Source organism: Crotalus tigris, unplaced genomic scaffold (assembly GCF_016545835.1).
Source record: "Crotalus tigris isolate CLP2741 ecotype Arizona unplaced genomic scaffold, ASM1654583v1 scf7180000017672.2133156, whole genome shotgun sequence".
Classification (NCBI taxonomy): Eukaryota; Metazoa; Chordata; class Lepidosauria; order Squamata; family Viperidae; genus Crotalus; species Crotalus tigris.
In genome coordinates this window covers 1987433-2131611 of record NW_024096557.1, presented here as the reverse complement: position 1 = coordinate 2131611, position 144179 = coordinate 1987433, and the positions used below count along the sequence as shown (strand labels likewise).

General features: G+C 36.1%; 1 protein-coding gene across 6 annotated transcripts; it reads right to left on the bottom strand.

Moving 5' to 3' along the window:
• Window positions 1–24092: 24092 nt before the first annotated feature.
• On the bottom strand, window positions 24093–85631 carry USP25 (ubiquitin specific peptidase 25). Of its 6 annotated transcripts, none has more exons than XM_039337248.1 (26): window positions 85334–85631; window positions 73789–73866; window positions 72999–73143; window positions 67930–68053; window positions 64930–65092; window positions 59979–60065; window positions 58719–58856; window positions 52960–53036; window positions 52257–52330; window positions 51665–51813; window positions 45620–45747; window positions 42465–42560; window positions 41914–42075; window positions 40669–40874; window positions 40227–40297; window positions 39239–39467; window positions 38033–38227; window positions 37606–37736; window positions 34285–34398; window positions 32722–32817; window positions 30261–30439; window positions 28891–28969; window positions 28434–28513; window positions 26187–26310; window positions 25163–25358; window positions 24093–24710 (listed from the first exon to the last, which is right to left on the bottom strand). In XM_039337248.1, the coding sequence occupies exons 1-26, from the start codon at window positions 85376–85378 to the stop codon at window positions 24538–24540; spliced, it is 3339 nt and encodes a 1112-aa protein (XP_039193182.1). In that variant the 5' UTR covers window positions 85379–85631; the 3' UTR covers window positions 24093–24537. The 6 variants fall into 6 exon arrangements, with proteins under 6 accessions (XP_039193182.1, XP_039193183.1, XP_039193184.1 ...); XM_039337249.1 differs by having other exon boundaries at window positions 37606–37733; window positions 85334–85627; XM_039337250.1 differs by lacking the exon at window positions 32722–32817 and having other exon boundaries at window positions 85334–85630.
• Between the last annotated feature and the right edge of the window lie 58548 nt (window positions 85632–144179).

The following is a 144179-nucleotide window of genomic DNA, read 5'->3' as shown; positions in this document are numbered from 1 at the left end:
GAAGTCAAAAATTAATGCACTCAACATTCCTCCTTGACAGATGACTTGTCAAGAGACTAAAAGCTTTGAAAAGCTATAGGTGAGGTAAAGCATTAGAATAGTCATCCTTTAAATTAAATTGAATTTCAGTTTCTAACTAATTACTTCAGACTCCAATAATGAAGTTTAAATCTCATTCAATCTCAAGCATATTGTGTTAAGACATGGAAGCAAAACAACAGGAAATAACCAGTCCATCAGCATTCAGACTAGACTTTGGATCAGAGACTGTCTAAGCAATCTGGTCAACAATTTATGTCTAGACAGATTTCAAAAACATCAATTTGTTTATGCTTTTTGAGTTTCTCAGCATGTTTTGCTAAGATTGATCATCAAATTCTTTTTGGAAGGGTCTTAAGATTCTTTACTTTAAAAAAGTGAAAAAATAAAGTGAACTGGACAAATTTACTAGTCAGAGGAAAAGTTTAAGATTTTATACACACATACACACACATGTTTACAATGTTTATGAAGCTGAATTAGACTTGGTAACTCAACATGAATGAGCAGATTCAGTGGGAAAAAAGTCATTGAATAATTTATTCTGATCCAGTCACTTTCATGAACTTAAAGTTCCTAGATTAGGCAAGGTCATTTTATCATATCCTTAAAATCAGTAATTCATCCATTTGTTTGTCTGATGTGGCATAGTTATTCTGTTCAGCCAGTGTTTAACCTTATTATGGCTAATAGAGAACAAACTGAAATTGAAGTTTGACATGAAAAATAATTGAAAGAGAAGCATGGCTTGATCTTGTGAGTTTGCTGGTTCTTAAACACTAGCATATATCCTGACTTCTAGTGAGGATTCATAGCCAACTATGAAGGGGTGGGTTAGATTGGCAGCCCGACAACAAATTCTAGTTAGTGAAGTATCTCTGTAAAAAGAAGAGACTTGTGAGATTGACCATTTGTTCTCAGGACAACTGAGTAGACTGTAAGATCTGATGTTGTTGGGTTGACATGTGAGTTGAAAAGCTGGGAGTCAAGGATTCAATCAAGCTCATAGCCATAATATAGCCTATATGGACATAATGTTCACATTTCTTTTTCATCTCTGGAAATTGCTTATTAACTGCTTTTCAGTAACTTTTGGATTAACAGGTTTTTAAAGCACTAGGGGAATTTCCTTTAATCTTTACTGAATAAGTAAGAAAAAAGTTCAAGGACTTCATTTAAAAAAATAGCAAAAGGTTGATTATAATCCAAGGAAATAGACTCTGATTGGCAGTGACTAAATTTGATAAATAAATAAAATAATGTTGATTTTGGAAAGTAACAAATAGACTGAAGGTCCAGATGGATTTGAAACAAGATTTTGAAATTGATTATAAGAAACCTTCTTGTGGGAAAATGCTGTTTTGAATTCTTGAAAAAAAACTTGATAGGATGCGAATTTGAAGGTTGGTTGCTAAAGAAAACCAAAAGGAAATAAAGGTTACAATTAAAGGAAAAGGACACTTAAGTTTGACTTACTAATATAGAATAGAGAAAAATATTGGATACATTGAAGGATCTTTGTGAACCATGTACTCAGAAATTAATTTTAAGAGTCTCTTCCACGATAGATAGTATTTAAAAGATGTTATGGAAGAGGAAGAAATTTTACCTGACAAGATAGAGATTGATTTGGAAGTATGTTTAAAAATGACAAGTTATGATAAAGATATGGAAAAAAAGATAGTAGAGTGAATATCCAAATGAAACTGGTTTATATTTTAATAATTAAAATAACAAACCAAAAGAGTAACCTGAAAAAAATTCTTATATTGTATTTACAAATGAAGCTTGTTAAAGTCATGAAGGATTTTGTGAAAAGGGACAAAAAAAATGAAAAGAAATCAAATTCTAGGACATTAATTGAAGGGAACAATGAAACAGCTTGCCTTCAGAAGCTGTAGGTGCTTCATCCCTGGAGGTTTTTAAGAAAAGACTGGACAACCGCCTATCTGAAATGGTATAGAGTGTCCTTCTAGAGCAGGGGGTTGGACTAAAAGACCTCTGGGTGCCTTCCAGGTCTATTCTGATTGATTGGGATTAAATATCAAGATTGATAAAAAAATAAAGGGAAGCAATATAGAATTGGTTTATTTGATCAAGGTTGAAAGATATATTATCTCTGCTATTTGTTAATTGACTGTTGCTGAACAGGACTGATGACGTTTTAAGAATTTGCTTAGAGGGTAAAAGATCATTTGTTGTATTTTAAGAGCAGGTGGTAAGTTCCTTTTCAATTTCCTTTTCTAGGAATTATACTACACAATATTTTTATTTCCCTTTTAGTTATAAGCAGAGCTTTTCTTAAACTTAGAAAGTTTTATCTTCATTCTGTGATGTATTTCTAATGTTGAATTATTTTATAATTACAATATTGCATTAATATTTGAGTATTTCAGAACCAATACTTCTGAATGGTAAGCCACCCAGGGTCATTGACTAAGATAAATGGCCATAAAAATTGAAAAAATAAAGACAGACAGACAGACAGAGATTTTATCGAAAGATGATGCTGGCTGGCAAAAGAACTTTGGGATATTAGTTTCAGACAGTAGTTATGTTTTTTAATAATTTCAAAAAATTTCAAATCCTTTTCTATGCAAACATATTATTTACCATTACATTATGACCCCTTTCTAATTTACAAAGACATAAATGTAAATTCTTAAGAAATAGGAAGAATGAATAAATAAATAAATAAATAAATAAATAAATAATTGTAGCAGGCAGAAAGTACAAGCAGAAAGCAGAAAGATTCATACCAGTCTGCTAGATCCCTTCCTGAGTTTAATAGTCTAATATAGGGGTAGGCAACCTTGGCTCTTTTATGACTCGTGGACTTCAACTCCCAGAATTCCTGAGCCAGCATGGCTGGCTCAGGAATTCTGGGAGTTGAAGTCCACGAGTCATAAAAGAGCCAAGGTTGCCTACCCCTGGTCTAATATCTAAAATCCTCTGGATAATTATATACAATGAGTATTGTTTGGCTGTAGTCAAAACCGCCACATAGAACAAAGAAGCATCTTATTTTTTCTCTCATTGAAGTCTCCTTCTCTCACTGAAAAGTATGTTTAGAATATATGAAAAAGTTTCCCATGTAGTTTGCCAGCCATCTAAAACTAAGAATGCTCTTAATTCACTATGCTCAGTTAAATGTTGAAACATTGAAATTTTTTTGAAAAAAGTTATTCTCCAGCATGATTGGATGGAGAACCCATGGATGGGTTGTCTTAATCTATCTGCTCCAATTAGACTAAATCTGAAATTTAGTACCGCCCCCTCTGTGCCAACTGCACCCCAGTTTTAGACTTAGTCTCTTTGCCCCAAGACGCGTTTTGTCTTCGCTCCTGGAGCAGAAGACTGTTTAATTCTATTTAATTACTTAGCTCAGGCTATTATTATTATTTGTTATTTTATTATTGATTCAGAATCGATTATATCTAGAAGAAAGATCAATTATCCCAGTCTGAAGCCTATTCAGGCTGACAGACTCACAATCCTCTCCCTCTAGGGGGGGGGAAACTTTTCCCTTCTTTGTTTTCCCTCAGTTAGGGACAGCAAGATCAAACCTTTGATTTAGGTCGTTTTCAGAGCCTCATCAAGCCTGGAGGGAGCCTTCCCAGGTCCCTCGGCCCCAGCAGAGAGCAGCAGGTGAGAATTTGGGCACGGCCCAATTTTCGGAGCCGGGAGGGCCTGTCAGGCCTTGGACGACAGCTTTTCCAGCCGGCCTAATCACATGCCACCAGCTGCTTTAGGAGCCCAGGCGATTCACCCGAACGAGGGCTCGTTGCAGCTTAGTCCCTAGGCCTCAAGGCCTTCTTCCAACGGCCGTTTTTTAGGCAAAATGGCCGCCATTTTGAATTGCCTCCCGGTGGCCATTTTGGGTGTGGCTGAAGCCCCCAGTGGCCATTTTGTATGTGGTTGAGGCCCTCGGTGGCCATTTTGTGAGTGGCGGAAGTCACTGGTGGCCATTTTGTGGGTGGCTGAAGTCACTGGTGGCCATTTTGTGTGGGGCTGAAGCCTCGGCGGCCATTTTGAGTGTGCCTGAAGTCACTGGCGGCCATTTTGTGGGTGGCTGAAGTCACTGGCGGCCATTTTGTGTGGGGCTGAAGCCTCGGCGGCCATTTTGAGTGTGCCTGAAGTCATCGGCGGCCATTTTGTGTGTGACTGAAGCCCTCAGAGGCTCTTTTGTGCATGGCAAAAGCCCTTGGTGGCCATTTTGTGTGTGGCTGAGGCCCAGACTGCCTGGAACTTTCTTCTGAAGGCAGTATTACATCATCGTTGGCAGGATCGTCGAGAGAGCAGGTTCGACCGGGGAGGGCCTGATCGATCCCAAGTGATCGGGGTGCCCATTAACTCCCCGCCCACCCCCCTCTTGGGCTGAAGTATCTCTGTAGACTCCCTTGGTGAAGTACAGCGCCGAGGGGGGCGTTTTGCCAAGGTTGAGACCAGAGCAACTCGTCATGGCAGAGAAAGGCAGCAAGCCGGCCAAGAGGAGTCGCCAATCAGAGGCAAGTGGTAAGAGCACCACCAAGCGAGCCCGGCCAAGCAGGGAGCCACAGAGGGAGGAAGGGTGCCAAAGACTGAGAGCGGCCTCCCCAGATCTGACAGGCACGATGGGAAGGTCTATATTTGAGCCCCTTTCTTTGAACAGTGCCTCAGCCCCAGGGGCCTGGTCTCCCCCCAGGGGAATTCCTGAGTCAGATTCAAACCTAACAGTGGCTTCAGGGAGGGGTATAACCGGTCAGGACACCTCAGGGCCCCAGAACACATTCACTCCCACTGCAGCAGGACTTCGCCCTCCTGAGAACCAGGCCCTGAACCCGAACCTCCTCCAGTCCATGATAGCCCAGGCTGTGGCTCAATTTATGGCCTCCAACACCCCACAGCCACCCCCACAGGCCACACATCATTCACAATCTTCGGATTGGATGGATGATCCCGCATCGGATTTGGAATCTACAGGAGCTGAACAAGCTGGCCTAATTTTGTCTGAGGACGAGGGTATCGCCCCATCCGAACCCACCCTTCCTGTCGGTCTCTTTGACCATTCCTTCTTCAATTCCCTGCTTCTCAAGGCCTGCACCACTGCAAACCTCGCCCAAGAACAGGAGAACCCACCAACATCCCAGGGTCCCCATGCCATATACACTGAGCCCTCTGTCTCACAGAATCATATTCCCTGCCCTCCCCTTTTTCTAAATATAGTCCAGAAACAATGGGAAAAACTAGGATCCCCCTTAAGCCCTGGTGCGGTAGAGAGAACATTGTTCAATGTTGCTCCTTCCCTGACCTCCCTTTTGGAGATTCCTGAGATTGATGAGCCCTTGAACTCATTGTTTCCCAAGTCCTACATCCCTGGGGACATAAATGAGGCACTAAGGGCAGAGGACAAGAAGATTGAGTCCGCCCTACGCAGGTCCCACCAGGCATCAGCCTGGGCAACGAGGGCAGCAACCTCCATGGCCTTCTTTGCCAGGGCTTCGGTCCTGTGGCTACGGGAGCTCCAGGACATGATCCCTCCGGACCAGCTCAGAGCCCACCAGAATCTGGGTAAGTTGGTGGCCACGTCCCAGTATCTAGCCGATGCCTCCTTACACACGATCAGATACACTGCCCGGACCATCGCGGCAGACATTTCAGCACGAAGGCTCCTTTGGCTCAGAAACTGGCGAGCAGACACCAAGGCCAAGTGGCATCTGGCCTCTAAACCTTATACAGGTGGACAACTCTTTGGTAAGGCGCTAGAGCCATACCTAACTGAAGGTAAGGATAAACGCAAGACCTTGGTTAATACATCAAGGAGGGGAGATAGACGCTGGGGGAACTTGTCGCAGAGTAACTACAGAAGGCAGCCCTTTCGGCCAGCGCCAGCCTGGGACTGGGCCCAGGCTCCTCGCCCCTCCTTTCAGAAACAGGAACGTTCAGCATACAGAGGCAGATCACAGTTCCAGACCAAGCGGTCCTTTCGAGGCGCAGGGAGCCACTCCTTTAAGCGAGGCAAGTGAACCTGCAGCCTCACCTCTATTCCAGCATTTGGGCAGCCACTACTACGGACGCATGGATGTTAGACACCGTTCCCAAGGTCTGAGACTAGAATTTTGTTCCCATCCACCTGACAGATTCCGCTCTTGTCCTATTTCAATGAACAGGACCAGAGCTGAACTTATGTCAGAGGCAATAGCTCATTTATTGCAAATACAAGCAATTGAACCAGTACCACAAGACCAAGAAGGACGAGGGTTTTACTCAAACCTTTTCGTCATTTCCAAGACTTCAGGGGGCTGGAGGGCGATCTTGGACTTAAAAGGTCTAAACCTCTACTTGAGATATAAAAAATTTAAGATGCAACCACTTCAATCAATCCTGGCTGGCGTCAGGCAAGGTGACTTTATTACCTCCATAGACCTGACTGAGGCATATTTGCACATCCCCATTTTTCCTGGACACCGCAAATTCCTCAGATTCAGTTATGCCCGACGCCACTACCAGTACAGAGCCCTTCCATTTGGCCTCTCATCTGCACCGAGAGTATTTACAAAGGTACTGGCAGTGATTGCAGCCCACCTTAGACAAATTCCCATCAGAGTTCAATGCTATCTAGATGACATTCTAATTCAGTCATCATCATGGCAAGGTGCCCAAGCAGACCTCGCCCTAGCCATCAAGGTTTTGCAGGAGCACGGTTTTTCTGTGAATTTCCAGAAAAGTCATACTGTACCAACAACTCGGCTCCTCCATTTGGGCGCAGTTATAGACACAGGCAACTGCACGGTCTACCTATCTCAGGACCGACGGAACTCTATCCAGACTCTTGTACGTCGGATCCGAAGGGACAGAGTAGTCACATTGGCATCCCTTTCACAACTACCTAGGGAAGATGGTGTCCTGCGTGCAAATTGTGCCATGGGCACGTCTCCATGCCAGAGAATTACAGTGGCTTCTCTTTCCATTTCAGAAACTTCATACCAGCACATCCCACCAGAAGGTCTGAGTTCCACGGTCGGTGTTGAACTCCCTTCGTTGGTGGGACTCTCCAGCACTGTCACGGGGAGCAGAATTCAAAGAGCCAGACAGGATCATGATCACCACAGACGCAAGCCTATTTGGGTGGGGGGCACACCTCCACACACACTGGGCCAAGGTCAGTGGTCCAGGCAAGATCTAAAGATCAATATAAACTGGCTGGAACTAAGAGCCATACACATGGCCCTAAAGAGATTCAGCAGCTTAGTACAGGGCCAGCACGTCCTGGTCTTAACCGACAACATCACAGCCAAGGCCCATATCAACAGACAGGGGGGAACAAGGTCCAAGCCTCTCATGCTGGAGGCCAGATTGCTGGGGTCTTGGGCGGAACTGAATCTTGCCTCCATCAGGGCGGAGCACATATCAGGAGTGGCCAACCAGCAGGCGGACTCATTGAGCAGAGCCACCATGGACCATTCTGAATGGCAGCTGGATCCGAAGATCTTCAGAGAGATCGTGGACAGGTTTGGTTCCCCAACCCTAGATCTGTTTGCCTCCCCAGCCAACTCACAGCTTCCCAGATTCCTTTCCAGGTTCCCGTCTCCATCAGCGGAAGGAACAGATGCACCCCGCAGTCCCTGGCCCAGGGAACTGCTCTATGCCTTTCTTCCCCTGCCCCTTCTACCTGCCACGATCAGGAAGATCCTTCGCGAACAAGCAGAGGTCCTCCTGGTCGCCCCGCATTGGCCGAGACGATCTTGGTTCGCCGACCTGATGGAGCTCTCTGCATCCCCTCCATGGAGGATTCCAGCCAATTGGATCTCCCTCATTCAGGGGGAGTTACATCATCCAGACCCTCAATGGCTCCAGTTAACCATCTGGCACTTGAGAGGCAGGCCTTAGGCCTAGACTCATATTCGTCAAGGGTCATAGCCATGATCCAGCAATCCAGGCGACCCTCGATGAATAGAATATACGATGCCACGTGGAAGAGCTTCTGTAATTGGTGCTTAGCTCACAAAATTGAACCCTTACAGGCTGCAGTGCCAGTTATCTTGGAGTTCCTGATGGATGGTTTGGACAAAGGGCTTTCCACAAGCACCATCCGTAGGCAGGTAGCAGCACTCACCACGGTTATTTCCTGTGGCAAGGAACCCTTAACACAGCACCCTATGATACGCTCCTTCCTAAAAGGAGCTAACAACGCCAGACCACCAGCGGTACATAGATACCCCTCCTGGAACCTTCATCAGGTTTTACAGGCTCTTGTCTCACCACCCTTTGAGCCAATTGACACTTGTTTGCTCAAACTATTATCAATGAAGGTGGCATTTCTGGTTGCTGTAACTTCAGCCAGAAGAATCTCTGAGCTGGCTGCCCTGTCAGTGAGAAAGGACCTGTGTATCTTCCATAGGGACAGGGTTACTCTCAGGTTAGATCCCTCTTTCGTGCCCAAGGTCAACTCCTTGTATCATAGATCACAGGACATAGTTTTGCCGGATTTCTGTCCGAACCCATCTAATCACATAGAGGCTCAGTGGAACAGATTGGATGTTCGCAGGGCCTTATATTGCTATATACAGAGAACCTCATCCTTCCGCAAGACTGAGGCTCTGTTTGTGTCATTTCACCCTTCGTCGTTAGGACAGAAGGTTTCCTCACCCACTATAGGCAGGTGGATTAGAGCTTGTATTTCTCTGGCATACCAGACTCAGTCACTACAAGCTCCCAGCCATATCACGGCCCATTCCACCAGGGGCACAGCCACTACAGCAGCCTGGTCTACCCAGGCATCCATAGAGGAAATTTGTAGGGCAGCAACATGGGCATCGCCCTCCTCCTTTGTCCGTCACTACAAGATGGATATATATGCATCTTCTACGGCTTCATTTGGCCACAAGGTCCTAGAACACGCATTAACATTGGGTGGGAACCAGGCCCAATCTAATTCCCCACCCTAGGGACACAGGGCTTTGGTATGTCCCATCCGTGGGTTCTCCATCCAATCATGCTGGAGAAAGGGGCGTTGTCTTACCTGAACGCCTTTTCTCAGCATGATGATGGAGAATCCACTCCCTCCCATTAGGTCAGTTGGCCTGGTCCCCATTTGTTTTTTTTTTTTTATTGAAAATTTTTTAAAAGTTTTACAAATAAACGACCAACCCTCACCCATCCCTCCCAAACCCCCCCTCCCTCCCCCCTCCCCGAGCTTCCCAGAACTGGATACAGGCTTATTTAAAATTTTAAAGAACCTAAACAAATTTTTACAACTTATAAAATAATTAATAATAAGATATATGTAACATAAGCATTAAAAAAAATACTTAAAAAAGAAAGAAAAAAAGAAAGGAAAGAGAGAGAGAAAGAAAAAGGGATAAAAAAGATAAAAGAAAAAAAGAGAGAAAAAAACAAAAGACGGGAAAAGAAAAAAAAACAATCTATAAAATATCAAAAAAAAATTTTTATACAATTATAAAAAAGCTAAATGATATTTTTCCATATCCAAATTATATTGTATAAAATTTATCCATTTTTCCCATACAACAAAAAATTTCTCTTGAGATTGCTCCTTTAAGAAAGCCGAAATCTTTGCCATTTCCGCCAAATAAGAAATTTTATAAAACCACTCTTGTAGGGTAGGCAAAGATTCCTTCTTCCAATATTGTCCTACTAACAGGCTTGCGGCTGTGATCAAATTTAACATCAATATAACTTCCTTAGCATCACAATCCGTAACAATACCTAATAAAAATAATTGCGGGGTAAATTTTACCCTCCTTCTAAAAATTCTTTGAATATTCCACCATATCTTAATCCAGAAAGCTTTTATATTTTTACACGACCACCAAATATGATAATAGGTAGCATCCAAACAACCACATCTCCAACATTTAGGCTGTAGATCAGGGTACATAATAGACAATTTTTGTGGGTCAAGGTGCCATCTATAAAACATTTTATAAAAATTCTCTCTTAAATTCTGCACTTGTGTGAATTTAACATTCCTCACCCATATAAGTTCCCAAGTATCCAGTGGGATTGGTTCACCAATATTTTGTGCCCATTTAATCATACAATCTTTGATTAATTCAGATTCTGAATCCATTTCCACTAAAACCCCATAAACCCTCTTAATATGAGTTGGTCTTTGATCCCTTACTTGTTTAAAAAGATTTTCATCTTCTCTAAGCCAACCCATATTACGATCCATCTTCCATCTCTCCACTATTTGTCTATATTGAAACCATGAATAAGTAATATTTTCATGTATTAGATCTTCCAAAGATTTTAACTGCCAATTTTGACCATCCCATCTAAGTAGTTGTATATAGGAAACCGTATCCATCTTAACTCCTCTCTTTATCCCCTCTATCGCATGCCAAGGTATAGCCCATAATGGTATTTTAAAGTCACTTTTATAATATTTCCTCCATACCCTGAGCAAAGAAGTCCTTATAATATGAGATTTAAAAACCCGATCCACTTTTTTATTAAAAATTAAATAGGCATGCCATCCAAAAAGTAGATCCCAACCCTCCAAATGGAGTATTTCTACATTTGTTAAATTCACCCAATCACTAATCAGTGTTAAAACCACAGCATCATAATATAATTTCAAATTTGGTACCTTGAGTCCACCTCTCTCACGAAAATCTTGCATAATTTTAAGTTTTACCCTTGGTTTTTTCCCTGCCCAAATAAATTTGTTAATACCTTTCTGCCATTCATTTAAGTTAAGTTCATTCTTTAAGATAGGTAACATTTGAAACAAAAAAAGAAATTTGGGTAGAACATTCATTTTGATAACTGCAATTCTACCCATAAGAGATAACTGTAAGTTATCCCAATTCTTTAAATCCTTCTGTACCCCAATCCACAACTTTTCATAATTATTTTTGTACAATTTTGCATTAGAAACAGATAATATGACCCCCAAATATTTTACCTTATCAACAACTTCAAAATCTGTTAATTTAACCAAGGTCTGTTTGTCACAATTAGTCATATTTTTAGGTAATATTTTAGTCATTATTATTAATTTTAAAACCCGAAACACACCCATATTGATGAATCAATTGTAATAATTTTACTACCGAGTAAGTAGGTTGAGACAAAGTAACAACCAAGTCATCTGCAAAAGCTCTTAACTTATATTCTTTTTTATTGATTTCTATTCCTTTTATTTCTTGCAATTCCCGAATTTTAATCAACAAAATTTCCAATGTTAAAACAAACAATAACGGAGATAATGGACATCCCTGTCTTGTACCTTTTTCTATTGTGAAAACCTCTGACAAACCCCCATTAACAATAAGTTGAGTAGTCTGTTTTTGATATATATTGGATAAAGCTTGTAATATGTTTTGACCAAAATTCATCTCCTTAATTAAACTTAACATAAACTGCCAATTCAGTTGGTCAAAGGCTTTTTCGGCATCCAAAAATATCAGCCCTGCAGAGACTTGGTTGTTTTTATCTAAATATTCTAATAAGTTAATAATTTGTCTAACATTATTTTTCATATACCTTCCAGTTATAAAACCCGATTGGTCCTTATGTATAAGCTGTTGCAAGACCCCCATAAGCCTATTAGCTAAAATTTTTGCAAAAATTTTATAATCCACATTTAGGAGAGATATAGGCCTATAATTCTTAGGCAAGGTAAGATCTTGATCCTCTTTTGGAATCAGAGATATAAAAGCATTGCGCCATGACGGAGGAATCTCTAAACCTTGTAATATATTATTAAAAAGCTCACATAAAGGTTGGATCATCTCTTCTACTAGAGTTTTGTAATAAATAGATGTCAAACCATCCATACCCGGCGCTTTACCTAATTTTAACTGCTTAATAGCTGTCACAATTTCCTCATTGGTAATTAAACCATTAATCTCTTTTTTCTGATCTTCTGTTAATTTAGGAAGGTTAACTTTACTTAAATAATTATTTATATCTGTAGTTTGTACATTAGTACTCTTATATAATTTCTGATAATATTCTAAAAAAGATTTCTTAATCAACTCTTTCTGATAAACCAGTTTACCATTATAGTTTATTTTATCTATGACTCTGTGTCTCTGTTTCTTTCTTAACTGATAAGCCAACCATCTTCCTGGCTTGTTGGCATTACAAAATGTATTTTGTTTCATAAACATTAAATTAGTTGCAGCTTGATCAGCTATCAACATATTAAATTGTGTTTTTAACAATTTTATGGCTCCTTTCACCTTTTCATCTAAAGGATTTGAGATTAAAAGCTTCTCTTTTAATTTGATCTCATCTTCCAATTCTTTACGTTTCTGAGTCTGCTTTTGTCTATAAAAAATATTCATTTTTATCACGATCCCACGCATAAAAGCTTTACTTGCATCCCATACCATTGACATTGATGTTCCCTTATACATATTTAAATCAAAATAGTCCTTTAAACATTCCTTTAATTTTTGAACATTTTTTTCTTGTTTAAATAAATTTTCATTCAACCTCCAGGATCTCCTCTCCTCTTTCTCAACAACCAGTTCCATCCAAACTGGACTATGATCTGTCAATGACCTAGGAAAAATTTTTACATTCTTCCCCCTGTTATATAAATCTGTTGTGATCAAAAAAAAAAAAAATCAATCCTTGAGAAAGATTGGTGTCTATCTGAGAAAAAGGTGAAGTCTCTTTCCTCTTGATTACGTTCACGCCAATAGTCTCTCAATTCCCAATCTTCTTTCAAATCAAAAAAAGCTTTAGGTAGTTTAGCCTGTTTAAAAAAGGTAGAAAAACCTTTTTTGTCCTTTTGTGTATCTAAAACACCATTCCAGTCTCCCATTAATATCACAGACCTATAATCCAACAGAGTTATTTTCTGATGTAGCAATCTATAAAATTGTTCCTGTTTCTGGTTTGGTGCATACAGTCCCACTATAAGTATTTTTTTAGCATATAAGCCAAGTTCAATCATAACATATCTTCCTTGAGGATCTGATTCTACCAGACAAGCTGGTAGATTTTGCTTAACATAAATTACCACACCCCCTTTTTTTCCAGGGGCAGGAGATACAAAATGAGATCCCAAGCGAGATTAGCTAAATATTTTTGATCTTTAAATAAGATATGAGTTTCCTGCAAACAAATAATGTCATTATTATGTTGCTTTAAGTAGTGAAAGATTTTCTTTCTCTTCTGAGGAAAATTTAAACCGTTAACATTCCAGGTTAGGAACTTTGCCATCTCCCTCAACCAGGAGCCTGGAGAAGATTCCCTCAAGGTCTGCTACTGAAGAATGTGTTGCAGAGCTTTTGGGTCTTGCTCCTCCCACCGGCATTGAAACAATCTGATGAGAAGATTCTTTAGCTTCTTTCTTCTGTTGTTCCTTTTCCTTACGTTTATGTGCTGCACGAGTCATTCTCTGTTCTTTAACTTCTGCTTGACGCATCCATTCCACCTGCCCAGCAGGCATCAAGCCTAGTCCTTCAGACTGCTGTTCCACCTCTTTGTCACTTAAGACTCTCTGAGTCATGGATGAAGATGAGCCTGCTCCCAGGACCGTGTTGTAAAATTCTTTAGCTTTAGCAACCGTATTAAGTCTATAACGTGTCCCCGCATGGCTCAAAACAATACCCATCGGAATCTCCCATCTAAATGGCATCAATCTTATTTTGAGTTCATTTGCTAAAAAAGCAAAATCTTTTCTACTTCTTAAAATTTTGGATGGGATTTCCTTTAAAATAATAATATCTTGGGCAGCAATCTGGAATCTCTTGTTATAAAAAGCTTGTAAGATCTGATTACGCAGAGATTTCTTAGCAAAATAAATCACCACATCTCTTGGCAAATTCTTCTGTTTTGCAATCCAAGAATTAACTTTGTAGATTTTTTCCACTTCTCCATGTAATTCATCTTTATCTATATTCAAAACAACAGCTAAATCATTGATTACCATCTCCATCAAATCTTGATTCATATCTTCTTTAAGACCCCTAATTCTCAGGGCATATTCCATCTGTCTATACTGAAACATAAGAATATCATCTTGTGAAGTTTCCACCTTTTTTTCCATATCTTGAAATTTATACTCAAGAAAATCTACTTTTTCTGCGACTTCTTCCACTCTAGAGTCCAGCTTCACGACCACAGAAGCCAATCCAGATAAAGCTGTGACTATATCTTGCCTCAAAATGGTATTATTCTGTTCAAAAAGCTGCTTCATTTCTTTCTTCATTTCCTCCTTACTTTCAGACTTGCTCTGTTCCAGAAGTTGCTTCACTTCCTCCCTAAATTGAGACACAGCATTTGCCATTATATCTTTAATGTCTTGTGCAGACGGACCTGATGGGGGAGGAGAAGGTGGAGATGTAGCCTTAGGTTGCTGCACCGGTGGTGTTACTTTAAGTTGTTGTTGAACAGTTGCAATAACAGGAGAAGAAATCACCTTAGAAACTATGGAAGCTGGTTGTCTCTTTGAAGCCATTTTAAAGTTAATCTCTCTTTCTTTCTTCTTAAAAAAAATGCTTAAATCTTTACAAATAAAAAAACCAGGAAAAATGCAATAAAAATAAGAACTTCCAAAGCACTTTAAAAGAAAAAAGAAAAAGAAACTTAAAGAAGAAGAAGAAAAAAGAAAGCAATGCTAAGTATACATTTCATTCAGTCCGTCTTTTCTTTCCGGAGATAAAAAAAAAGCAACAGTTTCAAAGCACCATTTTACTTTCACTCTCACTTTCCGCTCGAAAAAAAAATCACAAAAAAAGAATCAGCATAAGCTAAGAAAGAAATAAAAAAAGAAATAAATCTCTAACTCTAAGAAAAATCCTTTAAACAGTTCTGTCTGCTTTAAAAGTCACTCACCAGAAAACTTTAAGTGCGGAGATGGTAGCGGCGTTTCACTTTGTTTCCGAAGAAACAAAGACAGCTGAGAGGCGGAGAAGGCACGAACTCCGAGGGAGCACTCTTTCTACCCCCCTAAAAAAAAAATCCAGGGAAGGTTAAGAGGTTCTACCTCTATTCATGCAGTCTCTACCCTTTCCCTTCGCCCGGGAAGGGGATTTCGAACCGCGGGCCAGCTGATGTACGCTGTGCTCCGCAGATCTGACACCATCTCAGGAGGACGGCTAGAAAGTAGCCGCCATCACCGTTGCTCACCACCGGAAGCTGGTCCCCATTTGTTCAGACGCGTCGGACTAAAGTCTGGGTATCGCCTTAGCCTAAAACTGGGGTGCAGTTGGCACAGAGGGGGCGGTACTAAATTTCAGACTTAGTCTAATTGGAGCAGATAGATTAAGACAACCCATCCGTGGATTCTCCATCATCATGCTGAGAAAAGGCGTTCAGGTAAGACAATGCCCCTTTTACATATTTAGTAATGTGAAGACATTATAAAATGGTAGAAAAATTTAAAAAGAGAATGTTCAGATTTCTTCATTCAACTTCATTCTTCATCAGTATTTCAGACTGCATCCTTATAAACAGCATTTTTTTAACATTCCACACATTCTTAAAAGCATAGAGCCCTTAACTTGTCAATATTTAATAAGACATATGAAGCTTCACCTTCAATTTCATAAGTGCCCATTGCTAAAGAAAATCAATATTTAAATGTATTACATAGCAATAAAACATTGGCAGTAAAATCTGCAAATGGTTATTAGAATGGATATTTCCATTAAACTGTAAAGAAATATGTATAATAAATATATTTTTAATTTGAGTAGATTAACATAAATTACAGCCTTTTTAAAGTTAGATTTGTTTAACTTAATAGATTTAATATGATTTCCCACAATAGTTCTTTCAATATATTTAAAAATAATCCAAATATACCACTGAAATTGAAAACAATTAGCAATGAACAGAATTTTATAGTGAAGGGGAAAAAATGAAGTCTTGTTTTTGAAGCATAAAAAGGTAATTCAGAGCATAGTGTTCAGCCAAAGCAACCGTTGCATTTATAACTTATTCTAAAATTTTAATACTAATGGCTAGTTTTTATATGAAGAATGGAATATATTGATTGCAGGATAAATACTATTAAATATCATTCAAATATTATAAAACTATTTCTAACTGTCTTATATAAGGTTTAAATTAAGCAGCACAAATTCATTTAATAATGGTATTTTTCAGGGCCTACAAGGTTTCCTCCAGCTCTATTCTATTCCTTACTCCCCCCCTCCAGCTAATGTAGAGAAACAGATGTTCTTCATTCTTCCATTTCTCTACCATAATCAAGGAAAGGATACAAAAGTGAAATTCCTACTTTTACGACCATACTCAATGTGATATATAGCTTTTATTGGTTTTGCCACGTTGTGTTGCCTTGCCTATATTCTCAGTTGCGTTAAGAATATATAACAATCAACTGTGAGATGCCTGCCATTTTCAATTTCTCATATTGCGATAAACTCCAGAGATTTGAACAACATCACAGTCCATTGCTTTTTACCATGGTGATTAAGCTGATAGAAGCTGAAGTACGGTACAAAGTTTCTGGAAGATTGGTCCATATGTAAATGGGGAATGCTCCTATTGTATGAAGTAGTTTGAGAGTAGTCATATAAAGATATAACTATCTTTAATTTTGAGATTAGAGTCTTAGGTGATTCAGTCAAATTTCCAACTAAAGTATAGTTTCCAAATCAGGTTAAATTGTTAAGTAAACCTGGATGCCTGTCATCACTGTGATGACTTGGAAGGACATTTCTGAAAATACAGAAAATGGAATTAACTTAAGACACATTTTCACATGGAGTTGAGAATCTGAACTAAAATGATGACCTCAATCTGACTAGGACTGAAAGGCAAATTCCTACATCCTAATCTGAAAACCTGTCTGTACATTTTGCTTATCATTTGAAAAATATGGCTAGGAAGGTTTTTTACAGGGGAAAGTCTGTTGTGTATAACTTTTTAGAGAGTAGATTCAAGCAGGAGCTGGGAATAGCTCAGTTTTTCCCTCAATGCCTTAGTAATTATGAATCAATGGCTAATAAGTATTGTATGTCTCAATCACTCATGCCTTACTCACATCAAGATTTGATTACTGCAATGTACTTTATGTGGAACCACCCAGAATGCTGCTTGGGCAGTAATGGGTATGTTTTCAGGAGCTGTCTATTTTTTAGAAATTTTCTTGCACAGGAATTTGTTATAAATTAAGGGGACATTTGAGGGTGCATGAAGTTTGTAGCTTCTATTTTTTATTTTGTATTTGAGGTTTGAGCATTGTCATTGTATTTTACGTTATCATTTAACATACAACATAATAAATAAGAAAAATAAATAAAAATGTTAAGATAATAAAATAACAAACTAGACTTCTACCTCAGGGAGTGCTTTCCTTCATTTCTTTCATATTTTGTGTGTGTTTTTCAATGCTCTGTTAAGCTTCAAACAATCTGAGATAGGAATTCAAAATAATAAACATTTTTACAGTCATTTACACCGACATTGCAAGCCACAGCTATGTGATGATGCTAAAAGTATGAAGTCTTTTTGCCTTCTCCTTCATATGATATACATTGATTTTTACCTTTCACTGAACAGCCATTCTTTTCTAAATAGGAAGAAATACCTTAGGAGTTAAATACTATATTTTTGCTAATGCCCAGGCTTTGTATCACACTTTCTGATGACAATGATATAAAGTAAACGGACCAGAGGGGGCTATAAAAATGCACCAGTTTTAAACATATTAAGGTTGAATTGTAATTTTCCACTAGTGAAAATCACTATCTTAATTCAATAGAATGTGACAATTTATTATATATATATTATATATATATATATATATATATATATATATATATATATATATATATATATATATATATATTTGTTTTCTGAGGTTTTCGCGGGTATTTGTATATAGGTCTTTGGTCGAAACGTTGCCAAGACACTTCCAATTTTACGCGGGAGAAAACCCGAACAACCAAAGACCTATATATATATATATTCATTCCATTATTTATAGTGAGGTATTTACATAAATTTTAATTCACTTTCACAAATGGGTGTTAATAGCACATTGATTTATAAATTATTTACTTTAATGGAACAGGCCATGAAATCAAAGCAGTTGTAATAACCAACTGTCTACTTTCAGATATAGTAACTGCCTGGAATCACATAAGCAGACAGCTAGCAGGGCTCTAAATGCATCAACAAAAACCTTGTGTTTTAAGCAACAAAAGATAACTACTGAAATAATTATAAAAGCTATAAATGGAAGATCATAATTTTATTTGTAATAGGAAGTTGTCACAAAAATTGGAAATGGGCTTGAATAGATTTAATGCATAAAACCAAGCTAGTTTTATCCTAACCCCATCCATCTACAGTCAGTTTCCTCATTAACCAGCCCTATTTATCCCAATCTCAATTCTTGTGAAAGTTGAAAGAAAATGTCCAAGTTACTTCTCTATCATGTCAAAAATAGCTGATAAGCAAAACAAGGTCGTTCACCGCAGTTTACTTATTTTATTTTAGTTGTTGTATCACTCATTGATGTGCGAACACAATAGATACGCATTACATTATTTTCTTGAATTCCTAGGGTTAGAAATTATGTATATGGCCACTGGATGTCACTCTTCCTCCAGTGAAAAGATTTGAAGCATTATTTTCCACCACTAAATATAGGCCAAGAGTTGCTCAATGTAATTCAACCAATATAATTTTGGAATGTATATAGAAACAATCAAGGAAGATAATATAAAAAATCATGTAGAATATATAATGTATACAATCAAAGAAAATAATATGTAGTCTAAAGAAGACTTTTATTGTCATTTTTCTGTGAACACACTGGCACACATTAAAAAAATTCTGATGCCCGCTCTCAAAAGAACATATAGCCCACAGTTGTTTTCACAGTTGTTGCACTGGATTTGTTATATGACACCTGATCTTTGATTTTTCTGTTGGCTCTTTAATTTTGAGAGTCCGTCTGAAAGTTGAGGCTGGTTTGTGAGCTACTATGAGGTCGTGCTGTCTTTGGTTGTTGCTGTTCTTGTAGTTATTGTGTTGTTTTGGGCGTTTGTGTTGTTTGTGTGTAGGGATCTCCGGATGAAGCCTCGTAGATATCCGTTTCTCTTAAAGACCCTGTACAAGTTTCTCAGTTCTGCTGATCTGGCTATGGCTGATCTGTGGTGTTGCAATGGGATTCTGCTCTTCTGAAAAGTGCTCTGACATAGCTTTGTTTACGGCATTTAGGGTGGTTGCTGTGGAAGTTAAGGGTTTGGTCTGTATGTTTTGTCTTTCTGAATACGGATGTTAGAAATTGGCCATTGGTGGTGCTGGTTACAAGGATGTCCAGGAATGGCAGTTGATGGTTGTTCTGTTTCTATCATGAATCGGATGTCTGTGAAGATATTGATTTTTTTGGTAGGTTTGGTCAATTTGGTTTGCTTGATTATTACGAAGGTGTCATCTACATAACATACCCATAGCTTGGGGTTTGTTTGTGGAAGGATGATTTCTTCTATTTTTTGCATGATGACTTCTGCGACCAGGACAGATATGGGGGATCCCATAGGTGATCCTTTCAATTGTTCATAGACCTCACTGTCAAATTCATTGTATAATGTGAATTGAAAGCCAGTTACTTACTGGATTCTCAGATTAAATCAGGCGGTAGATGGCTATTAACAGAGCTCTGTAGGTTTTCTACTACTATGTTCCAACTATGGGACATATCACCATTTAATATGCATTGGATTTACTAAAGTCAGCAGTTAAGACAATTGTACTCAGACTTTATGATTTTAAATATTAGAATGGCTACTCTGATTTTTTAAGTATTTATTGCATTGTTTTCATTCACAACTGGGTGGAGATGCTCTGCCCTGAAGCTGATTTCATTTCACCTAGTGAGAATCTTCCCCTTTTTGTGAAATGGTCATTTGAGCCATCTACTGTACTGAAACTTGCTTTCTAATACAGTATATAGTTGTTCAGATTTCAATGGAAGTTTTTTTCTAATATCAAAATAGATAAAATATTGAGGTAAAGTTGAAATAGCTTTTTTCATAGTTAAAATTGTTTGAAATAGATTGTGTACTTCTACATTCTGGGCCTGAAGAACCCTATCTCTTCTTTACAAAGAACCAGGAAAGCAACCCAACTCATGAGAAGCTGCTGCTTTAAGCTTTTTAAGTGGCATATCTAGGGATTTTGTCAATCTATTTCCTCCTGAGAAGTAATGTGTAAAGGGAGCTGTTAGAAAACATGGTCTTCCAAACATTTTGAAGCTACACGTGTGTGGTAAATTAGCTTCTCTGACGGATTTGAGATGATACAATGATCTCAAACTTAAAGTGTTTTTTTTTTATCTGTGGACCCAAATTAAGTATCTGTGTCATAGATACTGAGTTCTATGCCTGATTACAACAGTTGAATACAACATTTAAAATGGTAGAACAATTAACTAATGGAGCAGGAAGCTATTGTGCATTCTTGTAGTTTTTATACAAAACAACAGAATTGAAAGGGATCTTGGAGATCTTCTAGTCCCTCTGCCCAAGCAGAAAACCTTTTTGGGAAAAAATCTTAGTAGTAGTAGTAGTAGTAGTAGTAGTAGTAGTAGTAGTAGTAGTAATAATAATAATAATAATAATAATAATAATAATAATAATAATAATACCATTTCAAACAAATGGCTGCCCAGTCTCTTCTTAAAAACTTCCAGTGTTGGAGCGTTCATCGCTTCTGGAGGCAGGTTGTTCCACTGGTTAATTGTTCTGTCAGGAAGTTTCTCCTTAGTTCTAGGTTGCTTCTGTCCTTGTCCAATCTTTTCTTAAAAACCTCTAGTGATGGAGCACACAAAACCTCTGAAGGCTCGACTGATTGTTATGTCAGGAAATTTTTCTTTGGTTCTAGGTTGGATCTCTCTTTGATAATGTCATCACTAGTTCTTCTCTTCATTAGACTAGGCAGCATGGGCTGTTAATTCTGTACTGAGGAAGAATTTGTAGTTCGAGATTCAGAAGCAAACTGATTTGCTAAACAAAATAGCTGACAGAAAGGGTTATGGTTTTCAGACAAGAGTTTGGTGAAGGTAGTTTGACAATGGTGATGAAAAATGTCCAAACTATTTTCCCATCTTGACAGAAACAGAGCCAGAAGTGAAAGCACAAAAAGAAGCTGTGTGGGAGACAAACCATAACTGATTCAGCTTTAAAATTGCTAAGTATTATTTCCATAATCAGTTGAAAGTGGGATTAAATAGTTCTCTCCAGCACAAAATACTACTAGAGGTAGTCCTTATTTAGTGACAATTGGAAAATCCATTAGTAAGCACTACAGATACTAGATAGAAAATCATGTGATAGTAACAAGCCTACAACCTCACTTCTCTTTCGGTTGTTAAACAAAGTGTTGTGATCGTTAGGTGACACATCATGTGAATACAACTTGTGATTTTATTTCCCCTTTTACTATTAACTCTGCTTTCTGCAAGTCAATTGTGAAGCACACAAATAACAATCACGTGACTGCAGGATGCTGTGATGGTCATAAATGTAAGGATTGCTTGCAAAGCTACTTTGTTTATAGCATCATAATCTCAAATGGTTGCTAAATTGAAGACTGCTGTAAATTATCTAGGGCTGTTCACTCCTATGAATGAAAATTGATAAAACGAAGGCTGTCAAGACCTTTTTCAATAAGTCAAAAAATTATTTTCTTCTATATAAAAAATAGGTCTCTCACTGAAATAAGATGGAAAATGGACAATTAAAAATAATCCAATAAAGAACTCATTCATTAATCTAACAGTAGTAAAACAAAAGCAAATAGGAATTATGTAATTCAAAAGAACACCATCAAAAGACCACTGTTATTGTCCATTAAAATGGATTTTTGGATTTAAAATTTTTAAGAAATCACGACAGGTAGGGATGGGGAACTGAATAATAGAGAAAGCATTTTGGTTCAGCTTATCTATCACTGAATTTTTAACAGATATTTAACAAATAAGCACTAGTGATTCCAGAAGAAAAGTCTAATGTTGAGATAACATAGTACTTTTTTAAAAAAATCTATTTTTCTCCTCTTCCATGAGGAATTTGTTACTGATCACTTGAATTAGGATAGCAATAATACCTATCTTGAACAGAGCTACAAACTAGCAAATACAAAATAGTAAAAAGGATCTAAAGCAGGAGGGGTCAAACTTGCAACGTCATGTGACGTGTTGAGACATATTGCAACTTTTTTCTATTGCCAGCAATGGGGTGGGCGTGTTTCGCCATGACGCATCCAGCCCATGGGCCGACAGTTTTGACCCCCCGATCTATAGAATTCCACATCCCAGACTTAATCTTAAGTGACAGGATGTAAGCAAATTTTATAAAAATTAAGTAGGCCAATTTTTTTTATTTATTTTGAAAATATTATTTGTTGATTTGCACTCTTATGGAGAAAAGAAAAGAATAGTTACAGAATGATTCTGTGTCTTATTCAATAGACCTATTTAATGTCTATTATATTTTACTGGTTTTAATACAATTTCCCTTTGTATAGTCACCCAGAATCCTGGGAATGGAATAAATTTATAAGGATATATATAAAATAATTTTTTTTCCTGATTTGTTACAATATACCTTTTTCATATCATCAAATCTCATAAAAAATAAAATTGACATCTAAAAATTAAACAAGTTACCAGCAAAAATAAAGAAATCGTGATGTTTCATTCCTCAAATTTGAAGTTGCCATGTTGTTGTCTTGGATAGATATACATTATCAAAATATTCTGCACTACTTCTTATAAAACACAGATATTTAGTTTTCCTTGCTTAATGACTTAACATTGAAAAAAACTAATGGTTAGGTGATTACTGAAGTATTTCAATTTGTTTATTTGCATGTATTTGATAATAACCCAATCACTGCACAAGTAATTTGCAAAGGAATCGTGAGACTTACAAGGAAATATAAAAATGTTACCTCTTGATCACATAAATCACTTATAAATTAAAGCAATACACTGATTTTTTGTTAGTGTTATTTAATGTAAATAAACATTTTTTGCACAGGAAAAATTGGCAACAAATGCAGTTATATATGTGTAATTTAATGTTTTAAATTATGACTAATAGAAAAGTGTTTAACTATACTATTCATATTTGTAAATTCATAATCTTAAAAATTCCTATCAATTTGTGTTTTTCTAATATGTCAGCCATGTATTTCTAGCAACACATGAGAAATAATGTAAATAACCCTTAAATGGTAAGTTCAATTTACCTTCACATACTTTTATACAGAGGACATAGAAACTACATTATAGAAAACAGCAGTACAGGTAGTCCTCAACTTAAAACCACAACCGAGCCCAAAATTCCTGTTATTAAGTGCGAAACAATCGTTACATGGGTTTCGCTCCATTTTACAACCTTTCTTTTCACAGTTGTTAAATGAATCACTGAAATTGTTAAGTTGGTTACATGGCTGTTTATTGAATCTGGCTTCCCCAATGACTTTGCTTGCCAGAAGGCCACAAAAACATGATCACATGACCTCATCATAAATGAGTCAGTTGCCAAGCATCTGAATCTTGATGTGACCATTGGATGGGGAAAACTGTCATAAGTCACTTTTTTCAATGCTGCTGTAACTTTGAACTGTTCTAAGTTGAGGACTACCTGTAATTTCTATTGCCCTTATTCTGACTTGCGTCTGCTATCAAAGTCCTAAAGTTCTTTGTGCAATGATTATTCTTCCAATTTAAAGAACTGAGAACATGCATTCTGCAAAGTCTGTGTGATTCAGATAAGCTAGGTAGACAGGTAAGACCAATACCAGGGTAGCTTATTAGTTTAGAAAGCTACTTGGTTCTGGAAATGGAAGCCAATGACCACCAGAGAATTACAACTTGATAGGCTGAGAACCCTGGAGTCCAAATGCCTAAAACTTTTCTGTGTGCTAAGCATTCAACATATAGTTTAAACACCAACAAATTTTCCAAGGATCTTATGCCTGCCTGCACTAGTTATCATATCAATAAATCAATTATGCTATATACCATATATAAAATGTAAGTTTGTAATTCACAAATATAAATTTCTCATTAAAAAAATATAATTCATTTGCAACCAAAGTAGCCATAAATAAAACTTTTTTATTCTTTGATGTAATTTACAAGCTACCAGGTATAATGTATTTTACACTGGTCACTTTAAAATTGATGGAGTCACAGAATAGTCCAGACTGAACAGAAAACTGTTCATGAAGTAAAGGATCTTAAGTTAAAAGTAAAATAATACTGTAACAGGTAAGTGGCAAAAAAGCAAGTTTGCCAAAATAAATCAGACTTGTAATGTTGCACAAATTCTGGCTGACTAGGAACTGAGTACCATGCGATTCTCAGTAATATTGCCTGCAGTTTGGCTAATTTCTGTACAGTCCTCTTTCTTTTCTTACAGTTATTAAAATGAAAGAGTTAAAAACTATAGCAGCAACAAGCAAATCCTGTGACAGGAAGGCAAGGATTAAGAATAAAAAAAAAACAGTTTATACAGTGTGCTTAATGAAGGTCTTCAGTGTTTATCTTCCATCAGCTGGAGTTCGACTGAGTGACAACATGATCCGGGCAAAACGTTCACACAGTTCATTGGTGGAATAAGAAGGTAATTTTGGTGAGTCATTGAAGCCTTTAATTTCTGTAGAACAATCTAGCAATTTTGGCAGAAAATCTGTCAATTTTTCTTGTAAGTTAGCTGTAAAGAAAAAAAAGTATTTACCAATAAATAGTTTTTGGAACTCTTTTTTTCTGTTATGAAGAAACAAGCAAAACATCTTACAAGATCTCTCTGTGATGACTGATTCTACCTACAGTTATAAAACTACTTTCCTGTGGCTGCAAATCTGGGATGAAAAGAATTATTGCATTACAAAGAACAAGTATAACAAGTATAAAGAACAAACTTTATGGTTTATGGTCAATCTGATAGTTAACATTTTCACTATAACAACCCAATTTCTCTCCCCATTTTCCATACATTAACTTTAAGGATATCTTTAAATTACTCCTATCTGAAAAGAAATTCAACATATTTTGCTTTCAAGTGATATGTGCAAATCCAGGAAATGTAATTCATTTGAGTTAATTATAAATCATGTTAATTATTATATACTGTATATCTAAAAAATATATCCAGAAGTAACTTACGTTCCATTTCTTGTCCAAGGTACGAACACCACCTGTTTCTCATATCTTCCACAGCAACAATATCCTTTTCCTCTGTTTCATCCACCAGCAATAATGGTAGACAAGGGACGATAAGGTCATTCATAATTTCCAATCCCTTATTTACTTGTTGATCATCTCCAGACTCAAACTGTGTAGCAGCACACTCATTTAATTTCTTCATGCAATATTAAAAAACAACCACAAAACAGTAAATATCTCCAAAGAGATCCAGTTTTTCAAACAGAATTTTCTCCCCATGCAAAAAGGTATAGATGCAATTTCAAAATAAGTAATAACTCCATTGTTTACAAAGAATAAAATACAGCTCAAATAACATGATTGTATATATGAGAAGTCTTCTGAAACATATTATCATTAATAAAACCAGGGATTCTTGAACTTTGTAGTGTCATGATCTCCTAAAATAATTTATGTAATCCCCATCCCCATTAATAAAACTATTAGAACATGCTCTAACAATATTTCCTCTCTTCAACAGAAGTTCTGGCTCTGCTGGCTTATCTTAAATAAGTGCAAGTATTGGAAATTAGTATTGGAAATTAGCTCAAAACCTATTAGGTACAAGAAAAGGTAGTTAATGGGGAATTTAAACAATGGGCATTTGGGCTACGTATCTACCTAAAACAGTAAAAAGCTGAGCTTATTTTGTTTATTGAAAAATATTTCATTATCTCACCCTTGTTCCTTTTTCCAAATAGACAATAAGATCACTTGTTGTGAATTCTGAACAAAAATTCATAGTATTGTGCTGTATGAGTATGATAGATCTTACTTGACTCTGTTTTGAAAGCAGAACTTAGTAGTTTAATAAAAAGCAAATTAAATTTGTTCAATCCTCTCATATTAATACCGGTAGCAAGACTAGCATTAAATTTGATAAAATTATCGAGAGGGATTTTTAAACTGATTATGATTTTATTAAAAAAAATTAAAAGTCTACACTACTGGAATCATGGGAATCTCAGATATGATTTTTACTTACTAGTAAACATTCTCTTCTGTAATGGGATATCAGTTCTTCATCATGTCCCCTATACAAACCATTTGATGATAGCTCTTTGTTCTTGTGATATGCACATATAAGATATAACAAAGCTTCTTTAAAACTAGAAAACAAATTAAAGGTATTTTCAAATGCCATTAAAATAATTTTAATAAAGTATATACATCTAATGTATATCATCATATAATCAATAGTTAGACATATACAAAGCATTGGAATAAAGCAATAAGATTTCTTAAATTTTTATGTTGTAAGAAAACTATAGTGAGAACAACTTATGTATGACTAACCATTCATCCATCCACCCATCCATTTCCACTCTGCGCTAATCAAGATTAGTCTTGGCTGCTCACAGTATGTATATTATCAGTAATATGTGAAAAGCTGGCATTGTATAGAATGCCTAGGAAGTCTATAGAATGTGTGACATTTTTAGGCAAAGTATGAAATGTCTGTGTTGTTTTAATATGCTATATACTTTTCCTAGGCATTGTATATAAAACCTCTGCATTATGCAGAATGGCAAGAACTATTTAAGCAAAGTATGAAAAGAGAGTCATGAAAAGGGTTAGGGTTGGTGATAATGATGTTATTCATTTAGCCATGTCCAACTCTTGGCAATTCTATGAGCCAGTTCACATTTTCTGATTTTGCACTATTTGAGTTATTCAAATCCTAACCCTATTCCTTTATTGAAAAGATGCCTATGAAAATGTGAGAAGAAATGTAAAATTAAGAACAGGACTTTCTTATAAAAAAAATAAGAGAAAAAGATAAGTACCAACCTACTAATTGCAACAAGGAAGGCTAGAATGGTATTTTACCAGCAGTATTTTATACTTTACCAGTTTGCCTTTTGGCATTGCAGAGAATGCCTAGGAAATGTGTGAAATATTAAGCGTTTCATACTTTGAACTCCCACTTCTGACATTCTATACATTTCCTAGGCATTCTATAATATGCCTAATTTCACACAATGGCAGTATCATACAAAATTTTATCATTTCTCTCTCTCTCTCTCTCTCTCTTTTAGTACCAGTATCTGAAATCATACTTGCAAAACAACCAGTGTTAGGGACATAGAAACAGTATTGTATAATGATCCTTAAAAGCTTCTGAATCATTTGAATTTTAAATACCCTGAGCTTTCTTTCTTTTAAATCATTTTACTATTTTTGTGAATGAAAACTGAACATTTGTTCTGTTATAGTCTTCTCTATCCTTTTACATATTATTTATATTTGGTTTGGTTCTGTTCCAATATTTAAAACAATTTCTTTCACAACCATTTTCTTAAAGTATAATTTTTAAAAAGTCTTATTATTATTTACTTTAAAGCCAGAAACTTTCCCATACTGAGATATGAGTTCCAACAAATGACCAACCACTTGAGTCGGTTGTGCTAAAGTTAAAACCAAATCATCTGCAAAAGCTCTCAATTTATACTCATTCCTGTTTACTTTTATTCCCTTAATTACCGTTGACTCTCGAATCTGAATTAATAAAATCTCCATTTTTAAAACAAATAACAATGGGGATAATGGACATCCTTGTCTTGTTCCCTTTTCAATATTAAAAGTATCTGTCAATCCCCCATTGATAATGATTTGAGCAGACTGTTGCTGATATATAGCCTTGAGAGCATGTAAAAACTTATCTCCAAAATTCATTTTCTCTATCAATAAAAATAGGTATTTCCAATCTAATTGATCAAAAGTTTTCTCAACGTCTAAAAATATAAAATATAAAAGCCACAGGAATCTGATTGTTCTTATCCAAATACTCAATTAAATTAAGAATTTATCTTACATTATATTTCATATATCTTCCTGTTATAAATCCTGATTGGTCACAATGAATCAAATCCAATTTTTTTTTAAAAAAGTCATAGAAAACAAAAAAAAAAAGAAAAGAAGAAAAAGAATTCATTGGTCATTGTTTATAGAAGAAATTAAAGTTTGCAAGCTCTGGAATAGTATTCACTTATACATCCTCATCCTTCTTTAAGGAGTATAACTGATACACTGTGTCTACAGTAGGAATCCTCCACCATTAAGATTAGTTGTAATGGAGAAAAATCTGAAAAATTTGTACTCTTATAAAGTTTCTAGATTTAATACAGTATTTATAAAGTTTCAATATAGTTATCTTTTCTTGGGAGTAGATAATACCTTCAAGTATATTGTATTAATTTTAATTTTAATAACAGTTTTTTCATTTTCTTACTTCCTTTTTTGAAAAAATTCCAACCCCACCATGAGATATATTGTTGTATCTCTGAAATTTCTGTACTCTTGGTGCCACCACTGCATAGAAATGACAAAAAGAAAAAGAAATATTAAATTCACTAATGTCACTTGCTTACTTAAGGCAGATTTGTAAAAACTCTGCAGCTATTCACATCAATGAGAAAAAGCAATAGTTTTTTAAGTACAACACAATTTACTGACTTTAGTTTTTTTATATGTTTTCCATTCCTTTTTAATTCTTGTTTTACACATAAAGATGACTGCAAGCAGGTTTATAATTAAGCCCATATAGCTCTATCCACTAGTTTTATAAAAATGTCCAACAATTGGTTATAAAATAGTTGTGGCTGTACTGGAGCTTTTGCCTGTTCTATAGGTTAAAACACAACTTTTCTTTACAATTTACTAAACCAGTTTCAAAGTAGAAGCCTAACCTCATAATCTTCCATGTTGACTTCATCTGGCTTTATCATTTGAATTTTGGCTTGAGCCACTTTCATCACATTACGGCATCTTAGGAAGTAAAAGAACATGAATTAATGAAGATCATATTAGCCATGCTTCAGAGCAACAAGCATGAGAGTAATATTCCAGGGAAAGAATTGATAGCTTTCGTTTCAGATATATCTGCTACTCCCTACATTTATTTCAAAATAAGAATTATTGGCTGACTGACTTCTGCCCACTGCCAAGAGTTCAGTCCTAACCAGCTCAAGGTTGATTCAGCCTTCCATCCTTCTGAGGTCGGTAAAATGAGGACTCAGATTGTTGGGGGCAATATGATGACTTTGTAAACCACTTAGGGAGTGCTGCAAAGCACTATGAAGTGGTAAGTGCTATTGCTATTGGGAGCAAGGCTTTAGACTGAAAACTGTATTCTGATGTGGGGGTGGGGCCAGCTTGACTTCTGGCAGCTATATGGACAAACAATGCGATTTTATGACAAAAATTTTGACAGTGGTTTACAATTGCTTACTTCTGAGAGCTGAGAGGGAACTAATAGTTAAAGATTTCAGTTTGTTTTTCAATTGAATTGTACAACTTTTATGTTGTACAGTTACAGTATATAGTTATACTGAAGCTGGAAAAAAATCTAGAGTAATTGTCTGATTTTTTTTACATCTCAAAAATCTGGTATTTTAATGGGATGTGTATAATTTACTTTTTATATCCACTGTGTGATCAAGCGAACACCATACACTTTTCTTTGCTTCATTTAGATAAAGTGGGATAACTCTACCTAAAAAGTGCACCAGACTACTTCTATACTAAGTCAAACATAATGAAGTGTCACAAGGTGGAGTTATAGTACTGTTTCTACACAGTTGCAGTATGATATTACAGTTTTTCTTAAACTTTTCAGTATTACTGAATATGAAACAGTATTTCTTTCTACCAAGAATACATATGATTGTTTCATATATATTCCTGGGGCATGGAAGGAATATTCAAATAAAATGTATTAATAATGCACTTTATCTCACTAACATTTAGCATAAATGAAATATTAACTATATTCAAATTTTGTAACGAAATACAGTCTGGATCACTATGAATTAGAAAACTATTTTTACAGAATGTTTTTTTAAAAAAATCTGAACCATTTACACCAGTGTTTCCCAAACTTGACAATTTTAAGGCATGTGGACTTCTGGCTGTGGAATTCTGGGAGTTGAAGTCCTCATGCCTTAAAATTGTCAAGTTTGGGAAACACTGATTTACACCAATATAGTTAGATACAGTTTTATATTCCTTAAGGATCTTTCTTTAAATATTTTTCATGCAAGCCTCCGTACACAGTTACCTTTCATCAAAGCTCAAATTGTGATCTGCAAATTGCTCCAGCAATGTTCGCTCAATTATTTTCTTTGGGGCCTGATTCTGGATGAAGTATACAATTGCATGATGCAAACGATAATCACGCTCAGGTGGTGTGTCTTCTTGGGCCAATTTGAGTAATCTTGCATATTCAAATTTTATTGCCTTATACAAAATAATGAAATTAAATGTTACTGAACTGTCCACTTTCAAAACTAAAGATCTTACTAGACGCATTAAAATTATATATAAATGTTAAAATAACAAACAGAGATTGAATTGTGTGATTAAACAACCCTTTAAAACACAGGCTCCTATTTAGCATTTCTTTAGAAATAATGTTTGGATTGCAAATTTTGTTTGTGTGTTGATCTATAATAAAAATCTATTTAAGTTAAATATAAACTTTTTTATTTCTAAGAAAAATGGATTTTTTTAAATAAGAAAGCATAGTATCAGACTAATGTTTTGTACTGCACTTTATAGTCCAAACATTCAATCAAATTTAGTTCTATGTTAGCATTGGACTGCATCCCAACAGTGCTTAATAAATATGCATCTGCAGCTAGAGTACAATTAACAAGTTACAATAAATATAATCTTTATACACAAAGCATAGAAAAGAACTGAAGCATTTTTAAAGAAATAAAAAATGTTCCTTAACAATAAACAGGATTCATAAGAATGTGCTATCATTGTTTCCTATACAAACATAAAATCATATATAATACTAATACAATTAAAAATATGACATACAGACATAAAACAAAAACAAGGTAATGTATCATTGAATCAATATAATTTGAAACATGCATCTGGAATCTTATTTGTTTAGGAATGTAGGTCAGTTTCATGACATATATACTTATAATGAAAATAATGTCATAATTCCCATGCTATGTTTTAACTGAAAAGCAAGTATATTTTGGATTTATATGGTAGGCTACACGCAAGTTTATAACTATGCATATGATTCTTTTATCCATCCCTTTGTGCTGCTATGCAAATACCAAGATCTTAATTATTTTAGGTTTCATATTAAAACTGAACCAGGAAATGACTGTTAGCAGTTTTAGAACTATGCAGGATATAATATATATCCTTTATTACATTTTCAATTAAATATATCCATATTTTAGTAAAAATAAACAAATATGTAATAATATAAAGTGAAAGTGTGAGAGGAAAAGCTGTGAAACATTTAAGAGATACAGCATTTATCTTTATATTATATAGCAAGGATGTCAAACTCGCAATGTCATGTGACGTGTCACGATGTATCGTGACTTTTTCCCCCATTGCTGGAGCTGGAGTGGGCACAGTTTCAGAATGACACATCCGGCCCACAGGCTGGCAGTCTGACACCCCTGTTATATAGTATCTTCTATAATGAAGCAGAAACAAGCAAATAAAGAAAATTTCTTGCATTATGGGAATAAATCCATATCCCGCCCGCTCCAGTCAGCTTTCATTCTCATTTTATTTACAAATGCAGCTTTTCTGAAGTCATAAAAGTCTTACGGATGAGTAATCTTTTCTCTTATTAATTTCTTTGGCTATCTCTAATATAATTTTCTTTATTTAGGTTCCATAGTTACAAGAAGAATATGAATTCTATCATGTTACAGGAATGTTGAATTCTACTTTAAGATACATCAACAAGCAATTTTGCACTTAACTTTCAGAATGATCTAAACCCACATCTGTTTTTCGATCAAAACAGTTTGTATATTTTGCATTTTACATATATGTATTTCTATGTTTGGTATCAGCAGAAAGAAAAGAGAAAAAAAATCTTATCAGTTGTTACTTGTGCTAGGACAGATGTATAATGTAATTCAAGCAATAAAGATTGATATATTTATTAATCTATTGACAGATCTATGTGCCTAATAAAAAAATTGAGAAAAGAAATGGGAGACATTTATAATAGAAAGCAAGTCTATGTGTGGTTATGTTTAAAGAACTTAACTTTATAGCATAATAATTGTTTCTCCTAGTGAGTAAATGTACTAATATCATGTGTAATTTCATCAATTTTCTGTGCATAGTTTACTAGATAACCACCAAACCCCTCTTTTTTCTTATTTAGTAAATATACTGTATATGCGGCCTACTTTTTTAATGGCCTTGAAAGTTTAAAAATAGTATTAAAATAATCACATTAAAAACAAACTCCTATTATTTAAACTATTATTACCAGTGAATATCTGAATTAGGGTATTAATTCTTAAGCTGTATCATTTGTCCACTTACTGAAATTTGTACTGAGGTTTCCAATTTTACTGCTCTCAAGGAAAAGTAAAAATTGCATTAATAAATACTACCAATTACAGAAGATGAAATTTCAACAAAATACATTTAAATGTAAACAAACTAAAAATTCAAAGAATAAATTAAAGAACAAAAACAGTCAGAAAATGAAAAATTGAGAATATTGATTGTACCTGAAAGAACCCTGCTTCTGGCCCACACCTGTCATATATATGCGTGGCTTTACCTATAGCCATTATAATACCTTGCATGTTCGGGGTCAGCATAACCTGTCATAGGAGATTCATATATATATGTATATATATGTATATATTGAGCAATGAAAAATATAAATTCAAGTCAGTATGTGCCTTCACATACTCATATCATATAGAACTGCATGCACAAACTGCAGTGGCAAATGTTTAGATTTTTCTTCAGTGGTTTCAATATTGTAGGTTATATCACCTTAATTTACCTGATTTAAATTTATGTCTAATTAATTAATTTATCATTTCATGCACATGCAAATGGTCTTCTAAAGGGAAATAATTTTTATTAGGTATCAGGGAACAATGAGGCACAGTGTAGGTTGTCTTTAATCATTCTACTCTTAGTCTGACTCTATATCACTCTACCAATAAGTGTATGAGCTTCAAGGTGAGAGAACCTATGGAAAGTTAGATGTCCCTATGAACATCTCCATGAGTGGGAACTGAACTGTGGTGATTACTTTCATGAACAAAACTGCTGTGTACTCTTTATGGACACCTGATCTACAAAAGCCTCATTTTCTTAAATACTTTTGGATGTATACCAGTAATTTATAATTTAAGAGAGATCTGGTAAATTCCATGAAAGAATAAAGACACTTTGTGAGTCACCTTGTTTTGGGAATTAAGAAGAGGAAAAAAAAAACCACTATCTTAAAACAACATCATCAACAGGAATGATGTTAATGTTAATACTACTATCTTAAAGGATTTTGACTTACCAACACAAAGCTTAAAAAGATTATGATTTAAAAGATTTTAGATATATAAAAGGATACTAGTTTTTAACTATATGGCCGCCATAGCTGGTATATACAGAAACTTCAACCTTGCGGGTAAAATTTTGGGGGATGCTAACATATTACTTGACAAAGATATCACTTTTTTGGCATATTCTATTGTGACTGGTGTATGACTTGGGAGACATGGGACTGGCCCTTCTTATATACAGTAACAGAGTGTGATTCTTAAAGCCTAGGCTGAACTCTTAATTTTTGTATCAAACTGGCTATTCACTTTTTAGCTTTAATAACTAAAGCTTTATCTTTGTATGTGTTATGTTTAACTGTTTAGTCTTCCTTAGCTCTTTATTGTTTTTATTATTTATATTTCAAAAACATTATAAGTGAGAAATGTTTAGATAATAATAATACTCAACTGTGAATTTGTGGTTTGTATATTGAAATGTTGTGAGGACACACCTTTTGGAAGATTTATAGTATCACAAATACAATGTGCAAATTCTAAATTTTTATATATGGATAATCTAGGTTTAATTTTATATCATGCAAACAAATGTGCCATTAGAAACAAAGCAGCAGCAGTTTCTGGTTTGGTCAATATCAAAAACAAACTGAAGTTAAGTTTGTTAAAAAGCAAAAGCTAGTTAACTTCTATCATGTGCAAGCATGCCGAAGGCTTATCAGACACCTATGTATAGCACATGAAAGATGTAATAGTTTCTGACCAAGTTGAAGATGATACCTCATCATCATACCCCCCTTCCTCTGACTCAACCATGTAAGTCCCTATATCAGGAATCGTCACTTCTACAACTTTTTGATTTGGAGTTGTTCCAATTGGGTCATTATGAGAATTCTGTAGATTAAAAAAATAAATGAAAACAAAGATCAATTTGATAACATATTTATCAAATTATCAGATAAACTGCAGTCTCAGTGATAATATTATCAATCTTACTCCATTTTATATGTATTCTTAATTTTTAATTATTTCCTTTTATCAGGGAAGTCATAATATAAATTATTTTAAGAAGCCCACATCATCCAAAGGGACATGAAAAGCTTTTGGAGAAAAGTCTTACCAAAGAAGTACCGTAAGTAATATTTCATGCACATGGATTTTCAAGGCTGAGATGGGTTAATTTGCTTGGTTGTGGGTTTTGGTCTCTGGGTTTATTTTAGTTTTTGTGTTTTCTTCTTCAAAACGATGAGAAATCAATCAGAGAATTTATGTTACAGTTTTAAACTTTTTATTAAATTTGGCTGTCAGAATGGTCATTTAAAAATGCATACTTTAAAATGAAAATGCTTATAAACAAAAATTCCCACTTATCATTAATATACCATATGTATGTAGTAATATATATTTCATATTCAGACTATGAGCAACATAGCTTTGTCTTCCTTTTTCTTAACTGTTTATGAAACAGAATAATTAATTGCTGTTTGTCAGTTGTATCTGACTCTTCGTGATCCCATGGACTCCATGGACCATAGCATGCCAGGCTCCTCTGTCAGAATCATTAATAGATAACCCTAAATAAATGATGTTATACCATTCTTTATTAGTAACAACAAACAAGCCTGCTTATTGTAATCCATATGAATATGAACAATTTTTATGTATGTTGAAGACCTCCAAGGTCCCTTCCAACTGTTATTCTGTTATGTTCCTGTTCATTAGTATGCTATTTTTTGCTACATTTTATAAACAGTTCTATTTCCAGATGCTCTGAGCATACTTTGTATCAACAAATTTAATTTAATCAAATAAAACTCCATCCTGATTTTATTTATAATTATTTAGTTTATAATTTGTTATTTGAAAGTACATAGAAGCTTTTGTTATAGTATGCTACCCATATTTCCTTATTAGTTTTTATCTGTTCTTATCTATAGTTTCCAAATACCTTCCCCTTGAATACAACTTCCTCCAGTACTTCTTCCTTTGAAGCATAAGATTAGTTTTAAAATGAAGTAATGTGAAATCATTTTAAATGTAAATTTCAAAGGAACTAGCACCTTGCCATTTGCACCGATAAATTGATATTAGTAAGAATATCAATCCAAGAACATAACATTTTTCTGTTTCAACAGTTAGACATATAAGACTTTGACTTCAAGTGCATCATCATCTGCAGCAAGATCTTGTCAGTTCATTTAGTCTATATGTTCCAAAAGCAAGTTATTCTCAAATTCCATTTTTGTGATATCTTGGCTACTTCAGGAAAATAGCAAATTACAGAATTGATTTTATACAGCATTTTCCCCATCTTATGAGAAAATAAGTTTAATATTTCTTTTCACTCATGCAAGGCATGTAACAATACAATGCTCAGTGCTCTTTTGAAGAAACTAAGTCAGTGGAACATGTACTTTTGTACAGTCCTTCTTCTCTAACCTTGCACAGTAGCCTCTCCTAATTAATTACTGGCTCTGAACTTGCTATTGGATTTTAGCTCTGAGATAATGAAGATGGCAAGATTCTTTTTTGTCAACAGTTATTTTGTAGCTGACCAACTCTAAAATTGTTTCTGGATGTAACATCCAAGGACATGATTTTATTATTTATTTTTCTTATTCTTCTCTTTGAAATTAATAGAAATAAACTATATCTACTTGCCTGTTCTTTTCACTTAAAAATAATTTCACTTATGTTATCACTATGCAGTAACTGAATTTTTTTTTCTGTTGTAACTTATAATAAAATCATCACTTTTCTAGTTACTTTCCTATGATCTTTAACAGTAGAAACAACTTAGTACTCATATCCAACATAAGAGGGCTTTAAACATCAATCTCATACGAAGGCAATTTTAAAATAAACCTCTGTTTATCAATGACAGACACTCGCACATACAGAACTTTTATTATACACATTAAAAAACTACAACTTTACATTATTTTTTAACATAACCACCATTCAAATTGAACCACTAGTCATAATGTCTTACAAGGTTTTGAAATTCCTTAGTAGTAGTTACTCGGTGCCAAATCTGGGCTATGGGAGGGTGTGATCAAAAACATCCCAATGGAATTGCTTCAAAATTTCTTGGGGGTGTCTAGCGAAATGCGGACAAGCATTAGTGTGAACCAACACTACACCGGACATGGTGCCATAGAAAATCCTGCCAACCAACATTACACTGGACATGGTGCCATAGAAAATCCTGCCAAATGTGAAGGTGCCAAAGGAGTACTGCTAGTGAAGTTCATGGAGCGTGGTTCAACCATCCATTCAGAAGTCTACTGTGACACATTACAAAAACTCAGATGAGTCATCTATAACAAGCATCGGGGCATGCTAACTTCAGGTGTGATGTTGGTTCATGATAATGCTCGCCTGCACATCGCTAGACGCACCCAAGAACTTTGAAGCAGTTCCGTTGGGATGTTTTTGATCACCCCCCCCATAGCCCAGATTTGGCACTGAACGACCACTACTAAGAACTTTCAAACCTTGTAAGACGTTATGACAAGTGCCTCAATTTGAATGGCGATTATGTCGAAAAGTAATGTAATGTTGTAGTTTTTTTAATGTGTATAATAAAAGTTCTGTATCTGTGAGTGTCTGTCATTGATAACCAAACGGAAGTTTATTTCTGAACTGCCCTCGTATTTTTCCCAATTCTTTCGCCTATATGCAAGTTGAAGAGATTTAAAACATTTGCCAAAAGCCTAATTCAAGCCAATTTTCAATTTCATCTGACAAAAATATGCTGTTATTTTACTTGCTAATAAGATACCAGCACTTTGGTCTCATCAAGAAAATTTTGCCAAGAAAGTAGTTTTTTTCTTGAAATATGATGAAAGAAATCAAGAAATAAGTAAACTGAAAGCTTGCCATAAAGTGACATAATTAGCTAGTAATACCTAATGTAAAGTAATAATTGTTCACAATCTTCTACAACAGTTTCTATCAGTCAATTAGGGAAGGAAACAACTCTCTGAGGGGACTGAAAAAACAAATGGAAGCTCTTGTACGTAAAAATACTAAAACAGAGCTAATGGGATTGTTTTAATGCAAGCCAAAATTAAAGAACATATATATTAAGGATCTCACCATATGCATAATAGTTTCAGGATTCTTATCTTCTTGTTCAGTAAATGCTTTTGTGATTGCTCGTATAGAATCTTCTTTCAACTGTTTTGAGAAATCAACTGTTGAGGGTTGTTCCAAATACTCTGGATCTTCTCCATGATTTTTTGGGAACAAAAAGAAAAAGTCTATTATAAATACGTTAGCATGGTATCTACTTGGGACTTCATTTAATTAATAGCAAAAAGAAATATACTTGAACGTTCTATTTGAAGTATTAGCTGCTATTAGGTGTAGGTAGATTTAAATCAGTATATATCAAGTACAGATGAAACACTCTTGTTCTTGGGCATTCATGGCATAGCAGATTATGTTTGCTACTGTAGTTTGATATTATTAATTATAATACTGATAAAAGAAACAACATTATAAAATTGTTTTCCTTACTAACCTTGGGCAGTAGGTGATATAGGCACCCTGGGCATGGGGGATATTTTTTCTTGTTGAGCTTTCAGAGAAACCTGTGCATCCCATTCTTCCAACTCTTTTTCAAAACGTTTATTGTCTTCTTTAACAAAATCTTTTAAATCAGGAGGTAATGTATCCAATCCAACAATCATATGCCCAGTTTCCTTGTTAAATTCCTCTGTAAGAGATAAATGTATAAGGTCATTCAGAATATCAATCTTTATGAATTTCACCTACAGGTGACAGTTCAAACTTTATAAGTAAAGAGGAGACTAAACCTTTTTTTAGTCTTTTTTTTTTAAAAAAAAAAAACCTTGACTATTATTTAATATTATTCTTTATTTCCTTCCATCTATACCAGGGTCCCCAACCAATAGGCCGTGGCCCACCACCTGGCCATGGCTTCTTGGCCACCAGGCCGCATGAGTAGCTGGCCAGTGCATGTGCATGCTCAACCCCCCCCTTGCACCAGTGCTAGCCAAGCTGTGAGCTGTGAGTGTTGCGCTGGCACTAGCCAAGTCTTGTGCTGGCACTAGCCAAGCCATGAGCCTCGCGCCAGCGGTAGCAACCCCATGGAATGCGCATGCTTGCGGCACTGTTCACGTGCATACATGCACAGCCACATTAGCGTATGTGCACATGTGTGCATAAAGGTGCCTGCCCCTTCCTTTGTCACTGGGCCGCCAACCCATACAATTTATACAATAGTTTGCACGTGGATTAGTCAACCTCTTATTCATTCACTATCAATGCTTTGAAAAGCTTTAGGTGAACAATTTTTCAGCAAGAATTTTAGACCAGAAATCAGCTGGTTTAGTTTCTAAAGTATATGTAGATAACTGTTCTTTAGGGAACTGTATGAAAAGGGATTGAAGAAAATGGAAGCAATGCAATAAACAGGACATTTCTCTCCTGCTTCCCCCTACAGCTCACAATGTACAAGTACATACCTGCTTCACAGGGTTTTTTCAATGAAAACTCTCTTTTACAGAGGCCTTTATTTACAATTCAGCAGTACTCAAACTGAATCACAATAAAAAATTTAGACAGGCATGTTCAGATTAAACTATAGTTTCCTTGCCTCTCTAGGTCTCAAGCAATATTAAGTATTATAATGTGATTTGTTAAGTAATATGAATATTGTAATATATTAAATTATTCACACACAGGGAGAAACATTATATATTACCTTGTATAAAAAGTGGTTCTTTATCATTGATATACATTAAACAATAAGCACTTGCATTCCTATAACCACCAAATGAGTCACGCTCGAGCTCTTCCCAAGTAGATTTTGTCACAGAGATATCGTTGTACTTCATCCACCTCTGTTGATAACTGTCATAAATATATGCCCAATAATGTCCTGCATTAGCCTGGCCTTCATGAACTAACACCGCATGTAACCGATAAGGAACCTAAATCAAATAAAATCAAGATACAATGTATCAGCAACTTTGTCATAATAAAAATGCAAGAATGTTTTTGTTTTTCTGTTCATGCAAAGCTATGCAACTACATTTTGGCAATAATAGTGATGTTTCTACTGCAGACTTTCCAGAATTTTGTTATGCTCCCATACAGAGCATTGTATCTCCCTTCGAACTTATATACTGATTATGAATGGCTGAAACAGGCAATATAAAACACATGAACGAGGTATTAACTATATCTGATAAAAAAATGTCTCATGCATTTTCTTTCAGTCACCAATACCTGAAGTATTTCATAAGAATTGACTATTGTCATGTTTAAAAAGACTATTAACATCTGTTTTTTTATGTTCCAGTTTGGATCTGCATAAGAATTTAGCAGACTGCCTATAAGTAATATTATTCTTGGAGAATAATTCATACATTTTGTACTTTTGTTGTTAACTAGACTCTACTATTTTCTTTATATATCAGCTCAGAACTGTTTTATATCCACACAAGTTCAACTTCAAGTTATGAATGGTGAACTAAAATAAATTACATAACTATAGCTACACAAACTGAAACTGTGAGAATCACTCTTATCTCTTGAAAAAAATGGGATTGGAAAGTACATGACTAGGACTTGTTTGTGCTGAAGATTCATTTCTTAATCTCCAAAAACACAGGCATTTTACTTTAGACTCTTAACATGTACAAAGTATATCACTAATAAATGTTGTGTTATACAGAAAGAGTACTTACTTGCAACATTGATTTGTCAGAATACATTAACTCAATTGTTCTCTGTATTCTAGCTATGCTTTCTTGCAAATCTAAAGTAACAGAAGAAAAAATGTCATCTTCTAAAATAATTACTGTGAATTATCTAAAATTGAATTTCTGTAAATAAATTGTATCATAACACTGGCTTGTTCAATATCAATCACATATCTTTAATCAACCAGCCATCCACTCACCCATCCATCTAATTTATAAAGATGCTGGCCTTTTATCCAGTGAACTCTGGGTGGCTATATAAATTTACTTTTTATTCAAATACTGTTGTTTTTTTATTACATCATCTAAATGTTGTTTCATTCTTTATATGCAATTTCATTATACTTTTGGAAAACAATAGGAATATTTGACTTCAAAGTTTCCCTCTTTTGGATTTTTTTTATTAAGGCAAACTCTGAATTTGTACCTCTAGTATCGTTTTCCACCTCTTTTCTCCAACGGTGTAAACAGCCCTCTAATACTGACAGCTCTTCTTCAGTTATGTGCCGTGGTGCTGGATGCATGGGTAGGTCGGGAGGAATCCGTGACTGTGTAAATGGCTTGTGTATAACTGATCGTTGTGCAGGTGATGCGCTCTGTGTTTCTGTAGAAGGCCCCTGTTGTTCTGCTGTGCTACATTTGTTAAGAATATGAAAAATTCATTGAGAGTAAACAAAAGCAATGTATTTTTTCCAAATATTATTTAATATTATTAAAATTAATTTAGATTATATTGTATTGACAGAATTAAACTACCAATAAATATACTTAATATTTGTGGCAATTGTGTGTGTGTGTGTGTGTGTGTGCGCGTGTGTGTATTTCCGCGAGATCCAAACCACAAAGAACAGTTGCTATTTTCTTTTTTAAAAAAACACTAAAAATATGTTCCTGGGATTCCATCCCTATCCTTCATTTTTCTCAACATTTACTATTCCAGTTTTTGGAATCCTTTTGATCCCCACTATAAAGTTATTAATTTTCACAAATTAAGAAAGTTAAAATACTTCTTTATTATCTTTAATTGTGAACAATTTTATTAAATGTTCAGTAATGTGATACCGTTTTTGTTGCAGTTTAAAAATATATTATGACACTTTTTTTTAACTATGATGTAAATCAAGTCCATTGGTAGTACCAACTGCATAAGGCTGCACATACAACAAAAAAGTTTTCAAGATCAGTTTTACAAGATGAGGAAATGTTTATATTACTTAAACATTTAGTGACTACAAGTAGTCCTCGACTTACAAAAGTTCATTTAGTAAACAGTCAAAGTTACAATTGCACTAAAAAATTGATTTATGAATATTTTTCACAGTTACAATCTTTGCAGCATCCTCATGGTCATGTGATCAAAATTCAGATGCTTGGCAACTGGTTCATGTTTATGACTGTTGCTGTATCCCAAGGTCATGTGATCACTTTTTGTTACCTTCTGACAAGCAAAGTCAATCTGGAGAAGCCAGATTCACTTCATAAGCAAGTTACTGACTTATCAATTGTAGTTATTCACTTAACAACTGAAGCAAGAAAAGTTGTAAAATGGGGCAAAAGTCACTTAACAAATGTCTCACATGACAACAGAAATTTTGGGTTCAATTGTATTCATAAGTTGAGGACTACCTGTAAATTTAACAAAAAATATTCAACACGTCTGAGGCAATTTTACCTTGGTATTGCATGTGTTGACAGAGGACCATTAGGAAGAGCACTAGTACTAATATCCTCAATAGGAGATGTGCATACTGGTTTACTTGATGCAAACTCCAGCGCATACTGTAGGACATCTACCAAAGGGAATCGTTTAGGACCGGAACCATAGCTTAAATATCTGCCAAAACATATCAAATGTTCTCATTAAAAGTGTTCTAAACACACTCATTTTATCAATCACACACAACTGTGATTTCTAAGAAAGGACAGTTCAGGTCTACAAAAGAACACAAACAAGATACATGCCTTACAGCCTAGTAAAATCTTTGAGATAAGAAGCTGCCATTTAGTACTTTTAATCTGGATTAAAATATTATTTAATTGATACCTCTTGGATTATTTTAATGCCAAGAGGCATCAATTAAAATTAGCCTAAACTCATGAGAGACAATACACACAAATAACGTCTGGCAGAGAAAGCTACCTATAAGATATGAAATTTAAATTTTAAAAAGTCAGTAAACTAACTTCTATTATTATATTCTATTGGAGAATGTTCTATGTTACCTTTCTAATCGCTGCTGCAATACTGTGAGGTATTCTTTCAATCTCTTGATTTCATCTCGTTTTATTCGTGTAGTTTCTCTGTTTTTATGCATATACCTGTTAGAAAAAAAACCAATTATGATTCATCTGCACAGGGCTTTTTTTTTCTCATAGAACGCCCAGAACGGAGTTCTGGCACCTTTTTGGGATGGAACCTTGTAGGGTAGGCAAGGCAGGTTGTATGACGTGTGTGAGTTCCGGCACCTTTTTTTTTTTTTTTTAAGAAAAATAGCACTGCATCTGCGGCATAGTTTAGCAATGTGGGCGCTTAACACTTCTGCTTACCATTAGTGACATTGTTTAATTCTGGAATTCTGTGCTTAATTGAAATAGGTGAAGAAATTCAAGTCTATTCTTTGCTTTCCAAATATGATAACATTATATTTTCATTTGGTCAAATATTTTTATATAGATACATAGATCAAAAGGGGGCCCTCACATGTTCAAAATTGAAATATATTCTAAAGCAAAAGGCAACTGCTTCTGAACAGCTTTTTAGAGGTATGACAAGGAGGTTGCAAACTAGTAAAAAAATCATGTTTATTTATTGTTTCACCTTTATCCAGATTCAAAACTTTTATTTCCAGCGTCATCTCCAATATATTTACTTTCAGATATTACTCATCTAAAAGAATGATTAATTTTTTTGTTTTAAATTTTTCTTTATGTTTTAAAATAAAGTTTTACAAAATGTTTATAAGTTTTGTAAGATTTATATTTTTTAAAAAATTACATTTCTATGTACCAGAGTGCATACAATTAGAAGCCATAGCAATGACTGGATGAACAAAAGCTAGAGTTCTCTTGTAATTAATGCAAGCCTCATAATTCATCTAGTTTGCTTTTTAAATTTTTTTTGCCAAACAAATTGTCACAAAAATAACCCAAATTTATGTTATTGACCAACAATTAAGTACACCCTTAACAGAAAACACAAAGAACAATATACAACCATAGCTGCATTTCATCCTTCCATAATCAGTGAAACTTTGATGAGCAGCCAAAATTTTGGAACTTGTTATATAATTCTAAAAATTGTCCATAGAGAGAACACAAAAGTCTCCTAAGCAACAAGATATTTTATGAATCATAGGATATGACAAAGTATCATGAAAATCCTTAGAAAAGATTCAGTAAAAGAAAGCATTTACTTTCAGTAAAGAAATGTTCAATTATACCTCCTCTACAAAGGCAACCCTCCCCCAAGTCCTGCTGTGCTTCTCATCATGGTAGAGCTGGTATTCCTGGGAAGGATGAGTAAGAGTGTTACAAGTATATGCTAAGAGTATATACTGTATTTCAGGTGGAGTCATCCCTAGACATAGAGGTCATCCTAGTTGCCCAGCAAAAATAAGCAAACACCTATATTGGACAGCAGTGACATAAGGCAGATTATGACTTTAGATAATGACAAAGGCATCAGTCCACACTGCACAGAAAATAATGGTCAAACATTCCTGCAATTTTACCAAGAAAACCACATGCATGGAAAGTATAGAATGATTAACAACGTAATGCTGGATGATGGGGTTCCTTAAGTCAGATGGCAATCAACATGATACTGAAGAAGAGCTAAGAATCTTCCCGAATACTAATCATGTTTATATGAATGATTTAAAGCTTTCAGAATGTCGGCATATAGGAAAGCTGCAAAGCAGAAACATGGAAGTATGAACATGGGAAAGTGCAACAGAAAGGTGAAATGAAACAAACATAAACTGACATCTTAGGCAATAGCAAAATGAGATGGGCTGATCAGAAGTTTCAATCTTTCAGTCTGAAAAACTGTTTCACACTATTTATTACTAAAGATATAAAAAACAATGAAGGAATGTGTTGCTTATAGTTAAGAAGTGTACAGCAAGAACAGTATTTGATTACAATGCAATCAATGACTAAATTCCATGTTGTTCTGTGATAACCCTTTAATATGATGATCACCCCAGTTTATGCCCCAATTCAAAGATGCAGAAGAAGAGGAGTGTTATGACCAAGTTCACTTTGAAATCAGGAGACAATGCAAGCAATATCTATTACTTGTGACTGAAGACTAAAATGCCAAAGTTGGAAATATTAAAAGGAGAAAATGTAGTTGGATTGTATAGCTTATGAAAATGAAATGAAACAGGAGAACAAGTTATCAATTTCTGCCACTCCAATAATTTCTTCAGTTAATACTGTCTTCAATCATACAAAACAATGTCTCAATATATGAACATTACCAGATGGCATAAATAAGAAATTAATTGACTATATTATTGCTATAAGGAGGCAGAAAAGCTCAGCTATAGCACCGAGACATGACCAGGTGGTGGCTATGGAACAGATTGCAAACTGCTTGCTCATGTAGAAGTTTCAAGCTAAGCTAAAGAAGAAAAATAAAGCCAGTAATTTACATAATAGGATCTTGAACATATACCCACACCATTGTCAAAGAAAACATGGGGATCATTTCAAAGTCCTAAATCTCATTGATAAAGAACCAGAATTATGGAATGAACTGAAGTCATTAAGAATGAATGTGAAACAATTCATTGAAGAAAGAAAATAAAATAAACTGAATGTCAGAAAAGCAGAAATTGTCGAGACAGAAATCTCAGAAAGGAACTGAGAAAAAGTTTCAGAAAACTGGTAGAAAAGACAAGAAGCAACATTACAGCAATATCAGTAGAGATACTGAAGGGAGAAAAACACAAGGAAAAACAAGGAATATCTTTCAAATTTAATAAATAAAGATCTCTGAACTCAGGAGTTTTCAACCTCAAACAGATATGCTAAAGGACGCCAATGGACGGATAATAATCTATTGGAAGAGGTCAATCTACATTCCGCTACCAAAAAAAGAAGACCAAACAGAGTATGCACACTATTGTATAATACGCTTAATTTCACATGCTAACAAAATAATTGTTAGGATCATAGATTAAAGCCCTATATAGAAAAGAGATGCCAGATGTTCAACCTCTAATTTTTGTCACAATAAATGGGAATAAAAAACAATGGAGAGTTTATTTTGTCACAATCCTATATCTAACTGTAGCAACTACATTATTATTTTCTGAATATTATATCCCAAATTATATTACCCTGCTATCAAGTTCTATAAAGAGCTGTACCTGTCCAGGTATAAAACCGGAGGGAATTCTAATTTGTTGTGTATCTTTTCTGGCCTTCCCAAAGCTTGATTGAATTCAAATCTTGAGAGCTCAAAGGTCAAGACTGGAGGTAGCTCAGTAAACCAGTGCTGGTAGAAAACAGAAAAAAAAGAGAATTTCAATCACATTAATTTTTTAAAAAAATTAACTGTCAACATAGAACATATTTCTATGTTCTAAGAACAAATGTATTTTGCAGCACAGGTTGATACAATTGAGTCTTACCCAACTTGGTGATCTTAGATGTGCTGGACTACAACTGTCATCCTCAAACAATACATTCAAGCTATCCATGTTACTGGCAGATGTTTTTTTAAACGTGGGGGAAATGATATATATGCTTTCAAATTATGCTTCTACTGTTAATAAGATCCAGATCTTAATAAAAATGGCAGTCAATTAATTATGTTTGAACAATGTTATTAAGGAAATTTATAACAATTGCAAACTATGTTGAAGCTACAATTACATTATAATTGTAGTTATGATACACTGAACTGTTAGCATACATTGTTTACCTTCCACAACTTTCTGAAACTGTTTTTAGGTTTCCATCTACTAAACTTTCATTTTAAATATGATCAAAATGACTACACAAACATAGTGTGTTATCAGTACCTACATTAATATTCTTATTTATCAAAGTGGTTTTATTTAAAAAAGACTATACCTTGTCCAAGGTAATAATTTGTATTTCTACAATAATTTGTATTTCTATTTTCATATCATGATCAACAAATATATTTGTTTATTCACTCCCTGTTGATAGTTCTGTGAATTGATACTATGCAATCTGACTTGTGTTCAAAGTTAAAAATTGATTAAAGTGCTACAATAACACGTTAAAATTGAAAACAGCACTCCATACTTTTCTTTTTTTAGACATATATTTAATCTAATTTACTGACCTTGGAACATTATATCAAAATGTGTCAGATGCATACAAATTTCAATTTTGCAGTGTCTGTTTTTCTAGAAAATGAACAGATCTGTTCTCTTTATTCCAACTCACTAGGCTGAATTTTGGATGGAGTAATTGCACTGAGAAACTCTTTAGTAAAGGTGTTGTCCTAGAACCTTAGAGAAGACCAGGACAAAAAAAATGGGAAAAATGTTAACTACAAAGAAAGCCCAATAGTTGTGGAGATATTTTTAGACACATTTCAGAAACTAACTCCTATTCAAAAAGTAACTTGCTAACAAACTTATGCACATATTTCCTTTAAGTAGCTACGGCATAATAGAAGGTAGTCCCTACAATAAGCTTAACCTGTGATTAAAAAGTGAACATTTACACTAGTTGAAAGATCCAAAACATTGGTCTTGGATATTACAGATAGGAGACATTCCATATCTATTCAGACATGAAATTTTTTATCAAGTATGACTGCCGATTTGTTAAGACAAAAATCTATGTTTTAAAGTTCTAACATCATGTTCCATATATTACAAAATTGCACATGATAATTCACATACAAAAATATGAATCCATTGTCTACCAAACAAAACTATTCGACAAACCTTTAAAACCAACCATAGACAACTGAATGTATTTTTATACAAGTGTTAAATATTACAGTAAAGAGTGGGGAGTCTACTTAAGTCCAATCTTATTCATTTTATTAATGCATTCCTACCTGAACAACCTGGATTTTTTATGCTGGTTCTAATAACAACCCTGTCCTGAAGATGACACTCTAAGACTATCTACATAAACAGTGAAGAACAAGAAAACATTCTGACTTGTACACATTTAAAACTCCAAAATTTGCATTTCTTAATTTATCAATGTATGGAAGGCTGCCTTGCTTCTTTAATACAGTGGATATAGAATGCCCTGTTTTCAAATGTAAAAAAATAAGAGCAAGATAAATAACTTCAGAATTTTTTCTACCTTTAATACAACATATAAGATACATAATTCCACTGAAAAACAAACTCTTTTAGAGGGAAAATAACAATAAAAAACTTACAATAATGTGGTTGCTTAAATATGCACGCCCTCTTACAAAGAGGAAAGTGACTGCTTTCAGAGTTAACCAACTGAAGGGCAGCTCACCAAGCTGAGCCCAAGGAAGATGTCAAGCACATCATCAGTCTCAAGTTTCTTCGCCACCCACAAGAGATTTAAGTCCAGCCACCTTGAATTCCCTTGACTCTTATCTAAAGTCAGGTTACTTTGACCATTAGTGGTTCAGATTCTTGTAGAAAGTGTTAGCATGCATTAAATCTATATTGATTTCAATCACTTTGCTCCTGATTTCTTGCACCTGACACCAACCACATTCAAACTGGCATTAAAATAGAAGTCAGTACACATTTGCCATCAATTAAAGTTCAGCTGCTCTAGTGGGATTTTTCTTACATTTATTGAGTTGCCTTTTAAAGTGAAAGCCATGATCTGCAAAGAGCTTACAAAGCATCAAAGGAATCTCATTGTTGGAAGATATTAGTCAGAAGCCGGGTATAAAACAATTTCCCAGGCATTAAATATACTACAGAACACAGTGAAGACAGTCATCAACAAGTAGAAAAAAATATGTCACAACAGTGACATTACCAAGAACTGGATGTCCCTCCAAAATCGATGAAAAAACAAGAACACTGGTCCAAGAGGCTGTCAAGAAGCCTACAGCAACATTAAAGGACTGTGGCAATTTCTACATGTGACAACAATCTGCCAGGTTCTTCTTATAGGGTAGCAAGACGTAAGCCTTTTCCTACAAAGAAAAACATACAAGCCTGCAAAAACCTAAATCACGTCTGACAAAAGCATGTGGGAAAATGCATGATGGCCTGATGAGACCAAGGTTGAACTTTATGGCCATAATTCCAGAAAGTATGTTTGGTGCAAAAGTCAAGCATTGTGGTGGCAGCATTCTGTTTTACAGCTGCTTTTATTCAGCTGGAACTGGAGCCTTAGTCAAGGTGGAGGAAATTTTGAACAGTTGCAAATATCATTTTGGCACAAACTGTCAGACCTCTGCTAAAATGCTGAAGATGGAAAGGAATTTCATCTTTCAACACGACAATGACCCAAAACATACTTCCAAATCAACAAAAAGAATTGCTTCACCAGAAGATCATTCAAGTTTTGGAATGGCCCAGTCGGAGCACAGACATGAATCCAATTGAAATTCTGTGCGGGTGACCTGAAAAGGGCTGATCACAGGAGATCCTCTTACAATCTGACAGATTTGAAGTGCTTTTGCAAGGAATAGTGGGCAAAGATTCCCAAGGCAAGATGTACCATGCTGATAGCCTCCTACCCTGAAAGACTGAATGCTGTTAGAAAATCAAAAAGTGATTCAACAAAGTATTAGTTTAAGGATGTGCACACTTACGCAACCATGCTACTGTATGTTTTTTATAGTTATTTCTCCCTTTAAAAGTTTCAGTTTGTTTTTAAGTTGAATTGTACGGCTTAAAGGTGTAAAAAAATTCTGAATTGATCTAACTTGGTCTTATTTTTTTATATCTCAAAAACCTGGTCTTTTAACATATATCCTTTAAGTCTATATCCACTCTATCTTTTTGAGTAAACATTGTGTATGGCCCATCAATACTTAATAATAAATCTCAAAGACAGAACACTCATAATAAGATAGAATTACTTTTTATTAATTATCCTGCTGATTTTTTAAAAAAAAAAACCCTAGGGAGCTTAAGGAGCAGAGATTTGTTACAAGCTTAATACAATCTCTTACCATTTTGTTCTTGAAAATATTATTTTGCCCATGATAGCTCAAAGAAACACTATGCATAAATATTTCAAACAAAAATATTTTATTTTTCATTAAATAAGTTACAACATATATTTTAGAAAACCCCCCCCCCTCTCTTTTTGCTACTGTGTGAAGAACAAGTATGGAACAATGATAGGGTATATTCAGATATAGGTCAAATGAAGCCATACCACACTTAAGCCTTAAATATGCTGTGTAAAAGGAATAAGGTTTAATGGATGATAGAACCTGAACAAGGCCAACCTGAACTAGATAAGATAGCTTGAAGCCATAGCTTGAACTAAATATTGCTTAAATGATATGTAAAACTTTCTCTCAAGAGCTGTGGACTGAATATAACATTATTATATAAAGTTTTCACTAGGCTTTTCTCCCAAGTCAACTGTGACTTATATACAACCAACATTCATGGAATGGTTTAATAGATCACAAAAATATTACACATTCTGAGAAACTACTTCAAATTTTTATATAACTATTTTGAGACAAACTATATAGACAACTACGTTATAGTGCAGCAAGATGTGGAAAAACAAGCTTTATTTTAACACAGCACCAATACAGAAATGAAGTTAAATATGTAAATTTACACTATTGTATCTTGCTTTATGAATGTATTTTGTGTGGAAGTAAAATATGGAAATAATACAAATTATTTCTGCTTTATTGTTTATTTTTTTAATTTTAATATGTGCCATAATAAAACCAATCACTCTTAAAAAGAGTTTGAAACTCTATAGGAACATAAGAATGAAGTGCTTTTGGGAACCAAGGATAGAACATTGTGAGTAGACTAATGTATTATTTGGTTACCGATAAAGAAGAGACAATGAAAGCAAAACCCATTAAGAACAGAAAAAAAATTGGTTTAACAATCCACAAATATCAGTTTTAATTAGAAGAAAAGTGATGTAATGAACAGACAATGAGAATCCAATCAAATAACAATCAATAAAACTGGGAATGACGAGAGTGTGTTTGGTCTAGTGGTAAAGGCACCAGGCTAGAAACCAGAGCTTATGAGTTCTAGTCCTGCCTTAGGCACATAAGCCAGCCAAGTGTCTTTGGGTCAGTAGTTCTCTCTCAACACACAATGTCAGCCCTGGTGAACAAGCCAGTCCATTCCTTTCACATACATAGGTTTATGGATCAACACTTGGTTGATATAAAAAAAGCAGATCTCTACATGGTCAAGTGTTAGAAGAAAGAAAGAAGGAAATTAGGGAACATATGAAGCAGAATGTCGAGAATATAAAATATGCCGATTCAGAAAAATGGGGAGCTTTTTAATATGTCAGGGACCAAGCTGCTAAATAACGTATAGCTTTAAGCCTTTAGCCTTTGTCCCAAAATGTCAGGTCATTCTATTCTTTAATTTTTCTTAGCTGGTAACATAATTTTTCTCTTTAACAATGTTTTACCTTTCTTAACTTTTCTCTGCGATTTTCTCTAAATCTGAAAGCCATCTAGGAATTTGCAACCACTATTAGAGTCAAAATATTTTCTTTTTATCTTAAATATTTATAATTTTTAAGTATGCATATGTAAGTGCAAGTTAGATGTAGTGGTTAAAGACATTGTGAGTTCCAGTCCTGCTTTAGGAATAAAAGCAGCTAGGTGATTGGCCCAGTTATATTTCTCTAGGAAGGAGGCAATGGAAAACCACGTTGCCATGAAAACTGTATGGACTTGTCAGTTGCCAAAAGTAATTTAAAGGTACCACAAAAAAGTAGTCACATTGGAATACAAAGGAAAAACTTTTTAGCACTTTAAATATTGTATCATGTAAATTAATTTGCCACTGATTACGCTGACTTGTTTATCATTTATTTGAATTTAATCACTAAAATTATACAATTGTTTCACCTGATTTAATCTTTTGATTTTATATTATAAACTGTATGAATAGTTTTATATCATTATTTCAGTGTTTTTCTCTGATGTCACCAGTATGCTTGTGATTCAAATACTGGTTTTATTTACTTTTTTATGAAATTTTGATTCAGTGATCACCTACCAGCTTTCTGGAACTGAGGATAAAGGAGATAAAGGAACCCTGCTTCCATGATGTAGACTTACATTCTTGAAACATAAATTTCAGAATTGGTTCAGGTCCAAATAAACATAAAGTGCATTAAGCTCTTCTTTGTTTGTGTAAATAAATGATTTGCCAAAATATTTTGCGTCATCTATATTTTAAACTAGGTTTGCTTCATGGGAAGGTTATTGGTATTGCTAAATGTCTAATAATATCACTTACCTCCTGACCAGATTTTCCAGAATGTTCTGAGTGTAAAGATTCAATCTCTCCCTCAACCATGGCAGCTTCTAGGCACTCATGAAGATCTTTGAAGCCGTTAACTTGAAGTGGATACTGGCCAAACATCTCTGTATTTTCAAATTTCTTTCCTTATCAGAAGAGGGAGGTATAAGGTTTCAACAGGAAACATACAAAGTCAACACTATTATCTTATTATAAAGCTGTTTAAACATGACCTAATTGATATATCAAATATGATTTCAAATGTCTGCTACTGTACATGATATTAGAAATTGTTATTAAATACTAGGTTCCATCTTCCTCCTCCTCCTCCCCCTCCCCCCCAAAAAATCCCAGAAACATGATAAGAATGTTCAAGCTGGAAAAATGCATGTTTCTTCCCAGTATATAAAAATAAAGTTAAGTGGGACATTTTCTCTGGGTAGGATAGAGGATGGAAGAATACTTTTTAAAAGCCATGTTAAGGCTATTTTAGGGCTTTATTATTAAACTAGTATTTAGTACTACATTTAATATTAAAACATCAGTAAGAGAATTGAACTTCAAATATATGCCCGCTAAAAATTAATACCTTCAAGAAATCCAGCTGCTAAAAATCGTCCATAAAACAGTTCTACCATTGGGTTCTTTGGCTTCTCTCCATTCCTAAAGACACAATTATCTTTGTTAAAATTAAATGCAAATTATTCCATATATTTTAATCAAATGGTTACACATAAATATTTACACTCAATGGAACTCCCTCCAATATATATTCATAACCTATAGTAGTCAATTATAATTATTTTGAGGTTAATTTTATCATCATCATGAAATTGGTATCCAATCCAGAATCCATGAAATGGTTTTCAATTGTATTCAAATATTAATTTCTTTAAAACATTTAAATTCAAGTAAGGTAAATGATTTCTCCTCATAGGAAAATATTTATGATAAATCTGATAGTGACGCAAGCCACTCCTAAACTGATCTTGAAATAGCTGCATGATGAATAATTTCATACTATATTCACAATATCTAGGACACAAATATGAAGTTACATCTGCCTGTTTTACTTTTCTACCAGTTAATCTTACATGACTGTACAGATTAACACTTTTCATCTAAGCTAGCCATATTCAAAAATATTGTGTTGTGTTGCACTGCATTTCAGTATCATAATAGGATTACAAGAGTTGGGCTACGTAAGATTTCTGATGCTAAATACTGAGTGAACGACATGTTAAAATACACTCATTTATAAATTAATCTTTATTATTATAAGAGTTACTTACTGTTCCTCTTCAGCCTGGATCTGAAAGGCATCTTCTAACCAATCCAATAGCTTATGTGTGAATTCGCTCACATCTTGCTGTTGAGAAATAATAAACAAACACATGAAGAGAGGAATATAGGAAAAGTCACTGGAAAATATGTTCAAGAGTTGGAAGTGCAAAAGGCACTGTAATACACAAACATGAAAAATGAACAGGACTTTGTCACTGGAGAACTAACAGAAGTTTTACACTGGAGTTTGCTAGGAAGTTCCTAACATATTTTCTAGCCTGAAATTAGAGGGATAAAGTAAAAATAAAAACATTTCATTAATGGTGATGAAGTGAGAAACATAATTTCAAGGGCTACAGTCATGCCATTTTTCTTTGCCAAAATAGCTCAGCATATACTTGTAGCAAGCATAGTACTTGAAGAAAAATTACAATGAATGGAGCACTAAGTGGCCAACCGATTAAAGTGGACTATATTTTACTAAACCAATAGAAACTGAAAGATGAAGCAAATCTTTGGAAGGAAGAAAATCAAGTCGATAAACAAGCCCAGTAGACAAGACCAACAATCAAAAACAAGGCAACAAAATATTCTGTACTTCATGGAAGAAAATGTCAAGCTTTTAAGAGAAAAAAAAAAATACAGGAGAGGAAGACGGAGAGAGAATAGAATTTGCAAAACAGGAAAGGTAACTGTACCCTGAATAATAGTTAGGATAACTGGCGCCTCTCTGGTATGAGGATCAGATTATGTAAGAGACCTCTCTATAAAAAGCAAACAGGGAAGTCACAGAATTATTAAATCAATTGCAAATACATTTGGGTAAAAATAATATTGTGTAATAGTCTGTGAAAATGTCCTTCTTGATGGAATTTACTAACGCAATTAAGAATAGGAGGTGATGCTGCAGACTAGGCACTGGTCAGATAAGAGGCAACTTACCTCCAGAAGGAATGGTACTGTTAATGTCAGCTCTTCAAGGCAATTAGAATGAAACATCAAACATGGATGTTTCTAACTGCAAGTCTGAAAGTACATCTTTCCTCTCCCTCACTTTTACAGTCCAAGAAAGTAGAAAGGGTCCCTTTTAAGATGTTTGCCATGCCTCATTACTCCTGCAAGCTAAATTGCTCCTCATATGATTGTTATCTAATTTGCAGCTCCTCCTTCTCCTAGCCATACTCACATTGTAATAACCTGAAATATCTAAGAAGTAAAATCCTGAAGCTACAGTTCTCCTAATAACTTAGGTCCATGAAAATGACAACAAATGAAAGGAATATAACTACTACTTTCAGAAAGGACGTGAAAATGAGACACATGGGCTGTTATCTAAAAAAATCCATGGGAATAATTGATATAAATTGGATTTCACCTCATATGGATTGGTAAATGATCTTTTGCAGAAAGATGGAAATCTAAATTGTACCTTGTTATTGCACTGGAGATCATCCCATGCAATAAGAACAAAGATTCATACTCTGTCCAATTTTATTCCATTAGAATAACCTACCTAAATCAGAAAAAACATCAGTCTACAAAATTCATAGCCTTTGTTGAATGTATACATTTCCCTGAAAATAAGACCCGGTCTTATTTTCTTTTGGGCTCTGAAATAACCACTAGGGCTTCTGTTCGGGGTAGGTTTTACATTACCAGCAGGCAGCAAGCAGGCGGAGGTGTGGTGTGGCCTGCACAATGGGGGGAGATACAGTGCGGCCCCAATGGGCCAACCTCAGAGTGTGGTGGCGAACCAACTATGGTAAAGTCCGTATGACAGAGTTCGGACGGGCAGGGGAATGTGTGTCCTTCCCATGCCAGGCCAGCCTCTGCAGCCCCGGGGCAGCTGGAAGGCTGCTATGGTGGGGTTGGTCAGGCCACTTCTCTGGGTAGAGGAGGGGCTTTGCCCTGGGGATGCTGGGAGGCCATCTTAGTGTCCTGTCCTGTCTGAGAGGTGAGTGGGGAGGTGGCAGCCCAGGGCCAAAGCAGCAGGTGGAGCGCTGGCTGGAGGGTTGACAGGGAGCAGGCATCCTGCCATCAGCGAGTGGGCATACTGCTGTCAGCGCCCATACTGGCTACTCCTTCCCCACCAGTGCAGGAATGCCACTGCATTTAATGTAAATGCTGGTAGATGCCAGTCTTCCCTCCAGCGAACCTGGGCAGATGCTGCAGAGCAATGGGCCTGTTTCAGCATCTGGTGCCCTTAGGAAGTTTGCCTTGGCATCTGCTTTCCAGCTCTGTCGCATTTCTCTGTGGCTGCGGAGCTGGCACCACTCAGATGCCCTCACTTCCCCAAGCATTTCTTTGGTTACCTGATTTCCAGCTCTGTCACATTTCTCCATCACATTCCTCTGCCATCGTGTGCAGTCCCACTAACAAAAGAAATTTGTGGGACTAAAAAAAAGGTCAATCAATCAATTCCAAATTCTTACAAAAAAAAAAAAAGTCACGAAGTTGGAAATGATTGAACTTTTTTTTTTTAGTCCCACAAACTACTTTTGTTTGTGGGACTACGCACAGTGGTGGAGGAATGCAGCAACGGGATGTGACAAAGGTGGAAATAGGTAAGGAAAGAAAAGCTTGGGGGAAGCGAGGGCATCTGGGCAGTGGTGGGGCAAGCTCTCCAGCTCCTTATTCACAGAGAAATGCGATGGAGCTGGAAAATAGATGCCACTACGGTGCTTGGAAGAGGTTCAAGAGTGAAAGGGAAGAGGGTGGGCAGGTAATGGGGGATCTGCCTCACATCACCCCACTTGTTCTGTTGCCTGCCCCACACACTTGTTCTGCAGCCAGTCGCTTTCAGCCAAGCCGCATTGTGTCCACCAATGCTGCTACCAAGATACTTGACAGATCCCCATCTGATCCACGTGGCACCTGCTTCCCAGCTCCAACACAACCCTAACTTCCACTCCCCCCAACCCTACCAACAATGCCTAACCCTAAACCTCACTCTAACCCCCATTCCCCCTCTAGGGCAACCACAATACCTAACCCCACCCCTAACCCCCATCCCCCCCCCGGCAACCACAACCACAATGGTGATGTACAACAATCAACAGCCAAGTCATCTTCTGTAACATTTTCACATGGTAACTCTCAAAACCCAAATTCTGGCCTTAACCTCTTGTGACTCCAATTCCTGTAGAACCATTGGCCCCAATCTCTCATGTCCAGCAATAACGGTCTCCTGAAATGAGCATTTCTTGTCCATGTAGCCTACTCGTAGTGCATTGGCAACAAAGCTGTCAGTGATTTTATCCCATGAATTCTTCACCTAAGTCACGACCTCTGGCAGTCTAGGCTTCACAAAGTTTCCATGCTGATTTCTCTCAATCTGTGTTCAATGTAGTCATTGATTTCCCTGTGCAAATGGTCCTTGAATGGCTTGTTTATCACAATATCCAGAGTCTGGAGATAGGCAGTCATTCCTGCAGGAATCATTATTTGATCTATTCCTCTCTTTCCAAGGAATTTATTCATGTCTTTTGCATGGTGAGTACTGGCCGAAACTCTCAAAACAAGTGGCAGCATTAAATCGACCCACTTCCTTACAGGGTGGATTTGATTTAAATCAAGTCAATTTAAATCATGATTTAAATCACTAATAAAAAGGCTTGATTTAAATCAACTTGATTTAAATCATAATTTTTAAAGAGCAACTATCATCTCTGTTCCGCAGTGGCTCTTTCTCTGATCCATTGTTGACTCACTGACAGTCCCATTCATTTTAATGGGATGGCTGATGATGCTGCAGTAACATAGCCGCGCCTGCACTCTGCGCATGGACCTCGTAACGGGTCCCAGCCGGCTGATTCTTACTTCACTTACAGCACTTGTTTTATCTCCTGGTGATCGCCTTTTTATTGAAATGTATATACCCAGGAATCGTTATTCTTCGATTTTTAATGTTATATATATATACACACACACACATACACACACACACATATATGTATATATATATATATATATATATATATATATATATATATATATATATATATATATTTATAGTTGTCCAGAAAAAGCAAAAAAATAAATTCTCTCGCAGAGATGGATAAAGGTATAAGACAGTAACCAGTATGGAAATGCAAGTTCATTACTAATAATAGGAATGCTAGAATAAAATGCTATTATTTTTTTAAAAAGTTGAAGTCTAGTGGTTGAAGACATATTGCGGATTTTTGGAAATTGTACTTGATCAACCTTTAATTTTTTTAAGATTACACAGCAAATATACTTAACAAGAAACAACCTGGAAAGTAGGTGAAAGTTCCCAAAACAGAAAGTATTACAAATGCAAACAATTCCAAAGAGGAGGGAAGGGAAAGAGGAACAGAGTAGCAGAATTAAATGTGATTGAGCAAAATATTAAGGAAAGATATAAAACAAGACAGGAAACATTTAGACCTGAGGAGGCAGAATGAGGTAGCTTGTCAAAGAACAATACACAGGTAGCTCAGAATTTTCCAGCGGTTCTGGAAAACCTAGAGCATGAAAAAGCTGACGTTCCCAAAAATGCTAAGCTAAAGTTCAAAAACAATGTTACAAGGAACTAAAACTACATTTTCAGATAGATTTCAAATCAGGAGAGCTTAATATACAGCTGCATCCCAGAATACTGAAGGAATTTTGATATGGTTGAAAATTTGTCATCTTTGTGAAATCTGGGGAAACAGCAAGGTTTCCCTAATTACTGGAAACCAATTTTTCTCCCGATGCTGAAGGAAAGATACCGACTCCTAAGAGACTCAAGAGCAGATCGTAAAGATATAGATCTGTAAGCACTATGAAAACAAAGCATTAACATATCATAAACAATTCTTCATAAACAGCTCTTTTTTTAACTGAGCAAATTCCTAATAGATTATAGGAATGCTATAATTGTAATATATATTGGTTTCAGTAAAACATGTAATAAAATACTGCATAATATTCTGATTACAAAGCTATTTAAATCATAGCTGGTTGGCATGTCAATAAAACTAGCTTGATTTACACTCAGAAAATTCCTTATCAAATTTGAAACATGTAGATATTTGGGTGACATAAAGTTCAGTCCTAGATGAGTATCTTTCATACCCATGGACATTAATTACTATAATAATACAACTATGAAAAACCTGGGAACATGATAGAAGGAAAATTTAGTAAAACTGCAGATTTGATTAATGTTATAATATAGATAACATCCTGCAAAGCAGAATAAAAGTCAAAATATTGGAACTACTCAATATTTGAGGCAGATCTGAAGAGAAACCAGAATATTTTTTTAATGATTTAATCTGAATTTTATGAGTATGACTTTGTTGTGTGGAAAATTGATTGCCCTGCCACCACGTTGTTTCGTAAGCACTCGTCTGTAAAATGAAAAAAACAATAAAACTTGTTTTAAAAAAATTAAAAAAATATTTGAGGCAGATAATCTTCTCCCATTTATTGCATAGGGTTGTGGATATTTTTATTTGAACACAGATTCCTGTAAATAATAGAATGGTGGACTTGACAGTCTATATACCCTTCCACCTCTGTGGTTTTGACTAAAGGAAAAAAAATGATTCCACAAAAAGAAAATGAACATATTCACAAATCTTCTAATTTGTGGACAAATTCACAACCTTAGCTAGATTCCTTATTAGCTACAATTAACCAAAACAAATACCCAATCTGAAAATTCCATGAGGTAAAAGTACTTTTGTAACATTTTATTCATATCATTATTCCAACTCTTTTTTCTTTAAAATAAGGTAGAAAGCTCTTAAATTACCTGCTGAGAATCATTTGATTTAAATGCATCTTTAAGAATTTCAACAGCTCTTGATGGGTCAACATATTTTCTTTTCGAGCCAACAAGTAGTGCAAAGAGGTATCTTAATTCGCGCATGAAAGGTAAATTTCTATGTTCCTGTATTTGAAATAATTATAAACAATGAATTTTGTATTTTTATACTCTGTAAGAAGTACAGCTATAAATATGTTGTCATCACAATATTAACAAACTCCACTACAGTTATATTATTTTAGAGTAAACCATTATTTCTTTTTCTTCCCCTCACCCCTGAAAAATCAACAAGTTTGATGAGTTGATGGATCAGTAATTGTATAAAGTATTATTGATCTACAAGTTTTGTTTACTGCCTACTCTGGGTCATTCACAAAAGCTAACAGCCAGTAATAGTGTATAAAGATGTCAAAAAGCCAGCAAAAACAACATCCCAAATTAATAAATTTCATATCACAGATCTATTCAAAGCTGTATTCCGTTGCTTTACAATAAAACTTCACGTTTCCATTAATTATACCTGGACTACCATTTTAATAGCTTTTTACTATCATCTTAGTTTTTTTATCAGCAGTAATTTCATATTAAAAATCTCTGGAAAAAATGGAAACAAATTATTTTTCTCATTAGTGTTAACTCAAAATAGACAGTCAGGTACAGCTCATCAGCACCAGAAGGAAGTTGATGAAAGTCAGATGGATATGGCAAGGGGTGCAGTCTGGCAGAGATAGGTGGAAATGGAGTGGAAGACAGCCCAAAAAATATAGATGGGGCTGATATGTAGGCCAGGGGACTTGAAATGGAGGCAAGTGGGGCAGCTCAGGAGAAGCAAGAGGTCTTCGCATAATGAATGCAACTGAGACTATTGAAACTAAGTGGTGTAGTCATGGGATGTTTCACCTAACAAGTACGTCACTTAGTGACAGATATTCTGGTTCCCAATACAGTTATCTCATTAACCTTTAAAGTGCTGTAAAATTCTTCTGTAAACTTCTGAGCTAGTATAATATCAGCTATAACTTCCTCAAAATATTTATGTATACATATACACAGATCTAAATATAATTGAAATATAATCAGAAGACTACTTTTATTGTCAATAAATACACAATAAATCCACCAATAAATTGCAACTGCCTACTTCCGGAGTTTGTTTATTTAATGTTCACATTTCTGTACCATCCATCTTCCTCAAAGAAGGACTTCTGGGCTGTATACAATAAAAGGCAGTTTATATAATTATACCTTTTGGTTTCGGGGGAGATCTTGAGCACTTGCTGGTAGATTGTAATTCAAGACTAGCCTTCGAAATTCCAACAGGTTAAATAGCGACTGAAAGAAAAAGGAAATATAAATTTAGCATTACTTCTTAGAAAGCTATTACATATATAATGCATTCAGAAAGTATTCAGACCCTCTTCACTTTTGTCATTTTTTTATACTACAGCCTGATTGTACAGTTGTTGAAATTCATTTTTTTCTCATTAATCTACACTCAGTACCCCATAATTGAAAACAGAAGTTTAGAAATGTCTGCAAATTTATTAAAAAGAAAAAACTGAAATATCACATTGGCATAAGTATTCAGACCCTTTGCAACAACACTTGAAATTTAGCTTAGATGCCTCCCAGTTCTCATGATCATTAATGCATGTTTCTATACCTTGATTAGAGTCGACTTGTAGTAAATTAAATTGATTGGACATGATTTGAAAGGCACACACCTCTCTACAGAAGGCCTCACAGCTGACACTGAATACTGTGGCAGAGCAAAATCCATGCGGTCAAAGGAACTGCCTGCAGAGCTCAGAGACAGGATCACTACAAGGCACAGATCTGGGAAAGACTACAATAAAAATTTCTGCTTCACTGAAGGTGGCCTCCATAATTCTCAAATTAGCACAACCAGGGCTCTTCTAAGAGCTGGATGTCCAGTCAAACTGAGCAATTGGGTGGCAAGGCCCTTAGTAAGAGAAGTGACCAGGAACCTGATAATCAATGACTGAGTTCCAGAGAACCTGTGTGGAGATGGGACAGAGTTCCAGAAGGACAACCATCACTGCAGCCCTACACCGATCTGGGCTTTATGGCAGAGTGGCTAGATGGAAACGTCTCCTCAGTGCAAAACACATGAAAGTCCACTTGGAGTTTTAAAAAAAGCACCTGAAGGACTCTCAGACTGTGAGGAACAAGATTATCTGATCTGATGAAACCAAGATCAAACTGTTTGGCCTCAATTCTAAACATTATGTCTGGAGGAAACCGCTCGTCACCTGCTCAATATCATCCTAACAATGTCATCCTAACATGGTGGTGGCAGTATCATGCTGCAGAGGTGTTTTTCAGCAGCAGGAGCTGGGAGTCTAGTAAGGGTTGAGGAAAAGCTAAATGGAGCAAAGTACAGGGATATCCTCAATTAAAACCTGTTCCATGGTGCTCAGGCCTTCAGATTGGGCTGAAGGCTCATTTTCCAACATGACAACATAATCCTAAACACACAGCCAAGACAACACAGGAGTGGCTTAGGGACAACTCTGTGAATGTCCTAGAGTGGCCAGTCAGAGCCCTCACTTCAATCTTATTGAACATCTCTAGAAGGATCTGAAAAATGGAGGTCCACTGATAATCATTATCCAACGTGACTGAGCTTGAAAGGATTTGCAAGGAAGAATGGCAGAAAATCCCCCAATCCAGGTGTGCAAAGCTCATTGCATCATATCCAAAAAGACTCGAGGCCATAATTGCTGCCAAAGGTGCTTCAACAAAGTAATGAGTGAAAAATCTGAATACTTATGCCAATGTGATATTTCAGTTTTGGTTTTTTTTAATAAATTTACAGACATTTCTAAAATTTTGTTTTCATCTTGTCATTATGGGGTACTGAGTGTAGATTAATGAGAAAAAATGAATTTCAACAACTGTAGAATCAGGCCGTAGCATAACAAAATTGACAAAAGTGAAGGGAGTCTGAACACTTTCTGAATGTACTATAAATCACAAAAGAACTGAGAAGAAAATAACTGGTTGTAACCCATATGACACTCTTTATGTAAAAAAATGAAAAATTTAAACTAACAAAGAATGAATATAACCTTCCTAGTAATTCACTAATTGGTATATTGTGACTTGGAAGCAAACTCCATTATTTGGGGTATTGGGAGACATACTTACAAACATATAACAATTCTGCATTTTTATGTGGTGCAAAATCTAGTAAATTGAATTCTGATCATGCAAAAATGCACTAGAATGAGCGGCAAAGGTATTAAAAACCACTTCAAATATAGATACAACACTTATTGCTTTTACTGTTCTGTTATAATGCTGTCTGTGGTTTACAGCATTTTATATGCTAACTGCTACATGAAGGTTACACCTTGTATTTCAGAAAAAAAGCAAGCAACAAGAAAATATGAATTATTGATGGTTCTGCCTTTCCTGCTTTCTTTGGTGAGTAAAGAAATAAATGAGTGAATTCAGAAGGAAAATAACATAAAGTCTATTATGCTAACTTATAACTCTACCTATACATTCAGAACCTTATGTATCTACGCATGTAGAATCCAAATAAACTAGTATCCATATATATGAAAATAATTAATTTAATTATTTTATTCATATCAATGAAATCAGCATTTGCCTATTAAAAGATCCTGGACATAACAAATTAGGAATCCATTTTTGTCACTAATATTTTCAATAAGATTGCACATACATTTGCTTAAAAAAACCCGTTCTCTGGATGCTTAACAAATTAAAACCAAAGTAGCAGAGGAAGTATTGAAAATGGACTTATGACAATGTTTTATGCATATTAGCACTTTTAACTGCCAATCAATATATACCAAAAACATAGTCCAGTACTTTTAAAAATATTTTTACATTTTCTTACATTAAATGTAAAAAAAAGGAGTGAAAAGGGGAAAAAGTCAAGAAGCTGAGACAGAAGTCAAATGTTATCTATTATCAAAAATTGGAATTATTGTTGTTGATTGCATAATTATGAGGGACAAAAATCTAATTAGAGACTGTATAAAGAAGAGAATTTAAAACAGATTTTAATATAATATTTGAAAAAAATCTTAAGAAGATATTCAAATTAAGAACTGGTTACATATAAGTATATGGCAAAATTAGATATAGATACCTAAGTTGTAAGCTTTACTTATGTATAAAATTTACACAGAATCACATGGGATTAAGTGTTCCAGAAAAGTATACAGATTCATAGATTTGTGCTGCCACATGGTATAACAGAATGTTGAAAGCAACTTTGGTTATCTGGCACACATGAACCTAGTGTTGAATAAAAATAAATCTCTGGCTCATATTACAATGGTGAAAAACAAAAGACACAATTCATAAAAGCACATACCAACTAATATTCCATTAAGCCACATATACTAAGGGAAGTCTGCATCTATAGAATATGTTTGTTTTGGTTTTAATTTTAGTACTTTTCCACATCACAAGTCACTGACTAATAAAGGTAATGTTACACATTGATGAGCCCTATTAGAATGTATCAGATTTCAAGACACCCGACGAACAACATGAAATATTATCATACAGTTGATGCAACCTAAGGAGTCTATCAATCCTGTGGTTAAATAAATACTGTAGTAGGTAATGTCCAAATTTATCACAGATGAAATAAATTAGGATAGTTAGTTGAAACATTGCCACTTGGCTAGATAAATAAACAGGAAGAAACAAATCTATATATATATAATTTTTGAAATTATTATTGAAATTATTGATTCCATTTTTACCATATCATTTTTACCAACTGGACAATAACTGCTATAAAGTTTCTATGAGGTGTAAGTCAAATATTAGTTCTTAGTATATTTAAAAACTTCAGCTTATGCTTCTTAGCTATACACACATATTTACAAAATGTCATACAAGAATCAGGCAATAAATTTAAAAATATTGCGCTTTACTTTTTAAATAAGATGACAAAGACATCAAAATGACAGGAACCATTGTAAAATTTGAATTAATATACAAATGATAATACTATCACAAGAAAAAAGTTTATACTTCATATGGGGAAAACAAGCACACAATTATTTATAGCCAAGCATATATTTCAGCTACACACACACAGATGTACTGTATCTGCATCACATATATACATACATGCTATATTTATACCATACACATAAATGCCTGCAAGGCTTCATATATAGCTGTAATTAATCTATTACATATTAAATATTAAATATGTATTACATATTAAGCCTTTTTTCAAAAAAGCTTACAGCAATTATAATCCATGATAATATTACTCTAAAATAAGTATATTACTTAATATTTGATTTGATTGATAGTATTCAAATAGCCTAGAACAGTGATGGTGAACCTTTTAGAAACCGAGTGCCCAAACTGCAACGCAAAACCCACTTATGCATCGTCGAGTGCTGGTGGGTGTGGCCCATTGGCTGGGTGTGGCCAATTGGGCAGGCATGGCCAATTGGGTGGGCGTGGCTGCAGTGGTAACGGCAGACTGGGTGGGACTAAAAAGTTCAATCAATCAATTTCAACTTTGCAAGATCTTTTTTTTCCCCCGCAAGAAGTTGAAATTAACTGATTGAACCTTTTTTTTTTTGCACACGGCGGCGGACGCCTAAAGTGAAAAGGTTTTATAAAACCCAGCTGAAGGCCTAGGACTGGGGTGACGGCGCGCGTGCCCACAGAGAGGGCTCTGAGTGCCGCCTCTGGCACCCGTGCCATAGGTTCGCCACCACTGCCCTAGAGTTCAAAAACAGGCGATATCAAAATTATTATTACCAGTGATCTCATTCTTCACTTTCAAACAGCAAAACCTTTGATACATGTGTAAAACTACTGGCTATGGCATCAGAGTTGTTCAGTTTAGCATGATAATGATGCATATAAACTCTAAATTGATTATTGAAGCAAAGCCTTAACAGAGTTTCTGGTCTGATCCTTTACCAATTACCAATAATATGCATCTTGCTAAGTGGAATATATTGAGTCACTTATCATATAATTTTGATGACCCAGTATTTCAGGGTCTTAAAAAATAAAATAGGTATACAGAAAATAACTTCTGGGGGACTTTTTATTTTAATTTCTCCATATCATTAATTTCTCTCTTTGTGCATTTCAAGCAATTATTTTTATTATGATAAACCCAACAGCTTAATAAAATTAATACATATATTACCTGTATAACGGCACTAAACCAGCATGTGTTACCAACGTTTTTTAATCCCACTGGACAAATATCTTGACGTTTTCTATCATATGGATTTGGAGAATCACTCCAGACTTCTGGATGTGTTCTTTTCAGACTTGCTTTGTTTTCTGCTATGCTGGCTTCTAGAACCCTTAGAAAACAAATAAAATAATTAGAATAGTCTAACAATTCGGATATATATTTTCACAGACCTTCACCATGCTTATGCCTTTTAATAAAATTTATTAGTCAGAAAGGTATAATTAGATTCCTGATTTTTTTCTTACACATTCTTTTCTTAGATTCTACAAAATCTAAATTATAGATTATCTTAAGCAATAGGTTATTTAATAATTATTCATATTAGATCATTGTGAGGTTTTTAGTACATAAATGTACCGTATATTCCGGCATATAAGGCGACCTGGCGTATAAGACGACCCCTGACTTCGGCGCTGAATCGCATGCCTAGAAAGTCATCTTATATGCCGAAAACTACCGTTATTTCCGGCATATAAGATGACTCGGCGTGTAAGACGACCCCTGATTTCGGCGCTGATTTCAACACTTTCAAAAGTCATTTTATACGCCGGAAAGTACGGTATATACTGTGTTTCCCCAAAAGTAAGGCCTACCCCAAAAATAAATCCTAGCTTGATTTTTGGGGGTGGGTCTAATATAAGCCTTACTTCAAAAATAAGCCCTAGTTTTGGGGCAGAGCACACACCTAAAAATAAAGTGACCAACTTTTTTACAATGAGAAGGAGGACACAAATAAATTGAAGAAAAAATATCATAAATAAAACATTTTATTCATTGCAACAATACAGAATACACTATAATATGATAAATGCATAATAAAAAACATTTGTAACAATATTTTGTATTGTAATTATGCTTACATGCCTATTAATTATTATTTAAATGAGTACAAAAGAAGGACTGTCTTCCCTAAAGGAGGATGATTGGTCACCTTACTAAAAATCAAGCTAGGGCGGAGGTGGAGGTTGGAGCTGCCTGATGTGCCCCGCATCTGCTTACCTGGCAGCTGGCCTACTTCTTCTGCGGCGTCCCCAGGCCTGCATTTCGCAGTCAGGTCTTTCTGGAAGGCGACTACAGCCAAGAACCGAGCTATGGATTCATTCGATGGCTCGGTTCTGCAAGGCCTCTGCAACTGAGAACTGGGCTATGAATTGAATACATTGCTCGGTTATTGGCTGCAGAGGCCTTCCAGAAAGGCCTGACTGCAAAATGCAGGTCCAATGAAGTTGCTCCTTTGGCTGCAGAAGAAGTGAGTCAGCTGGGCAGGGCTGTCGGTACCGGAGATGAGTGGAAAAGACACCACGCCCAAAAATAAGACCTGGTGCCTCTTTTGGAGGAAAAAAAGACTGAGTCTTATTTTTGGGGAAACAGTAAAAAGATCCCAAAATCAAATCTGGTCTTTTTAAATGTAATAGTGTATCATTTTGCCCATTGTCAAGCCATGGATAATAATACTGGACTCTATAAGCTATAGCAAAGCATCATTGAGCAGCTCACTTCAGAAAGAGGCAGAGCCACATCTAATTCTTAGAGCAGCAGTTTAGGTGGTGTGGTCATGCTGCAGCAAAAGCAAAATCAAAACAAGTATTATGGCACAAATACTTGTTATTATCACAATGTGTTCTAACTATTATATAACTACTATCACTTATACAGCTTTGAATAACTTGCTCAATAAATAAATGAACAAATTTTCCATGGAAAACAATGTTTTAATTTTGTATTTATACAACATATTGAAAATTCAAAGAATTCACAAACTGTTAAGTATCACTGTATATACAAATCACTGTGGGAAATCATTCAGAATATTAAATGATCCTTCTATAATATAAACCTTCCCCTCATAATTATTGCCTATTCACTGTACTAATGCATTAAAAATGACAAAAGATGTACAAAATTTGTTGACCCAAGAATGTATTTTTCTGAAGAACTCTGAAGAATTGTTGTTCTGAAGTACAAATTTTCTCTCTCTGCCTGGACCATGTCCTTCTCGGTGGATGGTATAACAATTTCTGGAAGTAAAATTTCCAAACCAGATACAGTACAATATGTACTAGATATATGGTTCTAGGTGAAAGTAAGACTGAGTAAGAATTATACCTGGCTATGTAATATCATTCCCAGTTTAGAGGATTTATTTCTAGTAACTGCCAAATCAATCGCAGAATTGGATAGTTCAGAGGAACTAAGTCATGTTCTAGATGGAAAAGGAACATTCAGCAGGACAATTCATTCTGAGATTGGCATATTTTGTATATTCCTAAAGAAGAATAAGTGCAGTTTTGCCATATGATCTGCTGTCATTTTTATTTTAAAAATAAATAAATTATTAGAAATGTGATGGAATATATTGGCATATGTTCTTCACATTACAGAAGAAACATCTTATATCTACAAAATAAACTCTCCAAATCCTTTCCCCTTTCATTTCTCTTGAATATTATTGTATTGTTGTGAGCCACAATATGGATTGTTTAGATATGATTTTGAGAAATCTTAAGGCCATGAATTGTGATATGTAAACCATGGTTTACAGATTTGTCTAATATGAATCTAAGCATTATGCTTCATTGACAACCAGGCTTAATGCAGTATGTGATGTCAGACAATGATCTGTTTCAGAAAGCATAAATCTATAAAAAACCACATTAAGGTAAGTCTAAGCTAAATATAAGGGTTTTGGAAGACAAATCAATAATAAGGTAGAAAAACCATTGGCTTTAATGCCAGTATAGCTGAATTTACTCAACCTTATTTCAAGAAAATATTAAAGAATAACTTTCAGAATTTTCAGAACTTAGAGCAGAATGCAATAGGACAAATTAAAAAAGATCCCAAAACAAATATAATTTATTCCTCTGAGGAAAAAAACCCAAAGATGTATTAAAAAAAGAAAAGAAAAAAGAAATGCCCTTATCTCTATGTACATTGTTTCCTTACCTGCTAATAGCCTGTTCCTCATCTGTTATCCCAGTCTCCCTGAATGTCCTGTTTGATTCCTCTAAACTGAGGGCAATAGCTCTCTGTAGATCATCTTTGTCATCCCCTGTTAGATCAATTACATCTGGAAAGCAAACTTATGTTCCTCAATATTAAAAATGCATAGAATGAAAAGTGAACTATATTAGCAATGATCAACAACTAGTTTACTTACTTTTACTCAACATTTTATTTATTCCTACCACTGCAGTATCATTCATTTGCATAACTTGAGTTATTAACTACATTAGCTATTGTACCTGCTATTACTTTACCTCTTTACTGGCATAAGTTTGCTGACTCATGAAAACTCTCATCTGCATTAAGCCAGAGATGTCTGTCACTATGAAACTGAAATACTGTAATTTTAAATCAATAAATAATCAGTAATAATTATAGTCAGGATGTCTATAGTAAAGCAATGTGAAATAGAAGACTACAAGAAGAACAAGGAGAGCGCATAAACAACTATGAACAGGACATTTCAGCCCACCATCTCATCAAATAAATTCTTATTGCATTATGGCTATTGTACTTGGCTGGTATGTTTAACCCATTTGTCATGAAGAAATTTTAAAGTTCTAGACACTGGCCAAAGAATCTGGATGCTCTCAAAAATATGGGAAACTGTGAGAACAACTGGATCTCAAATAAAACCAAAAATAGAGACAAAGCTCTTTTCTTACTACACACACACACACACACACACACACACACACACACACACACACACACAGGTCTTGGCGTATTTGGGTCTTTTCCCATGTAAGATTGAGAGTATCTTGGCAACATTTCAACGAGGTCCCACTCATCTTCAGGCTGGGGTCTTCGGCTTCGTGCTTGTGCGAGCAAAGTGTTATCGGAGCTGCTGTCTCTCTATAAATATTGGTGGGGGGGTGTGGAGTACTGGCTTAGTTGCTGTAGGTGGGTTGGTTGGCTGTGTTGGAGTTATTGTTTGTGGATTTTTCAGCTGTTTCGTAACATCCTGAGTAGCTGAGGTGCTGGCTGTGTGCAGTAGTCTTTTGTGTTGTAACGACCTAGGTAATGGGCTGTGTGGTAACATCCTGAGATCTAGTGTAGTGATATCCTTGTTGCAACATCCTGGGTGGTTGGCTGTGTTGTAACATCCTGAGCTTTAGCGTTGTAACCTCCTGAGTTCTGTGATGTGATGTCTGGAGCAGAAGGCTGTGATGTAACATGCCGGGCTTTGGTTTGGCTCCGAGTTTGTGGTCTAGCTCTGTGTTCACGGCATGTGTCCGTTTGCTTTGTGTGGGGGTCGGAGGAAGGTGCAGCAGTTGGTGATGTTGGCTTCTGGATGGTGGTTGCATTTTATCTGAGGGTTGGGTTTAGGCTTGGGTCTGGTGAGGGTGAATGGTGATGGCGTACTGTGTTGTTCTGGGTCCGCAATCAGTTTTCGTGGCTAGGACTCGTTTGTTGATTAGGGCTAGTTTCCAGATGTCTGGTAGGCGGGAGGTATCGTCACATTTATTCATGTTGTGGGGGTGTTTCTCTATTTCGATGGCTTCCATAATTATTCTCTTGTTGTGGTGTTCAGTTTTGGAGATTAGTTTGGTTCCTTCAAAATCAATTTCATGTCCTGTACCTTTAAGGTGCTGGAACCAACCAACCCACCTATAGTAACTAAGCCAGCATTCTACACACCTCCACCAATATTTAGATAGAGACAGCAGCTCCGATCACACTTTGCTCGCACAAGCACGAAGCTGAAGACCCCAGCCTGAAGATGATGAGTGGGACCTCGTCAAAATGTCGCCAAGATACTCTCAATCTTACACGGGAAAAGACCCGAATACGCCAAGACCTGCATACCTGTACCCGTGAAAATCTACGAACATATTTATACATATATATATGTGTGTGTGTGTGTGTGTGTGTAGGTCTTTGGTTATTCGGGTTTTCTCCCGCGTAAAATTGGAAGTGTCTTGGCGACGTTTCGACAAAGTCCCATTCGTCATTTTCAGGCTGGTGTTTTCAGCTTCGTGCTTCGAGGAGCAATGTGTGGTCTTAGCTGTTTTTTCCTTCCAATCAGAACACAGCCAAGCTCCCACCCAATCAGTTCATACCTCCACTAGCAGTTAAAAGGAAGAAACAGCTAAGACCACACATTGCTCCTCGAAGCACGAAGCTGAAAACACCAGCCTGAAGATGACAAATGGGACTTCGTCGAAACGTCACCAAGACACTTCCAATTTTACGCGGGAGAAAACCCGAATAACCAAAGACCTACATACAAACACCTGCAAAAACCTCAGAAAACATATATATATATACACATATACATATACATATATACATTACAAACATACATACATACATACATACATACATACATATATATCAGCTATACAAGTAAAAATATGACTCTTGGGTATATTCATGTTAAAATCCAATAAAAGTCGATCACCAAGAGAATAAAAATGTAGAAAATTTATTAGCTAAACCTAGCTTTTGTCAAGAGCTCTTGACATCGTTAGGGTGTAAACGGCAGTTTGTTGGGAAAGCTTATATGCAACCGCTAATCATCTGCACTCGGCTTCTAGACCGTGTTATGGGATCCAGCTGGGCGTGTTGTAATTTGAGTGTGTGTTTTACATCAGAGTATAGTTCTTTCTTACTTCCTTTCTGTATTCCGTCACGCGTATCTCTTTCACTAACCCTGGGATTGGCCGGAATTCCTTCACTTCCCTCGTGAGACAATCACTACCCACGAGGGTATAGCTATTGGTATAGCTATTTCGAGTTCCGTTCTCTCTTTATTCTTTGTTAGCAACCTAAAAATGTAAAATGATGTCGCAGTTGGCGACTGCTGCTTGTGGATGGCTCTAGATTGAGCTGATACAGGCAAAAGAAAAAGAAAGAAGATTTCTTTCTCCCATATTTGGGCTGACAGGGTGTACATTCAAGGTAAAAATCTCCTCCCCGTCTCTCTCCTGATAGCTAACAGAGTGGGAGAGAGCCTGTGGCTTAGAGGTTATAACAACTGCCTAACATGCAGATAAGCCCAGGTTCGAATGTAAGTCTGGCTGAAGAGAGTTAACGGAACTCGAAATAGCTATACCAGTTCTCTCTTTATTCTTTGTTACCAACCTCTCTCTCTCTCTCTCTCTCTCTCTCTCTCTCTCTCTCTCTCTCTCTCTATATATATATATATATATATATATATATATATATATATATATATATATAATAACCAATATATAAAATAACCAGACTGTTTAATGCAAACAAGCCTGTAGATAAAAAGTCATTTAAGCTTTCGTCCGGCCAAACTGCCACCATCATCAGAGTTGGAATAAAAGGAGATCTGGGAGCCAATTTATGTAACCGCCTGTCTCTGTGCCCGGCTTCTCAAGCGCGTCACGGGTCCATTAACTGTGCTTGACCATAATGCGTCGAGTTGCTCCACATCTGGCAACCTGCCCATGGCCCCGATGGTTGTCTTCCAATCCTGGATCGCTCTTCTGGCGTGCATGCAAGCGCCCTTGGGCGGCTATTTTTCCGTGTCTGTGCTTCATCTCCCTCCCCCCGTTTTAAAGCTATCATGGGTGTTATTACTCAAACTGCAATTCAGGTATACCATCGGGCCATCATCCTCCCCCACCCCCAAAGCTGCTGTTGTCTCGCCCGTAATCCTCTCGCCCCAGTCCTGCGAGGGACAGCTGTTAAGGCATTCCTGCTCCCTGCTTCTTCCCCCCTCCCTCCTGTTCCAAATCGCCTTTGCGCGTCTGTATCCAGCTCATAGCCGTGGCGCGCGTTTGGTCTGTCACCTCCTCCCATGGAAGTCATAGCCGCCTCATCTGCAGCCCTGTCATTCCAATCACGTGAAGGTCTGTCCCATTCCTGATCTCCCTCCCCTTTTGCCGGGTCGTCCTCCCTGGGGATCACCGCTGCCTCATTTATGCCTCTATCACCCCGATCCTGTAAAGGGCATGCTAAATGTCTCCGTGAATTGCCACGCTGTCTCTCCCATCTTCTGAGGGTCTGGTAGGCTGGTAGGAAGTCTATATGCCAGTTAATGGAGTTCTCATTAGAGAGCCAGGCTTCTTTGAGTAAACGGCCACCCTTGGTGGTCTCATGAGATATAACTTCCACACTGGCCAGATCGAATGTATGGCCAAAGCTGGACATGTGGGCCCAGACTTGTGATCGCTGCTCTTGCCTTTTAATTGCCAATTCATGTTCATGGACCCTGAGTCTTTTAGTTGTCTCCCCAACGTAGTTACATGCACAGTTCTTATAATTGATTCTGTAAACTACAGACGATCTTTGGTCATTGGGGAGCGGTTCCTTAAGGTGCATGATCTTAGTTCTTAGAGTCTGCTCAGGCTTATGGACAGCAGGGTGATAGAGGCATAAATGAGGCAGCGGTGATCCCCAGAGAAGACAATGCTTGTACGTGTGCCAGAAGAACGATTCAGGATCGGAAGACAACCATCGGGGCCATGGGCAGGTACAGAGCAACTCGACGCATTATGGTCAAGCACAGTTAATGGGCCTGTAATGCGCTCGAGAAGCTGGGCACAGAGGCAGACGATTACATAAATCGGCTCCCAGATCTCTTTTTATTCCAACTCTGATGACGGCGGCAGTTTGGCAGGACGAAAACTTAGTGACTTTTTATCTACAGGCTTGTTTACATTAAACATTCTGGTTATTTTATCCTCATGTTCGCTTTTCTTTTAATTTGTATTATGATGCCCAGGATTCACATTTTTAGTATTATCAAGGACATAAATACACACACAAACACACACACAGATAGATAGATATAGATATATAAAAGCAGCTTTAAAACAATTGCTATCACAAAGTTATGTTTGTCTAACCTAAGAAATTCTTGCAACTTAAAAAAAATCATTATTGGATAAAACAGACAATATCTATTATCAAATATGAAATCTGGAGATATAAAAAGTTCATTAATTATACAGTAGAAACTGAGAGGGTGGCAGGTTTTTTGAGGTTTTTTTTCCAGTTGTGTAGTTATATGGTAAGAAAAAAGCACTTACTTGTATCTGCCTGGCTTCCTACACTTATATATCTGTCATTACCAGGAAGTGCTGTTTGATAGTATGTTGTTTCTTCTTGCTGAGGAATCTTGGCATTCTTTGCAGTTAGGAGAGCTACTGCTAATTCTAGGTTCCCATTGCTATCCTTTAAATGCATAAGAATGAATGATCAGAATGCCATTTTATGATCAAGTCCAGGTACATTTAAATTTTACATGTTGCTGTGAATATAATTTATTAGAAACCTAATCAATTTAAAAATAACTTATTACTAAAGTGAAAGATAAGCAAGTTTAAGATAGAATGCAATGAAAGCTGAACTTTTATCCAAATCTACTAATTTAATATATTCATATTCTACAGTTGCAAATGAAAATGTTTAATGGCTAAATTAGATGCCCATTGTATACGTTTCCTAAATAAAACATTTGCAAGGAGGTTTGAAATCAATTTTTTAACTTCAATGTTCAACCTGAATTAGAATAAATTAAGCATGTAGAAAAGTCATAACTACAAATACCTATATATCTATATTTAAACCAATTGTATAAAGTTTAAGGTTAAGCTGCTTAATTAGGAATGGGAAAATCCTGTTTCTAGTCCATGCTCAGCCCTGGATGTTCAATAAATGATTCTGGACCAGTCACTATTTCAGCCTATTTGCAGGCCATTTAAATCAACCTTACAATCTTGTATTGAATTGTATTATATTACGCTCTGCTATTTAAAACATACTTTAAAATTTTCAATTTAGATATCTAAATATCGTTATCTTTCAAAATCACTGTACCTTCAAGGCTTGCTGCAGTACTTGAGTGTCATTGATACCTGTGATTTCTCTCAGCTGATTCAGAAACGTCTGCTGGTGCTGAGGAATTAAAGAGCTGATCAGCATAAAAGATAAATTAGAGTAAACAAACAAGCAAAAAAGCTAGTTAGGGGGAAACACTAGGGGTTTTTTTTCCTCCTTTTTAAAGCAATGTGTCTAACAGTATCAATGTGTACAATTTTAAAACAGAGCATAGGAAACTTAAGTTTAGAGTACCTGCTATGAATTCCATTATCTCCAGACAACATAACCATGATAAAGTACAACACAACAAACTACTATGATTGTTGCTACAGATATACAAACTTCCACAACACAGGTTGTAGCTATATTCTAGAAGGGCAATTCAGAAATAAACCTCAATTTGGTTATCAATGACAGACACTCGCAGATACAGAACGTTTATTATACATATTAAAAAACTACAACTTTACATTACGACATAATCGCCATTCAAATTGAGACATTTGTCATAACATCTTACAAGGTTTGAAATTCCTTAGTAGTAGTCACTCAGTGCCAAATCTGGGCTATTGGGGGGGGGGTGATCAAAAACATCCCAATGGAACTGCTTCAAAAGTTCTTGGGTGTGTCTAGCAGTGTGCGGATGAGCATTATTGTGAACCAACACCACACTGGAAGTGGTGCCATAGAAAATCCTGCCAAATGTGAAGATGCCAAAGAAGTACTACTAGTGAAGTTCATGGAGCACGGTTCAACTATCAATTCAGAAGTCTACTGTGAAATGTTACGAAAACTCAGAATAGTCATCCATAAACAAGTGTTGGGGCATGCTGACTTCCAGTGTGGTGTTGATTCACAATAATGGTCGCCCGCACACTGCTAGACACATCGAAAAACTTTTGAAGCAGTTCCATTGCGATGTTTTTGATCACCCCCCAAAGCCCAGATTTGGCGCTAAGCAACTACTACTACTAAGGAATTTCAAACCACGTAAGGCGTTATGAAAAGTACCTCAATCTGAATAGCGATTATGACGAAAAGTTATATAATGTTGTAGTTTTCTAATGTGTATAATAAAAGTTCTGCATCTGCAAATGTCTGTCATTGATAACCAAATGGAAGTTTATTTCCAAATTGCCCTTGTATTTTTAAAATCAAAAACAAAATTGAGGTTTCAAAATTGCCTTTCCAAAATTCTAAATCATCAGCAAGCTAAAAATAAACTGAAGTTGCTGAAGAGCCATAAAATATCATAAAACAACTTGAGAAAAAGACTGCTTCCAAGAAATCTTTTGTTTTGGTTTAAAATTTATAGGCCATTTTTTTTTCAAAACACAACTTTTCTTAGGGTAGCGTTGAATTTCTATCTGCATTAAACTGTTAAACAGGATGAACAAAGAGTTTATACTGTATGGAATAAAGTATTGCATGGCAAATAACTCTTTTCAAAATAAGTTTCAACTTATTTCAAGGCAAATTGGGATTCTTTGGGGGGGGGAGAATGAAGAGGAACTAATGATGTTGGTTGCATTTATAAAGGATTCCAAAAGGATTTCAAAAGCATCTTGTGAGAAAGGTAAAGGGAAATACTCTGTCTTTGCATGATTTGAGACCCATAGTCTATAGATTCTGATTGAAATATAAATATACAAATTTGCTAATACAGGTAGTCCTCACTTAACAGCATCATGTGACTATGTCCAACTCTGATTGTTAAGTGAATCACTTGTGGTTATTTAAACAGAATGACATTTGACCATGACTTGCATCTTACCACCAGATTCCTCACTTACTTTGTCAAGAGCCGGGCTGTGAGGGTTGCAAATGATAATACATGATCGCAGGACATTGCAACCATAGCAAATGCAGGCCAGCTGCATGCTGTTTGCAATTGCCAAATTTTGATCATGTGACTATAGGGATGCCCAGACTGTCAGAAATTCAAGGATCAATCAAAAACCTATTTTTTCAATGTCACTGTAAATCTGAATGGTTTTTAAACGGTAATCATTAACTGAGGACTACTTTATTAAAATTAGTTACATATCATAAGATTTATAGAAAATCTATATTTCAATGTGCAGTCTTAACAATCTTTAAAAGAATTATTTTCTTCCAGTCTTGATTGTATTACAAGATCTTTGACTTATGACTGGTCACTGAGCAGCCATTCAGTTATGATGTCCCCCCCCCCACTCAAAAGCTACTTACAACCTGATTTTGAAGTTATGATGACTGCATCCCCCTCAGCAGTCACAATTTGGGCACTTGGCACATTTTTATAGCCATTTGTAGAATCCTACATGACTGCAATTTTTTGTTTGCTTCATGCAGTTGCTAAATGTAACTGTAATTGGGTAAAGTGCAGTTGCTAAATGTAATTGTAACTGAGTAAAATGGATTCGCTTAATGACTGAGATATTTGCCTAACAACTGTCAGGTATTTTATTTCTGTCATTTCTACTTCTGCTTTGTGTTTATCTAACTGTATAAACTATATCCTCTGCCTTCACTATTAATTTTTCAGTTATTTCCATTAAATATAGATTTATATAGACAGAAAAATATCGCAATTTATCACTAATGCTGCAGTTTCTTTTTCTTGACTTAAAGTCTAACTTTATGAACTGATAAAAAAAAAACCTAGTTATGGCTAATTCTTGTTTAAATTAGCTGAGCACCGATTTATAAACCTGAAATATTAAGCATAGTCAAACAGATAGTTTAAATAGGTAGTAATCAGGTAAAATGTCAGCTCAGCATAAAAGTATCATAAAGAGTTTCATTTTCCAGATTCCTTCAAGACTTTGCTAACTTTGTAACTGTGTACTGCTTGTGTAATATGAAACATCAAACAAACTTTCCCACATAGGTTGCCAAAAGAGAATCAGTGGATACTAACATTATTAATCCATTCTGAACTGTATGAAGCAAGTTCAGAACAAAGATAGAAACAGAACACTGTCTCCATTGTTATAATCATAAGTGACCCATCTAGCCCCTACTTAACAGCTATGTTTGAATACCATTTGCTGAAAATCCAGAGAGGGAAAGAAGTATTGCTTTCAGACACCCACTTTTATTTTCTCATATACAACTGTAAGAAACTGGATATCAGACAAAATCAATGTGAGGGGCAACCAAGAACGCTGACCTTGGACTAATCAGTGTGAGCTTTTTGGACAATATGAGTATAGGATGGACTACAAAAACTGGGAGAGCCAAAACATTCTATTTAATCATTTATAATATAGAAAAACTACCCTCTATTGACAGGTTTTTTGTTATGTTACAATCCACAAAAGGCAAAAAAAGGTAAAAGGACTACCGAATTTATTTGAAATATACAATTATAAATAGGAGCATTTACAAAGAGGCACTAGAGACAAAAGGTAGATCACTCAGAAGATGGGGGAATAGAGACTCTAGAGGCAAATGATTGGAATGTTAACTGTCAATCTATTTCAGGACCACAACCTCAACTCATGAGCCAGACATCCAGATGGCTGAGTTCCTAATGATAAACATGTATTTGCTAAAATGTACAAACTTTTGTCAAAATTTGAAATAGAAGAACAGGCCACACAATGTAAGATAAAGTGAGCTAATACCTGGCAGATTTCCCAGCAAGATCTCTTTAAAAGTATTTTGATCTTATGCCATTGTAGCCTAGTTCCATTTTGAGTTAAGCAGAACCCATCTAATATGTTTAGAACTGGCATCTCCAAAAGTATCCCAGGGCCTAACAAATCTAAAAACCCTTTGTCTATTGCTCTAAAAGTGCACTAAGATCCCTGGAAACTTTACATAAAATTGCTATATTATGGACCTCTGAGGGAACAGAAGACTAAATGAATCTTTTGATGTTATCTAATATAGCTCTTCAAAATAATAGCTATATTTATGTCACTTTAAGCCAGAAATCCCTATATTAACAAATAAATTATATGCTAGCATATGATGCTCAACACAAACAAGCCAAGAAAATAAAGAATGGGTAGTAAATTATCAAATATTTGAATAAATATTTTTCCTTTCTTTTCTTTTGAAATGACATTTTAAAAAGAAATGGAACAAAATATTTCTCATGCACAAGAAATTATTCAGAGCTTTGCCAATTTAATGTTTTCACTTGTAAATACAATCTCACAATCTCAAAGATCTTTTTCTTCTATTAAAGCATGAACAATGCAAAATTAACTGCTCTTTCCCAGCAATAGTAACAATCATAGAGCAACAGAAATAATAAACTTTCGGAAGGTTATGTTAATGAAAAGTACAGTGAGACAAAAAAATAATAAACCTCTAAAAGGAGTCACTGTTGATACAGTGGGAAGATGATGATGAATGGTCTTTTTCTTCAGTGATCACCATCACAACAGCTTCACAACAAGAAATGTGAAAGTCAACTGAAAATATGCAAATTGTCATACTCCCTTCTTAATAAAACTAGTCTAAAATTGTCTATTTTGCAAAAAAGAACTATAATTTTCTATACACTGGCTAAGGCATAATAGATCTATAAGAATTTGTCATAAAGGATATCTAATGATACAACAGCATAGGTAAAGATGTATGCTCCGGACAAAAATAAAAAGCTTCTAGTTTTAATTCTAACCAAACCATTCTTTTATTTTTAAGAATTTCAACACGAGAAACAAAAGTTGGGTAAAACAACAAAACATTAAAGAATAACTATTCTGGCGAAGAAAATATTCTTGTAATAGTGCTGGTAAAAGTTGACAGAAGAAAAAAAAAAGGCTTCTGAATTAATTAGAACTCTCCCATGTACTAGAGATACCTCAAATCTGGTGAAATTGCTAGTGAATGCCATCATTCTTACAATCATTCTCCCCAATAGGATTGAAAAACAGCCTGAGTTTCCTGGGTGTGATGAAAGGTCTGAATCCTCTCCTTGCCCTAACATGCCCAAGAGACCTGGTCCTTCCCCCCACCCTCTACTTAACAACAACTGGAAGAACCTTCTTTTCCTTTTCCTTACTCACTGTTCCTATGATTGCATAGCCAGAGAGTGTTAAGCAAACAAGTTGCAAGGTCATTAGTACACTGCTTAATGAAATCACCAGAAGCAGCAAGCACATTGGATATGACAAATCTCCATTTAGGTGAGGAAGCAGCGATCATCAGTTGTATCAGCTTGAAATGGTTGATGTTCAGGACTTTATGAAGGTCAGCCAAGGAGATACTGTACTGCTCATCCTATGAAGACATAATTATGCTAGTTTTCCAATCATCCTCTCTTCTACACTCAGTAATCCATCATGTTATGCACAGATGATGGAATAGTTATTGAATGAGCCTGATCAATGCCATTCTAAGCAAGTCCCAGTAATCAGAAATCAGATGAGGTGCCCAGGTTTGTTGTGGGTGCAACATTCAGTATGGTGGGTAGTTGATGCTTCTAAATTACCAACCACTGAAATGACTAATGCATCCCCTCTTACAACTGGAGCACCTGCTGAGATTAGATGGACTACTGGGAGATTCAGAAGACAACAAAGCTAAAACACTGAGGTAACAAAAACTGTGGCATGTAACTCCAGGGATTAGAACAGCCAAGGCCGAGGCATTCTCTGCTTCCATATGCTCTATCACAACATACATGCAGGACTTTGTGCATATGTCTTCAGCATTATGGTTAGCAATGCTACCTACAAGGAAGTAGCAGCAGGCCTGTACTATGAGAACAGTAGAGTATCTTGATCATTATACCATGGAGATGGAAATATATGTGTTGAGAATGATTACTTGTGAAAATGCTAGCCATGTCTACTTTGTACATCAGGTGTGGGTTGTGGAATAGTCAAATTGCCATATCGAGCATTGAGCAATTACACAGCTTGGTGAGAATACAGTGATTCTGGATCTATTTCCACAGTCAAGTTGCTGTACAGCTGTGCAACTGCTCAAAGACTAATTTCAGTACAACTAGCATTACCCAAAGAACACAGCTAAAATCTGCTATCATTATTGAGCACTGTAGTTACCACTTTGCAGTCAGTCTTCTACTGTTGCCATTCAGACAACATGCTACTACATGTCATGGAACTGCAGAGAGGAGGATCAGAGGAATACACAGCATAGCTGACAACTTTATGGTTCTTAATGGCATGACATGGCATGACTTGCTGGTGTCTTTCTTATATATGGGCAATGATGATCATGGATAGACAATCATTCCTATCTCTAAGAAACCAAACTCAGGTTATGTTCTACCACTCTGTCAGCAAGGTACCTGTATAGCTCAGACAAAGAGCTTTTCTGAAACAATGCACAGGCTTTGCCTCTGCAACCAGTTTCATATCATCCTCAACACTGTCTGATCTAAGAACTTCAAGGACCTCAAATAGCCATCAACCATGAATCAGCCTGCTGCCACAGTTATGCTGCTTTGCTCAACAGCAAAATTTTAATCACGCTAGCCAGCTTCAAATTATTAGAATGACAGAACCAAAAAGTCGGCCATCAATGTAAAGAACCTCAGGTTATGATGTGGAGCCCGAGCACCCCTCTATCCAACTCCTAGCATACCTACAACTAGAATTGTTTTCTTGCCTCCTTTCCAAATTGACTAGAGTCCATCAGTTGGTAAACACATCCACGACACTGTTTACATTTATAAGTCTGCCAAAGAAGCCAACATGAGTCTAATACTGGATTTAAAAAAAGTCTGTGGGCATAGCTTCTCAACTCTTGATATATGTTGTCTCTATTTTGTTCCTAAAGTGTTGTGTTGAGAGTGCTAGTATCTACAGCACTAATAAACTACCGCTACTGAAGATTTCATGGAAAAAAGCACAGAGACAGTCTCTTGCACACAGAGAATCTGAGCAGTACTCTCCTGTTCAATATCTGGCAACTTACAGGCTACTTTAGGTACATGTCTAGAGAACTAAGTATTTATTTACATTATGCTATAACCTCCACATTGGTCTAAAAATCAGTTTACGAAAATGGGTATTGAAGATATTCATGTACTTGCTTGATTGCAATACCATATACTAGCAATTTCCTAGAATACTATTAGAAATCTGGCAGCCCATTAAGTTGTCTAATGTTGATCAGGTTGCAACAACTAAGTACATAATGTAAAACTTCATTCTGGAGGAAAGTGTTCCCTTTGCACTGGGGCAGGGTGCATTTTATGTTTGCATCACGAGGTCCTACAAGGTTGATGCTGAATACCCTCCCCCGGCTTTTGGACCCACTACTGAAACAAAGACAAATGGCAAGAGTGGCTCTGGGTCACAATCAGAAGGAACCAATATCTCAAGCTGGTGTCACTGCTCTATGCTCAATTCAAAACCATAGGAACTCTTTTAATATTTACTTCCAAATGTGGGATACTGATACCTGAACAGATAAGGTATTACACACTGCAGCTTGTTTCTAATGTCCAATTGTATATTATGCTTCTCACAGCATTTTTCTTTCCCTGGTTTGGTCCTAGAAGAGTCACATAACTTTAAAACCTCATGGGAATGGGAAACTATGGGGGAATGTGCAGCAGGCATTCTATCACTTCTTATACATTAAGAAAATGCCATAACAATATCCAGTAGTGAATGGATGGCAATTAATTTACTAGGAGAATTTAACACAAGATAAAACAACAAAGCTTCCACATCTTCTCTTTCATGTGGAGTGTGATATGCTTGGCCACACAATTCTTAATTCATGCGACAGAACTTCCAGCTTCTGACATTGAAGGATCTGCCCAAAAAAAAAAAAAAAGTAACATACAGGAAAGAAATGCCACTTGCAATGACCCTAGCTCTCAATGTCAGCACCAATGTGCTGGCTGCAATTGCTGCTGAAATGGAAGAGGAATTAGATGTGAATGCTGTGGTTGGACGTGTATGAGCCAACTGCTTAGAGAATAAGGCTCACTGGGAAACCTTAATTAATTCAGGAGGCAGTCCAAAGGCATCAACAGAGATGGTTCTACCCTGCACACCTTCAGTGGACAGATGAATGATGGCTGACAAACTCCAGAATGACTCATGTTTAAGTTTCCAAATGTGGGGGGGGGAGAGGTCCAACTAAAAGCCCCTAATCCAAACAGATTTTCCCGGGGAAAAATAAACTGCCATTTCAACCATTAAACATTTAGAATGCTAACAAATCCCTATATTTTCCAAACCTATCAAGATTTTGAGGCCTTCTACAGTAAATGTTTTAGGTCTGACCTGCCATTAATGGAGCTATCTGCACCACTTGGAAAGAAACTGTGGGATGGCACTGTTAAAGAGTCCAGGGTTAATTTCTGCAGTCCCACCAATATGTACCTGTAGAACTATACAGCAACAAGGCACTATTCCAATACCTAGATACCTGCTAACTCCTGGCTGTGGTACAGTGACTGTAACTGCTATTCCTATTTCTTCACCTTCTCTGTGTGTGGATGAAAAAAGCACTTTCAATTTTTGTGGCCCAATATAATTATGGAATCTTTTTGCCAATTACATTCTAATCTGCTCCATTATCAAATGAGATATCAAGACCACACTGAGCTTCTGTTGTGGGTGGAATGCAGTGTGTCATTTAAACATGTTTGGGAGTAGACATTAAAACCTCTCTCTGATTTTACTACTTTTGTAAATCTCACTGCAAGACCAGTACACCCCCCCCCGCCCTATGGGCATGAGTAGAGACAAGGGTTTGTTAGCAAGGAGAAACAGAACTCCATGACTTGAAGCATCAAATATGGACTAGATTTCCTGACATACAGCAACCTTTGCCTGTGGAGGGTGGGGCAGAGAGGAATGCATACCATCCAATGCATACCATCAACTTTCTTCCAAATACACAATTTAATTCAAAGCCTTCTCTCCCTAAACAATGAAGGCTGCACCAGTGAGACATTAGATAGCTGTAGTTGATAATCAGTTCCTCTCTATCTCATTCCAAGACCAGCTGAATAAAACTTCCGTTTCCTTAGCCCATCAGCATGCACCAATTGCAATGGAGAGGAGAAAGACTGTCTCTGGGAAACCATATGATAGAATGGAAGAACAATCCTTGGTGAAAGCTTTCTCTAACAGCATATAAAAAACTCCAGTAAAGGCCCATTGTGAGGGCCAGTAATACTGCAGGTGACAAGAATTACCACCACAATGGCTACAAAGAAAGCAGAGTGTAAATGTGTGTAATTCTACTCTTAATTAAAACAACCATCTGCATGAGCACCTTATTTCTGCTTTTAAACAGAATAACTGATAATTCAATTCCTAGACAGCAGTATGTTAAATGTCCAAATATTCTGAACATTTCTGCAAAAACTGGTAGAGATAAGTTAGGTCCTACAAAATAAAGTATGCCATATTTCTAAAACATGACTATGTGATATAATAATTGTTTCAAAATAGGCAAAAATGGATAATTAATTTCTATCTAGAATAATTGTGATCACTATACAAGTAGATTTTGATCAAATTATTAAAGGGTTTTTTTGAAAAATATATTTCTAAACCTGTGTTATCTTTCAATGTAAATATTTTATTTTTATGTGCAATTTTTGGAATTAAGGATAAAGGGCATAAAGAATTATGACAGCAAAAGTGAATATAAGGGGAATGCACTGTTAGCGTAATTTATAGTATGGGAACACAGTTTATAAAGCAAGCTGGATCATGAATTTCCCTATATTTTTCACATTATTCCAAAAAATAGTATCCACTTTATTGATCACCATAACAATGGGTCAATTAAGTTCAATTTATAGAGATTCATGCCATTTTATATCATTACCAAATGATCATATTTCATTATAACAATCTGTCCTTATAGCAATAGCACTGAGGCTTATATACTACTTCACAGTGCTTTACAGCCCTCTCTAAGCGGTTTACAGAGTCAACATATTGCACCCAACAAGCTGGGTCCTCATTTTACCAATCTTGGAAGAACAGAAGGCTGAATCAACCTTGAGCCAGTCAGAATCAAACTGCTGGAAGTCAGCAGAATTAGCCTGCAGTACTGCATTCTAACCACTGCACCACCATTGCTAACAAATCCAAATCCTGATACATACATAGTACAATGCATTATTTCCTATTAGATTAAGAATAAACCACAGATTTCCCAGATTTTAATCAAGATTAGATTCAAATCTATGTTCGACAGCAGTTAGCTTGGGAGAGCTGCTCTTTTTCAACCTGATCTATTTCACAAGGATTTTATAATAAAGTATAAGTAGCAACCAAACCATATAAACCAGGCATATCAAACTGCCGGCCCGTGGGCCAGATTCGTCACACCGAAACTGCACCCACCCCATTGCCGGTAATGGGGAAAAAGTCACGTGACATCACGAGTTTGATATGCCTGATATAAACTACATCTGAAAAGAATAACATTCAAGGGTAGACTTTTGCCTTTATTTACACCCACAAATTCTTGTCAATTACAAAGAGTTATTCTTGAACATGGACCATTGTGTTTGAGAAAATTTTGTTTCCAATATCTTTGATCCTGTTTATAAACACACTAACAGAACCTTCACCAAAATGCAACTGATACTTTATTTTTTTTCTTCTATTCAATCATGTCAGATTCTTGGAGATTCTTGGAGAAGTCCCTGCAGTTTTCTTGGCAGTTTCTCAGAAGTGATTTACCATTGCCTCCTTCCTAGGGCTGAGAGAAAGTGATTGGCTCAAGGTCATCCAGCCAGTTTCATGCCCAAGGCAGAACTAGAACTGTCTCCTGCTTTCTAGTTTGATGCTTTAACTATCATGTCAAATGTTCTCTTCCTTTATTAATTAAGACATTCTTTATTAATTAACAAGCTTCATCTTAAACTATGTACTTTTAGCAAATTCTTGATTAGAATCCTGAGTCTAATCCATTGGCATCAAACAATTTGATCCTCCAGTTCAGAAACAGAAAGTGTCATTGCTTTAATACAATCTTCTTTCAACATACACATTACTGGTCCCTTTCACAGCCCAAACTTTAAATACATCTCTCTGTCAATGTTTACCAGGAGTCTGTATTACAGAACTTGCAGGAGGGATGTCTGGGGATACAAGAACTAGTGGAGAATGTGGATGAACTTCTCAATTTTTCTGTATAGAAACAGTGTCACTTTGAAGACAGAAGATAATACAGTATAATGAGCAAAAAGGTGGGACAGAAATGCTTAATTAGGCACTTCTGACAAGGTAAGGTGGGAGTGGGGAAACGGAACAAGTGAGCGACAAGAAGAGCTTTACAGCACCCAAAGGGTAGTGACGAAAAGAAAGGGGGAAAAAGTCATCGCTATCGAAGGGAACTCTGACCAAAGCAGTTTACCCAAAAGCCACAACTACCTTCCCTTCTCTAACCAGGTCGGAAAGAACAACCCACTCCACGACAACTTCCCCTCCATACGCAAAGGTCACAGAAAAAGGGACCCGCCTCGGTGGAGGCTCCAGAACGCGAGGCCCTCGCGCAGCTAAAGGGCCCGCTGCGGCGGCCTGAGAGAAGCGGGGGGTCTCTCTGCCCCGTCGCCCTCCTCCTTCCCGGCCGGCTCTTCCCTTACCTTCTGGGAGCTGCTCTGCTGCAACACATTCTGCTCCACGGTCATGGCCCTTTTCCAGCTTGGGCTTCCCTCCCTGCCGGCCTAAGGGAGTGACGAAGAAGAAGGGGTGCTGGCGAGGGAAGGCTGAGAGAACTGGAGTGAGCGCCAGGCCTAAGCGGACCCAGGAGGAAAAGGAGGAGGGCTATAGGAGGCTGCCGCTGAGTCAACGCAGCTATGACGTGACGCGACGCCCAAACAAGCAGCAACAACCCTGGGGAAGAGCAGCGCGCTTTCGGGCCAGCCCTACGCCTGCTGAGCGGAAGGCGCGCCCACGGCGTCGCGGCCTCAACCAAACCTGGACGGCCCTGCAATGGGAGTTTCGGCTCCTCCCATCTCTCCGTTGTTTCTCTTCCTTACGTCGTAGAGCGGCGGTGCTGCACAGAGCTTACTCGGATAATGAATAATTGAAACTTCATGTAAAAGTAGCACTGCATGCATAGATAGAGTAAGATGTAATGAGTAGTTTCCCTTTAACCAGATATATCAAGAAATTTTATTTATTTGATAAATGGCATTCCTTTACGCTCTTAGTTTGTATGATGTTACCTTCTTTTTTCCCCTCTTCTCCTGATGCTAAATATAGTGGTAATTTCCTCCCCCACTTCTTTTTACTCTGCCTGACTATCAGCTCTTTCCTCTCATCCCTCTTCAACTTCTTACAATGTAAGGGCGTGCCCACTTTTTAAAAATAAGGAAATGATAGTTAACCCTTAGTCGAATTTCAAAAGAACAACCTTTTCATCACATAAACATCAGCTATATCATGTGCTCAAAGAGGGCTGGATTATTTTGTGTTACAAAAACTCAGCAGGAGAAAGGCTGATGAGTGACTGTATGGAGATGGTGCTGTTCCTCCAAAACAAGACTTGTTTTGCTTTCTGTAGTGATTCCCCATTAAACCATCCTGTGCAAGCAGATACAGCCAGCCATTGAGGAGCAATCAGAAGATGTAGCCATAACTTGCTTAATCCTTACTATTAAAAAAAAGTCAACTTCATACTTATGATGAACTGAACAATGGTTTACTGGATTAATAATGCACTTGCCTGGTTTTGCTCTACACATTAATTCATGAACTTCCCAAATGGGAAGTTGTGTCACACCGAACCACAAACTTGCTAATCTCAGTATTCTGCAAACTTATCTATAAAATGTATTCTATGAAAGACACTGACTGGAGGATGGGACCCAGGCTCTATTACAGTACCACACCAAGAATGCCGTTGCTAAGCAGTGCATTTACGTGATGTTGCAGTTTACAACCACATCTCTCAGCAACGGAAATTCCAATCCTAAATATCATTGTTAACTGAGGAATACCATTAATACTTTTTTAGAGCAAGAAGGAAGAATTACACTAGATTTCTACCTTAACTGTATCTATGCCACATCACCATTCCTTTTTAATAGTAAAGACTACTTCTTTTGGCTCCCCTTTATGGATTACTGCCTTGTCGTAGCGTAACTCAATGAAGTTATAAGCTATGCCGTGCAGGGCCACCCAAGACGGACAGGTCATAGCAGAGAGTTCTGACAAAATGTGATCCACTGGAGAAGGAAATGGCAAACCACTCCAGTATCTTTGCCATGAAAACCCCATGGACAGTACTAAAAGGAAAAAAGATATGACGCTGGAAGATGAGCCCCTCAGGTCGGAAGGTGTCCAATATGCTACTGGGGAAGAGCAGAGGGCTAGTACTAGTAGCGCCAGAAAGAATGAAGCGACTGGGCCAAAGCCGAAAGGACGCTCAGCTGTGGATATATCTGGTGGTGAAAGGAAAGTCCGATGCTGTAAAGATTTTTTCTCCATAGGAACCTGGAATGTAAGATCCATGAATCAAGGCAAGCTAGACGTAGTCAAAAAAGAGATGACAAGACTGAACATCGACATCTTAGGAATCAGCGAACTAAAATGGACAGGAATGGGTGAATTTAACTCAGATGACCATCAGGTATACTACTGTGGGCAAGAATCCCTCAGAAGAAATGGAGTAGCCTTCATAGTCAATAAAAGAATAGGAAAAGCAATACTGGGATACAATCCCCAAAATGACAGAATGATCTCAATTCGAATCCAAGGCAAACCATTCAATATCACAATAATCCAAATCTATGCCCCAACCACTGGTTCTGAAGAGGATGAAATTGACCGGTTCTATGAAGCCCTACAGCACCTTATAGAATTAACACCAAAAAATGATGTCCTTATCATCATGGGGGATTGGAATGCTAAGGTAGGAAGCCAAAAGATAACCGGAATAACAGGCAAGTTTGGCCTTGGAGTACAAAATGAAGCAGGGCACAGGCTAATAGAATTTTGTCAAGAGAATACGATGGTCATAACAAACACTCTTTTCCAACAACCCAAGAGACGGCTCTACACATGGACATCACCAGATGGTCAACATAGAAATCAGATTGACTATGTGCTCTGCAGCCAAAGATGGAGAAGCTCTATACAGTCAGTAAAAACAAGACCAGAAGCTGACTGTGGCTCAGATCATGAGCTTCTCGTTGCAAAATTTAGGCTTAAATTGAAAAAAGTAGGGAAAAGCACTAGGCCACTCAGGTATGAACTAAATCATATTCCTGATGAATATACAGTAGAGGTGACAAATAGATTTAAGGAATTAGATCTGATAGACAGAGTGCCTGAAGAACTATGGATGGAAGTTCGCAACATTGTACAAGAGGTAGCAACTAAAACCATCCCAAAGAAAAAGAAATGCAAGAAAGCAAAATGGCTGTCTGAGGAAGCTTTGCAAATAGCTGAGGAAAGAAGGGAAGCGAAAGGCAAAGGAGAAAGAGAAAGATACACCCAATTGAATGCAGAATTCCAGAGAATAGCTAGAAGAGATAAGAATGCCTTCTTAAATGAACAGTGCAAAGAAATAGAAGAAAACAACAGAATAGGGAGGACCAGAGATCTCTTCAAGAAAATTGGAGATATGAAGGGAACGTTTCATGCAAAGATGGGCATGATAAAGGACCAAAATGGCAGGACCTAACAGAGGCAGAAGAGATTAAGAAGAGATGGCAAAACTACACAGAAGAACTATACAAGAATGAGCTTAACGTCCCAGATAACCACAATGAGATGGTCACTGACCTCGAACCAGACATCCTAGAATGTGAAGTGAAATGGGCCTTAGAAAATCTGAGCAACAACAAAGCTAGTGGAGGTGACAGTATTCCAGCTGAGCTATTCAAAATCTTAAAAGACGATGCAGTAAAAGTGCTACACTCAATTTTCCAGCAAATTTGGAAAACTCAACAGTGGCCACAGGATTGGAAAAGGTCAGTTTACATTCCAATTCCAAAGAAAGGCAATGCCAAAGAATGTTCAAACTATCGCACCATTGCACTCATTTCACATGCTAGTAAAGTTATGCTTAAAATCCTACAAGCTAGACTCCAGCAGTATGTGGATCGAGAACTACCAGAAGTACAGGCAGGATTTCGAAGAGGCAGAGGAACTAGAGATCAAATTGCCAACATACGCTGGATCATGGAGAAAGCTAGGGAGTTCCAGAAAAACATCTACTTCTGCTTCATTGACTATGCTAAGCCTTTGATTGTGTGGATCACAACAAATTGTGGCAAGTTCTTAAAGAGATGGGAATACCAGACCATCTTATTTGTCTCTTGAGAAACCTATATGCGGGTCAAGAAGCAACAGTGAGAACTGGACACGGAACCACTGATAGGTTCAAAATTGGAAAAGGAGTCCGGCAAGGCTGTATACTGTCGCCCTGCCTATTTAACTTATATGCAGCACATCATGAGAAAGGCAGGGTTAGATGAAACAAAAGTTGGAATTAAGATTGCCGGGAGAAATATCAACAACCTAAGATATGCAGATGGTACCACGTTAATGGCAGAAAGTGAAGAGGAACTAAAGAGCCTCTTGATGCGGGTGAAGAAGGAGAGTGCAAAAGTTGACTTGAAACTCAACATTAAGAAAACCAAAATCATGGCATCCGGCCCTCTCAATTCCTGGCAAATAGATGGGGAAGAAATGGAGGTAGTGACAGATTTTATTTTTCTGGGCTCCAAGATCACCTCAGATGGGGACTGCAGCCAAGAAATTAAAAGACGCTTGCTCCTGGGGAGGAAAGCTATGGCAAATCTAGACAGCATACTAAAAAGCAGAGACATCACCCTGCCAACAAAAGTGCGTATAGTCCAGGCCATGGTTTTCCCAGTTGCAATGTATGGCTGTGAAAGTTGGACCATAAGAAAGGCTGAGCGCCAAAGAATGGAGGCCTTTGAACTATGGTGCTGGAGAAGACTCCTGCGAGTCCCTTGGACTGCAAGGCGTTCAAACCGGTCAGTCCTAGAAGAGATCAACCCCGACTGCTCTTTAGAAGGCCAGATCCTGAAGTTGAAACTCAAATACTTTGGCCACCTAATGAGAAGGAAGGACTCACTGGAGAAGGGCCTAATGCTGGGAAAGATTGAGGGCAATAGAAGAAGGGGACGACAGAGAATGAGATGGCTGGATGGAGTCACTGAAGCAGTAGGTGTGAACTTAAATGGACTCCAGAAGATGGTAGAGGACAGGAAGACCTGGAGGAACATTGTCCATGGGGTCGCGATGGGTCAGACACGACTTCGCAATTAACAACAACAACAACAACTTCTTTTGGCTAGTGTGCTACAAGTGCAACCAAAGCCCACTTTTGCTCCAAGACTGTGCACGCTATTTTCTACTATCTAGGACAGTGGTTCTCAACCTGTGGGTCGGGACCCCATTTGGGGTTGAACGACCATTTCACTGGGGTCACCAAACAACACAGTCCGCCATTTTTTCCCCTTTTCCTTAGCTGTGCTACTCCCTTTTATTCTATTGGCTTTCGAAAGCCAATAGAATAGACTCTCTTGAATAGAGTCTAATTCTATTGGCTTTCAAAAGCCAACAGGAATTGTCCAGGCTGTCTCTGCCCTGCTGAGCCCACCGAAAGTCCCATTCTGCAAACGGTGCTGCACCAGTTGAGTAGTCCTCGACTTACGAATGGTTGGGGGTCGCGGCATTAAAAAGGTTGAGAACCACTGATCTAGGATCTCTAAACAAGAAAGTAGACTGCAACTTAATATATTTTTGTCCATGCCCCACCAATTAGAAGACATGTGAAGTATACTGACACACTTAAGATACAAGACCCCAAATCAGCCACTTAACCATGAAAGAACTTATTTTAATAAGTGCTTTGAGACCTGACATTTAGTTTGCCAGTTTTCCTCTGGTTTCCATGCAGTAGTTGCAGGACCATCCTCAGAATCTTTAAGCACATTTACATCACATCTGTGAGCATATAATAACTGCATGCATCCTAAAAAATGTAAGTTGCCAGTAGAAATGTACAAAATAAAAAGAATAATTGTGGATTTCTGCCACCTGTGATTTGATAATGATTCAGTTCTGTTCACAAGCATGTGAGGTAGAATTTTATTTTGTTTCGTTTTCTGAGTCTTCAGATATCACTGTTATTTGTAACAAGGGCAACATGAACAAATAGCTATAATGTTAGGGTTTTGGCAGCAGTAGATGAAGTTCTCAAGTGTAACAGTTCCTTTCCAAATTTGTGAAACATGCCAAGTTTCATTGTGTGTGTGGGAGGAATACAAAGGAAGCTTCTATGCACTGCCCTTCTTTCCTACCACAAGGATTGCTTGTTTTTATATAATGATGCTTATTTCTCAAGGTCTTTAGATTAACCTCTTTTCTCAATCACCATGTCAGTGTCCTTACCTTTAAGTCAAGAAGATAATATATCAACATAAACTGTACTGTCCCCATAGCTTACCTCTTACAATACCTCAGCTATGAATCTAAACAGAAATGCTAGCCCCACCCAATTCAATATAGGGCAGTTTCAAGACAGTGATTGATAAACTTCCTTATACCTTTTCCCTCCCATTCAATTTCATTTACTTGTAGGAACCATCTGCTAATAATTGTGACTGTTGAAGTTGGGGAGTCAAGCTGCAATTAAATTGCTTATTGATTTAGATGATTTTTTTTAATGTTTACTGTGTGCTCTCTCATGGCTAAATTCTGACAGTTGACATTCTGAGTTCTGATAACAATGTGTAGTATTCCAGTTGATCAAAGATGGCAGCATCTGTGAAAGCTTTCATAGAACTGTTAGTCTCTTGGGTTAGACTTCCCCACTTCACAAATAAAGAGAAATAGGATGAGTAGGTGAAGTGAGTGGTTTTCTCAAGGGTTCATCAATAGCCAAATACCTAGGAAATCAGTGCCCAATAATATGATGGAAGGGGATAGATCAATAGCAAACCTGCCAGGCTAATTTTAGTTGAGCAGATTTGTGATCCTCTCACCCCAGGATATTTCATTCATACGCACTGTATTTTTTGTTTGTGATTTTTATAATAAGAGGGAAAATATCAGTATTAAACTGAAATACCATAGCCACTTCAAACTGTCAATTTTGAGAAGACAAGTCCTCTGCATAGACTTATTATTGTAAGCAAACCATTGTAGAGCATTAAAAATATCAGCTGTCAACTTTTAAGTTCTTTTTTTTTATTTTTGGGAGATACAATTCCATGTTTTCTTTACTAGTTAGTAAGGGCTATTAATTTTGCTGTGATTTTTAGCCATGTACCCATGTCTGGCATGAAGATGTTTACTAATCATTTTTAGAGAAAATATCCTCACAATGTTACTTCCATTTTTTCCTGGCCAACCAGCGAGGCAGTTCTAAGTCATCTTTACCTGACCTGATGTAGAAGTATTGTTTTTCTTTTATCTTGCACAAGATTTCTTTGTACATGATGTAGGAATATGGAGAATATTCTTTATAATGTGCAACAAATTGCTCATGTCCAGATCACTTGGCAGGTCAGCAATGGCAAAATATCCTCCTGTCTGGTTGCCAGGCAATGTTCTTGTTCTGCAATGTTGTTATTGGCTGTAAGACAGACTAATACCCCAGCTTTGGCAATTGCTTTATTAGCTGCGGTTTGAAAGGAATATCAATTTACTGAGCTATTGAATAGTTGTTGCTGATGCTGATATATCTGAGAGAAATTAACCCATAGAAATTAACATGTCTTTCACGCAGACCAAAACTCCTTTCCTGAAGAATTGCTGTTCAGTAACAATTACTAGTGCCTATATCTAACCTGCACAAATATGGATGTCCATTAGAAAACTCTTAAAACTTTGATTTCATCTAGTGGTCAGTATATTCTTTGGGAGAAGGAGGAAGAGGAGGAGAAAGAGGTAGAGTAGGATGTGATTTTGGCTACAGTTCATGAAGCGTACAAACACTATTCCAGTATTCCAGTATTTGAAGTGCTGCCACAAAGAAGAGGGCATCAAACTATTCTCCAAAGTACCAGAGGGCAGGACAAGAAACAATGGTTGGAAACTGACCAAAGAGAGAAGTACCCTGGAATTAAGGAGAAACTTCCTAATAGTGAGGACAATCAACCAGTGGAACAGCTTGCCTTCAGAAATCGTGGGTGCTGCATCACTGGAGATTTTTAAGAAAGACTAGACCAGTGGTGGCGAACCTATGGCACACATGTCAGAGGCGGCACTCAGCCCTCTCTGTGGGCATGTGTGCTGTCTCCCCAGCCCTGCCTCCCCCACGGCCCCCTCATCAGCAGCCCCCCTGGAGGAGAGTCGCCCTCAGGCACGGAGCAGCACAGCCAAGCACATGGCAGCTGGGCAGCAGGGACAAGACTCTGTCCTCGTGCCCCGTCACGCGCAGATGATGCAGGGCGCAGGTGGAGGGTGTGGCCACCATGGCACTGCAGGGCCGCCTGAGCGATCTGTGGTGGGCCGTGGAAGTGGTGGGTGGCCTAGCAGGTGGGGCGGGGTGGGTTGGGGGTGGAGCAGGCGGGGTAGAGTGATGGGAGTAGGTGGCGGGACAGTTTTTGGGCACTCGGTCTCTAAAAGGTTTGCCATTACTGGACTAGACGGTCACTTGTCTGAAATTGAATAGGTTCTGCTCGAGCAGGGGGATGGACTAATAGACCTCCAAGGTCTATTCTATTCTACTATTGAAGGTTCTGTATGGGGATTAATAATGACAGATTTTCCAATGTTGGTGATTTTTTCCTTTAATTTTCTTTGTCTTATGCATCATCTTGTGGGTTTTCAGGGCTCCAAACTAATACAATAATAAATATTAATAATAGCAATAATATTCAAAATAGGAGCTTGGCAACATGTGTTTTCATATTTCAAGCTAATAATTAGAATAATATGTTGAAGATGTCGGCACCTGGCTCAAAAGATAAGCAGTGTTAGGCCTGCTTAGTATACGGATGGAACAGTGCTGGGATACCAGAGGTATTGCAACACCGGGTAGCAAATTTTACTTCTTTTGTATATACATGCAGCATTGCAACACATGTAAAAAGAAGAGGAGCCTATACAACAGCACCACAATATGATTGTCATTTTCAGCACACATTACTCACAAGCCATGAAAAGCTCTGACTATGGACCAGACTGAGAAGTAGAGAAAGAAATATATGGTAGAATGCAGTGGCGAACTGCTTCCATATGGATGCCAAGAAAACTGAATGGATGTTTTCATTAAACCAGTAAAAGTTAAACTTAAAGACCTTGTACCTTTTCCACAAAAGACATCTTTCTTTGAAATAATAAAACAACTGCACCTTTTGCAAGGTAATGCAGTTCCTCAGCTTGCATGCACAGAGAATACATCTGCCACCAAAACAAAGTCATGTATGCATGCAAGTAGAGAGACAATTAGGAAGAGCTTTTGAATCAGGTACACAAGGCTCGTAAAAAATACCACTGCCTTCATGATTAAAAAGGAAGGGCTTTGTTGGTACTTCATTTTCAAAGCATTTCCTTTGCCTATTTTACACACCTGTAATATCGATACTTTTGTCAAACAATAGTTTGCATATTTAATCACAAGCAATTTTGACTATGTTCAAAGGAATCTACTCTTAATAATTGGGCATATATCTATAGCTTTTATCTGTTCCTTTGTCTCTTCAAAATGACTAGAATTTCTATCTAAAGTCTGCCAGAACAAATTTGAAATCACTTATTGAAGGTTCTTAATGTGATAGTAATTTGATGAATAGTACTTCCATGTACTATACTGGAATTCCCTACTAAGGACATTTTAAAGATAATTAATTTGAAATAATGTGTCCAAGTGTCAGATGCAGTAACACATCTTTTTCTTGATCTTCTGTTTCATGCTCCACTAACTATAAAGTTAAATAATATATTGGTTGATAGTCTCTCAAGATGCCAAGTCAGGAAGTTCTTCATCAAAGTATTAATTGCAATGACTTTATTAAATAATGTTATGACTGTAGTTGTATGATTACTTAAATAGAAATAAGATTTGTAATTTGTTGCAATAACCCTTGAAGGACAAATAGAAATTTGTAGAGTAATGATTTTCAGTGGTAAAACTGTAAAAAAAAAATCAGACACACTTTTGGCTATTATTTATTTATAAATAAACAAAAATCTATTTGCCAAATGATGACACCACCAATAATCTTTTCCATATCATTCAGTCTTATTGACATTTGTAGTTGACTTTCTTTTCACACTAACTCATAAAGCACAGTTTATTTACTATACCCAGTTAGTGTAAGTATATTCACATAATATGGTATACCTTGTTTGTTTATTCGTATCAGAAGCATTACAATTAAAATAAGGCATACTGTATGACATAAAATTTAAAATAGAAAATACAAGATTAAAATATGTGCAGGTTAAACAGATCTTGCCCAGAAACTAGCAATGTTAATTGCCTGTCATGCTGTCATGAAGTCCTTAAGTGTACACTGATCAGGACACAAAGAGGTGTGTGTGTGTGTGTGTGTGTGTGTGTGTGTGTGTGTGTGTGTGATGTTGTTTGCATGTTACCAAAATCGCAAAGGGCAAAAGCCACCAGGTAGCCCCATTCATTCAGAGTGTTTCTGGATCTTGTTGCAACCATGTGCAGTCTGTTCAATGATTTCCAAACTTCCCAACTTTCGCCAGATCCAGGTGCCAGCTCCATTGTTGCTTCTATCCAGTGTTGGTTATTTGTAGCTTTCCATAGTTCCACTCTGCTTTCAAATTCTTCAGAGTCTTCTGATGACCTAAGGAAGCTTTTCCTGGGTTTTAATCTCTGATAAGCTGGTTGTAGGCCATTGAGGAGGGATTGTCTAGATCAGTGGTGGGATTCAAATATGTGAACAACTGGTTCTCTGCATGGACACCACTTTCGGAAGTCCGCTCTGGGTTTGGGCCTCTGAGGCCCAGAACGGACTTCCGGAAGTGGCATCCACACACTTCTAGTGGGCCATTCTGGGTCTGGGAGGCCTCCCCTGGGCTTCCAAGGGTCAGAATGGATTTCCGGAAGTGGCATCCATGCACTTCTGGTGGGCTGTTCTGGGCCTTGTGAAAAAGGGCTAGGGCTTCAGCCAGTTCACTGAAGTAAGTCAACAAAAAATTAGCTACCGGTTCTTCCAAACCAGTGTGAACTGGCAGAATTCCACCACTGGTCTAGATATAGATGATGATAAGCCTCTCTCTCTCTGTATGCTGGTGCTTCTGTGTGAACAGCAGATGGGGGAATACCTGATAGGTGGTGGATCTTATCAATGGGTAGGTTTAAGGCATCTGGTAATAATTCTGTTAGCTTCATTTAGAGCAACATTTACTTTCCCAGCATGTGCTGATTTTTACCAGACTCGGCAGGCATATTCGCCTGCCAAGTAGAAAAAGCTAGAGTTGTGGTCTTAAGGACCCTTGGTTTGGCACCAAGGTAGAGCTTTTTAATTTCCTGAGGATGTTATTTTTTTCCACTGATCTTCAGTTTATCGTTGGTACAGTGCTAGTTATATCTTAGGTCCCTATCTAGAGTAACCCCTAAATATTTAGGGTTGTGACAATGCTCCAATATCATCCTTTTCCACATAATATGCAGGTTCCAAGCATCCTGTTTATTGCAAAGATGGAAGGCACATACCTGAGTTTTTCTTAGATTTGGACTTAAATGGTTATCAAATACTATTGATCCAGCTCTACCAGGGCATCAGTTAAATGTTGTTCAAATGTTTCTCCCTGTAAAGCCATTGCTCGATGATCAGCATAAATATAGTTGTTGGTACCTTCTGGGAGCAGCTAATCATAGCCATAAATATTAAAAAGTGTTGGAGCCAATATACTAGCCTGCGGTAAGCCATTTCTTTGGTTTCTCCACCTATTTTCCCTTCCCTGGAGCTCTACAAAAGGTTCTGAAGCAGATTCCTGATGATATTTGTAAGTTTAAAATCTTTAGTCATATCATAAACTTTCTGCTTCAGTCTTTTAAGATTGATGGTATCATATGCAGATGTAAGATCTATTGGTTGGGTTCCTGTTACATTGCCATTTTGGAATCCAATTTTGATATATTGGGTTAAATTCAGGATCTATACAGTGCAATTTTCTTCGGGCACTATGTTTGTTCATGATAAAAATAGAAATGGGTTTTTTTTTAGTTTAGAATAATGTACCCCCGTCTGGAACTTTCTATGGGCTACGTTGCTGTAGAACATATTTTGAAATGTTACATGTTCTGTCAGAATTAACGTATTCTGAGTGTTTGGTCTTAGAAAGTGATAAACACTGATATCAGTTCCTTACTGTATTTTTCAGCCCAATGCTACATACAACAGTAGATAGGATGGCAGTGCCTAGTGATAGCTACCAGCCAACTAACTTAGAAAAAAATGGCAAATGGGAAATATTGATTAGTTATTTACAGACACCTAACTGTCTAAACAAAAAAACCTCTGTTCTTAGCCTGTATGTTGAACACAACAGTTAGTCTTTTTTATCACTATTCCTTAATTAGCAATTAGTCAGTAACTTCTAGCTTTGTATTCAATCTGTTATTACATTATGGAATTATTTAAATACTTCCAAATATTATATAACATTTCATGTGCTGATTAGAAAAAGTTAGCTGGCGTTGATCAATTGCATGAAGCATTAATTAATATTAAAATAGGACAAAAATCAACTATAACTAGAATCACTATTGCTAATTTGACAGTTTCTGTCAACAATATACCAATAGATTTAAAAAAGCAAATAAATTTGGAGTAAATTTGGGCTTTGGTTGCACTTGTAACACACTAGCCAAAAGAAATTGTCTTTACTATTAAAAAGGAATGGTGATGTGGCATAGATACAGTTAAGGTGGTAATCTAGTCTAATTCTTCCTTCTTGCTCTAAAAAAGCACTGGATGTTTTTGCCACTTGACCCAGGAGAAAAGCCGTATGTCAAGCACTAGGAAAATCAAGAGATCCAGTCAATTCAAATGGGTATAAATATTTATTGTTACCTTGAGCTCTCGACAAGAATCTGAACTACTAACAGCCAAGAGAAATTAGTGGGGGATAAGAGTAGATGGAATTCAAAGTATGCTGATTTAGATGTGGGTGCAAAGGGACTCCTGACTGATGATATGTTTGACCCCTTCCTTAGGCTCAGTTTGGTCATCTCCTACACTGAACCTACAATAACATGGAACAAATTTCCATTAATTTTGTTAACAAATAGATGAGACAATTGAATAAAGGATTTTCGGTGGGAAAATTGTTCCTAGTACATGCAAATTTATTCAATGGTGTCATGGTATCAACATCCTAATCCTCTATATGTGCTCAATACAACAAAAATCCAATACAATTGAAACCTGATTCCATCACCTCTAAGTATGTGAGTGTAAACCCATAGTCATATGAACTACACAACTTTTGTTTGTAGTATTTAACAACATGCACATTTGGCCACAGGAAAGCTGTGTCATCCTTCCGTATTTTCATACAGAATGAAAATGATATAAAGTTTACCTTCATTTTTCATATACACAAGCTCCCCATCCATCAGGGGACTGTAGCAGTGGTCACTGAATTCAAAATGGTGGACATGACTAGACGATGGAAGCCCTGGCTCTTAAACTGAATGATTATCTTTTCCAGTTTAAAGCCAGTGGCCATCTAAAAATGCACTTACTGTCAACTTCAAATCCTTGAAGCCTTAAAGAAGCTTTGTTGAAGTGCCCCTTTGATGCTGCTCTGCAAAACAAACACTACTTCACTTTGTATCAGTGGTTCTCAACCTTTTTAATGCCGCGACCCCCAACCGGTCGTAAGTCAAGGACTACTCAACCGGTCGTAAGTCGAGGACTACTCAACTGGTGCAGCACCGTTTGCAGAATGGGACTTTTGGCGGGCTCAGCAGGGCAGAGACAGCCTGGACAATTCCTGTTGATTTTTGAAAGCCAATAGAATTAGACTCTATTCAAGAGAGTCTATTCTATTGGCTTTCAAAAGCCAATAGAATAAAAGGGAGTAGCACAGCTAAGGAAAAGGGGGGGAATGGTGGACTGCATTGTTTGGCGACCCCGGTGAAATGGTCGTTTGACCCCAAATGGGGTCCCGACCCACAGGTTGAGAACCACTGCTTTGTACGAATGTGCAGAAGACATTTCAGTTGTAAAAAAGTCACTTGCTCCAAAAATCCAGATTTTAAAGCAAAGCACCTTGTTTTTCTTTATGAAAGTCTTGCTTCAAAATGGAGCATTCCAAAGATTGGAATCTAGGATGTCCCATTAAGAAATGGTTTGCATAGCCACATTTTTTCAAATAAAACTAATGTAATATAAACAAGCAGAATATAGCATTCATAGATTTTCTTTCTGATTCCTTTTAAAACCTTTTCTTTATCTCCACATCTTCACAAACATGCAAAGTTCTTTTGCCTTCAATTTTTATTTATTGGGCACTGCAATAACTGGCTTTTGGATTTTCCAGGTTAATCCTGGCCATTTTGATAACTAGCAAGCATAGCAGCCCCCAAATGTATGGCAGGGAACAGCAATCTGGGAAAAATTGTAACAGGAAATTATTGGGAAGTTATTGCTCTGTAATTCTAGGGACTAGTTATACATTTTAAAATTCATTTGTATATATAAAAATATCCCTCTCTTTGCCCATCAAAGAACTGAAGCACAGTGGTCATACATTTTGTTTTACAATATATATATAGCAATAATGTGAATTATTTAGATTATGTCTAGACATGATTCTATGCTAGCAAAATTATTTTTCAAAATTACTTGCATATACACAGGTAAATCTGTATCTTTAGAAGCAAATAATTTCTTTAGAAGCCAACACATTTGAAATGTTTTTTTCACAGCTGTTCAATCATAATTATTTTAAAATGATTATATATTTATAATTTAAAAAGTGTAATATGTCTTGCTTTGGAATATAAAATAAGGTGGCACAGAATTTTGATTAAAGGGTTATAAGGGTTAATAATGCCCATAAGATTTAATATTTTGCACATAAGCTAAATTATTCTTAAGAATTTGTTTTTAGGAATGTTTTCATTTACAAAACTTTCTGCAGTCTTTCTGTTCATCCGTGTTGATAGCTTTGTTCTGTATCAGCCTCTGTTTTTAAATTCCAACCCTGGATTTTCAACACAATCCTGGCCTTCAGAAATAATAAACTTTCAAAAACACAAAAATCGTACATACATACATGTATACACACATTAATATGGAATATGGATATACAGTTGAGAAATAATTTAAAGGGTGTGAAGGAAAACACTGTAAAATAAAAAAGTTATTTAGTTCTTTAAGTGCCTAAACAGATGTGGCTGAGCAATTTATGTTGCAATTTTTATCATTATTTAAAATCAATTGCTATGATCTTTTTGCAGGAACTGAGCCTAATGAACTACTGTTTCTTCTGCTTCTTCACACAGTATGAATTTTGCATCATTTAATGATTTTTTTTTCAAATCTGGTCTTGATTGCATTAATTCAAATAACTTGCTCAAAAGTTTTTCTTTTTAATATTCCAGTTGTAAACCATTGCCAAGTTTTATTTTGATCCGCTTCTCCTCAATCTTTTGTGGAAACTGATCATATAATGTTTTTCCTTGCCAGCATTCTGTTTGTGTTTTATTACATTATTTCAATACTCACTTGTTTCTTATATATTTAGTAAGTTCCATTTTTTAACTTGCATCAATGCTTATCCTTGGCTGTCTTTTACATAATCAGCCAATGCATGCTTTTCTTCTTCAATATTTTGTTTGATTTGAAGTAAGCGTCTGTCTCTATTTCTGCAGGACAGGTATAATCTAACAATATACAGTAACTACTGAGATGCAATACAATGTAATCCAATATTTAATAGGCCATAACGGTACAGTTTTTGAACACTGTACTTTTGTCTGTGGTTGTTGTTCTTCCAGTAATCATACAGGACTAGGCCCTAGTTGCCCAGCCATAGCTCTTGAGTCCCACTGCCAATTGTCAGCAGATGTCCAGGAACTCTAACATCTGACACAGTCCTTGTTGAACTGGGCAAGAACCAATCTGGTATGTGATTCTTTTTCTGTTTCCTCATCATAGTGAATGGGTTGGTGGATACACTTAGTATGGATCTTCTGCTGAGACTATCTAACACGAGTGACTCTTCTGATAGAATATACCAGTGATGGCGAACCTTTAGAGACCAAGTGCCCAAAAACTGGCCCTGCCCCCACTCCACCCCCTGCCCCACCCCACTCTGATCCCCCATCCCCTGCCCCGCCTGCCCACAGGACCATTCATCACCTCCAGGGCCTGCCGCAGACCGCACAGGCAGCCCAGCAGTGCTATGGTGGCCATACCCTCTGCCTGCACCCTGCAGCATCAACTGCATGATGGGGTGTGAGGGCAGAGTCTTTTCTAAGCTGCCTGACTGCCACGTCCTTGGCTGCGCTGCTCCATGTGGGCCACGCTCGGGGGCGACTCTCCTTCAGGGGGGCTGCTGGAGAGGAGGGGGTCACGGGGGAGGCAAGGCTGGGGCAACAGCATGTGTGCCCGCAGAGAGGGCTCCGAGTGTCACCACTGGTACCCGTGTCATAGGTTCGCCACCACTGGAATATACTATTGCGGGCATCTCAACATAATCAGAGCACACAAAATCCTCTCTCATGACACTGGGGCATCCTTGATGGGGATTATTATGGTTGGTTGAAGAGCCAGGTAGCATTTTTATCCACCCACTGAGTCTTCCCCAAAGATCTGATGTAGGCAGATGTCATTTTATGGTATTAAAAGTATCATTGCAGGATGTGAGCTATTCCAAGTAAAGCTGATGGGGATTTTGTCATAGTTGATGGTGTTCGAGTGGTGCTCCAGAAGTTTTAGAGTTGTACCCAAGGGACCTATCTCTACTGATACTGTTTTTGCTTTCTTTTGCCACAGTCATTCTACTTCTATTTGCAGCTCTTTATAATTTTTTTCCATTTATTTCTCTTCTATTCTGCTGCCTCCAAGTACAGTCAGGTCCACCATCCAGATATTTTTTTTTTAATGTACAATTGTTAAGTCTGGGATGTTATGTGATAGGCGACTGTTGGTTTGAATTCTAAAGTCCCAGAGCGTTGTAGTTACTTCATTTTCTATTACTTTGTGTAGGAGATATATAGGCTGAGGTCAAATGCATCATCAGTTTGGAGTCACTACACTCTCACAAGAAATCCAAATCCAGCCCTCCCCTTGCCGTGAATTCTGTTGCCAATTTCATTTGATGCTAGTAGATCAGATTGTAGAATATAAGTTGCATGTAATAAATTTTTAATGCTTTGTACTTAACTCCAGTTCCTGGTGACATATACCTGGCACTTTGTCTATTTTGTGGTGATTATCTTAATCCAGAAGATTATTTTTTTCTTATTATATACTGAATAATGTGAAATCACAGCTGCCAGTTCTTTAGCTGGTATTGGCCTCCATACACATCCAGTTCTTCCCAAGAATGTAGAATGCTATAATGTATAAAATAGTATATGTGTGGGTCTGTTATTATTATGATTGATGGCACAGTCAGCCAAATGTTTAGATTTATTATTATATTATCCACCTAAATTACAGAAATCTAAATAGTGCTTTCTTAAGGTTGGACAGCATCAGAAACTAACAATAAGCAGGATTACTATCAAGGGATAAGTGCCAAGAGATCATGCTAGATATAATTAAAGAATTAATTAATATTATATTAAATATAATTAATTTATATTAAAGATAGAACCCCACAAGAACCAGGAAAACCTTAATATTTAAAAAGCATACAGTAAGAAATAATTTTTTTATCTTCTTTCTGTAAGACTGCAATTCCTGCAGGAATATTCCATTCAATCATGATTAATTCTTAGAAACTGACTAAACAAATCCATGAGGTTTTCCTGGCATAGTTTTTTATATTTGGTTTTCCATTGCCTCCTTCCTACAGATGAGAGTATGTGACTAGCCCAATGTGGCTTTATGCCTAAGGCACAAGTACTAGTTCAACTCACAGTATTCTGATTTCTACCCTGATATTCTAAGCACTACAACAACCTGGTTCTCTTACTGTTATATACAATACTAGAAAAAGAAATAAGCACCCAATTTTCAGCAAAGGATTGGTTTATGTTTTTTCACAGGATTATGAAAGAAGACTTTCAAACAATTCTGTTTACATCATAATAACTGGAGTTCTGTTTACATCCTAATTTTCCAGATATTTTCTCTTTATATCTTTCTTTACTTTAAATTATTATTGTGGTTTGAAGTTTTGTTATGTCATTAACATTGTTGCATGTATTTTTCTTTCCTTTTGTTAATTACTTTATCATTAGTAATTTTTTTCCCCTTAGTCTAGGAAGCTTAGACGGAACAGATTATTTGGCAAAGTTGTTCTGCAGAGCTGACATATGGTTGTTATTGGGTTTCAGCAGTATATTTACTACCTCAACTATTCTTAGATTGAAAGCAATATGTGATTTCACAACCAGTGCAAAAGACACACTTGAGTTTCTGCTTATCAAGCTAGTAAAATAATTTTCTGAATTGAACCATTTGCAATTAGAGTTTGTAGACATTGGTACAATTTATTATATTTACCACAAAACAAAGCTGATGTTATTTTATAATTCTACATTTGTAAGATAATGGAACATTTTCAAACTGTTCATTATATATGCAATCCAGGGATTTTTCAGTAAATGACATTCAACGGCAAAATCAGGTAGATTCTAAATTTTATATCTGTTGTTAGAGAACTAACAAATCTATTGACATATCACTAAGTTATGTTTGAAACCATCTTCTGAAGCTGGATCTTCTAAATACACAAATAAATAGAATTTTCTCTTTGTGTATTCTGAAAAGAGATACACTTTAACCAGATAAATGTTGAGATCCAATTGTGGGTGGATGAGAAGGGGAGGGTGAAAAGGTAGAAATATACTTTAACATAAAGAAAGAAAATCAAGCTTGATATATCAAGCTGGTAAACAAACTATCAGGGTAGCCTTAGTAGCTGTAGAAAGAAGGGTGTGTGCTATGGTCTACACATACTTTAGGAATTGTACTTTAGGAATGTTTTGAGAACTATAGGTTTCCAAACCTTGCTTTATAGGGACTATACCATTTCACATTATTAAGAATCTTTCTGTCCTGCCTGGTCTCCCTAAATTTTTTCTTTTGACTAGCTAGTTATCAGTACTACAAAGGCTGAATGCTAGCTAGTATGTTTTAAGATCCACAAAGTGTGTTGGTGGTAGTAGTAGTGATAGAGGTGGTGATGGTCATAGTTTTTTTTTTTTTTAAGTCTTCCATTTAATACAATAAACAGGAATTTTAAAGTGCAAGAGCATAGTTGAGAAAATGATTTTGGTACATAGTCTTCCCCTTAGCATCTTTTACATGTTTTAGGACCTTCAGGCACATTAGATAGAAATCTGCAGACTTGCAGTCTCAGACCTTTTGGAAGCAACAGGTTAGGAGGGATTGGCAGAGGGAACATTTGCTCAACAACATCATTAGCATAGCAAGATTAAATAGTAAAAGATCTATTTTGCAGGTAAATGCTGACATCTTCTGGACACTCAGCAATAGCATGACCACTACTGGATTTGAAAAAAATAAGGGTTTAGAGTTCCTTTTGTTCACTAGTGAGCATTGCAAAAACAGTGGACATAACCATCTAATGGAATAATGATATTCTATATCTTTTATTAAAAAGTCAAGGCATACACATTTTGAAATATATAGAATTTTATTAAGGAAAATAAAGTTCAGAACTAACTCTTCAGCTCCAAAATATGTGCCTCTATATTCACTGAAAAATAAAGGAACTGTTAAAACTACAATTAGAAAAGATATCTGTATGTTGCATATGAAACCAATACAATTATCTTTTAATTACAGCTTTCCTGTATATCAAAAATGCATATGCAGTTCACCACTAGATGTCCTCCTCATCTTAAAAGATTAAAAGAAAAACAAGATTTTTAGGAAGGAATGTATACCTTAAAATAGTTTCAAAACTGTTTAGGAACGAAAATGAATATGAATATGGTCAGATCTAATGTAATGTATTTCTTAACAAATTTTGAACATAAATGTTTCTGGTTCATTTAATCTATATTACCAAATATTTATGCACTGATAAAGTGTTTTTCATAAAAAAGATAGAATATGATAATATTAAATTACACAAAATATGCTGTAAGAAGTTCACTTTAGACTTAATCTAGCTTCTTCATTCAAACAACCATTTCTCATAACAGCTAAACTTTTATATCTTGGGTTACATTTTAACTTTATTTGTACAAATAGCAGCTTAAAAGACAATTTAAAACAACTATTAACTATAACTAATAATCAATTTGGAAAATTTTAAACTAAAACTTTAATAATACTTTATTTGTATGTGTGTAGATAGCTTATGTAGTGTGTGTATGTGCAGGTGTACAGATATGCATATACTGTACATTTCTTCCATTCAATTGTGTCCAGTTCTCAGAGACTGCCTGAACAGTTTTCTTGGCACGGTTTTTCAGAAGTGGTTTGCCATTGCCTCCTTCCTGCCTATGTGCCTAAGGCAGTATGGGAAGTCAGCTCCCCAGAGAAGGAAATATTAAAAGGGCAGAAAAATATATTTTCTCAAAAGGATTTTAAAAGCAGAAACCAACCTTGGTCCCAGTCTCTGTCCCAAGCAGAAGCCAGCTCTATACAAATGCAAATGTAAACTATCAGGAAAGTTGGAGTTAGAAGCTAAGAGAAGACAAAGACACCTAAAATCTGCATACCCCACCCAAACTCTAGGAGTCATTAGCCCTAGCACCAGGGAAGCAGGATATATGATGGGATTAACCTGCCAACAACAGGAGTGCCAGAGAGGCACACTCAGGTCAGAATATGTGACCCATGAAATACAAGGAACAGGAAACTACTTTAAACAAAAGGCTCAAGAGGGGTATAAAAACCTACTAGCCACATGTGCTCAGCCCTTTTTCCCCCTTCTTTCCTGCCAAAACCATCTTGCTATCTGGCTCTTCAATAAATTGCAACCTTCTTTCTTAAGCAGTCGCCATGTTGCTTATTTATCCCCAGCTTGGATGAACCAGGATGAAGACTTTAATCCATCAGCAGGACTAGAACTCACACTCTCTCAATGTCTAGCCTGATGCCTTAATCTCTATGCCAACCTGATCCCCAAAAGGGATTGAGTAACCCTAAACAGGGCTGCCAAGCAGTACTTCTGGTTGCAAGAAGAGCAAAAAACATACTTGCCTCTCTTACTGCAATGAAGTTGGCCTTAGTAGTGGTTCTAACTCAGGATTGGTGAAATTCATCCCTCATCTTCCTCTAATAATGCTCTAGATGTTTCTTGACCCATTTCACCTCCTTCAACTCCTCTGTAAACCATTGGGAGTGATGAGTCAAAAGAGGCTGCATGGGCATAATCCTATCCAAGGCTTCTTGTGTAATGTATATAAACCTGCCGAAAGGAAAATAGATATAAAATTTAGAACAACCATCAGTAATGAAATGCAGAAAGGATTTCATCCTTTCCTAAGACAGTAATGGCAAACAGTTGTATAATATTGTAATGCATGTATCAATAAATTGTTAGGTGTATATCATTATTTGCCTGTTTGTGGCAAATAACTTAAAATCAGGCTATAATATTTGGTTGGCAGATGTGTGTATTATTTGTAACTTGGCAAAAAAAAACTAAATGTGTTAGAAAATGCCCAGCCAGGCAAGGAGGAGGACTCAAGTGTCGAATTAGCCTTGAATTGTTGTGCAGCTGCAAGAGATCCCAGACTGACCTCCTATGTTCCATGAAATCTCATGTATTATAGGAAGAAATTAAGTAGTTAGCTTAAGTTCTACATATGTGGATTTGGTTGCTTGAAGCTGACAAAAAGTTACAACACGGTGGAAGGAATTACAGAATCATTTTGCCAGCAACAGAATCTAAGATGACTGAGATATCGTTAGCATCTTTAACAAAATCTGCATATCCCAGATCCTTAGGAAGGACTTCATAAGTCATAAAAATGATTTATGAAAATGCAAAATACAGTTTAAATATCTGGGCAAGCACGCACAATACAATTTGCTTATAAAATATACTACAGGTAGTCCTAACATGCAACCATAAAGAAACCTGCCCCTTACAGTTGTAAGTCCTAATGGTTATAAAATGGGTCAGTCACCAGACATGTGATGTGGTGCTCATTAAGTGAAAGCAATAGTTGTAAAATGAAGGTGCTGGTCATTAAGTGAATGCTATAATGATTAAGCGAATGCTACAGGCATTAAGCAAATGCTAAAGTCGTTAAGCAAACACTACAATCATTAAGCAAACTCCACAGTCATTAAGCAAACTAATGCTACTCAATGGGCACAGTTTCACCAAAAACCAGAAATACCTGAAAACTCTCTATAAAGCATGATCATGTGACCACTGGATGCTGCAAATATCATAAATGTGACCATGTTACATAGTACCCAAAGTGCAGGCATGTGACCATGGTGGGGGTTGACTGTCAGAATTTTGGAACCAGACCATAAGCCCCCCTTTTCAAGTAGGTTATAACTTGTAATGGTTGCTAAGCAACCTGTTGTAAGTCGAGGATTACCCTTATGCATATACAACATTCTTTAGCTTGGTACCATCCAAATACGATGAAACTTTAACTCCTGGCCAACATGCTGGCTTGAAATTCCAGGAACTATAGTTGCAATAAATCTGAAAGTTTCCAGTTTGCAGAAGGCATTGCTAATAGTTCATTCAAACTGTGCTATTTCAGAGTACAGAAGGATTTCTTGTTTAAATACATGTTCATGTATCTTTTTGAGGTAACATACAAAATATTTGTCTAAAGAACAGAACACTCTATCTTTACTTGGAAAACAGAGAACAGAAACTGCAAGCCAGAGGACATAATCGTATTTCTTGGCTAATAGAATTGAGAGCATATGTGTCCATGGCATGTGTTTTAGTGCTATCAGTTTTAGATACAGCTCTCTAAAAGATCAAGTATTAGATCATGCTTGCCCAAGGGAAGGGGTATGCATTTCAAAAGTTAGTGCTCTGGCTTTGCTCAGAGGACTAACAACATGAATGTAAGTGGAGCCTTTGCACTTGCCATTCTATACTATCTTTAGTGTATTTATGCCTTATCCAACAATTTGAAAAGGCAAAAAAAAATAATCAAATATTGTATAGTGAGAAGATTCTTAGATGGTTCAATAAAAGTTTATTTCAGAGGTAAAACTATCTAGTAGCAGTGAGGAGTTGCAGAGAACGGTTGCTTTCCAGTGTTTGATTGAAAAAGTATAAATTTCCCCATCAGATATGCAAAATACTATCAGAGTCAAGGTAGTTTGAAGAAAGTTGTGAATTAAATCCATAAGCATTTGTAAAACATAGCAGACATTTAACAAATCCATCTTTTAACTAGTTTGTAGTTTAACTCTAATTTCATGTAAGGTTCACCTTTTATTAATGTACAGTGAGAACTTCAGTTGAGACAGTGCAGCTTCAGAATTATGGTTATTTTCTGGGAGTGCAGCTCCTGCCTACCCCCTTCGGTTTATTTTCTATTTCCACAGCACTAGTGCATTGGCTCCTAAACTGATTCTCTTTCTACTTTACTAAATCTCTTTAGTTTTCATTTTCATTTTTTATTTAAAAAAAAAAATCTTGTTTCAACCTCTCTCTCTTTTTCAGAACTCCTTAGAATTGCTTGTCAGGACATTTTATCCTCCAGTTTCAAGCATTTGGCTTTTAGCCTAATGATTCTAAGACTCCCACTTTGGAAATGCCAACCATGCAAGAGCAAATGTTTGCCCTTGGATAGCCACATACCTTGTCTTTTTTGCCTTTGTGAAGGTCATGCACTAGAGCCCTGGGAGGCAGTTACGTGGTTTGCTGTTATTGTTATTAGTAAAGCTCTTTTGGGGAGGTTAAAGATGGCAGAATTTTAAATGATTGTAACCTACCCTCTACCCACCCACTCCCCTTTCCTAAGTCTTCCTACTATAAGTAAAAACTATTTGATGATTTACTCATTCCTTCAAGAGATTGATCAAACTGTCCACTACAAGGAAAGAATTTCAAATCTCTGCTCCACCATTATCAATACTATCGATTAAATGGACTGGACAGCCATTTGTCTGAAATGGTACAGGGTTTCCAGCCTGAGCAGGGGATTGACTAGATGACCTCCAAGGTCCCTTCCAACATTATGGATCATGGCACAGTCAGCCAGATGTTCAGACTGGATTTGGCATTTTGTCTACCTATTGAGTCCTTACCAAGGACCTGGGATAGGCAGATGTGGATTTTGATGTTATTACAGATATCGTCGCAGGATGGAAGCTGTTCCTAGTAAGGCGCCTTTTGCAATTGACTAATGGCAAATTTGTCAATGCCAATGGTGTTCAAGTGGTGCTCCCAGTTGTTTTGGGATTGCACCCAAGGTGCCTATTACTATTGGTACTACCCTTGCTTGCTTTTGCCACAGTCTTTCTATTTCTATTTGTAGGTCTTTGTATTTTGTTATCTTCTCCAGTTCTTTCTCAACTATTCTGCTATCTCCAGCCACTGCCATGTCCACTATACACTTTTTTGTCTTTTTAAATTATTATTATTATTATTATTATTATTATTATTATTATTATTATTATTATTATTACTACTACTACTACTACTACTACTACTACTACTACTACTACTACTATCATCACTATCACTATCACTATCACTATTATTTATCTAAAATTACCTGATTACCACCAGGGCAAAATAAAAGATAAAAATCCTCCAAGTTCCTCTCCATAATGGCCTTATCCCGCTCTTATTGTTGGAATTAATGGAAGGAAGAATTAATGGAATTAATGGATGGAATTAATCTTGAAAGAGGAAAAGATGGACCCTAAAATTAGAGGCTAGAGTCTCCCAATCCAGGGTGGGTAGAGAATCAAGACCTGAGGTAGTCCACAGAGCAAAGGTAGAGTACTAGAACCAGCCCTTGAAGGAAGACAATACTAACCACAAATTTCTAATGCTGTTTTTGAGCTTACTTTGTCAGTGTGAAGTGATGCAGAAGGCAGGTATTGTTTTCTATTTTTTTCTTAACAAATCTTTGCAGCAGCCTGTTTGCCTTCTTCCTAATTTGAACTCCTCTTTGGATATTTGATTCTTGTCTTAGGTTTTTCTTCTAGCATCCTTGGTTTGATGCACAATCAGATAAGGTTTGGAATAGAAATAAATTTCCAACAAAAGAGAGACATTTTTTGTTCCTGAGATTTGGGTAATCATTTTTTTTTCATTACTGAGCATGACTCTTAGCTAGGGCACATTTTCCAGTAGAAATAGTGTCATTTCAGACTTACTTTCACACATACCTTGAATAGATGCTCTCACTCATTATCACATTTATTAGCAGACATGTCAAACAAGGAGGTGGCAATGAGATAAGACCTAAAATAATCTTGTTAAAACAAGAATGTGATAAAACTCATTATAAGACAATGCATTAAAAGAAGGGAAATGATTGCTAGAAATTGCTCCCGAAAATTCTCTATTTAGTATGAAATCAGATTTATTTCTTTAGTCTCTTTACATATTCACCCATCTGACATGTGACTCAGGATGACATACAATTAAAACAGAATATAAAAATAAAATATCATAACACAAGAAGACTTAATGGACATTATGCCAGAAGCAATTCAACAATCAAGAACAGTAAATCCAGATTGGTTCACAACATTTCCTGGACGAAAGCTTGGAGAAACAGCCATTTATTCAAAATCTAAAGATGTGCAGGCAGAGTCAGGTGATATCACAGGAATTCTATTCCATTGGAAAGTAGACAACAAAAGAGAAGACACCTCTTCTGGATCCTTCCACGTGACACTGGAGAGTAATGGAACCCAGAGGATGCGAACATGTCAAATATTATTAGATGGTGAAAGAAAATTAGAAATAGATGGTTCTCCAAATTGTCAGTTATTTTGTCATGCTTTAAAGGGGATAATCAGCATCTTGAATTTCTCATAAACGTTCACTGCAACTCACAAAGCAATGGTGTTACACAGACATTCTAAAGAGTAGCCATAACTATCTCCACTATATTCTGAATCAGCTGTAGCTTCTGAGTTGTCCTTTGGACAGCATTATGTAGAGCTCACTGCAGTAATCCCAATAATAGGTGACTAAGGCATGAGTGACCATGACCAGGAATGTAATAGCACATAAAGCAGGAGTCATGAGTATGGGAGAACCTTCAACTTCTGTATTGGATCTGTCTGGGGGAAGGCACTCCTATTCAGAACCAAAAATAAAACATCACTGAATCCAGAAGCCTCAAAATAGATATCCACTCAGTCTTGCTAGGGTTGACACTCCACATCCAGAACTTCAAGACACAGAATCAGAACTTTGACAGCTTGCTTGGGCATGCAGGGATTAAATACATAAGTGAGTATCATTAGTGATGATATTTAATCCTATACTGAAAACAGACTTTACTCAACTTATAGACACATTAAATAGGGACAGGGGGATAATTAAGCCCTGAGGGATCCCAAAGAGCAAAGGCTGAACGCTGGACCTCACGTATACTATCAACACTACTAGAATTGGCTCTAGAGGAAGGAGAATAATCAGTACGATACCATACCCATTCCCATCTTTGAGCTGATCTATAAAATCTATAAAATGATTGATGATATCAAAAGCTGCCAAATATGGCCAGAATGCATGCACTGCCCAATGTCAATCCTGTCACAAATCAAGCACAATCAATGCTGTCTTGGAACATGCCCAGGCCTAAAACTTTATTGAAAGGGTTGAAATTAGCCAAATTGGGTTCCCTTAAGCAGGGTAACAAAATAACAATCCATGGATTAAAGTAAGAGTACAAAAATGCTTATATTATAGTGTACTGTTTAGTCAGATTCACTCTTTCCCTTACTCCAGTGTTTTTGTATTCATAATGAGAATTTTGAATGAGATGAGAACAACCTTATTACAGATTTACCTGAGATTAAGCAGCAGCCTGAGTCCAAAGCCACTAAGGATCTAATGACAGTCATTGTAGTTGAGTCCAATGAGCTGGAAGGCAAAATCAATTCGAGTTATGGATACTTTCCCTGAGATCGATGTCTTCCTTATTCCTGCCATTTTTACCCATTCCCAACAAGAGGTTGCCCCCTGCCTGTTATCCTCTGACTAAATCAACTGATCGAAGAAAACCAAGTCCAGGGATTTGACCCAACTGGCATCAATGACTCCTAGACCAGATTTATGTTTCAATAGAAGTCTATTAAAGAAAGTTAGATAAGTGTAGTATTAAGGAAAAGAAAGAAATAGAAGCAGAAAGTTATATGGGCAAATAAAGATCCTTGTTCAGTATTGCTAACTGGATAAATCACAAAGAAGTTGCAAACTCCCCATCACGATGGGAAAATGTCATCAGCATTTTTAAAAACATTATAGGGAAAAAAATAAACCTTGTATGTACAAAATTTATAAAATTTAATTGTATAAGGAATAAGCTTAGTTTAAATTAAAAAGAAATATGCACATTGTACTCTGCTCGTCTATTGTAGCCATTCCAATCCTGATATCTGCTCTACAGAAAATTGGTGTTAAAGAACGTTTTTCTTTATGTGCTGACCTCTACTCATTGGGCACAGAATTGTTATTGCATAAACCCCTTTTTTAGGATAAATAACAACCTTAACTTGAAAGATTTTAGAGCAGAGAGAAGACCTGTGTCCCATGGGCTGTTGAACTTCAGCTATCAACTACTATCATTAGTCATTCTGCTATGGACTTCTGGGAATAGGTCTTACACCTCTGTTCATCACATAGTCTGCTTTTCCAAATGATATTCTAAACCTTGGGCAGTTTGTTTCAAGGCAATGTTTTGATATATATTAAATCTAACCTACTTTTGAGAGTTTTGTGAATGACTGATCCTCATCAGGATATGTATAACTGTTACTCTTTTGTGCTGCACATCTTTTGAATTCAAAAGATGCTCACACTTCCCAGATAGACAAAACCCAGTAGGAAGGGTTCTTTACTGTATTAAGGCTTTCTGCAGGAACTAAGCAGAACTATGAAAAATCAAGGAGACTGCAAATTGCTCATGAGATAATTTTGCTGTGAATAAGAGGGCCTGCACTTCTTGGCCACCTTACAACTAAATAAATGCAAGAAGACTGCAGTCCACAGTGTTCTTTTTTGAAATGCATTTTGAAACAAGTCATCTTTTCCCTAACTGAATGAGATCTACTTTGGGAAAAGGCAAGAAGGTGTTTTTGTTGTTGTTGTTGCACAGCAATATTTTTTTAAAAAACAAATGATTATCTTTTTACTAAAGTACATTTTGCAAATTATAAAATGATGAACTCAATTAATTAAGATTATACTGTTAACTCACACATAGACATATTGATTCCACTGTTTGCTTTCAGAACAAGTAAGTTTCTGCAGACTACAGAAAATGTGTAGTACATACTAAGCCATAGAAATTAAAGAACTGAGATAAGAAAAAGAATTGTAAATACAAACAATTTATATAAATATTATTCATTGTGTTTCTCCATAACTTTCCTATCCTTGTTTTCACTTTGTCCATATACCATTCCATACATTGTCTTTTGTTCTGTAAAACTCTTCACATTTTCTCAGTCTATTGCTTTTTTGACTCATTCACTCTTTCCTACATTTTGTGTTATTATTGTACCTAATTATTTTCTTTTGAATGCCTCATTATGGCAGGAGGTAATGGATGAAACTAGAAAAATAAAATTAAAATGATACATAAAGAAATACTATTTTGGTAATGTCATTATAATATTTTAAATAAAGTTATGTTTCACCTCTGTACTATTTGATAACACAGTAAACACTTCAATTTTATATAGGAAATACAACTTACATAAGCAAAATCAGAAACATTTATGAAACAAATTTTTAAAAATCATAGCAATTGAAATGTGCAAGATTTGCCATTCACGGAAAGCAAATGTTAATCAGACATCAGTGAGGTATATAATCAACTCTATATTTTTTAGTATGCCTAACAGCACTTTCTTCTAATTTAGCTATATATAGATTAGCTTTCAAATTAAATGTGAATGTCACTTAATTATATATTATACTCTTGCAGGGAATTGTGGAGTTCTTAAATTTGCTGTGTGCATATAACACTTCTATTTAGGCAACTAGACCAAGTATAATTAAAAATGCTACATTCTGTCACACTTATTGTTCCACTTTAATAAAAATAAACCTAAAAGAAACTTTTTTTCTCCAACATAACTAATGAAATAGGGTAGCAGGAATGTAGGGGAACCTGTAGATTTCAATAATCTGAAGAGACAGAAGAGCACTTGGTTTATACCCTACATCAAGAAGTAGCTCCCTTGGCAATCTGATGGATTCTAGCAAGGAGATAATGTCCCACCCCAACTTTTAATTTAACATCTTGCCTGACTCTCATTATGATGGCTTTATGTCTTGCTTGACATGAATTAGATCAGAGGATATTCTGTCTTTCACATATATCTAATCCAATCAGATTTAATTATAAAGGATTATAGGAGGGAGAATAAAGGCATCAGTTCTTCCCAGCTGAATAGCAAATGGAGCAGAAACACAAGATATCTACTTTTCCTTATTTTAATTTTTTAACAAATCAACTGGTATATTGACACCTGGATGTTACCTAGTTTGGGTAATGAAACAATTGCACGTAACAAGAAAGCAAGCTTTGGTGCTCAGAGAGCACCCCAGACCCCTCAATTGCAAGATTAATAGATGCATCCCAGATAGGAAATCTATATTCACTCATCTAGACATGAATACTGTATATATTATTAACAGGGAAAGAGAATGCTTGCTCTGGCTGCATATATTTAAGAAAATCCTTTACAACCCTCTCTGGCTGAATAGATTTTTGGATCCTTTTAAATCCAAGCCTTGCGAAGAGATAACTTGGCAAAAGAAAATGAGGTACCTAAATGCTGAGGTGGCAGAGAAAGACAGAGAGCCAAGATACTGCTCTAACCTCAGATTCTATATTCAAATTTCCAGAAAACCAGAAAACAAGTATAGATAAAACTGAATCAGAAAGGAACTTCAGATTCCAGGAACTGTTATTTGACTAGGCAGAGATAAATGTCTAGTTAACATGGCACTAAGGTTATTCTTTGCTTCTCTGTATATTTAAGGTTAATTTCTGGTCTCTGTGCATGCTGAATCCTTGCATGATTTATGCAAATTAAACCTTTTTAGAAAAGAACGCTTTTACAGTGGGGAAAACCAACATCATCTCAACGGTTTCTTTATAATCATATATTATTTTGTATATTTTTCTATGGGAAATCCTTTTAAAAATTGCTCTGATTTTAAGCAATTCTATATTTTTTCATCCCCATTGATTATTTATTTATTTTCTAGTGAGTCTATCTAAATTTTAAAAACTAAAAAAGGGGAGAGGGTTAGGCAACCTTTTATTTTCCATTTTCCTCACAAGAAAGACTGTAGGCTATGAAAATCATAGCTCTCTCATATACCAGGATTGAGAGGGAGAACACCAAGTCAAATATTTCTCAAGAAAATTGGTGATGGCAGTTACAAAGCAGCAAAGCAGTGGAAGAAAGCAGGCCAGGGTATTTGAAAACCAATGATCTTTGGGGAAAAGAGAGCTGAACTTTCTCATCTTTCACCCTTTACCTTTTCATAATGGTTAACCATTCAAAATATTAAATTATTCTGCTCTTTGCCAATGGTAATCATTTTAAATGAATTGACATCAACATTGACATTGTATATAACTGCTTCTTTACATGTGTCTATTCTGTATCAGAAATAAACTTGTATTTTGTATAAGGCTAGTTACCAATATATTCTGTAAAGATGAAAAATTTATTATCTCATGCAAAAGTTTATACAATTCTGGCTAAGTACATTGGGCTTAAATCACATTATTAAGCAGCTAGAAATAAAAAGGTAGCAACCATTTTGTACAAAATGTTTTGCACAAAATGTTAATGAGTATACAGGATATCTAATATGTCCAGAAATCTTTGCTTGATCTTATCAAAAGTTGGGAAAATATTTCTAGTACCAGGAATTCTAATTTCATATTTGGCTTCACTGTCAAACCATGATCTGAGCTAATATTGGCTTTAAGATTATGCTGAACCCTTTATAATCACTTGCACACTTCTAAAATGTTTATTGTTCAGCTGGCACAGACATAGTAGATATCAATATTAGCAAGCCAAAAAGCTTTTCTTTTCAAATTGGATAAATCTGTTACTAGTGACTCTGATCCAAATCATTTAAAAGAAATATTTAGAGCTTAGGGAAGAGATTCAGGAGATTTTCAGCAAATAGTATCAAATAAGATATTGGAAATGAAGAAAAGAAAAGCCAGAGGTCCCATGCTCTGGGTACTTATAACAAAATTTACTATGTAGGAAAAATTATGTTAAAATTGTGTTTTAAATATACATTTGCCTGATATTTTATTGCTACTTTGCTTACACAGTTCTGTATCATCACATCAGTGTTAAATTATTCTACAATAAAAGATCTTGATCTTTCCTCTGGCTTGCTTGTAAAAGATAACTTCAACAGTTGCAAACAAATTTGTCTTCCCACAATAAAACATAGATACAAAATAGAACATTCTATTCTAAAAGTAGCATCAATGGAGCTCCTAATTTAGTATAACTAGGATTCACCAAAGAGGTCAGTGTTGACCCTCAAGGGTTGATGTAACTCTCTAAGGAGTCAGTAATGACTGGTAGTCAATAGATTGAATTTGGAAGAGTGTGATGACTTACAACTATATTTCACCAATCTCCAGCCAAATATCAGAGGTACTTACTATTAATGATACAATAGTCTGAGTAAAAAAAATAACTTAAATCTTACAAGTTTTGTATTTTAAATGTTACCTGAAGTGTCCTTGGTGCTTTCTGAGCTTGGTTGTTTTCTTGCAGATGTTTCATTACTCAAACTAGGTAACATGTTATCTATTTTTATGAAGCATTCATTATTATCTTATTATGTATAGTGCTGTTAGTTAAATTGGTATTTATTTAATTATTTACATATAATAAATGTTTGGAGGTTGATAAACAGTCTGAAACTTTATGAAGGAACTGATGAGCTGATGAGTTTGGGGACCCCTGCTATAAATAAAAGCAAGAGAGCCAATTACTTTTTTTTCCCTTTATGGGTTGAATAAAGCAAAGAAGATTACAATTTACTTTTCATAGAATAAAATTGTAAAGTTGAGGGCGATATTATAGATCACTTTGCATAGCTTCTTTCAGGCTGCAAAAGATGACTCTCTAATCCCTGTTTGAAGACCTCTGTCAAGGATAACCCACTTTTAAATTTTTCCAAATGTTTCATCAAAATCTGTCCTCCCAATAGATCTGGTTTTTCTTTCTAAGACAACACAGATACAATATTTTGAATGGTATATCTACCATTATTTGAAAGCACTAATGCACTCCTCCATCTTTTCTTTATTCTCAAATTCCTACTGCTGTTCTGTGCCACTACTCATCTTCTGTGTCCTTTCTGAACTTATTCAGTTTCTTAAATCTCATGTCCAGCATCATCTATATATTACCACTTATTTACCTTTCTACCAAAATGGCATTCAAGACTATAGAAAATAAAATAACAATTATACTGATTAGTTAAAAGCAGAAGTTTAAAAGAAAATTAAAATGTAATTTTAAGCAATTAAAAATACAGATAGCAACCGCTTAAAAGTTAATTTGAACCGCCAAATCAGCTCTTGTCTTCAAGATAATGGCCACTGTTGTCCCTTTCGGTCATTTATTTAAGATTTGTATGGCCACCTGTCTTAAACAACTCTGGTTGTTTAAAACCTCTTAGATATCTTCATTCATCTTAGCACAGTTTAGAGCAGGAGTGTCAAACTGCCAGCCCACGGGCCGGTTTTATCATACCGAAGCTGCGTCCCCCCTGGCGGCAATGCAAAAAGAGTCACGATACGTCGTGACACGTCATGTGACATGGCAAGTTTGACACCAGTGGTTTAGAGGCTTAGAATAAAGAGACAAATATCTAAAATGAATCAAAATATTGATTATTGAAATTCAAGCTGGGGGCATATTAGATGGTAATTTCAAAACATAAATTGATTTACATGACAAAATATTTTCTTTCTTTTATGGCAAGTTTAACTTTTTAAAAAACAAAATGTCATTTTGAGCCAGTATTTTTCTACTACAAATAGCCTTTACATAAGTAATAAAAAAAAAACCAGCATGCCAGATATGTACATTAAGTAAATAGTGTTGACTAAGGGAATAATTGAGTTATGGGTTACAGTAAGTAAGCTGAGTATTATTAAAAGTGAAATCAATGATTTATTTTTAACGAGTTCAGCCACTTGGCTATCATTCCTCAAGTACTGCAGTTGTTAATTTAAACAAAATTATAAAAGGCATCCCATTAATTGTATTTGTTTAAGTTCAGTTGATTTCTACAAAGGGTTTCGCTTTTGGAGTTGTAGAGCCAAAATACATTCTGTTTATAGCACTGAAAATGAATAATATGCATCCTCATTTATGGGTAGTATAGCTATAATGAAACAACTTTGTGTGTGTGTGTGTGTGTGTGTGTGTATTAAATAAATAAACCAGTAAAGAAATGTGTACAAATAAAATATATTTGTATGCAATTTTTCCCTTACAGTATTCAGACACATCAGATGAACACCAATTACTCCCCCTTTTTTATGACCGTATAATCCCTTAATTCAGGATAGAGTCGGGGCACCTGGCCAGCCTTTACTGGCCAGATGCTTTTCCTGATGCCATGTGGAGCTCGCAGAAGATATTTTCTCTTTGTTCTCTGAGAGAAAAACATCTGCAGCTACCTAGGATTGAACTCTCAACCGCCTGAATGGGAGATGAGTATTTTTACCTCTAGGCTACCACACCACTTTAGATGAACAGCAATAACTATAACAGATTAAAACATGGATGCATTTAAAAGAATTACAAATTCTCATAATGGCAAGAGATAAATGTTGTTGTTGTTGTTAATTGCGAAGTTGTGTCCGACCCATCGCGACCCCATGGACAACGTTCCTCCAGGTCTTCCTGTCCTCTACCATCTTCTGGAGTCCATTTAAATTCACACCTACTGCTTCAGTGACTCCATCCAGCCATCTCATTCTCTGTCGCCCCTTCTTCTATTGCCCTCAATCTTTCCCAGCATTAGGCTCTTCTCCAGTGAATCCTTCCTTCTCATTAGGTGGCCAAAGTACTTGAGTTTCAACTTCAGGATCTGGCCTTCTAAAGAGCAGTCGGGGTTGATCTCTTCTAGGACTGACCGGTTTGAACGCCTTGCAGTCCAGGGACTCGCAGGAGTCTTCTCCAGCACCATAGTTCAAAGGCCTCAATTCTTTTGCGCTCAGCCTTTCTTATGGTCCAACTTTCACAGCCATACATTGCAACTGGGAAAACCATGGCCTAGACTATACGCACTTTTGTTGGCAGGGTGATGTCTCTGCTTTTTAGAATGCTGCCTAGATTTGCCATAGCTTTCCTCCCCAGGAGCAAGCGTCTTTTAATTTCTTGGCTGCAGTCCACATCTGAGGTGATCTTGGAGCCCAGAAAAATAAAATCTGTCACTACCTCCATTTCTTCCCCATCTATTTGCCAGGAATTGAGAGGGCAGGATGCCATGATTTTGGTTTTCTTAATGTTGAGTTTCAAGCCAACTTTTGCACTCTCCTTCTTCACCCGCATCAAGAGGCTCTTTAGTTCCTCTTCACTTTCTGCCATCAGAGTGGTATCATCTGCATATCTTAGGTTGTTGATATTTCTCCCGGCAATCTTAATTCCAACTTTTGATTCATCTAGCCCTGCCTTTCTCATGATGTGCTCTGCATATAAGTTAAATAGGCAGGGCGACAGTATACAGCCTTGCCGGACTCCTTTCCCAATTTTGAACCAATCAGTGGTTCCGTGTTCGGTTTTCACTGTTGCTTCTTGACCCACATATAGGTTTCTCAAGAGACAAATGAGATGGTCTGGTACTCCCATCTCTTTAAGGACTTGCCACAATTTGTTGTGATCCACACAATCAAAGGCTTTTGCATAGTCAATGAAGCAGAAGTAGATGTTTTTCTGGAACTCCCTAGCTTTCTCCATGATCCAGCGTATGTTGGCAATTTGATCTCTAGTTCCTCTGCCTCTTCGAAATCCTGCCTGTACTTCTGGTAGTTCTCGATCCACATACTGCTGGAGTCTAGCTTGTAGGATTTTAAGCATAACTTTACTAGCATGTGAAATGAGTGCAATGGTGCGATAGTTTGAACATTCTTTGGCATTGCCTTTCTTTGGAATTGGAATGTAAACTGACCTTTTCCAATCCTGTGGCCACTGTTGAGTTTTCCAAATTTGCTGGCAAATTGAATGTAGCACTTTTACTGCATCGTCTTTTAAGATTTTGAATAGCTCAGCTGGAATACTGTCACCTCCACTAGCTTTGTTGTTGCTCAGATTTTCTAAGGCCCATTTCACTTCACATTCTAGGATGTCTGGTTCGAGGTCAGTGACCATCTCATTGTGGTTATCTGGGATGTTAAGCTCATTCTTGTATAGTTCTTCTGTGTAGTTTTGCCATCTCTTCTTAATCTCTTCTGCCTGTTAGGTCTCTGCCATTTTGGTCCTTTATCATGCCCATCTTTGCATGAAACGTTCCCTTCATATCTCCAATTTTCTTGAAGAGATCTCTGGTCCTCCCTATTCTGTTGTTTTCTTCTATTTCTTTGCACTGTTCATTTAAGAAGGCATTCTTATCTCTTCTAGCTACTCTCTGGAATTCTGCATTCAATTGGGTGTATCTTTCTCTTTCTCCTTTGCCTTTCGCTTCCCTTCTTTCCTCAGCTATTTGCAAAGCTTCCTCAGACAGCCATTTTGCTTTCTTGCATTTCTTTTTCTTTGGGATGGTTTTAGTTGCTACCTCTTGTACAATGTTGCGAACTTCCATCCATAGTTCTTCAGGCATTCTGTCTATCAGATCCAGTTCCTTAAATCTATTTGTCACCTCTACTGTATATTCATCAGGAATATGATTTAGTTCATACCTGAGTGGCCTAGTGCTTTTCCCTACTTTTTTCAATTTAAGCCTAAATTTTGCAACGAGAAGCTCATGATCTGAGCCACAGTCAGCTTCTGGTCTTGTTTTTACTGACTGTATAGAGCTTCTCCATCTTTGGGTGCAGAGCACATAGTCAATCTGATTTCTATGTTGACCGTCTGGTGATGTCCATGTGTAGAGCCGTCTCTTGGGTTGTTGGAAAAGAGTGTTTGTTATGACCATTGTATTCTCTTGACAAAATTCTATTAGCCTGTGCCCTGCTTCATTTTGTACTCCAAGGCCAAACTTGCCTGTTATTCCGGTTATCTTTTGGCTTCCTACCTTAGCATTCCAATCCCCCATGATGATAAGGACATGATTTTTTGGTGTTAATTCTATAAGGTGCTGTAGGACTTCATAGAACCGATCAATTTCATCCTCTTCAGCAGCAGTGGTTGGGGCATAGATTTGGACTACTGTGATATTGAATGGTTTGCCTTGGATTCGAATAGAGATCATTCTGTCATTTTGAGGATTGTATCCCAGTATTGCTTTTCCTATTCTTTTATTGACTATGAAGGCTACTCCATTTCTTCTGAGGGGTTCTTGCCCACAGTAGTATACCTGATGGTCATCTGAGTTAAATTCACCCATTCCTGTCCATTTTAGTTCGCTGATTCCTAAGATGTCGATGTTCAGTCTTGTCATCTCTTTTTTGACTACGTCTAGCTTGCCTTGATTCATGGATCTTACATTCCAGGTTCCTATGGAGAAAAAATCTTTACAGCATCGGACTTTCCTTTCACCACCAGATATATCCACAGCTGAGCGTCCTTTCGGCTTTGGCCCAGTCGCTTCATTCTTTCTGGCGCTACTAGTACTAGCCCTCTGCTCTTCCCCAGTAGCATATTGGACACCTTCCGACCTGAGGGGCTCATCTTCCAGCGTCATATCTTTTTTCCTTTTAGTACTGTCCATGGGGTTTTCATGGCAAAGATACTGGAGTGGTTTGCCATTTCCTTCTCCAGTGGATCACATTTTGTCAGAACTCTCTGCTATAACCTGTCCGTCTTGGGTGGCCCTGCATGGCATAGCTTATAGCTTCATTGAGTTACGCAAGCCCCTTCGCCACGACAAGGCAGTAATCCATAAAGGGGAAGAGATAAATAGCATTCAGCTAATATGAACTCCATATACATGAGAGACTAAATAAAAAAGATCTTAGATCATACAAGTACTGTATCATAGGTATATAATACTTACACCTCCATTTACAAAGGCAACAAAGGGTTGTTTTCTAAACAAACAAACAGTAATAGTCAAATCAATGAGCCACCAAGAACTGACAGGGCAAGGCATTAGTATATAAACAGAACAAACCATACTCCCTCCTAGCACTGATGATGTTACCTAGCTGGATAATAAAACATCTACAAGAAATCAAACAAACTCAGAGAGCACCTGAGTTCAACAGTTCAACCCTGAGCTACAAATATTCTCTTCTATTGGTAGTTACAGGAAGAGCAATGACACACTGAAGTGCCTGGTTTAATTTTGTAATTCAGATACCTGATATAATTATTTATTTGTAAATGACTTCTGTTAGCCAGTCTGAAGAGACACTCAGGTTTACATTATCCCAGCTTGCCAATAAGGAGCCATATTTTGTGGAATAAATTTCTTTCAAATTTAGATTAGCTCCAACTCATTTTAAACATTGGAAAATGTTTAAAATGGATTTTTTTCTAGAGTGTGTTTGGGGATTATTTGGAAACACCATCCTTTTTCTGGTTATTGATCCAGTAGTTTTCTTGCTGTGCTCTTCTCTATTATTCACTGCAGATGCTTAACTTCTGTTTAACTTTGCAAACAAACAGATGTAATTATGAGAAACAATGTTGATATATCATTATATTTACTTGTCATAGACAATAATATTGCTATTTTGAGCACAAAAATAACTATAAAGGACATGAACATTCTTGGAATGTTTTACATCCATAGAATTCTAAAAGAAAATGCAGAAGCTAACAGAACCGTATTAGGATAAGAGCCATTCATATGAATAACATCTCTATGAATATTCTACTTTCTAGTAAGATCACCATAGTATGCCTAGACCCAAAAAATGTAATTTATTTTCTAAAAAAGCTTCCATTTTATGTTTTCTTATATTGTGAATGATCCCAAATTCCGGACATAAGGATTATAATAGTACTTTCTACATAAAGGTACTCTATGGTAAGATGAGTGGCCAATAAATTTAATAAACAAACAGTGGAACAGATGCAAATTGTGCTGCCACATGTGATGAACCTTTGTCCATCAGCAATGGACATTGAGCACAGTGCAATGTTACGGAGCAGAAGGCTCAAAGGAGGAGATGAGTCTCCATAGAATTTTTTTTGTGATCAACTTCTTATGTATGAGTTGTGGATGCTTTAACTCAATTGTTAATCACCAGGAATCTTTAGGTATTTTGGTAGAATACAAAGTAATACAAAACAAATAAAAATAGAGTTACCAAATAACTGGTCTACTAAAATCCAAATGATTAAATAACATAAGCATATAGTTTCCTGTAATTCTTTATTTCTATATAATTGACATCTGGATTTTTGCTGTTCACAGACATTGCATAAAGCAGGCTAATTTGGAAAAAGAGGTTTGATCTCAAGACCTTTCCTTGGCAGAGTTCTAAACAGAAAGCAGAAATCCTCGGGCTTTGTATTTAACAAGATTTATTAACAGACAACAGAGTAAAGTTACAGAATTTCTGCAACTGGATAGCTTTCACTTTCACTTCACTTTCAGCTTATTAAGATGGACAATTGATTAGACTCTTAACAGCCTCTATGTGAATTGGTGAAGATGCAGTATTAACTGATAAGCATGCCAAGAATTGTAGAATATGAATCTTCTTAGCCTCTGAACATACCATGAAATTCTCATGATTCAGCATTTATGTAGACAAAGGCCATAAATATCAATATTAATAATGTGAAAATAAATAGTTTAAAAATTAGCTATTACAACAGAGATGAGTAAAGTCAGATTTGAGTTAACTCATCAACTTAAGTGATAGTTTGTCTTATTTGATTTTAGTCTATTGGGTAAACTATGACAGCAATTGTGTAAACCCTGTAAGCTATGAATCAGTCTTACATTTGGTGTGATGTGTAAACCTGCTTCATGATAAAAGGTTGTGTTAGACAGAGAAGCACTGGAAATAAGAGCAGGATATATTATGTAAAGTTCAGAGTTGAATCATGAACAAAGCTTAAGTCATGCCAAAAGCCTCTTACCATTGTTTGAAAGAATCTGTGTATCAGCTAAAATGTAGCTAGCCAATAGTTGGCTTGCTATAATAAAATTAAATCCCTTCAAGGTTTTGTGTTGTTTGTAGGACTCATAAGGAAAAAATGGCTACATAAATGGTCTCCATTCTATTATTCATGTGCCACATTTTTTCAATGATGCAATGTGTAAAGAAGGCAAATTAGAATCATAGGGCTATGTAACAAACAAGCAAATAAGCAAATCTTTAGGAATTTTTATTTTTAAAATAAGTGAAAATGCTTGCCACAGAGAAAGAGTTTTTCTTTTTTACTTTCTATTATCTTCAACTTTTTCTACAAAGCAGACAATATTGGACACAAATGAGGGGAGCAAAGGAAGGTAATTCCTTCACTGAAAAACTGGGCTCTGTCCCCCAACTTCACCAAAATGGGGGAAGACCAGCTTGGGGTGATGTTTATGATTTGTTTAAGGCCTCTCCTTTGTTTTGTTGTGCTGTTTATCAATTTATTTGAATCTGGGCTGTTTGCCTCATTTTATGTTTTTAGTTGTTATTATATTTTTTTCTAGTTTTGTACCCTGCTCAGAATACTCTGGAGCTGGGAGGCCAATAAATTTAAACAAACAAACAAAACTAGCGTTTTAGCTCCGCCATTAGGGAGGGTGCCATCTAAGATAGCAAATACTAAAGAGCTCTATTATTTGGTGTCTTAACCATTTCTTCTGACCTCAGTTATTCCCTTATGTTGGAAAACAGGATTTGGCATGTTTGCTATCTTCTAAATTTACCCACTGTCCCATATTCAACATGGAAGAACAATTAATCTGATTATTTTGTATATTTCTGAATGTAGAAGTATAGATCTTAATGACATTACAACCAGTGCTTTTGCCATCTGATTCTTCCTTTTTCCTTTAGTTCAGCTGCCCAAAAAAGCTGCCAACACAATGTTATGTAGTAGATTTTAATTTAATTGGGACTATTGCAATGAGCTTTCTGTGGAGTTACCATTGAAAAGTATCCAGAAGCTCCAACTGGTACAAAATGCGGATGCAGATGCAATTTACGCTGCCAAAGAAGGTCACATATAACACCTCTATTCATTTGCATCCAGGTCCAATTCAATGTGTTGGTTGTGATCTATAATGCCCTATATGGCATGAGCCAGGCTACCTATGAAACTATCTTTGTCTTATTACGTCAGCCATCCCACCCGATAAGGCAGGAAAGGTCAGACCTGCCAGTTAAAGCATTCTAACAGGTGCGGTTTAGAACGAGAGCCTTCTCTGCAGTTGCCTCTTCCCATGGAATATTCTTTCTCCAGCATTGAGACAAGCTCCCACTTTCCTGGCCTTGCAAAAAGGAGGTAAGACATGGCTCTGCAGCCTCATGTAGAAAGCCCAAAGGAGCATATAGCCATAGGGCTAATTAGTCCCCTGAAATCTCTCCCTTTGTCTTTTAACTAAATTTTAATTTGTCTCCTCTTAAATTCTATTTTGTTTTACTTTTATATGTATTGTTTTATATTTTAACATTTTATTGTACCCTGTCCAGAGTCCATCTTTGAGGGAGATGTGAAAAATAATAGATAAAAAAATAAAAAATAGATTCCACCATTACTGTCATTACTACTGACATTTTCATCCACAATAATTAATAATCCAAAATATTCATTTGAACTGCCTTGGCTTCTGATTTCCTGTGCTTGACAGGTACATGATTTAAAGCATAGCAATGACATATTATCTTGTTCATAAAAACCTGGGTATACATCCGTTGTAGACTGACATTTTTCTGAAGTGAGCAATTGTAAGTCAGATTAAAAATTCAACTTGAAAAGCTAAAAACAGAAAACAATACAATACAAAACAATACACACAAAAAAGAAAGAACAAAAGAGAAGCCTTAAACAAATCATAAACATCAACCCAAGGCCTCGGATCAAAGTCAGGTTTTCAACATTTCCCAGAACCCTACAAGAGAGAGTGCTGTCCTTGTCACTGGGGGGGATGCTGTTCCAGAGGATAGGGATCATTACAGAGATGACATGCTTCCTAGATCTCACAAGATGACTAAGTTTAATGGAGTGGACCTGAAGAGCAATCACTCTGTTGGAACAGAAGTTACTGAAGAGATGCAGACTCTCATATATCCAATCAATGCTATATACTAGTGATTAGTAAAACAATTAATATTAGTATAATACAAGTTTTATCCTTGACTAGCCCACAACATCTCACATTTTCTCATTCCTCAAAAATTAAAATCTCTTGTTCAGCAATCAATATCCTCCTGCATTTAGCTATGCCTCTTAGTGTTTAACATTCTAGTCACATACTTGGTTATTACCTAAGAATTAAATAGTTCTTTATAAAACTAGTGATCAGACTAAAAAGATGAAGTGGTGAAAGCCAAGGCTCAAAATGAACTAAGGCTTGTGACCAAAGTCAAAAATAACAAAAAAAGCTTTCAACATGTAAAAAACAAGAAAAAAGTGAAGGAAATGATTTGTTCATTAGTGGGTGGAAGTGGCAAGAAGGTGACAAGCAACAGGGAGAAAGCAGAACTATTTAACTCATTTTTTGCATCTGTCTTTACACAAAGGGAAAAAACAGACCAACCTATCAAAAATAGTGCCATAAAAAACAAAACAGAAACACAAGTTAAGATAGGCAAGAAAATGGTTAGGGAGCACCTGTCCAGCCTAGATGAGTTCAAATCGCCAGGACCAGATGGATTACACACCAGAGTTCTCAAGGAACTGGCAGATGTGATATCGGAGCCACTGAACTATATTTTTCAAAGATCCTGGAACACAGGGGAACTACCAGAGGACTGGAAAAGAGCTGATGTAGTTCCCATCCTCAAAAAAGGAAAAAAAATGGATCCAGGAAATTACAGACCTATCAGCCTGACCTCAAGACCTGGGAAGATCCTGGAAAAGATAATCAAACAACGAATCAACGAACACCTAGAGGCAAACAAAGTCATTACTAAAAGCCAACATGGGTTTGTCAAAAATAGATCATGCCAGACAAATCTTATTGCATTCTTTGACCAAGTGATAAAATTAGTGGATCAGAGGAATGCTGTGGACATAATTTACTTGGACTTCAGTAAGGCATTTGATAAAGTAGATCACAACCTACTACTTGACAAGATAGAAAAATGTGGGGTAGACAGAGCCACCACCAGATGGATCCGTAGCTGGCTGACCGGCTGTACTCAGCGAGTGGTCCTCAATGGAACTGCATCTATATGGAGGGAAGTATGTAGTGGGGTGCCCCAGGGCTCTGTTCTGGGCCCAGTACTCTTCAACATCTTCATCAACGATTTGGATGAAAGAATAGATGAAGAACTCATCAAATTTGCAGACGACACCAAGCTGGCAGGAATAGCCAACACTCCAGAAGACAGGCTTAAGATACAGAAGGATCTGGACAGACTTGAACACTGGGCACTAACTAACAAAATGAAATTCAATGGTGAAAAAAGCAAGGTTTACATTTAGGCAAGAAAAACCAAATGCACAAGTACAGCATAGGTGGCACCATGCTCAATAGTAGTAACTGTGAGAGGGACCTCGGAGTCCTAGTAGACAATCACTTAAATATGAGCCAGCAGTGTGCTGCAGCTGCCAAAAAGGCCAACACAGTGCTAGGCTGCATTAACAGAGGGCTAGAATCAAGATCACGTGAAGTATTAATACCACTCTTCAATGCCTTGGTAAGGCCCCACTTGGAATACTGCATCCAGTTTTGGTCACCACGATGTAAAAAAGATGTTGAGACTCTAGAAAGAGTACAGAGAAGAGCAACAAAGATGATTAGGGGACTGGAGGCTAAAACATATAAGGAACGGTTGCTAGAATTGGGTATGTCTAGTTTAACGAAGAGAAGGACAAGGGGGGACATGATAGCAGTATTCCACTATCTCAGGGGCTGCCATAAAGAAGAGGGAATCAAGCTATTTTCCAAAGCACCTGAAGGCAGGACAAGAAGCAACAGGTGGAAACTAATCAAGGAGAGAAGCAACCTAGCACTAAGGAGAAACTTCCTGACAGTGAGAACAATTAATCAGTGGAACAGCCTGCCTCCAGAAGCAGTAAATGCTCCAACACTGGAAGTTTTTAAGAAGAGACTGGACAGCCACTTGTCCAAAATGGTGTAGGGTTTCCTGCCCGAGCAGGGGGTTGGACTAGATGACCTCCAAGGTCCCTTCCAACTTTACTACTATTACTATTACTAAAACCGAGGAAAGATTCCAAAATGGAAAAATTGTTTTTGATTTTGAAATATGTTAAATTTATTATATTTATTTTTAATGGAAGAATTCAATAATAACTTATACAAACATATAATAGTTATTAAAAGCAAAAAAGTTAACAGAATTCTGAGGAAAATTCTCATAGTTATAACTATAAACAAGAGTATTATTCTAAACCAAAAGTAACTAATAAAAAAAATAGAAAACACAAAATAATAATAAAATAATCTAATTAAAGCTAGCATTTAAAAAGAGTGTGAATCAGCTGGGTGCCAGCTTGCTCAGATAAACCAGACAGGAAACACAACTAGATGAGAAAATAATTCTATTTTACTGTAAGTCTACATTGTAAAATCTTGCAAATCTGAAGGTACAAATCTCTTCTTTTTCTCTTCTCTGATTCTATTCTTGGCAGCATCTCTTTTCCTCACCTCTCAAGGTCAGTCCTACATAACATTTCACTAGAATGGGACATGCTAAAATCACAGATATCTTAGTCTCTAAGGAGAAGCATGTAAAGGGGGGAGGGGCATAACGAAAGAAAGAAGGAAATGAAGGGAAAGAGTGGCACCCTGCCAATATCTTTGTAACAACCCACCAGGCCAATGAATGATTTTTGTGTGCCGTTGTACATCTGCAGCAAACTAAGTATAACTTGAGATAGTTAATAGCGATTTCCAGGTCACAGATTTTCTTCATACAGTATTAGGGGATAAAACCTTTTGATGCATCTGCCAACCTGGAAGGTAGATCTGGAAACAGTATGAAAATTTCTATGCTTTTATTCCTGAGCTTTTTCATCCCTGGTTTCTGGCAGGAATATTGGCATAAACAGACTTTTGTAAAAAATCAATTATAACAGATTGTGAAGATGGTCATATACCAAGCAGAATATTAGCACAATCTATTTGAAGCATATCCTGACAACATTTTGGCTTCGGTCAAATTTTGTCATGTTCTAGATAAGCAAAATTAAACCGGCAATTTTTTCAACTTGCTTAACACTGGACCTAGTCTGGAGCTTTTTCAGGCCAGTCGCTTTTTGTATCTTTACGTATTTATTTGTTTGTTTGGTTTTGCCTTGGGCAGCTTAAACTGCAATTTCATATTTGTCATAGTGTCTTGTTCTTTTTCTGAATACTGTATATTTTCTCCATCTTATCAACATCATCCATCTATTCTGAAATGCAAGTGTTATTGCTAGCAGTGTGACCAAAATTTCAAGTTTACTTACATCCTGAACTGTGATATCACAGAAACTTTCAAGAGTTAAAATGTCTCTGTATATATTTCCCATTTAATCAGAACTTTCAGTAAAGTTCTGATATGATCCTTAAGAATTGGGAATGGGTGGGCAGTGGCAATATGGAGTCTGCCTGAAAGAATAGATAATCCTTGACTTACGACCACAGTTAACACAAAATTGCTGTTGTTAAGTGAAACATTTGTTAAGTGAATTTTGCCCCATTTTACAACCTTTCTTGCCTCAGTTGTTAAGTGAATCAATGCCACTGATAAGTTAGTATCACAGTTGTTAAGTGAATCTGGCTTCCTCATTGACTTTGCTTGTTGGAAGGTCGCAAAAAGTGATCCCATGACCTTGGACAAAGCAACATTCATAAATATGAAGCAGTTGCCAAGCATCTGAATTTTGATCACATGATCATGGGAATGCTGCAAAGATTATAACTGAAAAATGGTCTTAAGTCACTTTTTTCAGTGACTTTGAATGGTCACTAAATGAACTGTTGTAAGGCGAGACAACTCAAAGCAAAAGAGTCCATGAAGGAGGCAAATGACAAATATGGACAATACCATTATACAAATACTACAACTTATGAACTTTTGTCAGTCATAGGGATGCAAGTTCATAAAAAGCATTTGTGTGAAATTAGTCTGTGCATTCAGTTGCTTTAACTTCAATATATTTGCTGTGATTCAATCTCTTTTTTTCAGAGCCAGCTATGTCACTGAAACATGGCAGATGGATGTGTAGCTATCAGCTTTTGATGTGCTGCTACCTTGTGGTAGTCAAGCATTCTTCCTGCAATTCTTGGACACGTGGGAGACCCCTGCAGCAGCACCTGCATTTTGTTTTGTTTGATTATAAGTGTACTTTCCACCTGCATATTAGCTTTAATCTGAACAAGGTTGCTATCATGTAGATTTCCAATAACAGTTATCATACACTGAATGCACCTTGAAGATAAAGTGTGGGATAAACCTGAATAAGGAATGCAAAAATGGTTATATAAACATCAACTTAGTGCTGAGAAAGAAGAGGCAAGAAATAATTAATAGATGCCTTGATTCTCTTTGGTATAAGAAACAGCAAAGGTAAACTTTGTCAAGCTTTCACATTTGTGTGATTCTACCTTACCACAGTAAACTGACTTTCTTGTAATTTTTGTGCTATCTGTTGCCTGACACTGAAGGTCTGACAGTGAAGCAATCAATTTTTGTACTCAGCATTACCCAGGAGACTTCTGTATGGGTCTTATTCTCAACATCTGCAGAGTCCTGTTTAAGGAATATTAGGAGAATTTTGATATCATGTCATATACTCAGGGCTTTTTTTCTCATAGAACACACAGAACGGAGTTCCTGCACCTTTTTTGGATGGAACCTTGTACGATAGGCATGGCGGGTTGTATGATGTGTGTGAGTTCCAGCACCTTTTTTTTTTTAAGAAAAAAAGCACTGCATATACTTAACACTACTGTTTGTCTTACAGATTCTGTTTTAGAATTACAAAATTATTAATTACAGACAGAAAGATGAAATGATCTTATCAAAAACATTTGAGTGATAGTACTAGGAATATTTCATCTAAAATATCCTCAATCTAAATTACAGGAGGCCTTCATTATATAAGAAATTTGACATGGGTCTCCATCTGAATCAAAACCTCCATCCTGAATTTTATTTAGCTAATCTGCAAAGTCTAATCAGAAATTCCTTTTCATGTCTTTTCATTTGTGAACTACCACAAATCTCCTGTAGGACAGCAATTTCAAAAATCTTTCAAATTGTTCCTAAGAAGACTTTACTGCCAAGGAATTTTCTCTTGCAATGAATATATTTTGGGTATGGGTCCTGAGTTCATTGTTACAGGCTCAGCAAAATTTCTGAATAAGGATGAGCCAAGGTCTTGGCATACCCTCCCTTGAGATTCTTGGTTCTTGTCTGCAAAAAGCTAGACAAGCATTAGAGGGCAGCAAAGAGGTGTAGACAATATAGCTATAATTCATCTCTGGGTCCATATTTTTTGCAAATATGATACCTCTGTTCTTGAATCTGACTGATACATGGAAGGCAAAGTTCCATGTGTTTTCTTAAGAATATAGTCCAAATTCATTTTAACGTTCCCTTCCTTCCAATAGAAGAAAATAGCAGCAAAAAAATCTTTTAAGTTCGCATATAAATTTAAATTGATGTACAGGTTTTTATTTTTCAAAATTAGTGCTTCTTTATTCTTAACTGAAGTTGTCTTTTACATTTTCTGTGTATTGTATTGATTGTATTTGTATTGATTGTCATCTTTTGAGTTCATATATTTTTATTATTAAAAACAAAGCAAACTTTTCAATAGTCTCAGAAGATCCAATTAAAACCCATTTATTCTAAAATAGTTCTATTGGTTTTGAAGAGAAGTTCCAGTGTAAATAGGTCATGGATCATAGACAATTGTCTGCCAGACTATTTCTATGCAGCAGTTATTTTCATATCTGCCAGCAACTTACAGAACTTAAAGAAGTGTAATGTTTTGCATAATTGCTTCTGTGATATTCAGTAATGGATAGCTTCAGATTTTGTTAAACTTAATATACGCAAAACAGAGTAGTTATCGATTAGTTCACTGAGGCAGAGGTCTCAAGTGTCATCACTGGTAGTTTCCATTTGTGGTTGTTCTTTTTATTCTTCAGTTAATGCTTATGACCTGAGGGTCATTGTGGATTCTGTGCTTCCTTTTGAAGTCCACATCAATCATGTAATTAAAGTATCTTACTACCATCTTTGGAATATTGCCATACAGAGACCTATGCTCTTTCTAGCCCACTTGTTAAAACTTTTAATCCATTTCTTTCATTTTTTTCCCTCCTTTTTTAAGTATGTACTTGTCTATCTTTATGGTTATTTGCTTCAGTCTTTGTATGTAAAAATAGTATTCCAAATAAATTGAACATAGCATCATCTTAATTATAACAAAAAACTAAGATTTTGTCACAAAGAGAGCTATGGATTTACAAAAAGTGGAGAGGAATTCTTTTTACACAGGATACTCCCATATGAGAAATATTGGATGTGATTTCTAAGAGTACAGAATGCTTCCTTGCTTAGTAAACTGGGAGACTTTGGGCCAATCACTCTCTCTCAGATCAAATCACCTCACAGGGTTGTTGTGGGGAAAATAGGAGGAGGAAGGTGGGGTGGATATGTTTGCCCCACTGAGTTATTTGTAAAAATAATGATAGGATACAATCAAATAATAGATAAAAACAGCAACAATATGTAAAAAAGGTTTCATATACTAAAATTATTTGACAACTGTGTGTTTAGCAACTAAACACAATATGGCTCAAAACAGTGCATTCCATACTAGTGGAGCAGGCCTAGTATGGAAAAATGGACATCTATTAGCAGGTTTTTGTTTTAACATAGACTCTCTTAAATTTGATTTATAATGTGAGAGGTAATCCTGTAGATAGTCAGCAGTCAGAGTTTAAAGCCCAAATAAACACCTGTTGTAGTTGCTAAGAATTGGCAGGTATGCACGTTGCACTACAAGCATTATATGATCTCAATCACTTAAAATTTTTAGCATTCTAATTTTCACATTTTGTATCACGTGCAGTTTCCAGACATGTTTCAAGAGTATCTCCAGGCATAGAATGTTGATATAGGCACATGATATTTAGTATAGATCTCCTTTCTGGACAAGAATGTACAATTTCCATAAGGTAAAGAGCGGCCGCCAACCTTTTGGGCACCAGGGACCATTTCTGTGGAGAGAGGTTTTTCTGTGGACTGGAGGGAGCATGGTTTTGCGTGCTGCCTACATCCTGCAGATGGGGCTTCACTTGTTTCATGCCGCGAACCGGTGCTGGTCCATGGATCAGGGGTTGGGGACTCCTGAAGTAAATGATCACACCAGTTTCATATGGCACATCGAGGGATGTAACTCTAAAAGTAAAAGAGGCATATCTACTTTTCTTTGAAGGTAGGTTGATGTTTTCAAGGAATAATGTGGATGTCTGAAGATTCTGCAAAATTTAGGAGATCCATTTTACTTTTTAAATGGTCCCAATATTACCAAAATACAATACAGGCCAAGATTTTTTATCTCATTCAAGTTGAAGATGCTCTGTGGACTGAGGGCTACATACAAAAGTTATGTGGACCACATGCAGTATACACTTTTTGCACTCCTATTAGATTGTATTCAATCAGTGAACCAATGCTTTTAATTGTAATCATATTTTTGTATAACATATTCTATCCCAGAATAAGTCACTATTTCTTGTACATTAGTCTTTTTGGATGATATGATCACAATCACTCCAATTAACCTGGAATTACAGAATGCCAATAACCCCTAAAGAATTTGGTGGATAATAAAATAATCTGATAGAACATGGACACCAAAATGTTACTTTTATAAGGCAAGCTTTTGAAAACTGGCAGAATCTAACAAATTTCAGCTTTACCAGATTAATGAAAGAATGATTTTTTTAAAACCCACAACCACCTTGTAATATCAGAAAAACATCATGTTCTGACAGCTCAAGAGTCTGATACTCAAAGCTGATTAAGTTGATGTCACTGTTCGTTTATTCATACTGTTAGCTGCTAGCTCCCTATCTTTTATTTCAGACACATTTGAGTGAGAGCACAGTTTTGTTTATTGCTAGGATAACAATATACTGCACAATATGTTCTCTAAATAAGGCTAGAATAATGGCATCAAGGAGAGATTTGTTCTTGGCTAGAACCTGAACTTTCATCAATAACAAAGAAATACTAGAACATCCTTGCCTTCTGAAAAGTTGGATGGTTATTCTGAACCATTGCAAGGTTGTCTGGCAGCATCCCCCACTGTTAATTGCTGAAATGAAAGTATAATATGGCTTCTAATTAGGAAAAGCAAACTGAACTAAACAGGGAAAGTATCTTGCATGCTAGCTTCTTCTCCCAAAGGAAGGCAGCATATTTGGAGATCAGGCTTTGATCTATAACCTATGTGTAGTCCACATTATTTATAATTTTAGATGCACATTTTAATTAGATATTTGACATGTTTTTTTACAAGTTTTTAATTTTTCCTTGTATCTGGCCTTCATCTCTCTCTCCCCCCCCCCCCGTGTGTGTGTGTGTGTGTGTGTGTGTGTGTGTGTAAAAGACAGAGAGTGAAATAATTCTAATCCTTCCTCCCTTTATTTTTTTTTCCTAATTATTGTGTTTATGCTTTATATATCAAATTCCAAACCCATTCATTAATTCTGAACAGGAGTTTGATAGTTTATAATATTCATATGAAAACCCTATAATCAATAAGCTTTATTTAGAGCCACTACTAGCCTAATTCTTTACCAAAATCTTATACAAATTATTATGGGCCTTTAAAGTTATTTCCACTTTGAACTATGCCCCTTGAAAAATCTCATTAATTTTAACAAACATTGAAATTATTGAGGTAATTTATTTTGATACGATTCACTAGACTTTGTTGTAAGCAAAATTTTGAGACCTCTGAGACCTTTGTCACAATCTTTTACCTCTTGCTAAATACAACTGATCATTCCAGTTTAATGTTGATAATATATCCATTCATTTAGTATCTATTTTTGCAGTTTTTTAAATCCACGACATATGGAACAACTATGCTTCCAGTATTATGTTTCTGAATTAGAACTGGATTATGAAAAAATATTCTGATTTAATTTACACATTCATAAAGAACAGAGAATATTCTTTTACATGGATTTTATGGTTTATATTGGACAGATAGATGTTAGTCTTTAATTCAAATATTTTTCAGTTATTTATAATCACAAATAAAATGCAAGTAAAACAAGGATTTAAAGTAGAAACAATTTAGGGTAATTTCACATTGTTGCCTCTTACATATTAGGAAACTGAAGAAACTTAGAGGCAGGCCACCTAAAAGTATATTTATTATTTAAAAAATGTCTGAACCAGTGATGGCGAATCTTTTAGAGACCGAGTGCCCAAACTGCAACTTCAAACCCACTTATGTATCGTCGGGTACTGGGTGGGCGCGGCCCATTGGGTGGGCATGGCTTCGGTGGTAACGGCAGACTGGGTGGGACTAATTCCAACTTTGTGAGATCTTTTTTTTTCCTGAGAGAAGTGGAAATTGATTGATTGATTGAGCCTTTTTTTTTTTTGCACACGGAAGCGGAGGCCTAAAGTGAAAGGGTTTATAAAACCCACCTGAAAACCTAGGACTGGGGCGACAGTGCTCGTGCCCACAGAGAGGGCTGTGCGTGCCACCTGTGGCACGCGTGCCATAGGTTCGCCACCATGGGTCTAAACTATCTTCTCTTTCCACTTGAGGCATGCACACTGTTTGATAAACAAGACTTATATAATGAAGCATATAATTAATTATACAATGAAGCATATTAAACTCAACCACAAACAATTTTAAATTTAATGTAAAGAGGACAAATGATACATTTTGATAAAGCTGAAGTAAATTTCAATATCAAAGTTCAAATGTAGTTTAATACAAACGCACACACACACAATCTTTAACAAGGCAGTGATGTCATTGCACAAAAAAAGGTAGCACTGAATGGCCTATGGTGTGAGAACTGAGATAACATCCCAAGTTACAAAAGTAGATTTCTGTTCCTGCAAGAGAGACACTCTTTCTCCTCTCTTTTTAACATCATAAAATCTGTTCTAAGAATTCCCAAAGTGTCTATATATAAACAAGTAGAAGATAAATTAGGAACAATCCATTTTATACAATTGAGTAAGTTCTATTTTCCTCCCTTTTTAACACTGATTTTTTAAAATGTCTGAAGTGTGCAGTTATACTGAACAGTATGCTCCTTGCTGACCGTGAATCAGAGATCAGACTGTACTTCGACAAGTATCATTGGCAATGAGCTCTTTGCATTCTCTCATTTCTCACAATCCTTTTTAGAACTCTAAAGATCAAACTCCAGCCGACTGAGCAATCTTTGTACCCTTATGGAGGAAAATAACATCATAAGCAAACTAATTCATGATCATCAGAATTTTTATTGGAAAAATGGCCAGACCAAATGTTGAAATGATAGGAACATGAGAACTTGAGCTCCCCCACTTTTCAACCTGTCAACCTTTCTTTCCTTTCTCTTTATCATTTTCAGTAGAAAAAGTAGTAAAATAAAAATACATCTTTTAAGACTTTCTGGAACTCCCAGCATGCATCACTGTTGCCCTTGCTTATCAGGGCTACTATGAGTTTTATGTATATCATATATAAGATGGAATATATACTATTCCCCCCCCATGTTTTAGGGGGGGAATAGTAAGCAAACATGCAGTAGCTCTAAGGAACTAAAATACTTAATATATAATCTATCCTAGAACTACAAACAAGAAAACTCTTACCAATTCAACTTTATTGTAAAAAAAACCCCCTGCATTACAATAATCTAAGCAAAATTATGTTTCAAGTCTTGCCTGGTCTCTTCAACGAATGTGCATCTAAACACTGAGATGAATACATCATCAAGATACTCCCAGTTCCCTTCTAGAAATGAATCCACATCAAACTATTAAAGGAAAATCCTTTTGCTTAATATTTTTTACTATAAGAATAGAGAACTTATTTATGAGTGACGGTAGTATATATCTTGTACACAAGGTCAAATATTCCCAGTCTGTTCCAAGAATATAATATTCTCTTATCTATATACTCAGCTACTTTTAGCTGCCCTAAAAGCTTTGGGAAGAAATATGTGCTGACATGTAGAGCAATAAATTGATATAAAAAGAAAATGTGATATTACTTATGCTAATATTCTTTCTAGTCCATAAACTGAATTTGTACAATGGAGTTTGTGAGTTCTAAACAGGAATATGCAGTAGTCTATATAAGAATCATTTTTATTCCATATCTTTGGTGAATAATTATATAAATTCACCTTGAACTAAATTTCTTGTAAAAGCATTTGCTTCCACTCAGACAAACTTGATTTGGGGATCCACCAGGTTATCTCTTTCTGATTTGCCTCCTTTTAGTTCATACTCAATAATGTACAGTGTTTCTCATATGTTTTCATTATACATTTTAAAATGAATTATTATTTCCATTTGTGACCCTAATTTAATGGCAAAAAACATCAGTGCTAAAGTTATATGTATACACAAACAAATGCGCGTATGCTTGGTGGCCTTTTTCATACTTAAGGGGATGCAGAGATGACACAAATACAAGGTTATATTTGTTCAAAGGAGAAAAATGAGCATGTTTTAAAAAAGAAACAGCAACTCATGTATAATCACTAAAATTTCATTACAATCCAGACTATTTTAGGATTTTTTTTTTAAAATGGCTTGAGTCATTGATTCTGGGCAACTGCCTGGACAGGTCCCTAAAATACTAGTCAGTTTTCTTGGCAACACTTTGGAAGTGATTTGCCATTACTTCCTTCATAGGGCTGAGAGAGTGACTGGCTCAAAGTCACCAACTTTATGCTGAATGTGGGACTAGAACCCATGGTCTTCTAGTTCCTAGCCTGGTGCCTTAACCACTACACCAAATAAGCATTCATAAGACTACATGTTTCCTACATTTTAGGACTACAAAATAAATAAACAAGTGCCATGTGCTGAGCCCTTTAATTTCTATATTATTGTTCTGGGTTAAACTATCATTGTATTGGGAAGCTATCTACCTCATAGTTTTTGAAAAGCTGTCAGAACACAGTTTTTCATACTTGGGAATTGGTGATGAGGCAATGCAGCTGTCCTACACTAAACTGAAAATTTCTGTCTCCCTGAGGAACACTTTGTAAAATGCTAACTCATTGAACATTGAATCATATTATTCCTGTTAATAAAGCCCTCTTTGCTAACATCTTTGCTCTACTTACTGTATATTACCTCATAGATGATTTCCTGGTCCAATGATGTGGCTCCTGCATAATATTTATCAAGCCCTCTTGGATGGGCACAACATGATGCTGGCTGAATTTACAAAGGATATAATCTCCTTTCAAGGCTTCTTTCAAGGAAAGAGCCCTTAACAAACAGGTCAAGCAAGAAGGCTTGTTTTCTGCTTTCTCCATTTCACTTATTTGCCAAAACTCCTGATTGCCTGCTACTTGGTTTCTGGAAAAGTCAAAAGGTTGTAGTATTAAACATCCCCCTTTAAATTTATCATCTCTTTGATAAATAGTGACCTCGTGTTGACTCTCTGAATGCTTGTGAACTCCCTGATTACACATCTCTTCATTCTGCTTTGTTTTACTTCTCTTTAATTGCCATTTCAAAACTCACTAGGAAATGACTGTTACCTATCAAAGGCAGAATATTAGTTTAAAGCTATTTAATTATGGAGAATATTGAAGGTCCAACATTCTGTAATATATTTCAACAAAATTTCAGTAGACCTGCAATCAGCAAATAGTGACAGCTATCTATATTCTTAAGGGGAGTGGACATTTCATTGAGGATAGATGGAATGATTAATTTTATTGCACAAACTAATTCTTCTGAAGCAGCAATGCTTAATAATAAATTTGGTTTTGTGTGTCAGGCAAAGCCAACAGGATATATTACATTATTGTAAGAGAGTTTGACTTAGACTGTTATCTGCTTTCCCACAGTTCCTTTTACATTAATTATTTGGGTGACTTGACAAAGTAATCAAAAACTTTATTTCTTTATCCATGCACTGAAACAAAACAAAACTGAAGAGGGAAAACTTTCAGTTGGTCTCCTTTACAAAATTCTTACTTGGATCAAGCATTATCTGAATATGAATTCTGATCCTCACTGAGTCAAAAGAGAGTTAGGCTTAGATGTCTTTCTTAGGTCTAATCAGCTCATATCATGGTAATGAGGAACAGAGGAGTGTCAGAGCTGATCCTTATAGCAACCTGGAATTTACACTACAAAATATCTTTAGACACTCCATTTTGGGGGGTTATTTTTATTCTGTGCATATCCCTATGCAGACAGCTGAGAATCAAAAAAGGCTAGGATATAGTGTGGACCTTAAACTTTGACTGACAAAGAGATTTATCTTGGTTTTACAGACTCATGTATTCCAAGTAAATGGTCACTTGGTGCTTGGAACCTTCAAAGCTACTATTTAAAGACTTGCTGAGATTGATTCTAGATGTCTTCAAAGAATGTGAATTTCCTTCATACTGCTTTGATGCCCTTCCATTAAGATACTGTCTTAGATGTATGTTATCTATCCTTTAATATATATGGGGACTCCTCCACAGGAATAACAGTTGAGATGGCATATTTTTTAAAGAGCTTAATCCAATAACCCTATAACTTCAATGTGAGATTATTATCTAACCTTCCTGAAATGGATAATAGAAAAGTTATATTTGGCAAGATCTCTTAGTTAAATATATTGTTTTTCTTGTTCCAAGCTAACAGAATTTGACTTATCTTGGTAGCTGTTTTACATTTATGCTAGTTATTTTAAGGCATTAACTTTTTTCTATTCAGCTATTTCCTCTAGGTTCTTATACTTGGTATCCTATTGTATCACCATACAAATTCTAATAAAATAATCATTTAAGTTTCTAGTATTGGGATTAAATTTCATGGAATCTTTTTCAATTTATCTGTATTCATTTTATATTCACCATCTTTTTTGATAATTGTAAAAATGATAAAGTTTTTATTTATACTATTCACAAAGGATGCTTATTATGTTTTGGAAACATTAATATCAAGCCAACTTTAGGCAAAATCCTACTGATTTGATTTTAAATTGACTTAACACAGGGAATGTGTTTTTTTAAAAACAGGAAATAATTTCTTCTTTTATATTATATAGCCTTAAAATAAGCTACTTACTTACTTATTCCAACTTGGATATGTAAGATAAAAGTTTAAACATAGCAGTTTTTATATGAACAAAACTGCAAATTATTTTATTTATTGATTTACTACCAAACAGAAGTCAAATTGGTGGTTGGGAGGAATGAAAATTTTAAAGAAAACTCCCACATTCTAATAACAGGTGATTAATGTTTATTTTCGAACTCATTTTGTAATGAATATATAAAGAAATTCTAACTATGAATCTACAAAGTAGCCTGAACAATGATTATCTTTATGTTGAATTCTCGCTCCCAAAAATGAAAAGTTATCAAAATATAGTGCAAAGAATAAACATGAATAGATTTTTAGCGTGAACTAAAAAAATGCAGTTTATACAAAGACACTGTTCCTTTTTACATTATAGAATCTTAATAAAATGTTCACATTGCTATATGCTAAAATTACTGAATTTTATTTCATGAAATATATCAGTTTATGTTTTGTATTTGTTGTTCATTTCATTTTCAGTCCATCTCTCCTGTTTTGTTATGACAATTCAGATTTATTCTTTTAAACATTAAGCCCCTTTATCTTGTGGTTTTCTACCATTCAAAAAATTCATAAATATCTGCTACATGCCTTCATTGACATTAATTAAAATGCTTAACAGAATTATGCCTAGCACTGAGCTGGAAAGACTTTCCAAATTTAATGCTGATCCATTAATTATCCTTGACTATAGTTTTCAACTGAGTACTCATTTAATGATAATTCCTTGTAGTCAGGTTTTCTCAAGTACCCTTATGAGGCTGTCATACATCAAAAGCTTGCATATGAGATATCAGTCGGGGTTTTCTTGTTTACTAATTCAGTACTTGATGAAAGACAGAAACTAGGCCAATAAATCCTGTCTGATGAATAATAATAATTTCATATGTCCTACACATAATTGTTTTGTTTTAACATGTATTGTAAACTAACCACCCATGTTAGTTAATGTTTCTTTCTTTAAAAGCAGGCATTATATATTTGTTAATCATCTGAGCTTTGCCTGATTTTATTTAAGAATATGGTCACTGCTGTAGATGTAGATGATAATATTCTATTATTTTATCTAAACTATCCTAACAGGTGCTTTTACTGGGGAGAGCAAGAAATGTATTGCCTTTATATTCATGGTGCTATCAGTGAGGTACCCTATATGAAGTCAGTTTAGAAGATGAGGGTAAAATATAAGACTAGATCACCCAGTATCCATGGCAATACTACCATTCCCCAATCATCAGACCTTCTTGTCTTGATGACTGCAATCTATTTCCAGAGCACAGAAAAGCTGTGGTTGTTTATATAAAATTTTTACGTTTTTTTAAGGTAAGTGCCTTTTTTAATTAATATCCTATACTACAGTTGTTATTTGAGTACTTCAATTGAATAGCAACTAAGGATTGAAAGGCCTGAGCCACGTGCCTATCTTCAACAGTAGGGTTGCCTGAATTTACTTTATATAAGGAAGTGGTATTCTGTAATTAAGTGATGTTCTGCACCAAATTTTATTTCTCATAATATAGATGAGTAGGTTATTTGTCACTCTGATGGCAACTATTTTTGTTTTTATTATTCTCCCATTAAATATTGCTGAAGGTTTTTCCAAGGTCATTAGACAGTTGCTTTACTACTGAAGTGCTACCCATAACCTAAAAGAATTACATATGATATTACTTGTATCAAAATTTATTTATTTATTTATTTATGAGACTTATATACCGCTTTAAGTGCAAGCACTCTCTAAGCGGTGTACACCAGTAAGCAATGTATATATATATTTACATTGCCCCCAACAATCTGGGTCCTCATTTTACCTACCCCGGAAGGATGGAAGGCTGAGTCAACCTTGAGCCGGTGAGATTTGAACCACTGACCTGCTGAACACAGTCAGCTAAAGTGGCCTGCAGTACTGCACTCTAACTGCTGCGCCACCCTTTTTATGGTAGGTTTCACTACATAATTTTATGTAATATCAAAAGTACTAAATAATACTAAAAATAATACTAAATTAATATTAAAATAGTTTTTTTAAAAAAATAGCAACATTTTATGATATTGTTAGCTGATTAAATTTTGAATAGATGTATTTATACCTATTGTAATTGCTTGCTTTTAGTGCTGTTAATGATTGTGATGTTGTCTTTCATGATGCTAAGAGTGAACAAGATTCAAGTGGCATAGTCATAATAAATAGAAAAATAAAATTAAATCAATTCACTTATTTAAATCAAATTGATAAGTCAAATCATATTGAGCCATAAATGTTCTGTGGGTTTTAGGACAATATCCGTTTGCAGCCACGGTAATCCCTATAATTGGGAATATGTGTGCCTTTATTTCAGACAGGTAAAATTAACAGACATTGTACAAAGAGGATGAAATCCAATAAATATCATTAAATGCTGTGTAGATTATTTTGTGGGAATTGAAAACAATTCATATGCACTTCCCATAAAATAAACCAATAGATTAAGTAATTTAGAAGAACCACTGAAGAGTCATGATTAGGATGTTACATATAATGTTGCAGATAGTGACTTTGGTCTAGTCACTATCTCTCAAGCCCATTTTCCTCACAGGAAAAAAATGGATATTTAAGTGCTATGTGCATTATCTTTGGCTCCTGGACTAAAAACAGAATATATTTAATAAATAATATGATTACGAAACATCTCTGACTATGGCAGATCTACTGTATCTATCCATCCATGCATCTATCTATCTATCTATGCATCTATGCATCTCTCTCTCTCTCTCTCTCTCCCTCTCTCTCTTTATAAATATAAATAAACTAAATTTTAATAATGAATCTACACTAGGTTGTCACATGACATTATCAATGATTTCAGGTCATACTAATAAAAGTACTAATATTAAATGTACATTTCTGTTTACATATTATTTTATCTATTGTCAGTACAAAGAAAATCTTCATAAACACATTCACTCAAACATATTTTTATTAATTACTGAATTTTTTTATGATAGATGTTTTCTCTTCAATGGAACGGTTAACTGAACTTCAGTAATTGAATGATTTTCTAATTAATTGTTTGATATATGAATTTAAATGGAAGGGAGATATTTAAATCAATATCATTTTCTTTTAATTCTGCTGTAAAACGAAATGATGCTTTTACTTCCACTTATTGCACTTTCTGTATAGAAGCACTTATGTAACAAATCAATACATTACTAGCAACTGTACTCTATTTTAGCTAAGATATTATTTTAAAATGCAGTTCTTTCAAAGTGTTGGCATTCATAATTTGCATGACATATCGAATTAAATTCAGCCAGACTTCCAAAAAAGTTCTGTGAAGAATTAGAAAAATAGCACGTTGGAAGAAAGCTTGCTATGTAATTCAAACAGGTCATTTCTGATAAAACCATGTATTAGTTATAAAACCTAAGGTTATAAATAATCAGGATAATGTATAAAATACTGTACTAAATACTGTACTGTAATTAAGGAATTGCTGATATTTCTATGCTACTATGCTACAGATCTCTCTGAATATCTGATATATATCCTATCCATTTTCTAATTACTAATTAATTTTCAACTGTAGCTTCCAGGTATTACTCACAGATTCATTATATTATATTTCTTTTGAATC

What these genes read in the sequence shown, in the direction of transcription:
- USP25 (XM_039337248.1), bottom strand. Translation starts at nt 85,378, where the DNA reads ATGACCGTGGAGCAGAATGTGTTGCAGCAGAGCAGCTCCCAGAAG. An exon ending in AGAACCACTTTTTATACAAG is followed by an intron (nt 38,228 to 39,238) that starts GTAATATATAAT and finishes TATCTCTTACAG; the next exon opens with AGGAATTTAACAAGGAAACT. An exon ending in ACAGAAGAGAATGTTTACTA is followed by an intron (nt 25,359 to 26,186) that starts GTAAGTAAAAAT and finishes TATTGCATGAAG; the next exon opens with AAATTAAATGAGTGTGCTGC.